Below are 144,179 nucleotides of genomic sequence, written 5' to 3' on the forward strand. Positions count from 1 at the left end.
GCCATTTACTTGAGTCCTGTCACTGGTCACCATAAAAAGGAGATCAGTGTCTGCCTCTCCTCTTCCCCTCACAAGGAAGTTGTAGACCACAATGGAGTCTCCCCTCAGTCTCCTCTTCTCCAGGCTGGACAGACTAAGTGACCTCAGCCACTCCTCATATGGCTTCCCCTCTAGACTCTTCATCATCCTCATGGCCCTCCTTTGGACACTCTCTAATAGCCAAATTATTTTCTTCTATTTTGGTGCCCAAAACTGCCCCCAACACTTGAGGTGAGGCTGTACCACTGCAGAGCAGGGTCGGACAATTCCCCTCCCTCACCTGGCTGGTGATGCTGTGTCTGATGCCCTCCAGGACATGGTTGGCCCTCTTGGCTGCTGACTCATATTCACCTTGCCATCGACCAGGACCCCTATGTCCCTTTCCACAGCTCTGCTGTCCAGCATCTCATTCCCCAGTCTGTCCATATATCCAGGGTTGCCCCATCCCTAGTGCAGAATCTGGCACTTGTTTTCATTAAACTTCATATGGTTTATGGTTGCCCAGCCCTCAAATTTGTTGACATAGATCTGCAGGGCCTCTCTGCCCTCAAGGTGTCATTGACAAACTTATTTAGTGTGCTTTCAAGTCCTGTATCGAAGTCATTTTATGAAGATGTTGAAGAGCACTGCCCTTGGAATGGAGCCCTGTGAAACCCTACTACTTACAGGTCACCAGTCTGATGCCACCCTATTCACTATCACCCTTTGTGCCTGACCCATGAGCCAGTAGCTCATCCATGAGACGATGTGTTTGTCATACTGGACTATTTGTCCAGGACACTGTGAGAGACAATATCAAAGGCTTTACTGAAATTCAGAAAGATGATTACATCAACTGCTTTCCCTTGATCAATAAGATGGGGAACTTTGTCATGAAAGAAAATGAAGTTTGTCCAACAGGACTTTTCCCTCATGAACCTGTGCTGGCTATGACTGATGACTATGTAATATCACTTCTTTCAAAGCTATTACTCAAGATTTATTCAACATCAGTGAGATCAAGAGTAAAATTTTAGTCAATTCCCAAAGGACTCCCTTGCCAAAATTACTTTCTGATAATCTCCATGTTATTATTTTATATTTTCTTGAAGCCTCTGGCAAAAGCTAAACCAATGTTGCTTCTTATATATCATAAGCACAGCCACAATGCATACCATATGTAGATCTAAAACTTGAAGATCATTAAAATAAAATAATGTAAGAGTCTGCCAGGTTCTTAGGCTTACTAGAAGGCATCCAATGTCTTTACTGCTTAGTATTATTGCTTAGCCATTTGTAGTGGTTTGGTCCAAAATACTCATTACTGTTTACCTTCTGTGAGATAAGAATTAGGAGAAATGCAAAGCAGGCACAAAACTTGAAAGAATATAAAGAAGTTTATTAACTGACATAACAGAAGAAAAAAAAATCATACCACACCTTCAGAACTCTTCTCCTCCCCCCACCTTCCTCCCTTCTCCCACTGACAATGTAAAAATACAACCCTTGAGATGTTCAGTCTGTTTACCACTTCCATAATAACCTTGTTCAGTCTATTTAGGAAGAGAAGTTCTCTCTTGTCCATGCTATGAAAGCATTATCACAACAAGACAGCTGCCCGGGCTGGTTCTCTGCTCGCATGTGAGTCTCTTCCCCCAGCTTGCAGCTTTTCCCACAACTGCTTTCGAGGGTCCACTCTTGAAGTTTTTTGGGGTACAATTTTAAGGTTGAGCCATTCAGAAACAAAAGTTCTCTTCACCCATCTCTGGGAGCATTTCATCTCTAAGAATAGAGGCCCTTCTCCTTCCCTGGGAGCAAAGGGTCCTCCTCATCTTCATCTCTAGGACTATCTCTGGGAGCATCTCTAGGAACTGAGGTTTTCTTCCTTTCCATTTGGAGCAAAAGTCCTCATCGCTTCTATCTCTCCCTGTTCAAACTTTTCACGAAATTACAGCTGCGTCAGCATCTGCCTATCTCAGTGCAGGTACTTTTGCTCACAAGTACAAGTTGAACGCTCCACCCCCCACACCTTCATGAAATTACAACGGGTACTCTGATACATCATAGCTTTACAACAGAATTTCAGCTTTAAGCATCTCCTATTTCTCTTCCCTCAGGGTTTCAGCTCTTCACAGCACTAAAAGGGTCAATCTCACCTAGGCCTTGCAGCTGGAATGAAGCTTATTGCTGTTGGTCACATGATCTTTTGCCAGACAGCAGTGGGCAGCTTCCGGCTGAATCTTGGCCGCACTGGAGAGGGGGAGCCGCCTGTCTGCACATAACAGGGCTGGGAGGGGGGGGGTGTTCTGTGAGTGGAACAGGGCCCATCGGCTCCAGGATGGCCGTGGCCCGGCCTGGCCTGGCCCGAGCAGGGCCTTGGCCTGGCCCACTCGCCCCCGCACAGGGCCCACAGCCACCTGTCCCAGCATGGAAATGAGAGAGAGCTGTGGGGGGGTGTTGTCTATTCTCAAGTGTGGATCACAGAGGCCGTCACAACTCTAAGTGGCTTAAAGAATTGTCCATATTCAAACTGGCCAGCTGATAGGTTCTATCAGGTCACAGAGGAAGCTGTAAGCACCCCTTTGCAAGAACATCACTTCTGGGACTATGCTTGCTAACCCATGACACCATTCAAATTTTGATGAGAGAAGTGAGTTAGATGCTAACAACTCTGCTTTGATCATTCCCAAAGGTAGTAAGCATCTAAGATCTTTCCCCCATGAAAAATTGTTGAAGCATCACAGGCCACATGTTCTTTCCATCCTGATATGCAATGAAATTTCCATTCCATGGGATATACTGCCTGATAATTAATATGTTTTGGTTTCACTGCATATCAAGGGAACATTGTTACTTCAATATAAAACTTCAATATAAAATACATATACATGAGAAGGGCTTGACTTGCTTCACCCTGTTAAAGCAGAGGAGACTTGACCAAAGAAATGAGACATCAATAATTGGCCTGATAGGAGTCAGATTTCTCTACTTCCATGTGATCCATGTGGAAGTTAGAACCCAGAAATCATGTTTGGAGTTGATTATAGATTACCATATGGGCCTATAAACAAACTTGCAAGGGCAAACATTACTATGAATCCTATGGTAAAGGCAGCCGTGTAACTTCTGTCCCTCCTTCCACAACTCTTTTGTTCTACACTAGGAAGCTTTTGCATAAAAACCAGAAATAATCAGAATTAAACCAGGAGGGAAAACAAATGCTAGGCTTTCTTTAGGATAGCTTCTCAATACTGGTAGAAATGCAAATGTCTGCATCAATTTTCTATGGCATTTTTTGCTTCCATCCTCATTTGTCTCCTATGTGAATTTTTGACAGGAAGTTTTCAGTAACACCCCCTCACATCATTACAGTAAGGGCCCAATAGCCATAAAAAGTAAAAGTGATAATGTGCTATTTTAGTTGCAAATACTACATTTCATCCCTGTATAATGAGTAGTTTTACGAATAACATTGCAAGCAAGACTGTCATTCTGAATAAGTTTTCAAGGGCTTAAAGTAGAATGGAACAGGAATAAAGCTGGGTGTATCTGTGTGTGCAAAAAGCACTGATCAGGGTCTCCACAAAGTCCCATGAACTCCATTACCTTCTTTTCTATTTCTACAGTGTGTGTGATTTTCATTTTTCTAATTCAAAGAATGTCCTAACAAAACTCCTGTTCCTGAACTTGATGTTCAGAACTTTCCTGGTCTGCTTCAAAAATGAAATCATGGTCAAAAAAAACGTCAGATACAAAATTCAACCAAATACACTGGCACCCAAGACAGTCCATTTTGTGTCTACAGATTTTAGGTTCTTGGCTACTGTGACAGCAGTGACAACTATAACATTTAAACAGTTTTTTCTCCAGTATGGTCAGAATAAGATATAAAACAATTTATCCAAGGAGTACTTTTAATCTTCATGGTTTTTCCTACATGCAAATAGTATAAATATGACCTAAGACTAGTTTAGTCTTCTTTGGTTACCACTAAACTGTATCACTGCAGTCAGAAACATGCAGCTTTAAAATCAGGACCAACAGCAAAATGAAGTTTATTTGAAAAGGCCCTTAAAAAGAACTGTGATTACTTGGGCTCATTAAATCTATTTTTTTACTACCTTTATCTTAGATGAAAGCTTGTAAGACCCATTTATCTGGAAAATGAATTTTAATGTAATTGAAATAACAACCAGAACTACCAGGAATGAATCCTTTATGTTATTATCTTCATTTTGATTTCTTTAGCTCAAAGGAAACAAATGGTCAAAGTTAAGGGACACATATGCTAACTTTTTCATTTAAATGGATTCTTTTTGTGATGAATAGAGGTGTCTGCAAGGCCCTTTTTTGTGCATTGAGAAATGCAAACAGCAACAATAATGATGGGTCTTCAGAAAAAACTGTAACTCAAATAACAAGATGAAGCATTTTGCTAATGTTCAAACTGTCATTGTTTCCAAAATGGTACTTTTCTGTTTTGAATCTTCTGCTCACTTCCACTTTTTTGCTATTATCATATAAAAATAATAATAATACATAGAATACAGAAATCAGAACTAATTAACAATCACAACATGATCTGGATCTGCTTCTGAGAAATGTCTTTTAGTTTCTTCCAGAGTTTCATTGTGTATGAAGCATTTTCTATTTTGATACCAGAAGCGCCATCTGTACTTTCAGTCCTTCACGGTTCTTGGTTTTTCTCTGAGCTGAAAAATCTATTTGCCATATATACATATATTACTGTAGATAGAGAGGTATAGATACATATCAATGTACATGGACTTCTCAACTCCTTTCTTTCCTGGTGTTTGATATTCCACTTGCTGTGTCATCCACAAGAAGAAGGAAAGAGGGAGACAGACTTAGTGAGAAGTGTAGAGACTGCAGACTTCATTCTAGAAGAATATGGCTTCCCAGCCTGGTGTTCTGTTATCTTTGTCTGACTTACAGTGCCATGAAATCTTCCCAATTTTATGATTTTGTTGTCAAGACACAGTTGGTCAGCAATGCCTACTCTGGAATGGTGAAGTGAGAATGGAGCCTGAGGGAGCCTACAGTAATGACAAGTGATACACTTTTCTCTAGCTGAGTACAGTTACTTTGAAACCTGCAGCATCTTTGATGCTCAGTTTCCTTCCTGGGAAGTGGGTCTGTAGGACTCAGCACACTGGACCCACACAGACCTACAAGAGCCTGTAGGTACCTGGCAGCAGCATTGTCTTCTTTGTGAGCAGATCTGTCCCAGGAGGTGAAACAGATGTCTTCATATGCCTTTCAAGGAGAGGACAGTGTGGTTCTGTCCAGCTGCACCTTTAATTGTAAGAATGTTAAGTTATGTGATAAAAACTCACCTGCACAAACAGAGCAGCACAGAGAAACAAAGCAGGTGTGGAAGGCCAAGAACACACTGCCTTGCCATTTCTAGGCCCATCACAGGACTCATTAACACATTGTCTTCCTGAGTTCAGAAGAGTCCTGGGGCACAAATACAAACGGGAACTCAAGACAAGGACACAGAAGGGCCCCCTGGTTTTGGTCCCTCCCAGAGCTGCCTCAGGAGAGACCCAGTTGCTTTGTCCAGGCATTAAATTCTTTATTGTCCAGGCATGAAACCCTTCAACATAAACCAATTCCAGAGCACCTTTCAGACTGCATGGTCACTGCCAAAGGGAAACAGGACATATTACAGCATGCAGAACAGCATTTTGAGACAAGTCTACCTATGGGATATACAGTGCAGGAACCACAGGAAAGGAAAGGGGATGGATTTGAATGATTTAAGAGAAACAAGAGTGGGAAAATAGAGGAATAAGGTAATGGAAAAGGGTCAGTTCAGTGTAAACACTTTGCTGGGAAAAATGTACTAGGAAACACACTGTATTACAAACATTTACATGCTGTTTATTCAAAGGTTCAAAGTAAGATAAAAGAATTTAGAATATAAGACAAGTCTAATAAATTATAGAGGATAAGCCAAATATACATTTTCCTCTAAAACGGGGGAGAGAGGACTCTATTGGTGGTCTGAGTTACTCTATGTCTTAGACAGCAAATGCTGTTTCTGTAATCCACCTCTTCCATTCACCACCTTGCGTAAGTAGGTGCCTTTTCTTTGCAGAGAAAAGATGGTTAACTAGTTGCCCCTTTCAACCACTTACCTTTTGATAAACAGCATTTTATGGATTGAACTCTGTATTTTGCAAGAATAATGCAAAACCAAAGCAACAATTTCTAGTGCCTTCACTAAATTCCCTCTGCGTTTCCAGAAGAGGCAAGTTGTTCTGTACAGTCTACGTGCAAGAGATCAGAACAGCTCACTCTGCAGCATAAGAAACCAAGAAATAGACCCTAAAATAGTACACATAGCAAGAGGAAATTACAATACTTGAGCTCATCTAACAGATTTCTGTTTCATAAAGGGTGTTATTGGTTTAATCCATGTAGTGTAATTTCATCCCCGATGTAATACATATGCAGTGGCAATAAAGCTCACTAAATGTCATCAGTCAAATCAAGGTACGCAAATTTAAAACAGAAATGCAAGTCAGAGTGAATGGCATTTCCTATAATCGATAGCTTGGCTTTGTTGAACTTTGTTCTAATACTTCAAAGAGACTGGCCCTTCCAGATTCAGCAGTTTTCAGGCATAAGAAAGACTGATACTTTTTTTCATTTTAAGATGCTACTGCCATTCCTTTCATGAAGAAAAATGTCTTACTGTCCCCTTATGGGTTGCAGACCAAACTCTGAAGTACATTTCAGGAGCTTTTATCATTTTGCTTAATTTGTTCATTATTAAAACCGTAAAGATAAATACAAAAGGAAGAACAAAATGCTCATAGCACTTATTATTACTGCCTACTGCTATTTAATTTTAGGCAGCATAAAGCTGTTCATATATAGGAATGCTTACTGTGGATTTTGCAAACTCTGTAGGCTACAAAAAAAAAAGACATTTAAAAACTGAGTTTTCTGGTAATATAAATATTAACCAAGAAGGTAAATGGTTTTTTATTGGGGATATTCTGCATCTGGTGCTTCTTTCCTCACTATTCCTATTACATTGACCTCAATATGATGCCACAAAGACATTACTTTTGCACTTCCAAGCACACATCTGGTAAAATTTTAAGTAGATGCAGTTATTATATCATACTGATTTGGAGAGTACCACAAATATCAGTAATACTCAGACCAATCACTTTCCTCAACAACTGTCCTTCTGTTGTTCCTAACACTCATGACAAGAATGGCCTAGTTGCAGATGATCTAAATTCTCTAGTTAAAGAATTTCAAGTTGGTAGAAGGTCCCCTGAAGGGGCCAGACTGCCAAATAGGAAACACTATACTGAGGGATTCAGAAGGAATTTCAGCTACACATAACCTCTTTTAAACACAGACTTAAACTTTGAGATCCTTCAAGTTTCAACTCAGAAACCTTCATTTGGATAATGAAGACATTAAAAATAAGCAACATCTTTTTATTTATCTAAATTTATCATCCTGGATCTTAAACTTGTTCTACTGACAACAGTATAAACTAAACCCACATTTACTGGAAGTTCAGGTTTTTTCTCAGGAAATTCACTTTATTTTAAAATCTATAAACTTCCATGTCTCAAATGGCTATGAATGAGTATGTTTAAGATAAAAATAAGAAAAAGTTTAGTTTCAGAACTAAAGACTGAGTTTAATTCCACAGTTATCTGAACTGTCAACAGTACATACAGGACATGATAGGAAACTTTCAAACCTTCAACTTTTCATAAGCTTTTAGCTGACAAACAAATTCATCTAGAAGCTACTTAAAATCTCATATAAAAACACAAAGCACACTTTATAAGTAGCTTGTTCCAAATTAAAAAGACAAAGGGAGCTAAAATATTGGAGTATTGCAGTAAATTGAGAATGACAACAATGTAACTTTGGAATCCAGATCAACAGTCTTAGAAATTAACAAATCACCCAATAGTTGTAAATCTTAATTATAGCCTTTGTTATATATAGTAAATAAAAACAGATATGTATTCTTGTTGTTGTTCTACTGAAAATCAAGTATCTATTTCCATGCATACAGCTTGAAATCCTGGTGAATCAACCAATATAACTAAAATTTAAAAATGCTGTCTTTTAATCTTGAAATCAAATAAATATATCAATATACGAATAACAAATTGGAAAGAGTCAACTCATTCAAATAATGGAATATCACAGGTATGATGTTATCTGAGTTAGTATGACCCCTCTGAAACAGAAGGACAGAGCTTGACATCAACATGAGTCTGCAAATGCATAATTTTAGGCTATTGTTTTCTAAGCAACAGGTACAGCTAACTCTTATCCTGCCTAAATATTCCTTTCCAAAATGGAATGTCTTACAATCACTGTAACTTTATGTGGTAAACTAATTTTACAAGCAAGCATAGATTATGGCTGCATTAGTCTTTGTCAGAGTTAGTGTGATCAAAGCAGAACAAAAAACATACCATGAGTCTGAAATACTCTACCCCAAAGCAACAAGGGGCGATCAAAAGCTCCCTGCCTCTACAATTAGTAGGGATCAAAAGCTGTTCTTTCGCATACCACATAGCATCACTTTTAGTTAGTATCTTCACCTGTGGTTATCCTTTGGCTTTGGGCTTGGTACAATGAGTCCTTTTTAGACTCTCAGTATAGTAAAGGCTTCCATTATGATGTGGATGCTGAAGGAAGACACATATTTTTGGTATTTATGAATACCTAATTTAACAGCTTGTCATTTTTCCCCCTTGGATACTTCCAGAGAATCCTTTAAAACAAAAGATACATTAAGTTGTTTGCTCTGGATCTTAAATCATATATACATAGCCCAATGATCACTTATTTCTACTGTTTATTCTGATTATCTCTTGTTTCTATCAGTAAAAATTACTTCAGTGATGTTATGAGCAACATCTGGAAGGGAGATGTCCTCACAGGCACAGCATTGAAGTCATTATCCCATTCCTCTTTGTGATGCTGAACCTGCTTAATTTCCCTTGTTTTTATTTTTTCACTGAACAAACAACTAATATTTTCTCCACACACACACACAATTAACTTTCTTTAGTTTCTTTACATTTCCGCTACCCAAACAAATTTAAAAGTAATCATAACATTTCTTGTTTATTTTGAGGAGGCAGAAGTAATTTTCTTTATTTGATCAAATAAAACTAATTCTTGGGAATATATCTCTCACTCATGAATTTATATTCCTTTTGTATCAGTTAAACAATAAATTAAGAAACAGTTTGCTGATTTAATTTTACACAGAGAAAGCCCAGCTTTCTATGTCAGTATTGTTATTGTAACACAGCTTGCAAAGTAATATCCAAATATCCATTTCTTTAGAATAGTTAGATTTGATTTTGCAAAACTGAGTATGTGAAAATAAAAATAGGGGATATTTTTAGAAGTTTTTTATTTAACTAACTTCTATAGTTGTTCTATACATTTTTTTTTACAAATAACAGTTTAATTTCATAGTTTTAATAAATATTTCTCAGTGTAAAATGTGTATTCTACATCTGCCAGGATTCAAGACTAGATCATAAACTGTAGGAATTTTTCTTTATTCTTATTAGTCAGCATAAAATATATCTTTTTATTTATGAAGAAAGACAGAGTTTTTTTTGCTGGACCTTCAGCTACTGATCTGATTAAGCTTTTATCTTGAAAGATACACTGTTTTAAAATAACATTTCATCTTCTTTTCAAAGTAAGGCCATCCATGCTTCATTTTTCCCTTCTGTATTTAGGAAGTAAAATCAAGCAACATCAAACACTATGGAATTACTCTTTTCAAATATGCTGAAGAATTCTCAATTAGCCCAATGTCTTAAAATCGGTTTTAAATTTAGACCTAAGATCAATCCTATGGAACAGGCAAATTTTAGGACATCTTTGCATGTGCTGATATGAACCCAAGCTAAATAAGACTAACTTCCATAAACTCAAGCCAAAAATAAGTAATCTCACTCTCAGATAAGATGTGTTTTCAATATCAGATGGAATTTCCAAATGCAAATTCTTGCATCATATGAAACCTCTCTTCTTTCACATCATTCAGATAAGCACTGGTGCAGGAAGTGAAAGAAGGAGCAAGACTTTCATTTCTCCTATAGATCATGTGGAAATTCATTTGCAGTCTGATCTGAATCTGTTGACTTCTCCCTTTCATTTTTTCTTCTCTTGGAGGAGAATCAAACAGCATAGAAGCGAAATGAGGTGAAGTCTGTTTGCAGGAAAGTACACATGGAGATTTTAACCTCAGCTGGGGTAAATCAGTCCTTTTTCCAGCAAATCTCACAGAGGTCTGGGAATATACCCAGGCTGAAGGACTGCTCTGTTTTGAATAAAAATGCAGAGAGAACTGGCCTTCTTAGCTAACAAGGGATATGCGCGCTGAAGTTAAAATAATTGACTTAGTAATGATTAATGGAGCTGTAGACAGCACACCCCTAATGAAGTATCTACTAACAGCCAGTATCATAAAAGACTTCCTTTTTCATCTCAGTCTACACATAAGGGGATTCTATACCCTTGATGATGAAAGGAAGGTAAAGCTTAGAGGGAAAAAATAATGTGATTAGTTATCTGAGAACATGTCAACATATAAGACAAAGTAAAAAATTGTCACTGATTTATAAGTAATTAAAAATCCTTTGGGGAATATTATATGCATGTCACTAGGATTTATGTATACATATTTAATATATACACATTTCTCTTCAAAAGATTAGTGTTACATATAGGTTTCTATTTATATGTGTATGTTCTAAACCTATGAAACACATGTGCAAGTGCACATTCACAGTCAGTAAAGCAATAAACTAATTTCATGTCAGTTGGGAATAAGCAAAATGTACAACCTCTGGGGTAAAAGTAGAAAAATATTGAAAAAATCTTCTGTGGTGTAGAGAACTTGATCTGCAAGAGACTAGCATCAGCAGGAAGTCAACAGTTTCCTAGTATGTCATCTTCCTGAGGTTAAAGAACATTAAATATCTTCTTTGCTGTCCTGTATGTGCTGTCAGGGAACCCTGTGAGTCCCTGGTAGATGGGCAGGAGAAAAAGCAGACCTCATAAACATAGTCAAGGGTCACGGATAAAAAGAATTAAGAAACAGTAGGCCATCAAGGCACACAGACCCTACTTCGTCCCATCATTATTTGCCATTGTAAGCATAGTGAAATAAAAGTCTGCACTTACAGAGAGTGGTCATCTTCCAGTTCCCCAGAACTTCCCCTTTTTCCTTGGGATATCAATGCTCCAGAGACTTGTCAAGTTAGATTTTATCCTATTCCAGCTTAACTCATTTGGGAGCTATCCATTCCATCCATAACCAAAGCTAAAACTCTGAGGCAACCATGCCAGGGGACTGTAGAATATCATCATTCCAGTCTAGAAAGTCATTTCTCCTTATCACATGCCATATTTTAAATTGTTTTATTTCTAGATTTTGAGGGTCTGTAAATTTGGAGAAATGGAACAGTCTTACTTTAAAAGTTAACATCTTTGGTTACAGGTCCCTGTACAAGTATTTGTTACAGTCCTAAATTCAGGCATGTACAACCGAAAGCTGAGCTGACAAAGTGTAACAATGATACCTGGTCACTGAAAACAGAAGGATTTTTGGAGTGAAAAGTAAATGCTACTGGTTTTATGTTGAGCTTTTGATGGGCTACCTTCCCTTGTTGGATGAGGGTGAAAGCGCAGAGGAGGCTGCTGTCCTGCTGAAGTTCTTTATTTCATGGTGTCAGTTTTCTAAAGGTAGAGTTCGAAGGGGTTACATGATAAGGCCAAGCAGTAACAGCAGCAGCAGCAGGCAAACACAAGTAGAAAACAGCTGCTTCTTCTTCTTTAAACTTGCAGAAGTGTGGATTGTTAATTGACCAATAAATTGACACACGATTCTAGTTTTCCTTTTCTTAACCTATCCTGGTGTAATTCTAACAGTTGTAAGTCTTACACAAGTGCTACATAGGTATTACACAGATTTGTGTACACAGTTTCTATCAACTCTTATTGTTTATGTGAACACTCTATCTAAAAAACGTGAGCAGTATAGTTCCATCTATATTTTGTCTAAAGTAAAGAAATTCTGTGAAAAGGTAACACCACTGCAGTAAGAACTGTGTTTAAGGACTCTTTGCTGCAGCTTTTCAATGCTTAAAGCACTTAGCATGTATTTCTACTAAAAGTTAAAAATCTGTATTTCTATTTCACTTTGGTGTGCCTTCATGTATCTCAGCTTATCCAAAGGTTTTAATTCAATCCCTGTGCTTTGGCTTCCCTCTGGGCCTGGGTCCAAAGGAGCTCTCACTCCAACGGTTTTAAGTTTTCGTTTGTACTGTCTGCTTTTGAACATATTTGCTGTCTATCCATGTGTGAATAAAATGCAACAGCTTGTGAAGAAGTAAGGGTTATTTGTAATTCGTTAAAGGTTTCTGCAGATTTTTAAATTTATCTTTTGATGCAAAGTGAGGCCAAGGTGATAATGAACTCTTTCTGTTCTGTTGCAGATGTGTTAAAAGGCTTTTGAGACTTAAAAGATAGTTTAGAAAGGTTTTTAGCCCTGTGAGAGTGAACATATTTCCTTTCTCACATGCACAGCTTGCAATGTTGTCACTCATTTGAGGAAAAGTCCTTTCCCCTTCCATCTGTTTTGGCTTATGCACACAAAAAATCCACACTAAGTCTGAAGGGAAGGGAAAAGCTTCTTCATTTTGTTGCTGTTGTGTGACATGACTGCTGCTGTGGTTTTTACCATCCTTGGCCTCTTAGAAACTCAGTTTCTTCTGACATTATAATGAAACGTTCAGTCTTAGACAGCAGCACACATTTGTCACTGATGCCAAATAGCCACTTTTCCTTTGGATTGCCTAGCAGTGAGATGTAGGATCTCTTTTCTTCTCAAATAGCTTGTTCCCTTTACTCATACTTCACCTTGTTCCTTGGATCCTAATATTCATTACAATTCCTCAGTGGAAGTTAAATGATCTCAAGACAAATGTGTGAAAATCAGCTAAAGTGAAGAGGTAGGAGCAAACATCAAGATTACATCTGGTGCTCCAACAGAGGAACTTCATGTGAATACTCAGGTGAGAAAGCAATGTACTTGGTTGCAAAGTTAAACTAGTTATAAACAAACAAAAGAGAATTATGATTTCTTGGTATTTCAGACACAAAAGGTGTTTTAAAATATCATCATCTGCTAGAAACTGCTGTTCAAGACTTACGTATGTTACTATTACTTCTTTATTGTTGTAGCTGTTGAGTAAAATTGGATTGAAGAACGATTCAAACTTTTTATATACTCTTTAGTAAAGAAAAAACCCCTGAACACTCATTTTCCCCTCTAAACCACAACTCCTTGCCAGGAAGTTTTATCTAAAGAAAAAACAGAGATACAAAAATTAAAATAGGTTAACACAGAAAGAATAGTAAAGTTAAGGAGATAGATTTTTAAGGGAAATAATAACAAGAATTTAACACAAATATGAAATAATAAAAATAGATACTTAATCACAGACTCTTCTTGCATCACATCACCTACATATCTAACTAAAGTCAGTTATATCTAACTAAGAGTCAGTTATAGCTTCTTTAACCAGATCATCAGTTGAACAAAAAGCTCATCCACATGAAAATAATTTTCTCTAAATATTGGCAGAATATTTTTTTTCAATTCATGCCATTATCTGGATAAGAATTGTAGCCAGACAAAGAGATGACATTTTTAGAATATGGAATTTTGTTTCTTACAGCTCACGCTATTATCTAAATACTGTCTTGTTTACAATTACTTACTGCAAAGATGTACTTGTTCTGACAAAACCGCAATCTAAATCCAAACTGTGTACTTTTTAAGTACCATTTTCCTTAGGGTAAAAAAATCAACTTAACTAGGTGAATTTTCCATTTCTTTACTTTTAGGTGAACTAGAGAGAGAAGGAAGTGGGTCTGGGGGTGGGGAGAGAGGCAAAGCATGAGGGAGAAATGGCTGGATACAGAGGCTATGAGAGAGTGAGAAATACAGTGAGAGAAGCAACACTATATGAGAAAAGAATGAAAGAAAGAGGAAGAGATGGAGACATCATGAGGGTGACTGGAGAGAAAATGTGCATGAGGAAGAGAAGAGCACAAGGAGCAAATAATTTTTGATTTATTAGTAAAACTGAGAAGGATTTATGACATCTAACGACATATAAAAAAACTTCTGAAGAAAATTAAATGTTTTCCTGCCATAAATTTTCTTATTTTTGACTTGGATTTCATCTTCACTTTTAAAACCTCCCTCAAACCCCAAACCTTTCCCCCTTTTGACATCACTTTCAACCAGCTACTTTCTCAAACATTATACCAGCTCCAAGGTGTTGTCAAGAGACCTAGTCTGCCCTGTCAGAGAATAGGAGATTCGTACTTAAGAGTACGGCAAAGCTGTGATATCAGATGGCTTCCAAAAAAGCATTTCTACCAGCAAGCAGGTCAGTGGGTCTCACTGTGACAGATGCAGAGCTTAATCTCCCCTCCACACTTGCTGCTGTGAAACTGTGTAGGTATTTGGGTACTGATGCTTTAAGCACTGTGATCTACTAAGCATGAAAGCAGTATCTCTATAAAATACATGTACCTGAGAATCACACAGTATTATGTTGCTATGAGAAGAATCAGAAATTTTATTGTAATTTGGAGTACAGAAGCAGGGCACAAGCAGGAAAAATCACCAAATCCCCACAGGCAAACTTCCAGACCAACCTCTATATGTCACCTTCCAAGATTCAGTCTGCAAGAGGTGGTTCATTATATGCACCATGTGCACTAAACAAAATAGTCTCTTCTGATTAAAATGAAAACCATGTTTTAACAAGGTGACCTCAGCAGCAGCACTTCAGCTGGGCTATGGCTGCTGTCTTTGAATGACTGATTTGGCTCATCACAGATGCTTTTCTGAGATGTTAACTACACACTCCAAGCAGAAAAAATTCATTTCTGATGGTGCCTTGCTCACACAGTGTGTAACAATACGAATGGAGGCCTGAAAATTGTGACTAACATGGAATTCAAAGCTTTTGTCAGAACAAGTAGACAACCTGCAAGTGAGCAACAGAGATGTGAAGGGTCGTTGAGCACTTCCTGGTGAGCTGTCACTAGCTCTGATCAAGTGGCCCTAAATTAAATGCTCATTCAATAATTTTCATTTATGTGTGATTTGCATACTCTTTTCTAGAGGATTTTTCTGGTCTCATCTTAAAACATTTGCTAGGTTGCAAGCAAAAAGACATGCAAAACATCCTGAAAATTATAAAGAGATCATATTCTGGTTTAATCCAGTCCTATGTCAAAACACAGTAAAAAATGAAAATGGGACAGTTTCTCTGCCAATGCTCATGTGCACCCTCTTTCATCTTGGCCACCACAGGCCAGGGTGATCCACATCCCTCATCAGCACTCCAGCAGCTGGCACCCACTCCTCTCACGACAGTTCCCCAGCATCTGGCACTGAGTCCTTCCAGCATGCACATGCATTGAATAGACAGTGAGATTACACAGAGAAGGAGGTAAGAGAAGATTTAAAGGAGTTAAGATAGACTGGGGCAATCAGCCTTAGCATACTGACCCACCATGGTTTACATGCAACCATCCCCTTTTCTGTCTATTCCACTTCTCTTCCTCCCCTGCACATTGCTCCATTTGCAAAGACCCACCGACTCCCCCCCAGCATCCTGGACCCTCAGGATTCCATCCTTATCAGTTGCAAAGTACCATTTGCCCACAGTTTCTTGATAGCTGTTCAGTGTGACTAATGAGGTTGGCTTCTTCTCCTTGTCTCCATTACGATTAACCTGTCTGGTTTGGGTGTCCACATACTTTGCTTCCCCCTTTTCCTTAGTATCCCATTTGACAAAGTCCTTGATCAGAAAATTACACTGGAATAAAAAATCCTACACTGTATATACCCTTACCATTTTCTGTGACTCATCAGTTTTGGTTCTCATTTCTGCCTTCCTTATTATTGGTCAGACAAGTTTGTGTCTCTCTGTTCCTGTTTATGGCTTCCTCCTTTTCTTAATATCCCCTTTTGTGTTGAGAAAGTCCCTGATTAGATACCTTAAAGGAGCAGACACTCTTCTTCCACAGATTCTTACAATTAGCACAAGACTGATAAAATTACCATAACGGTGTTACAAAGGAATATGGAACAGAATATAGCAGAAAATGTGAAAGAAAATCTTTTATTTTTCAGTTATACAAATAAAAAACAATCCCCATAGCTGTACTTGAAATAATACTAACAGTGTCAAACATGACAATTCTGAGAGAATATGTATCAATACTTTAAACCACAGAAATTGTATGATATACACTCAGTAGCAATAACACTGTGCAGGAATGAAGCTCTCTGTAAACGCTCTTCCTTTATCTACATTTATAACAATTGTGCTTTTCCCTACACAAAGTAACAGTGCTCTCAAAAATAAATAATGTGCAATTTCAGAGTTCTATCCTGAAATATGCTAATCTGGATCCCCATCTAGATCCTGGACATGTCTCTCCCAGGAAAGTCACCGCAAAGTGTGCTTAGCACTTTGCTAGATCAACCACTAAAATAGGTACCCAACCCGCACCTGTTTTTCTTCAAATTGCAGTCAATTAGAGAAAAAGTACTGATCTCAAGCACATGTTGCTTATATGGTTTAACAAAAGAAGGATACAGTATTATGCATCAGTCTCAGATTTGACAGGTTCAGTAGATCTTGTATCTGGAGAGTGGCTCAGAGCTGTGGGAGAGAACTATCCCAAAGCTGAAAAGTTAACAATCAAACATTTATCTATTATTTTTATGAAACATGAAAGACTGTCACAGAAACATTAACATGTATCTTAATAAGCGATTTACAATCAATTTATCTGAATGAAATCAAGTTGCTTAATGCAAAGCTGCCGTAAGCTTTGGAAAAATACACATGTTCTGCTGTCTTGATTTAATTTCCAGTTCTTATTTTTAATGTACATTTAGGAACCACAGCTGGCAATTGAAATAGCTGATGAGAGGATAAATTTGAGGAACACTCAGAACACAACTGATTGGCATTTCAGTTGTTTCTCACCAGGGCAGATAACATTACAACGTTAGGGATCTTTCTTTTTATCCTACTACTTTGTATTAGTTGTTGATAGTGTTGGATTATAAAAGTGGTAATTATAATAGAAAGCGATCATCTGCTTTGTGCTCTGTGGGCAGCAGATGTGTGAATGTAGATAAACAACAGGAATCACCTAAGGCAGCTACGGAGGCTTAAGTTGTTGGCTGCTGACCAGTGAAGGACCACAAAATGAAATCTGTTCCACCTCAAAGCCTCTGTACAGCAGTTAAGCCTTTGCTGCTATGCCCTGGGTCACCTTTAGGGAAAAAATCACACAGCGGAAGTAATCTGTCTTTTTCATTTAGGTCCTGGGGTGCCTTAACAGAAATGCTCCAAGAGCCCCGGGAGGTATAAGGGAAAGGGAAGAAGGGTGTCTGCAATGAGTCCACTGCTACAGCTTCCCAGCTGTAGAGTGCAAACAATAGGGAAAATCCTGGGCATGTCTCACCTCAGGTTGCCTCAGACCAAGCAGAAACTGGTGGTCACAAACCAACTCAAAACAAACAATTTGTAGCACAGCAAACCACACACCAGGGAGACCCTCAGAATCTTTGGGCTCCACATGGACACAGGTCTTATACAAGAACAATAGTGTAAATTGACCCCTAGTACTTGTGAAAACCTGCACAAAGACCACAACTGCTACTTGCCTCAGAGAATGGTTTGAGACCCACTCCTCACTACATCACACCTCAGCTCAGGACAAAGTGAGGCAGGTGAGGAAGAGATGTACTGGTGTAGAGACCCATGGTTTTGGAAGGGAGGCACACCTAGGTGCTGGTTTGAGGGGAGAGTGCTATGAGAAGGATGAATACAGGTAACAGCAGAGAGCTCTGAGCCCATGGCTCACAGTGCCCAGATGTGCAGTACTGAAGATGGAAAGCCTGCAGAAGATGAGGTTAAGGCCCAGTTTTGAGGAGGTATGGGAAAACTGTTGTCTTGGAAGTAGGTGCTACTGTCATGTCTTGTGCCAAACCAAGTCAGAGAAATTTAGTGATAGGGTAAAAACCTGGACTCCATGGCTTAGGTACTAAAGTTAACTTCACTTGTGGAAAATCAAATGTGAAGCATGCAGAACAGGCGTAGGCCAAGATTTAATTTGTCTGCTGACTTTTAAAGGCAAATTCTCTCACCTATCTTTCTATTTACATGATATTCTTTTCATTTATTCATTTACACAAATAATTTTTTTTACTGCCAAGGAATTAGAGAGTCCCCATGGACTTTGTTGTCAGATACATAATCGATTGGCATATTCAAACCTTCCATGAGGTGAACAAAATCACCTGTCAAGTTAATATTTTAGACTATTTGAGCTTCCTGTTTGTCAATGGCCTGACACTAGAGAGAAGAAAAGACATTCCCAGAAGAGAAAGCTAAGCAGATTTTTCTCTGAGCTTCTGATAGACTGGCAATCTGTGAATTCTTTATTTCAATAGCAACTTTGTCAATGTATGTGAAATATGCTTTTCATAGCAAAACCCTAACAGCAAGAACAGGAATATGTTCATTCTCCATCGAAGAAATAACCTTGCATTAAAATGAAGGCATACATAGTGAACAAATAGCACCCTCTGGTTTATCAACAACAAATTAAATACATTCCAGTCTCCATAGCTGTTTAGCGCCTCGTGATGCCTTGGTTTCAGTGAGTTTCATGTTAGGACCACTTATCACACATTAGCATGTGGCCAAAGTAAACTGTCCTGGGTACGAGAGCCTGGTGAATAAGGAAAGATGTTACTGTGTCTTACACATAGCAGAACTGACTTTCTACTTCCTGCAATATTTGGCTGCAAGGCAGTGATTTAGCTACCAAATTTGCATAATCACAGATCTCCAATCATGCATGACAAAATACATGAACTTAAGAGGAGAAAATGGGTAATAAAGAGCATTTTCAGCTAGTAAATGTTTGTGAGTGTGGTAATACATATGAAATTGCACAAACTAATTCAAAATTCAGTAGATACACTAAATATCATATTTGGAGACCAGGATCTAATGTAGATCTGAAAACGTAACAAGAAAATACCCATACATTATACCTGCATACCTACTCCCTAGCCAAGGAAAGATGTGAAACCATTATGTTACCCATTTATGTGCTCTTTTAGCACTAAAACATATAACAGGATAACAGGTTTTGCTTCTTAATGTACGCTGTACATTACTCCACCCTCTCCTATGCTCCTGTAATTTCTTGTTCTCTTTTTTTGGAAAGAAGGAAGTGAAAGAACTCTTGGTTTTGTGGATAAACAAGACTGTTGATCCAAAAACAACACTGTGAGATAATGCAGCTCTGTGATATTTCAGTCAGTTACACATCAGAACATCTAGATGATACAGAAGAGTTACATTAAATAAAGAGATCACCTAACAGCATTAGAAATTTCAAAGAATTGTATGATCTGCAGTTTTTTCCATATATTGGCTAGGTCTTTTTTTTCTTTAGTTCCAGTGTCACCTGAGTTTCTTTAGACTTTTCCTTTCTACCAGGAATAAAACTGTACATATACACACATATATATTTGAATGTATGAAGTAATTTCTTTACTCCTGCAGATTTTTCTGAAGAATTCTATATGCAAAGTCAGTAAAGAGGCTTTGCTTTGAGATGCTTAAAAAATATAAATAACAAAGAACATGTTCCCTTAAGCAGCAAAGAAATAGAAATCCACACAATTTCTCCAAGATAAGGAAAAAATGTTTATAAGAGTAATCTTTGGCACCGAAAAGAAGGGCACCCTCTTGTATGTCTTCAAATCTGTACAGGAGAGAAAAACTTCTCTTCAAGTCAGATCAAAATGATATCTGCGTGGTTTCATGTAATGGGTACTGACAACAGGAGCTAGAAAAACAATCGGGATGTTAAAGATTGTATGACAGCAGGATACAACATGGTAACACTTGATAAAATATTTGATGTTCCCCTCCACCCTCCCACGCTTACGGATCTTTTTTTTCTTAAGACAATTCCATAAGATAAAAACATTTACTTATAACATGCTTGAAATCTTGTAAGGACTCCAAAATTTAAAAGCAACAAAACCCAACCAATGGCAATAAGAAAAACAGCAACAAAAGCTGAGGTTATAATACAAGATCAGAAACAGTTCTCTGACTGAAGGCATTTACTGATTTGTTTGATCTTACAGACTTCACTTTCTCTACTCAAATCTATCATGAAATTTTCTGCCAAAACCTGATTTATTTGCTCAAGTAAATATTCCATCCACTGGATATTCTTTTGTAGGTTGTCTGATCACAGTGGCAAATTGGCAGGTTCTTTTTCTTCTTTAATACATGATGAATGTGTCACTGCATCCTGTAAACACTACTGGGTATACATTCAAGCTTTGTTCTTAGTGAAAGTGGCACTTACTTGAACCCTTGCAGTCAAGATAGCTTAGTTATATAGCACTTTACAGGTATAATAGCTGGTTATGTACTTCTAATATAACACCTTTTTCCAATGGCTTAGTGGGTATTGAAACAAATCCCCACTGTGGTCCCACTGCCATTGCACATCATCTTTATGATGAGATGGGTATTCTGTATTTATTGTACTTTACATGTGCTTTATTGCTGTATGCATTTCTCTGTTGTTAATTTAAGTGCTCCTCTATTATGTAACACATACAATGTTTTAAACTCTAATGGCATCCTATGAGGACTGGCACTAGAAAAGTACCGATACTTCAGATCATCATAATAATGATACTTGACTGGTTTTCCATGTAAATCCTTTGGGAATGGCCAAAATCCATACAGGTGAATTTCATCACAAAATCTGGTGGCAAGTGTATACATGAGGAGACCAGTGCTGGGTCGTTTAATGTGGACCTTGTTTGTCAGCCAATAGCTGCAAAGAAAGAAAAGGTGCATTAAGAAACTCATATAATTTCATGTGAATAAATCCTGTGAACTTATTTTATCTACTATTCATTCATTTTACACTATGAAAAGGTGAAAGTCTCCTTTTCTCTAAGCTGAGATCATAATGACACTTCTGACGCACTTTTATTCCTCCTAGAGGAGCTTAAGGGAGACCTTATTTAGCACAGTGCTGAAAAAAACCTGGCCAACTAAGGGACTTAGTTCAGGACTGAATCCTAACACAACACCATATCTGCAGAAGCTAGAAAACTGCAGTCAACCTCCTCAGCCAGATCAGAGAACAGCCTCTTGCTATAAAATCTGACCTGTTGCAGTATCCAATTCATGCGATCAAGTGAGCCCTACACTGAATATTTTATTGGCCTGGTGATTATTTCGCAGATTGCTTGTCTAAATAGCAAATGGAAATGATAAACGTAAGTTGACTGTAACTTCCAGAAGTCAGTAGAGGTGAAGCTTGATTTACTTGCTTGTGATTAAGCACATAAAACTACCTGTTGCTAACGGCAGTCTCCAGATAAGCAACATCTTACACTACTGATTTTTAAAAGGCTTTGTTTTGTACTCAAACATTCACTGGTCTGACTTAGGCTACGGGATAGTTTTCCTGGGCCAGTAACAAGAAGTCTGATTATGGCTTTAAAAGCAGCAGAGTTTTCAAAGAGACAAATGGAAACTTAACTGGATTCCAGCACATAGCTCACACTGGTATCCCCAAAGTCTGTCACCGACATTGTTCTAATGTAATCTCTAACCTTTAAAATCAGAACTTCATTAAAATAGTGCCAGCCTATTACTGGTAAAACACTTCTCCCAGGTCTGATTCAATAGAAAGACTGCTAGTACTTTAGGGAAATAAAAAAGGTCACTTAGATTCTTATACCTGGTCATTCTGCTGATTTGGACAAACAACAGCCATGCACACAGCTGTACTGATCAGACTGTGGGAATGTGTGACTGCAAGTAAGAGAAGTAAGTATTAGCATTACCACACAAATGTAAAACCACTGCAGTGTGCCACTGTATTCTTAGTTGTAGGCTGTGAATTGCTTCTACCACAGTCTAAGAAGAAGGTCAAGGAAGATAAGCCTCACCAGACTGGAGTTAGCCTTGTTTTAAATGGGATTACAATAAGGCTGGAACTTAAAACTATACATCCAGAGTGCTATAAAGGCATTAATGATGTAGTAGGAGGAACATCCCACCTCCCAGTGTGAAACAGGACAGCAAAACTATATCTTTAATCAAAGATTAAAGTATTTTTAAAGCACCAGATAATATGCAACAGTTAATTTAACCACCCTATTGAAACTGGCCTTCTCAGTTTCATTCTTTGCCAAAACCATAGCTTTGAATCACAGATACGTATGCATATGAAAGCTAATTTGGTATTTTTGGTTGGTTTTTTGTTTTTTGGTTTTTTTTTCTGTTTTGGGTTTTTGTTGCTGTTGTTGTTGGTTTGGTTTGTTTGGTTTTTTTTTTTTTTCATTATACTCAAGTTCATTCTTTAAAAGCTGAAGGACCCTGCAAGCAGGAAACAGTTCTGGGCTGAGTGACTGCTTCTCCAAAGCCAGCATAGGGAATGACTCAGAATTCTGCTTGGCTGCAAAAACAGGATGGTAAAAAGCATATTTAAGGAGTGAATGCAACTGGGAATGGGTACCTCTACAAATGACACATGCATATATCATTTTTCAGTATCTTCATAAACATGATTTTTAAGACATAAAATGCTAAGCAGTTTGTTTCTCACTCTGATAAACTGAAACTCTGTAAGACAGGATAAACCAAAGGAGGGACTCCATTCTAGAAAAGAAATGTTTGTTTATCGGAAAGCTGCTGAAGAAAGAAATCGGAATGCTTTTAACACTTCACAGATACAGCAAAACAGATTAAAAATGAAAGCTAATTATTTAATTTTTGTGGAAATTGGTATTTGTCTCTTGAGAAGTCAGTACTTTAATCCCATGCAGTCATCCATCTACATGAGTGTTTCTAGCCAAACAGCAGTTAAAACTGATGCATCAAGTACTACAGGGTACCACTGCTATCATTCCAGCTGAATTTCACCCTTCCAGGTTGCTCATGGCAGAAAATTAAATTAATAATGAACAGGTAAATGTTTGAAAAGGAAATTACATCTTACTTAAGCATTTCTGTCCAGAAGTAAGTACGTAATTAAGGAAAAAGATGCAATGAAGACCCTCTTAAAATTTTAGAGTATACAAGCATATTTTCTCTTCTGTTTGTTATATTCAGGTATTATACAAAACAGAAGTTTAACTATTTCTTATTTCTTAAAATTGAAAAGATATCCAAACTCTCTCTATATAATGAAAATATAGTACTTGCTGTAATTACTATAAAAATTTTGTAACTTGGGATCGATTATACTTAAGATGAAAAAAAAAAAAGTAATGCAACAAATGGAACAGTTGGAGGTGCTCAGTGCTCAAGGCTGATGCTTCCTAAAGATCATCTATCTCAGCACATTCCTGGCTCCCAAAGTCTGCTTGAATTAATAAAATTTTCAAGAAGTGACAGAAATCACAAGTAGTCTTTGTGATTTTTGTTCTGAAAAATACATGCAAACTTTTCAGTTGCTCAGGTAGCTATTCTAATGTGAGGTTGAGTTAAGGCTGATTAGGATTGATTGATGTTGTAGATACTTTAACCAATAAGCATCTTTGTACCTGTTTTCAGTTTCCAAAGTTTTATTACAGCTTTAGTTTAAAGCATAAAGATACTCTCCTGATCTACTTTTCTGGGATGCAGTCATTTTCTGTTTAAAATTACAACGTGAAGGAAGCAACTAACTATAGAACAGAATGAGAATCTCTCTTGTTTCTCATAACTAATCTCTAGGTCTTCACCCATGACCAATTCCTAATTTTCCAGCTGGATAAGGAATCAGCTTAACTGACAGGACTGGGTGGATCTCACCATGTTAGAAAATAGGCATCACTGTGAAGACTGTAACTGCCCCTGCAGAGCACCACTACACACACTCACTCGTTTCCTTCATGCCTCATGCTAAAACAACTCCTTTGTGGGGCCTAAAGGCTGAATTTATTGAAGGTTACTGAATGTGCCAATGCATAAACACCCTTTAAATCTATAATTTTTGTGACTTGAAGTTGAGTAGCTTGAATTCAAAGAGATCTCACATCAAATTACTTTAAAATAGATGGCTGATGGTAGTGTAGTAAAGACATTGGCAAGATACCATGAATTTCAGCTTATGCTCAAAAGTTAAAAGTAACCTCTAGCGGTAAGTGAAAAACAGCACAAATAGAGAGTATCCTGAACTATCTGAAATGAAAGGAAGGTCAGGTCAGTACTTAGGTCCATGTATTGCATTTTATAAAATTGTCATTAATAAATACCATGTTTGCAACAGGTAACTAAAAAATGCCACAGTACATTGTAAGAGTAAAGGTCACCCTGCTGACAGTAGGGGACTGCTAAAAATGCCTCTTCCATGTAAAAAGCTATATTTGAGCTGGTACTGGTTCCTGTAACAATGTCCTTGTGCTCCTACTATCATTCTGTCTATTTTCACCTGAGCTCCTCATCCCAAATCCAAGCATCTTTGCCTCCAAAACTTCTCATCCGCTTCAGACCTATTAGTTAGTGAGCCATGGCAACACATCTGAGACCTCTTTCACACAGTCCAATATAGATCTCTCTTCTAGAATCCTTTCTTTGTACATGCACACTTTAAATAGACTTCACATGCTTTTAAAATCTGAACGGTGATCTCTTGCATGTTTCACTGTATTTTACATTAAAAAATGCATATATGCATTCTAGAAGAATTTAAGTAGCAGAAATGTTAGTCATTTAAGGAGTAATATTAACATTAAGGAGTAATATTAACATTAAGGAATTACACCAGGATAGTAAGCAAAGTAAGGAGTAGCAGCAGGATCACAGAGCAGGGCCATCAGAAGGAAGGTTTACATGGCATCTCAGAGTGAGAAAGTCCTTGTACCTCTTTGTTGAAAAAATGTGTTTCACTGGATTTTTGGGCTGAAAATGACCTTGATGGGATGCAGATTTTTGGTATTTCTATTAGTACTGGAGAGAAATACTGTCAATAATGGATTTGTGTCAGCATTATCCTAGTACTTTCTGATGCTTTAGACATACATGTTTTTTCCTTCCTTTTTATTGTTATTACCTTAATGAAACCTAGTTCTTATATGCAGTTCCACACCATAAATAAAATAAACGTTTTAAAACTCTGTATGTAAAAATGTAATTTTTGTCAAATATCCTTCTTTGTCTCTACTGTGATAACATGAAAAGCCATAAAAATAGGAAAAAAAATTATTTTAAATTGAGGCACTAGTACAAAACCTAACATCTCAGTAATAATGACTTTTACAAGAATCATGAGATTATTCCTATTGGAAGGGATGTCAGCAGACCTCTGACCAACCTTTGACAGATCTCAGTCCAATCTCTGTCTCCAAGTAGGGTTCCTCAGCCATTGCTGGCTGGGCCTGTGCTCCAGCTCAACTAGCTTTGTTGCTTTGTAGCTCTCTGCTCAGCTTGCTTCAGTTGGCCAGTGTCTTTCCTGCTTTAAGGGGCCCACAGGTGCTTGAGTACTCCTTCTACACTTAAAAAAAGCAGTGAAGAAAGTAAAAGTGTGCCCTGATGAATATGAGATACATAAATTATTTACAACCATAAGCATTGTTAAAAGATTACTCTGACACTTATATTGGTCTTTGAGTTTACGGAACCTCAGTATTTTGGCCTTTAAAAATTCTGCCAGATCAACATAACCCCCTATGGTTAAATATACAGTCAAATCCACCAGACTTTCACCTATATCTAGCAAGATATCCTCACATTTATGAAAATTGAATGTTCTACTATCAGCATGATTGCCAGAGGAATGTCAATTGAATAGCATGTTGCTACCTGATAATGACTTCCTGCAGCCATTGACAAAAATTAAATGAAAATAAAACCATAAATATCTGTTTTAAAAATAGTTAATGTTAAAATGATCTTCTGGAGAGACTCTATTACAATGACTAATAAATACAATAATTGATGCCAATCATTATTACATTATATGAATACTGGGGAATTCACATTACAATTGTTTATCCTGCTACTGTGGAATAGATGACTTCTGACTAAATTAAAACATGAGATGTGCTTTCCCATGGCTGTACTCAGAATGAAGTGCTGTCTCAGACAAAGAAAATCAGATATGATGGGTTACATTCAAATACCAGGTAATTTAGTGTACTTAGCATATTTATTTGCCTTATCTACAAATTCCACAAGATATCATAGTATAAATAGATTCAGAATCTGGTTACATATATTTCAATGGATTTTGAATTCCTTGTTCTGGACAGGGCTGAATCTGAGGAAACATTCATGTTTCAACTCTGAATAGCTCAAAAGATTATATCCTGAGCTCTGTTTCTTGAGATGTCCAAGCTGATCTTCAAGTAAAACTACTCAACACACCTGGCTGTCACTGAAATTCTGTTCCTTTTACAGACAGAGGAAATATTTTTAAAAAGAGCTTTTTGAGAAATCATATATGGAATTTGAGAAGTTAAAATATTAATAAAAAGGTAGTGGAAAAAAGATTTTGAAAGATGACAAAACATCTCACTGTTACTCAAGAGTGTCTGTGTGAGAAGCTAGAGGATGTATATTGTCTTGATCACACTTCCTCAAAAAATACTTCACAACAAGACAAGACAGAGTAAAGCAACATACGCTATCAGAAGAATAAAGTAACTTCTGTATGAGAAGAGAATAAATAGAGTAGCTTGAAAAAGAGACAACTAGGTGGGGAGATGGCAAAACGCTCCAAAATTAGGAAGTGTGTAAAGGTGGCAAGTAGGAATTTAACTACTACTTTAACATAAGCACTGTAACATAAAGCGCTATGGACTCATCTGTCCTAGGGTGATGTTATGAAACTGCTTTATTCCTTAACCGTCCGCTCAATGCCCAAGGACGCTGTTTCTTTAAGATGGACCCGGGGCCGGGGCCACAGGACCGAGTGCGGGGCAGTTTAACGGGGCCCAGCGGCTCCAGGGGCTCGGCAGGGCTGGGGAGGGAGTGCGCCGGGAGCGCTGTGCTGCTCTTTGGGTTTCCTTTGTGTTCCGCCTAGCTGGAAAAAGGTTCTGTTGGATTTTTTTTCCTGTTCATTTTTCCCTTTTCTTCCCCTTGCCTCACTGCCTTCCTTCCCTCCTCGCCGGTCCGGGGAGCCTGCAGGGGTGGTCCCGGCGGGCCCGCGTGGTCGCCCCAGCTGGTCCGAGCCCACGTGTCTGTTCCCTCTTCGGGAACGTGTTGTATTTTGAGGGGTTTTAAGAATCCTGTTCTACCCTGTTTTGTTTGTGTGTTAATAAATAGTTTGGTTTCTTTTTCCCACTTTCACTTCTTGAGACTCATTTGTCTCATTGACGGAGGAAAAGGGGAGGCCCTTTTCCCTTCAGAGGGGACACTTATTCCAGAGTGTTTCCTCCTGAAGTTTTGTCTCAAAAACTGAGACATCAGTAAAGTCATTTATTAGCAGGTCTGAAATAAACAGATGGAAGTACTTTTTACACACTGTAACACTGAACTGGGAATTCATGGTGTGCAGGTTTGGGCAAACTTGGAAATATATCCTCTGAGAGAAGGCAGGTTACAACCACCCCACCAGGTTCGGGAAAAAATGAATTTTCCTCCAAAGAAAGTGAAAGAGATAAAAACTATTTAATAAATACACAGGAAAAGGATAATAATGCTAAATAATAATAAAACCTCTCACTCTGCTAAGAGAAACCTTGGAAAATTTCAGAGTCCTTCCGTAGCTCTCCCTCTCCTTGGAGCTGGGACAGGGTGGTGGGCCCACTGCCAGGGCCAAGGCTTCGGCGGAAAATCCTCCCAATGTATTCTGATGTTGAAGCCATCCAGCAGAGAAGAAGGGAAAAATCAGAGTCCCAGGAAAACAAAGTTCAACTCTCCGGAAGAAAAGGAGCTGAAAAACTGGCTGGAAAGCTGGCTGGAAAGAAAGCAAGCCAGGTGCTTCCCTCCGCTCTCTCTCTCCTGCAGCAGCTGAATGCAGAGAGCTGTCTCTATCTCTGTGTCCTTGAAAACATGAAAACAAACTGCAAAGCGGCTTTGAAGAAGTTTTGCTCAGTTTTGTCTCTCTCCCCTCTCAGGCTCAGTTAAAGGCATAGAAAGGCATAAAACTAATTTCAGGGCATAGAGAAGTGATATGGGATACAACATCATAAAGTAACCCCAAGACACATGGCAATAGAATGTTTTGGATGCTGTTGGCCAACTAAAAAACCCACAACTTGTCAATGTTCACAAACCCAGTGGTGCTGATGAAGCTCTTTCTCAAAGGTTTGCTAAGCTGCTGGCCATGGGAGCATATATCACAGGGTAATCTTTCCTCTGTTTCTAATTTTTCTTCTAAGTTTCTGTGTTGGCACCTGGCACTGGTAAGTCTACAGGCTAGAAAGGGATCTCTTAAATAACCACTTTTATGTTCTTGGACCCAACATCTGTTTTCTAAAGAAGGTGTTAGGGCACCTAACCTATCTTCCTCAAACTCAAAGGACAAATCCTTTTCTTGTGCTTTCTTGTCTTCAGTGGGATTAATCACACCAATGATATGAAAAACCCTACAACTGACCCTCTCAATTTATGTGAATGTTTCGATTAAAAATGGACTATTTGGCTTTTTCTTACTGAGATATGCTTTGCGCAGAATGCTGTACAAGGAATCTAAAGTGTAAAATAATTAAATTGTGAACAACAACACAGAAAATGTGACAGCCAGCACAAAAACACTGCTGAGTGTTTGCACAAGATCTACTTGACAGTTTTCAGTGTACAATATTTTCAAAGAGCATACATAAAAAACCTGTTTCATTAAAACAAATGAAGAACTGAAACTCCATCAGAGCTCTACCCAAAAAGTCAGGATTCTGTCCTGATCTGATCTGCCTCTTTAGTAGTTAGAAATATTCTCTGTGATATACTGCACTACAGGACAACAACGGTTGTAAGTAAAGGCTACTTACTTACGTCTCTAGTGGAACTTGCTAAGAATATCCATTGACATATTTTTAAAATTATTTAAGCCCTTAGGAATACATTTACACGAAAAAGAGACCTGAACCTTTGCCAGTAAATATGGTTAGTCTTCTGGTGCACAGAGACTGAAACATCTACCCTTGCTTCAGAATCATGAAAGTCATCAACTGACACTCTAGCACAGTACACGCCTCTGCTAAAAAGTGTTGCTCGCTCAACGCATGCACAAAACCATTTTCAAGAATGAAACATAGCCTAATTTTAGAAGAAATAATCTATAAATAATTTAAGATCAGAGATACACTAGACGTGCACACAGACACATAGCAAAGGTGCAGCAAAACAGACCTAGAGTACATTTTACAGGCTTAGAAAGTCAAGAGAGACACTTTTTCCCGTGTCTCAACACCCTCATGATAAAATATTTCTGCCTTCTATCTAATCCAAACGTACCTTCTTTCAGTTCAAAACCACTGTCCTTTGTTGTCCTATCACTACAGACCTTGGTAAAAAGTCTCTCCCTCTCCAGCTTTCTTGTAGGCTCCCATCAAGTACTGGAAGGCCACAATAAGGTCTCCCTAGTGTGTTCTCTTCTCCAGGTTCAGCAAGCCCAGCTCTCTCTACCCTTCTTCAGAGGAGGGATACTCCAGCCCTCTGATTGTTTCTGTGTCCCTGCTCTATATCCACTCCAGCAGGTCCCTGTCTTTTTTCCTGCTGAAGACTCCAGAGCCAGATGCAAGACTCTAGGTGGGGTGTAAGCAGAGCAAAATTGGGCAGAATGAAGTCCCTCAAATTGCTGGCCATGCTCCTTTTGATGCGGCCCAGGATGCAATTTGCTTTCTGGGCTGTGAGTGTATATTTCCAGCCCATATACATATAAAGACATGTTAATGTTTCCTTCAGGTTAAGAAATTCTAATCTGCTCAAAAAACCTTTTTAAATTTTTTTTTTAAATCAATTTGCAGCCAAAAACTAGAATCCACTAGTGATAAACAGGATTGTAACAATTTTTCTTTTACTCCTGTCATAGGTTAGCAAGCATAGTCCCGGAAGGGATGTCCTTGCTAAGGGGTGCTTACAGTTTCCTCTGGGACCTGATAGAACCTATCAGCTGGCCAGTTTGAATATGGACAATTCTCTAAGCCACTTAAAGTTGTGAACACCTCTGTGATCCACATTTAAGAATAGGCAAACTCCCCCCCCAAGCTCTCTCTCGTTTCCGGCGCTGGCACAGGTGGCTGCGGGCCCCGTGTGGGGGCCAGCGGGCCCGGCCAGGCCCTGCTTGGGCCAGGCCGGGCCGGGCCACGGCCATCCTGAAGCCAATGGACCTGTTCCAGCCATGGAACCCCCCCCACTGCCTTGCCGTGGGCAGCCGGAGCGGCTCGGCTCTCCCCCCTCTCCACTGAGATAAGAAAAATTCAACATTCCAGCTGCAAAGCTGCAAGGCCGAGGTGAGATTAACCCTTTTACTGCTGTGAAGAGGTGAAAACCTGAGGGAGAGAGAGAGGAGATGCTTAAAGCTGAAATTCTGTTGTGAAGCTATGATATATCAGAGTATCCTGTTGTAATTTCATGAAGATATGGGGGGTGGAGTGTTCAGCTCGTAAGCAAAAGCACCTGCCCTGAGACAGGCAGATGCTGACGCAGCTGTAATTTCATGAGAAGTTTGAACAAGGAGAGATGAACCAGATGAGGACTTTTGCTCCAAACGGGAAAGGAGAAAACCTCAGTACCTAGAGATGCTTCCAGTGATAGTCTTAACAATGAAGATGAGGAGGACCCTTTGCTCCCAGGGAAGGAGAAGGGCCTCTGTTTTTGTTTCTGAACGGCTCAACCTTAAAATTGTACCCCAAGAAACTTCAAGAGTGGACCCTCGAAAGCAGTTGCGGGAAAAGCTGCAAGTCGGGGGAAAGGACTCACACGCAGGCAGAGACACTCCTCTTCCTAAATGGACTGAACAATATTTGGAAGTGGGCGGCTGTCTCGTTGTGATAATGTTTTCATAGCATGAGCAAGAAGAGACTTCTCTTTCTAAATGGACTGAACAAGGTTATTATGGCAGTGGTAAACAGACTGAACATCTTAAGGGTTGTTTTTTCACATTGTCAGTGGGAGAAGGGAGGAAGGTGGGGGGAGGAGGAGAGTTCTGAAGGTGGTATAATTTTTTTTTCCTCCGTCTTTTAGGTCTGTTAATAAACTTTATATTCTTTCAAGTTTGGTGCCTGCTTTGCATTTCTCCTAATTCTTATCTCACAGCAGATAAACAGTAATGAGTATTTTGGACCAAACCACTACAACTCCCCATACATAATAAATTAATGAATTACCTTCATAATTATAAAATGGAAGTCAGTGTGTCAGTGTGTAAGTTTAAATCAACCTACTTTTGATTAATACAGATTGAACCTGCATCAAGTAAACTATTTTTTGTTATACATTTGTTAAAAACTGCTAGCACTACTGGCTTTTTTTTTCCCCCTTACAATTCCAACAGTTAAGATGACTCTTTATTATTTTGTATTTTATCTTGTTCCATGAAACCATTTAAAGATATGTAAATATTAAGGACTAAGATAAAACCTTAAAAATGTTGGAGAACACTTGAACAGTGTGACTGTTAGATGTACAAATGGTGATCAAGAAGCATACATATGACTCTGAGTATTTGAAATGTCAAATAGGAGATGTTTTTAGATGGTACATACACAGGCAAATCTAAGCTAAATACAGTGTCTGTAGCAACATACAGTAGCAATGATAAAACAAAAAAGAGAAAGCATCTGATTAATTAGGAAGAAATAGAACCATCAAGTTGAATACCAAATCTAAACAACTATTTGCCTTAATTTTATAGTTCTCCTTTCTTCTGTGATTCATTCTTTCTGCATGAAACCTCAAAAGATAAACTACTTACCTATATCTATAGTTATAAAGCACAGCTACAAAAGAAAAAACCCTGGAAAAGTTGTGTGGGATTGCCATTCTGGAAAGAACACGGGGCCCAATTCTAAGAAAACATGTATGAAATAGGTAAAAAAAGGCAACTATATTTCAAATAAATAGGGCTACAGATGGTTTCAGAGGGAGTCAGTGGCCTTTTCTCCTTTTGTATAGGGCGTAAGTATTACTTATTCTCTTCTCTAAAAAGGATACTGGTATTAGTTTGGATTAAACAGAAGCAATGAAGCAATGGGATGATTCGTAATCAGATAGAAGATAGCACAACAATATTTTATTGGTTTTGAAAACTAAATTTTCTACTCAGTAAAATAAGACTACCTACCACTCTTCTACACACAGAAATGTATGTAAAGGTAGGGGAAATAAGCACGAAAGAAGAAAAAAGTGTCAGGCAAAAAACCCCAAATGTGTAGTGTACAGAAAAACCCCAGCATTTCCTATCAGCAACATGAGAAGGCAGTCACAGGAAAGAGATATTGTCAGGTTTAGGACATTCATAGCCTAAGCTTGTATTTTGACTCATGTTCATGCTGGGTCTGTTTTAGAAGCAGACTCCTCCACTGAAGGAAAGGCTTGGCTGTGCGTGATAACAACCGCTACAAAGAATTCCTTTGTTCTTCACTCTTCTAGGGCTCCTTTTCCACTTAGGGGTGGCATAAGAGACAGTGCTACTGGTCCCTACTACTGGAACATTTTATGGACCTAGGGGTTGATCCAGACCGGCTGTGACGGCTGCTTGGCTTCCTTGGCAGGGATTTTGTCTGTGGCATCAGGAAGGTTGATATCAGCAGCCATCTTCAAGTTGAACAACAGCAACACAAGCTGACTCTGTGACCTCTTCTATTGCTGGAGCTAAACTGAGAAATCTGAACCCAAGAGCATACCCCACCTGGCCCACAGGGGCAACTTTAACAGGCAGAGATCAGGCATGATGATAAATGAACAGCCTACTTTCTATCAGCCATATTCCCTTCCCGAAAGAGCCCTTACTATACTTCTTAGAGTAGCTATTCAAGACTCATAAAGACTATTGAAGCAGTCCCTTGACAGGAAACCTTGATAATGTGTTGCAGTGGGGATACTGCAACATGCATATGCCAAACCAGGAGTCCCGTGGAAAGGAAATATATATGGGGGGACAGATTCTTGATAGCTGTTTCAGAGAGACCTTTATTTCTCCAGCCGCATGGCCGGGGCTCTGCCCAGGAACTGTTCCAGTCACGGGACCAAGGGTCCTTCTGCCCGCGCAGGGAACACAAACCAACCCATGGGAACGAGGCTGAGCAGGGGCAGGGAAACCCCGTGTCTGTGCCCTCAGGGCCCCTCTGCCAGGGCTGCACGGCAGGGGAGGAGACCCCAACAATAATGCCTTAGGTAAGGAAAAGTACTGCAGCCAAGAAATGAATTTGACTCATGTTCCACACAGTAACTTGGTTACACAAAACCAATGCCATTGAGTATGCATAACCAAATGTTCATGTTAATCTTGAACTTACGTCCTTTGTCAAACTGTGTCCTGGGGTTCTGACTTTTTCTAGGAATTGGTGAGGGCATAACAAAATGGCATAATATTTCATGAAAAATTACCACAAAAAAAGAGTCTATTTCCCATGCCAAAGATAGGCAAATGGAGTGAAAGGAATTTGGTTTGTAAAAAGAGTGTAATGATTGGATAAAACTCTTCAACTATATTAGTGAAAACTTGTCTGGGAAAGCCATGTCAAATTAAAAACACGGAAAAATCTTCTGTTAGAACAAAGATATAACAAATTCAGTTAAAGGATAGTAGACTAAAAAACAATTATGCAATCTTACTGCAAAGCTGTAACAATAATGTGTATCAGACTGACTAGAGACATTGCTAAGTGCTTGGAAACACACAGGTAACTTTAGATTAAATTAATAAAATACTGATTTCAAAACTAATTTCAAAATATTCTTAATATTGTATGAAATAAAATTCATAATATAAAATATTAATTCTTCTTATTTTATGAAGGCATTACTACAACTTATAATTGATTAGCATTTTTCCTATGAAAATTTCAACAGAATATTACTGGAGGAGTGTAATTAAAATTAGTAACTTGTCCTAATTCTAGCTTTCACCATTAGATCCAGTCTTTCCTACTGAATGAATATCTGTTCTTATGCTAATGGCCAGTCAATGTATTTCTGTAACAGAAAAAAAATCCTATCTAACTAATTTTCTCCCTTTTCAAAACAATGCAAATACAGTCATGCTCAGAAGAAAAATCTAATACATGAACAGAAGCTCCAGACCAGCTGTTTCACCTGACATGACTGCCATAAAGAGGAGGTTGATGCCAGAGAGCCAGGTCTGTATTCTTGAGAGACCATTTTCTAAAAACTTACATCACCTGTCAAGTCTACCTTAAAAAAGAAAAATCTTGGTGGGAACAGTGTCGAATTTCCATTCTGGAAAGCATATTGGGTCCAATCTCAGCAAAACAGTTATAAATGTAAGCAAAAGAAAACAATTCCATTTAAGTAGAGCTACAAATGGAAGTAGGTTTTAGAGTTAATTGCTTTTAGAGGGGGTCAGCTTGGGGTTTTTTGGTCCCTGGTATGGAATTATTATTATTATTATTATTTATTAGTAGTAGTAGTAGTATTTGTCCCTGAAACAGGGCAAAATTCATAAATATGATCCCAGGATGAAGACTGCCCTCATCTGAAAGCATTTCATTAATGGCACTGATACTGAAACTAATATTGAAAAGTGCAGCCTGTAAATTTGAGAATATGTTCAGAATGCTCTTTGCTCATTGGACTATAAACAGTTTTAAGCTGCTTTCAGCTTGTGCCCAACTGCCCTTTACAGCAGAAGGCAAAAATGGCCAGCATCAGGTCTGGATACAGTAAACCAACATGTTCAGTGCTATGCTATTTGTTAGACTAACTTCAGTTTTACAGAAGAAAATCTGGTCACTTTTGAGATTTTATAAATACTATCTGAAGTCTCCTATTTAGAGATTATTACAGAAAATACGCATTACAGGTCCTTAAATTTGATCAGTGCAATGAACCAGAGCAGATTAATCAGATACAAAAGCTAATGATTTTACTGTCTGTCTAGGAGTGATTTATGGTGGTAGCCTATTCCATGATCTTCTGCTTTATGCCAAACATGGTTGCTATAATGGTTGCATTAAGGCCCGGGACTGGGGGGGGGGGGGGGGGGGGCAGGGAGTGCAGAGCTTTGGGGTTTTTGCTGGGCATTTTTGAAGACTCACTGCCCAGGCATTCCATGGCGCTGGGAGGTTTGGTTTTGCTTGGCTAGCTTGGTTTTATTGGCCCAGGCAAAGAGCTTTTCCCTTTCCTAGCTTGGAGAAACTGCAGTAGAAATCTTTCAGCTGCCTCAAGGTGAACTCAACAGCTGCAGGTCTGAGACTGGAGGAGTGGGACTGGTGGGAGCAGGGCTGCCCCGTTCCAGCCCCAAGCCTCAGGGATCCAAGGGAGAGAATGCACACCAGGAGGCTCCAGACCAGCTGTTTCACTTGCCATGACTGCCATGAAGTGGAGGTTGATGCCCGAGAGCCACCAGGTTTTTGCCTACTGCTGGAACTCCTCCATGGAAGCTCCACTTCCCTTAAGCTGGCACCATCTCACACCACATGTCAGGAAGGCATATTTCTCCAACATTTCCCCTATTCTCCAGGCATTTTTGGGTTTTCATTCCTCTGTGTGTGTGTGGCAGGATGTGAGTTCTGACAGTTTGGTGTTGTTTTTCTTCCTTGTCTTGTGGATGTTTTGTTGTTAATAAATGGTTGGGTTTTTTTCCCCACTTTGTTCTATTAGTATTCATTTTCTACTGGTGCAGGGGGGTTATTGAAACCCTTTAGAGAAGACTACTCATTACAGAGTGTCCTCTCTGAAATTTGTCTCAAAACTGAGACATCATCATAAATCCCATGGTTCTCAGTGAATTAAGCAACCAGAAGAGACAGGCTTCTTACAAATAAAAGTATACTACATCAGTAAATGAAGGAGGCAGAAGTTACTCCTCAGGATCAAGATTACACAAAACCTTTGACTAGTCAAAAGCATTCACTGACGCATGTGCAAGCATGTGTTGAAGAATGTGTTTGAACAGAAACAATTTGCTGCATCACAACTTGACGTGGAACTCAGTGACAGATTGCCTTACAAAATCCGTTAAATATGAAAAACTCACTTAAACAATACACAGGAGTCCGCATGCTGTCATGTCAAAGGACCAGTGTCTTTAAAGAATGAATGCTGCTGAGTGTTCACATTATTAATTTCTAGCTCCACTGAAAACAATGCCAACCAAAATGTCCATTAAATAGCAATGAAATGTGACTGGAGTTCTGCCAAACCCATCTACTGGTCTCACTTACATGCAATATACCCAGGAAAAAACTGGTTTCAGTCACTACTTCTACAATCCATCAGAAAGAAATACATGACACCTATGTGGGAGGCTGCAGATCCCACTACTGATTTAACAAGCAGTAATTTCCCAAGAGAAATTCCTGTGATTTTCAAGTAAGAAGATTAATGGATGTTTTTACTCCACAAAGATTTTCTGTCTTGAGCTTGCTTTCTGATGTGACAGTCTTCTGCATCATCGTCTCTTTTTACTATATATGAGGAGCATAGAGAAAAATGACAAAAGACTTTGCCATTATTGGTTAGTATTAAAAAAAATTAGAAATGTGTCCTCTGCATTGTACAATTTACTTTATTTTCTTTTTGTGAGTTTCATGCACTTTAAATCTCTACTGCATCAATAGAGGCATACAGCAGGTAGGTATCTACTCTTTTTTACTTTATTACTTCTGTTATATATAAATGAAAGAAAAAAAGGAATCCTGAACCACATCATATACCCACTTCACTAGACTGAAAGATTAAAACAAAGTAAAATTTTAAAAAAGGGAAAAAAAGGTTCTGTAAACACATTTATTATTTTAAAAGGGAATAGTTCTCACTTTATGGATCAAAGCCTTTCACAAAATCTGAGCTTATTGCTACTTACAGTGCTATCTTTGTATATTGTCAGTGGCTTTACTAAGTTACCATCAACTATGTAATTAACGGTCATTTGAAGCGAGATCTTCAGTCTGAATTCAAGCTACTCAACTTCAAGTCATCAGTGCTATAGAAACAAAGTGTGTTTACACACTGGCACATTTCCCAGATATTCTGTGCCCAGAACTTGCTTTGCATATTACAGACAAGTTTATAGAATTTGAAAACAAAACCAGAAAGACAGATTTCCTCTTCTCTTTCACCACTCCTTCAGAGAATTATCATCATACCAAAATAGCAATGATGGCTTAGCAATCTCATGAGTTAACACAAGGAGATCTGAGGCATAGTTTTGTGCTCTTCACCTGACTTTATGTATTATCCTTGCTGGTGAGAAGCCTACTGTTCTCTTAACAGATTCATTTGGAAACGATGTTTGCTACTGACAACATCAGAGAGGTGACATTAACAAATGCATGAACCAAATCGTCCTCTACCCATATCCTCTCAAACATGTTCTCTCTCTCCTGAATTAATCCAGTTCATTTTCTAATAGATTCCAGAGCCAGCCAGCATCATCTGTCTGGATCTGTTCCCACTGTGAAACACCCCTGGGGGAAACCCATAAACTACAGCAAACCCACTCCTCTTTGGACACCCATGACAAATCCCTTGCAGGCAGCAGAAATCCCAATTGCCACCAGTGATGTAGGGGTCAAGCCTGCATTTTGTTTCCAGTGCCAGCATGCAGCAATCCCCTGCAGCAGGCTGAGCTGCCCCATCTGCTTGGCACTCCATAGCACAACTCACAGCTGTACTCCCAGGGTTTCACACACTCAACACAGCTTCCAGTGGATGCCTTTCAGAGAGGAGAACACACTGCAGCATGGAGAGAGGGCTTCTCTCCTTTACCATGTCTTTATCAGACCTCAGGATTTCTCTTTAGTGATTTTTAAATGACTGCTAGCTCTGCAAAGGAAGGTAAAAAGTAAAACTGAGATTATTTTCTGAAAGCTTCTTGTCATTGAGAGCTATGTTCTGTAAACCACCTTTGTCCTATTGTATTTGTATGCTCTGTCTGTCATAGACTAAAAGGTGAAAAAGGCAAGCCCTCACCTGTAAAGTTAATGCCACACATGACTCTTTCTACTGCCTTGTTAGCCCATCTGTATGTTACATTTCATCTGAGGCTAAATAATTTGATACAAGCATAAACTTGCCACCTGTTGGTTTCAGTATGACTGTGAAACATCCACTACTTCCCCTCTGCCAATTCTGCTAGTAAGTGTGCCCACACTTATACTGAAATGGAAAAAAAAAAAGGCAACAAAAACCTCCACCTTGTGAGCCTCCAAAATGTTCTGAAACCGGGGGCTGCACTTGTTTTCAGTAAGGCCCTATCTCAGATTCTTTTACAGGCCCTCTTTTCTTGCAAAAGAAAATGATTATTCATTTTCTTTGGAAAGTCCCTGGTATCCCAGAGGTAGACAATGAAGTACAACTAAATGTAAAATGAAAAAGCAAGTTCTAGAAACAATTTTTGCTAAGTCCATTTTCTTTGACTACTTCACTAAATATATGATACAAAAATGCAGATTATGGCACTTGCTTCCACTAAATACAGACTAGAAAACACCAATAAGCTGTTTCCACAGTGCTCATGAGGTATAGAAACTATAATATTTCTATACAGAAATATTAAAGAAAAGTTAGAAATGAAAGTCATTAATTTTTACACATTACAGAAGTAACTGTTATTTTCTTATTTTTTCCTATGGCTTATTAATTCACCTGTGGAAGACGGAAGAACAGATCACAGAAAAGGACTTCAATACAGCAGTGTTACAGTATTAAATTAGTAATGTAAATCCAAACAGCACTAACCTCCCACTCATGTATAAATATGTCCTTATGGCTACAAATGAGGATAAGGACAGCAGAACACCTGGTAACAGGATTCACAGGAACAATCTCTGCTGAAAGAGACACACAAGACAGAATGCAGAGGGACAGAGACTTCAGTCTGGAATGGGAAGGAAATGAGTACTGGTGAGAGACTTCAAATCTTACTCCATCTGAAACACAGGCACTTCTAGCATCTACCTCAACTATGGTGTGCCTTCCAACACCAAAGAAGCAGAATCCAGATTTAAAACCTGATGAATCAGTTATTTTGTTTGAAAACATGTCCTGTTCTTAAAACATCACACAAGGCATGCCAGCACTGACCTAACCCTCCCAAGGGTCTGTAATAGAGCAATGCTCACCCTTTTTCTCACTTTCTAATTCTTTGATGCAAACTGAAACAGGCTAACAGGCTTCTCTTAGCCTCTGAAAAGCCTATAGATGGCTGATGTACCCAATAAACAAATTCCTTCTCCCACATGGTGGCCTGACACTGCCCAGATGCTCTCACTCCCCTCCCCACTCCTTAGTGGGGTGGGGAAGAGAACAGGAAGAGCAAAGCCAAGTAAACTCAGGGATCAAGATAAAAGACAGCTTACTAGGTGAATGAGCCACCTCCCACTTTCTTCTTCTGCTGCCTCAGTTGTATTGCTTGCTGAGCATGATGCTGGATGGCGTGGCATTTCCTTTGGTAAGAGGGAAGTTTTGAGGCTGTGCAAGTGCCATTCAGACACAGTCAAAACACTGGTGTGTTATCAACAACTTTTTACCCACAAATAGAACACACAGCACCTACATTTTGGCACAAGTGTTCGGGAAGAAGGTAGTAGCCATTAGACTTGGCACTTGGTAACTCCAGAGAAAATATGTCCAGATGTGACTCAGTGCTTCTGATCTGAAACACTTAAATCTCTCCCTCTATACCAACAAGAACTCAGAGACTTCAAACAATTCTTGAAGAAATTTATATGCATTAAAAAGCAAGGCTACAGAAGACATTAAGCCAAATTGCTCCTTCCTATACTGACACCACTGTTTGCTATTGTGCCAGTGTATTATTTCACTGAAACACTATTCATGTTAACAACCCAATTACTTGAATTGACCAAAGCAAAAGGCCAAACCATACAGTGCATATAGCTATAGCTTTATATTTATAGCCATAGCTTTTTATATTTCCATATTACGTCAGTAGTTAACTAAGCATTTGAAGAAATCTGTTACCAGCTGGATGCTTAATGCAACCTCTCCTCATCACAGAAGCTTAGTAAGATCAAAACTAAATGCACGTCTTTAAAAACCCTTGGTAGGCATTACAATCAAAATAAAAACAGCAGAATTTTTATTATTGTCTTATCTTAGAAACATCACTTTAAAAAACAGGAAGGAAACCTAACAATTTTCTCATGCATACGCATTACAGCCAGAATCAACAGATAATTCATCTCATGTGCCAAAAAAATCCCAAGAGAAGCTGTTCTCAGTTCTATTAATACTGTATGGTAACATCACTCTCTGTGGATTCCAGCCCTCTCCGTAACTTGTTCATCAAAAACAGACTACAAAAACTGTTTCTAGTTTACTTTTCAATTGCACAGCTACAGTTTTTGTTCATTTTGTATAATATGATCAAATGAGAGTTATAACACATTTTTATGGTTTTCAGAAACACAGGTTTTATGTAAGGAAAATAAATTCTAAAAAGAACCCCAAACCTAGAATTGAAAAATAATCATAATCAGTACCAAAGTAGTTTTCAAATAAACATAAATTTGCAGATACACTGTTGGAATAAACTACATGTTACTTCCTGCTTAGCTCCTAGGACTCATTAGCATTAGGTACAGTGCTGTTGCTCACGGTAGATAAACTAAGCAGCCAAACTTGAAAATGGAAAATTTCATTCCTATTTTTTCTTATGACTAATTCTGTTGCTCTCTACTAGTTGAAACCTGAAATTCAATCTGAGAAGAGTAAGTTTTACAAGCGTTATATACACATTGCTGATAAGGAACAAAACAGTTGCTTCAGTAAGAGAGGAAACCGTTCTCCCAAAACAAAAATTCACAGAAGTTTATTGTCAAAAGGTAAATATGAATAAAAAAAGTAGATAAAAATATCCCTATTACCATGGTAAGTTTTTCTTGGCTTACCTGGCAAAATGGACCATGCAGTGAAAAATATAAAAAGGCAGTTTAGTGCACAGTTCCGCCTTCATGTGCTCTAGCTCAACTGTGCTTGCCTCTAAAGAAAACTCTCTCTCAAAAAGTGAGATATCCCTTAACAGACCTTGCTAAATCTTTCAGAAATGTGATAAAATAGGAGAACTTGTGCAAAGGAAATAAAAGCTTCTCCTGAGAAACTTTGAACTATATCCTTAAGAGATGTAGGGGTACTGCAGCTCTGGCAAGTAGCTGCTAGATGAAAAGTCAACCTGGAGTGTCTCCATTTCAAGAACAGGAACATCACTTCCTGCTCTCTGCGTATGACAGGATATTGGGATTAGAAGAACAACTTCACATAATAGATTAAGTTCTTAAAATCAAAACTAACATGCATCCCATTTGTTTGTATAAGTTAAACAAAGCCAGGTCCAAGGATACCTTATGCTAGGGCACAAGGGTACTACAATATAGAACTCCTGTTTTTAATGTCCACATACATAAAAAACAGAATTGTATTCTACTGAAAAGAAGCTAGTGTGAAATTTTTTTCCCAGAATTTTTAATATTTATATACAAGATGCATAAGACACAGTAATTTTATATTTAGAATTCTACTTTTAGCTTAACGGCCATTTTTGTAATATTTTGTTTTCTCAGGTGATTTATTCATCCATTTATTCCAAAACATCCTTTCTTAATAAATACATTTTAGCAGTAAACTGAAAAGGGAAATCTGTTAGCAGGGAGAAAAGAAATGGAAGTGTTGACAATATAGATTACTCACAGTACTTATTTCTCAGCACAGAGCTGCTGGAGAACAACTTGATTTCTGCATGTTTCAGTTTCTGAAAGTATTTTCTCTCTAATTCCCAGAGTAAAGAACTCTGAAGATGTGGTAAAGTTGTGCAAAAGGTCACAACATCCAAAGAACAGCTGTTTGCTTTCACTAGTAAAGAAAAAAAGACCCTGCACTGGGAAGTGACCATAAATAGGTACAGCATACTCCTTACAAAGGCAAAACTCAGAGATTTCAGTGGGAGTTGTGCCATGTTTAATGCAGGACGATACTGCTCTTTCACAGGCAGTATCAAAGAGGAAATAAGCAGAGCACAGGCAAATCCCACAGGATGTCCATGCAACTGTTTCATACCCAAAAGATGGGAAGGAGACTAATGTGAAGCAATTTTAGTGATACTGCTGCTGAGTGACTAATAGTTCAAAACATCCACTTTCCTACTAGATGGCTTTAGCTGGAAAAGCAGCCAAGAAAACATTCTTACACATCAAGATGAGCGTGAGAACTTTGTTTTGTGGATTTAGGAGAGGAAATATGAGAAAAAAACTTCTCAGAAAACCAGTATATTTTAAATCTGTATTGCTTGGCAGGGCAAGGGGGTGGTGGTGTTCACTCTCTTCAGCAGACGTCACCAGCAGAAGCACAAAAAAAAAGAGCTGTGCAAGGCTCTGGGGGTTAACTGACCTCCACGCAATGTACCAACTACATGTTTAGTCTCAGGAACCCTCTCTAATCCCTCCACGGATCTGCAAGGCGGGATTCATAGGTGAACATCCTGCTGATCCTACTTTTGAGCTTGGTTGTCTGCCGCCACTTGAAGTAAACAACATGATCTGGACTCTAATCCCAGCATGCTCAGTTCCTATTTGCCTGCTGTTTAATCCATATTCAATTACAGCTCTGCTACTGAGACAAGCCTCTGTACAGACACTTTCCACACCTCAGAGAGTATAACTTCATTTGGAAACTGTTACAACAAATAATCCTAATGAAATAGTTTGGCATTAAATCTCAGCCTTATTAATAAAGAAAAGTTTCTGAAATTAGTCATTGAAGTAAATTTTAAAAAAGTTTTGTAGTTTGTTCATTATAATTACTTTATAATTAATCTTCTTGGCAGTGATATTAGAGAGCAAGTAAATGTTTTTAATCAGTTAAGATGCTCATTTAAAGATCTTAGTTACAACTTGAACTCTGTCATGTATGAATTGTCTCATTTATTTTGTCAATATGTGCAGAGTGACATTAAAAGCTTCATAAATTAGCTTTTAGGCCTTTAGAGACACTTTATAAAAATCATGCAATGGCTCCCAAATCACTTTCAAAATCTAATATTCAAAACTTATTGATCAAGAAGTGAAAAAGCAAAATAGAGAAAAATTATCACAGGAAATCACAATTGATCTAAATCTACTGAGGAAAAAAATCTGAATCCAGTGGCCATTTATGATACTACTGATTTAAAAAGTAGTTATCATGTTGAACTTTGTATGTATATAATCCGGTTTTAAAACCTAAAATCCTTCTGAGATTTTAGAGGAGCAGCCGTCACTCACAGAAGTTTTATAAGGCATGAAAGCAGCAAAACAGTAGTTTCTTTTTCCAATACCACATTATCTTTTCTTTTTTAATCCAAAAAGTACACAAATGGACAGAAAGAAAAGTTTTTAAAATTATCTCAGAATGCAATAATCTGATCAACAGCAACTCTGGAACACTACATACTGCTCATAAAGTTTCTTTCATTAAAAGAGAAGGAAGAGCAGGAGTGAGAATTTCATTATAGTGCTGTGATTATAGCGAAACTGACCTGTTTTTAGATAAAACTCTAATTTAATTTTATTCTTCATTAGGAATGAAGAATTTGGCCTCACTAGATCAGGAGTCTAAGAAACTTTATATTCTGCCATTCGAAAGTGCCTACACCAAATGCTTTAAAGACTAATGAAGGAAAATTTTGACAGTTTGATACATATAAAAAGGAATACAGACAACACTTTCCAAACCTTGAGCCTGCACCCTTCAGCATAGGATGCTCTCTATTTGTATTTAACATGTCAGGCTGGAATGATGAACCTTATTGATGATTAGATATGAAATTATTTGGCCCTAAATATACCATAGTTCCACATTTTATTAAAATTTTAGGTTCATTACATCAAAGAACTCTTGATATCGATTTAAATTTACTATGGAGTTTAAAGCGCAGATTCAACAACTGGACGAATCTATGCAGTTGTATCAGATGACACTGCTAGGTATAATCTAAAATACAGTTGAATCCAAATTTTCAACAATTCAGATGGCAGAGCTTTTGTTGCCTCATTCAGAGAGGCAATGTAGGTACTAGCAATTTTTTTAAGATGGAGCCACCTGAAGGACCTTCAAGTTAGCCAGCTTAAAGACTGCACATTCTGAATTACCATTCACATTTGATAATTTTGCCCAGATTTAGCAGTTGGAAATTAAAACTGTTGTTTGTAAACTGGAAGCAATCTCAGACAGGTTTATATACACATATAAACCACCATACCTATGTATTACAGACATTTTGAGTATTTGAAAATTCAACACAATCATGGCCCATAAATAGCTAAAGTCTAAACGTGTAACAAAATGGACTGAGTAAAAAAGTAAAGGTTTTCTGAAGGATTTTCTAATTTCAAAGGCAACAGTATTTTTTTTTCCAGTGCCAGGAGTGCACCAGAAAGGGAATGCAGCAGGTAATCTATGAGACATGTCAAACTATCCTGAAGAACAACTGCTTTCTAAGCTTTATTCTCATACTGCATTGGGATAACAGTTCAAACATGCTTTCTAAACTTATTTCTGCTGCTGTAACAGTAAGAACAGCTACATAATCAGTAACTGGTGTACAAGTTAATAGCAGTACTTTAAGGCACCTTCCTAAACCCCACAAACAGACAGCAAATTTCAAGAAACTGAAGCTGAATACTACCATTCTGTCATGATTTGATGTACAAACACATTTCATTACCATCATCTTTTGAATGATTTTCAGGCATAGCCCTATATACTTGTAGTATATAGTAGTGACAAAGGCATTGGAGCCTTCATCTGAAAGTTTTGTTTAATTATGGGGTTAAAAAGAAAAATATCTGCTCACAGCACAGATATTTTTTCTAATAAGTGGTTTTGTTAACATTTTCAGTAATTCTGATCAATGTTTTTTAATTGACCAAGCATCTGGCCAAATTCAAAAGGAGAAAGGTTGCTCCAAATCCCAGATGTTTTATGAAGGGGCTCAGTATTTTCAGATCTGCCAGGCATCATTATTTACAGGATTGCTATCTTACTCCTGATGCTATTAGATTGTATTTTTTATCTTCACAGTTGTTTCCCAAAGAAAACATGTAGCACTTTCATTGTACACTGAATTCAGAGTATTTTTAAGATTAGCTTATCACTAAATGATGATACATTTTCGCACATAAAAGTGCAATTGGAAAAGTTATTTTGCTAATGCGTTTCAGCTCTTTGCAGCAGAGCTGGCTAAATGAGTGGCCAACACTTGTTACCAAACAAAATTATCAGAAATGCAATCCATGCTCCTTTTGACATTCATCTTTTTTCTGGCTGCTAGGAATTCTAATTATGAGCGTCATTGTCCTAAGGACAGACCAGTCTTTTCCATACACTTACCCTCTGACAGCATGAATAAGTCTCAGTGATGGATAGGCGGTTCGCACTTTCAATTTATTCTTAAGGATTAATGCATTAACCCACTCCACATGCTTCTCTCCACCTTTGACCATGAAAGCTGGGATCCAAAGGACACTGTCATTCAGCATGGATAGTCTATGCACAAATTTTTCTCTGTCACTCTCATTCCGAAAGCCTCCAAATGCTCTTTGTACAACTGATGGGTTCATGGTAATAAAATCAGATTTCGTTCCCACATCGGCAGCAAACTCCACCACAGGAGCTAGATTGCACCTGAAGAGGAAGAAATTAATGGAAAAATGAAATAAATATGAAACATTAACTCAGAAAAATGTGTGCTGGAAGGGGAAGCTGAAAATGAACATGCAAGCCCAATTCAATTTAATGTGAGAAAAAAATACCAGTGATAATAGGTGTGATAACACATAGTATTTTACTCAAGTTCGACAAGGATCAGACAAATTTTGAAAAACATTAAGTGTACAGAATGCTGTGAGAAAAAAACCTCCTCTTTGTACATTTGGAAACCATATCATCATGCTCCAGAATTCATCAACATCTAAAGCAGCACTTGTGAATAATATGCTTTCTAAACCTGTTAACTTTCATTATTTGTTTATCATGTCACCAACAGCTCTCACACAAAGAAAGCCATGCTAGCAAGATAAGGCATAATTTGTACAGTTTAGTCCATGCATTTTTATTTCAGTTTACTTACAACACAGTATTTAAATATTATTTGCAAACTAACTTTACCCCATATTTAAATGAGCTTTTGGTACTTTGGTTTTTGGTATTATCACTGTAGTTGATAAGACGTTCTGAAATTTGGTATTTTTATTTGACTTAGAACTGCAATTTTTGAAAAAAAAGTATTAAACTTGAAATTTCTCCTTCATATCTAATTTTCAAACCTTGTTTAATTTTGCAGTAGCTTTGTGCTTTTTTCTTAGGGTCGAGAAGTTCTCACTATGCCATTGTTCAGCAGATTTTTACCCCAATTATATAAATACATACATAGGTAATCACACATATGCATTGAATGCAGGTGACAAAATGCAATTCAGAAATTAGTTGTGATTTCAGCAACCAGTATGACCTGACTGAAACAAATCATCTCCACAACATCCTCAATGAATTAGCCTATAGCTAGTATGCCCCAAAAACGTATCCTGACACAAAAATATTTTCATAACTTAACAGACTGCTCTGAGGTAAAGGATGTTGAGGTAAAGGATGGTAAGAAGCAATGTTGGAACGGGCTCCTCCAGAACATTTACATGTTATCACATTCCTAATATAAATAGTATTCCATTAATTTTGCAATTTTTTATCCACTAGTTTCTTCTAATGGCCAGATGTCCAATGACATACAAAAATAAGTCACCACTACTTAACACCAATTGATGACCTAGTCCTGTCTGATAATACTAATTACCCAGAAAATAATTTTCACTGTGTAATTATCAGTTAAAGAAGTGGTCCTATCTTCTTCAGAAAGACATTCGTGAGACTATAAAGCATATATTCCTAGGAGATAAAGAAGTCCAAGTTTCTGAAAACACATGGGGAGATGTAGGCTAAGGAAATAGATTTACATTCTTCCTTATCTTTATACTTCTATTCCACAAACCATCTGGACGCATTTCAGGCTGCTAAGAGTAGTATATTCTAGAAAACGGTACTTAGGGCATGAGAACTCCAACTGAATTCAGTATTGGCTTTGTAAATTGTTTATGAAAACCTTAATGCACAAACTTATAACCTGCCATTATTAAAAGTTTGTTAAAATCTAAAAATAAACATGATCAAATAATCAAACCAAGTACTTAAAATCAACCAATCAAATGCACTGAATTACTGCTGCTTTTGAAAATACCTCTTTTAAGGGCAGACTGCACTAGGGATTTGCACAGTGGGTTTGTTTTAGTAGTCACATATATGGACATGATGAAATCTATTACTTACATATGTAAGATAGGTCTTGACATTGCAAATCCTGCTCTGAGTCCAACTTTGATAAACAAACCATGTATGTACCAGCACCACCATGTTTAAAAAGCTGTATTACATATGCAAAGTGTGCACATATAAGTCTTACAGTTCTAATATGATTCCGTACTTTTTGACAGCTCTTTTCTGATCTGCCAACAGCACCAGTGCCTAAACCTTTACACTTTAGTTTGAAAACAGCTTAAAAATGTAATTTCACCTAAACTCTGGGAAAAAAATCATCATAGGCGTACTAAGTACAAGGTGTCCTACCTTGCATGTCATTACTGCTACATCAGTAACTCAAATCTGTATTTGGGAAAGTGTAAGCAGTATACATTTGTAACTTACTGCATATTCAGATTTTTCAAGTATATCTTCAGAAAATAATCAACAATCCAAATACACTCAGTAACAATAGGACTGGAATGCTTTACCACCCTTATTGTAAAATTTCTTGCTTGTAACTAGTCAGAATCTACCCGCATTCAGTTTAACATTATTGCACCTTGTCTTGGTGCAATAGGCTGGCCTAACAAGTTTATCCCTGTATTTCTTATATGTTTCAGGGCTAATAAAACTGGCTACTGTGTATTTGTATATAGGCCTGAGTATATGTATATAGCTTTTACCTGTTTTGGAGCTTTAATCTTAACCTCTAATACATCTTTATGCTATGCCACAGTTTCATACTGTTGTTGGAATTTTTAAGTTTATTTTGTTAGAAGATGTCAGTGACCTCCCACCAATTCTCATGATTCTTTCAAGAAAACTTCACATTCAGAGGCAAACATACATATACTAATTTTCTTTTAAGTGAAATTAAGAAGCCTATTAATTGAACAACTTTTAAATAGTCAATTCAATACCCTTCTCTTGTTGTATTTTTTAACTCTAGCTAATTTGCCATAAGGCACAGAATGCCAAATATAATCACAACAGTGAAGAGATGGTGAGGGTGTTTCTGCACCAAAAGCTTTACCATTACATGCCTAGGGATTTATTCAGCGTAAATAAAACCATATTTTTATTTGGGCTTTTTTTTTAGGAAGAATATATAGAAGATTGTAATTTACTGAATTTCCTCTTTCTCACATGCCACATTATTAGTACCTTGCAACATATGAATGCTTAAAAATTGACTCCAAACCACAAGCTTCTTGCCATCACTTTCCATTCATTCTAAAAACAACTTCAGTGTTGTCTTCATGATAGCATGCAAGTAAGCAGGCTACAGGTGAAAGCTGAGCAAGACAAACTTGCTATGCTACTGTTACTGAGAAAATGGAAATAGTAATTAAGAGTCACACTGAGCACTGAATATTGACTTAACTAAGTAAATAGCTGAAAATATGAGTATTGAGAATATATCACATTATAAAAAAGTTTGTAAATCTCCTAAATCTCCTTCTCTGGAGCAAACTATTCACTGTTTCCAGACAAAAAGATGAAATGAGTTTTCTTCCAGCAAAAATAATTTTATAAAGTAATGGTTTTCATGATTCCTTTTTTATTTTTTCCCCTAACAATTCAGTTTCAGTATTTTGTTTGAAACAAACAATCTTATGGCTATTTTTGTTCTACATAAAAGTGTTTCATCAGAGGCTCTAACTACTACTTCTTTTCCTTGCACAAAACTAGCAAATAATTAGTTACTATCTGCTCCCTTACTTCTTCTAAGCACTATCTGTGTCAGCAGCGTTTAGTAAATGGTCTAATGAGACAAAGATTGATACATTTTGGAGAGGGGATTAGAAAAAAACCTAAGTGTATGGGAAACATTCATAATTCATGTGATTGGCAGTATCATAGGCAATAATACCCATGGCACCTCAAATTAATACTGCAGTCCCTGTTCTTCCCATTACATCAGACCAGACCATAGACAAAACCTCTGCACAGCCATTTCAACAGGGTGGTTACTCTAAACTTAGTATTAGGCATCAATCATATTATTTAGGAAATCTGTAAGCTTACAGAGGCACCTAACGTACACAAATACTATGTACAACCATGGTGCTAAAACGCAAATATATCTATAAAATATTCCCAGTAAGAATACAGGGGTTCCCACACATGAGCTTTCAGTGTGATAAAAGATTTTCAACTGAAAAATGCACTGCAATGCTATCACTAAAAGGAGCACTGGGATAAAAGGGGAAAATTAGGTAATTTCTGAAATATCATGCAGTATTTGAGCATGCATAAAACAACTGAGATAGTAAGACACACAGACCAAAAAGTCTCAGTGATTGAACACCTGCTTCTTCCACAACCACCTGTTGCATGTATTAGTTACAGTGGATACGTTAAGAGGAAGTGTGGGTAAAAAACTGGTAATGGCTGTTGTTGTATGTCATAAGAAAAAAAAGAAGAATGGAGTAGGTGCTCCTACACCACACTTTTACCAAACTGGGTGATCATCCCTGGGTTTGCTGTGCCATCTTTATGGCCCAAACATATCCATAACATACATGGTCTTTTAGATAACAGAGCTTAACAAAGAAAATAATGCAAAGTACAAAAATATGTTCAAATGAGAATCAGTTATTCCACAGAGATTCAGTTCAACTTGCTTTGTCATTTATAGCTCATGTATATGAATACAAATGTCCAGTACATAGTATTCATAGACCATATTTCAACTTAATTTCAAATAAAAACCATTAAAATTTCCTCGGGTAAAATGCCTATCATTTCAATTTTATCTGACACTGAGAACCAAAAGAATATTCTACCTACAGTAGAATAATGCAAGGAATGGCCATGAATCTGTACATTTCTTAATCCTCTAACAATTGGTGGACTTGAGGTTTACAAGTTGAAAGAAATACTTTAAAATACTATAAAGCCACTGGAAAGAAGTGTTTTATACCCATGCTTTGTTTTATTAGTATCTTCTCTTTGTAGAGCAAAGCCAAAAATATTACACAGTATTAACCACATACATTCTGAGAAGTCAAAAAATGAAAATCAGATTATTGCTGGCAGACATATTAAACCTTTCTGAAACATAAGGCATTACACCTACATTAGTGTCAATAACATACACTCCTTCCTGAGTAGCCTGCAAGGTTTTATATCCAGATTAATATCCAAATTCCTGTAAGAATCAAAATAGTAATCTTGAATCCAGTAATTCACGCCATTTCTAAGAAATAATTGGACATGAAAGAAAAATTAAAGGCTCGAGCAAGTAGGAGAGGGAAAAAAGAGTTTAAGACTGAAGACAACCTCACAGTTGGACTACGTTCTACTCAATCTACATGCAAGAAGCATATTGCCCTAAGACTTCTGTGTATGAAGCACATCTTCTCACCTGGTTCTCCAAATAAAGGTGTGCAGCAGTGCTGTGGTAACTTTCCCACACACCCAAAAAAGGGGAGATTTACAAAAAAAACCATGCACAAACTTCCAATTTCCCCCGACCAGTGTAACTATTAGTAAAGTGTATGGACTCTCACATGTTTTGCATACTTCTTTGGCTACTGAAAAAACTAAAGTTGCTTCAAATTAACCATAGGAATCTGGAGTAACAGTGAATCCCCTAACATACCCACTTCATCTCAGTCCTTATCCGTGGCACAATAGAGGATGTCTCATGAGAGCAGGAAGGTTAGAGGCTCAGGTACAGCATTGCAGATTCTATTCACATGCAACAATCACAAGGGGTTTTTAATATGTGCCGTGTAAAATATTGTCTTGATACACCCTTTCACAACACAAGTTCACAAAAATACTGAATATATTACTTCACTACGAAGATGGTTTTTGTAACATCATCTGCTAATAAACTTCATTAATTCCTGTTGCCCATATTAAAATTTATACTGTTAATCAATAAATTCTTTCTTCCCAGTGTCTCCCTTAACACCAGTGAACTGAAATGCAAGTTATCATCAATTGACATAGCATAGTGAAGTGTCAGAAAAATTCTAAGTGGCATTTTAGAAACAGCTGCAAAACACATTATTTACATATTTATTGTAAGTCTCGCTGCAAAATTACACCTGAATTAGTTTTGCTGTTCTTCCCAGTACTATTCCTTTGACAACAATATAAAGCAATGAATTTCTTTCACTGAAAGTTTTTTGCATATATAAAAAAATTATTTAAAAACCTCACAAAAATTACAGCAATGAAATATTGAAAATTATATTTTCATGCACGAAAAACTAAGAAATGGAACTTAGTAGTATCCTGAACACCTGTACCTTTGCCTTTTGATGTGAAAATACCATCACATATGACTATAAAGAGCATATTCTATAGGATAATTATGAAGATCCACAGAAATGTTGTAATTCTGATATAGAATTTTTTTTTTAAATCTGCAACATTATGAGGACAGAAAGGGTTAAAAAATTATTATCCTTGCAATAAATTCAGAAAAAATTATGATTTTCATTGTTTTGGAGAAGCACTTTGGAGTTGTTAGAATGGAATGCTAACAGAAGTTTGAACCTTCCAAAATGGAGATCAGCTAAAAAGGCAGTTATTTAGATTAAGACTGTTCTGAACATTTTCACCTCTTAGAACAGTCAATGGAAAAAAAAGCATAGCATTCTCGAGTTTCCAACTGTTCAGAAAACACTAAATTAAAGGCTCTCTATTATCAACAATAGGAGTAAGTGATTTTAAAATAATGGTATCCTTTTTTTCTCAGGATAGTTATAAGAAGATTCAAGGAAGATTCAGGCTAATCCTATCTGCTCTACATTTGGATGCTTATAGGACACGTATTTATTTAAGCAGCCTTTTTGGAACCCATGATCATTTGGATAGGGGTGTAGAGAAGTGACTTCTTACTGATATTTCCTGAGCGTTCTGGATTTCTGTCCTTAAATATCATCCTAAATCACCTACTTAAGGACTAACTTCTTTAAAATAAAAACAATAACCCTACAATGTGGCCACATGAGTCAAGCCCTCTCCAAGGCTCTCCTGAGGTGGAGACCACCTAGGCCTGGCTGACTGGAACAGCTCTACCAGCGCTCCCCTTCCTCAGACACTCAAATCCCTGAGCAAGAATACTGGAAGATGATGGCTTTTCTCTGCTTTCATTTAATGTTTCAGTGTAGTGTGACAAGTTTAAGGAAGAAACAGAAGGCAAAAATAGAGCTGCCACATTTTAGATCTGAAAAAGGTCTAATGAGCTAGTCATGGTGTATTCAGATGCCATTTTTAGAGGAAGGCTCATGCTTTAAAATATCTCTGTTAAATTGGTAACTTGGCTTTCAACAGATCTGCTGGCTCTAAGGATTTAGCTCTATTTGGTGTAACAGCCATGGTCCAAGCAAGGTATACTAAAAAATATTTGGACATAAAAGCTGATATGAATTACAAAAACAAGATCCAGAATATAGGTAAATTAATATTCCAAATATCTTTATTCTGAAAAATTGACAATGTTTTTTTTTTTTCTAGCAGGTGAAGGAACAACACGCATTAATGAAACTACTGCTAATTTCTTATTATTAATTTAAATTGCTGTCCTGAAATAAGACACCACACCTAATCACGGAATGATTAGGTCTGTCCTTTTCTTCTGCCTGACCATATCTGCTGTTTTCTGCTCATACCACATATGATGCTTGCTTCTGCATATCACAAGAATCAATACACTAGGGAGAGAATCAAAACAGAATTGTCCTCCCCTATGTACAAGACATACCAAGACATCTGTTAAAGGATATATTCTTTCCTCTCAAAAGGGAAAAAAAAAGGACTACAAGCTTTTTCATTTCCACTTCACTAACCACAGGCATGGTCAAGTTAAAAAATGGAAGTCAAACTATGCTGGAATATAGAGCTACATTTGCCCAGCAAAATTTTATCACCAGTGATGGCAGAAACATCCATTTGGTTCCTAAATGCTGACAGAGTTAGCAGGAAAAAACTCCAGTGGGAAAAGAAGAATTGTAATGATGCCGTGATGATTTTTTGCCTTTTCTTTTATACCCCTGTTATACCTTTTTACAACTTCTGTATTCTTAGTGCTTTTTGCCTACATTCTTGGACTTGTTTGTTCAGCTAGGAGACTAAACATTTTAGAAGCTTCATAGGTAGGGGTTAGTGTGCCCCAGACCCCAAGGTCCTCTCCAAAACACATTCTGTAAACTAAAATAGAACCATCCAGGGGAAGGTTCCCTGGGGAAGGAGGGGCTCATTCAAGCCTCTCATGGGGAAATTTTTGATAGATATGCTAATTAGTAAGAACTATAATGCTATACCAGATATTTTGGGGGTGGGCAGTATGGTGTGCATTTTGGTCCATTCAACTTGGATTTTACCAAGGTAAAATCCCTTTTTCGCTTCTAACCGTGTTTGACTCTTGATTTTACGACCAGGAAAAGGCACCAGTTGCTGGCGACCAGGAAGGGACCATAATGACCTTGAAACTCAAGAGTCTTGGGTTGGAACACATCTTGCTTTGCCCCTCTCTCTGCCGGCAAATTACAGAGGGGCCGGAGTGACAATCCAGGACTGTGACCAGGACTTTAGGACCCAGCATGGAAAGGCAGATACACGGAAAGGAAGGTGAGTTAAAAGAGGACTGATATTGTGCTAGCACTAGGGAAGGAGATCTCCAAGGGAAGTGGAAAGTTTGGGGGCAGAGAAGCCCATGAAAGGGGAAAGCTTAAACTTTTCCCCTGCAAACTGTGGAGAGGACGCCCTCCGTAGAATCCACAAGAGTCCAGAGGCTGTGTTCCACACAGCCATAGGAGTGGCTCAGACGCTTGAGAGGTTGGTTGCTTGCTTGCTTGGGACATTGAGAGGGTGTGAGCTCAAATCTCTATTGAGACCCGGTTTTTGCACACGGGCATTTACCGTTTGCTAGAACTAGTTGCTTTTTAGTATTTTAGTTTTAGCTTTAGTTTGTGTAGTAAGCTAGGTAAACTGCCTGGGAAGTCGGAATTCCGAGGCCAGATTGCAGACTGAATTCCAGAGTTAAAAGCTTCCCTCTGGCAGAGTTTTCCTGTCTGTGAGCAAACATGGGTGGTGTTTTTTCAGATGAAAACAAGAAAATCCCTCCTAACAGCCCGTTAGAGTTGATAATAAAACACTGGAAATGGCTGACAGGGCGGAGAACTACTCTAGACACGTGAGAGTTAATCAGACTGTCCACAAGAGTTTGGCCGTCTTTAAAGTTAAGTCAGCGAAAATGGCCTCACTTTGGTAGCTTGGAAAATGATATCATTACTGACCTGATGGTAGAACTGAGACCATTACATAGGTTTGATGAACTGAGATATGCAGAACTTTTTACTATGTATCTGAACAGGGAAGAAGCATATGTAGTAGAGAGAAATACCATGGAAATGACTTTAAGAAAGAGGAGGGGAGGGAAAAAGCTGCAGCAAGCTAGCTCGCATACGAATACAAACAGAGAGATCAATATGACAGATGTAGATATGGTGGCACCAACTTTGCGTGACGGGGGGGGGGTCTCCCCCCCACCGTTCAACCACTGGGACAGCCCGCACAGGTGGGGGTGGGGGACAGAGGACCGGGACAGCCAGTGGGGGTGGGGGCAGGAAGTGGAGGGGCGGCGGCTCCTGCGCTGCCGCCTCCGCCGCTGTATGAGCGGGAGTGAGGGAGGGGGCAAGCGGCCAGCTCCAAGCAAGAGGAGTGGCACAGGCCGCCCCACCCCCAGTCTCGTCAGGGGCGGAGAGTGGCCATGGAGGTGGGAGAGAGGCAGGCATGCCACCACCCCCTGACCACCCCAGAGGCGGAGAAGGGGCAGACTGGCCACCGCCCCCTGACTTTTCCAGAGGCGGGGATGGGGGAGGGGAAGGGGCGGGCTGGCCGCCTCTCCCCGAGTTCCCCGAACACGGAAGTGAACGCAGAAATGGGCGCAAGTGGTTCTGAGTGCCCTCCCCCAGTACGGTGAACTGCAAGTTTCCGAGCTAGAGACAGGAGGAGCCGATCGCTCTCCCCACCTGCAGCGCAGCCAGTCTTAAAGCTGGGGGCAGACGGGATGGCCCCGACCCAGGAGGCTCTTGCAGAGCTAGGGATGGAAGAAATCGCTTGCATCCCCTGCCTCCCTACCCCTCCACCACTGTAAAAAGCGAGACAGTCCCTGATCAACATTCGGCTGGAACAATCTTTAATACCAATGAAGTAGTTTCAATTAAAAGCAAACGGGATGATTCCGATACAGATGGTTCCCACGAGGAGGAGGGTGGTAGAAGAAGGGGCAGGATAGCCTAAGAAGCTATGAAAGCAGTCAGTCCCGTTGCTAAACACACAAGGTCCAAAGTAGATAAAGGGAGGGGGGGGGAGGAAGAACCTGCATTAGAAGCACCTCTGAGAGAAGCTGTGTGAAATCAGGGAATGATTTATATAAAGACACCGTTTTCCCTTGGAGAATTACAGCAGTGGAGAAACTCAAGTGAGAAGTACAGGGACAACCCGGAGAGAGCAGCTATGCATGTGGAAATGGCCATAAAATCCCAAAACCCAGATTGGGGTGATCTAAATGTTATGCTAGATGAATTATTGGATAAAACAGAGAGAGAAATGTTCAACAAAGCTGATATATCTGCTGTAGAAACTCAAATTGCAACTGGGAGTCTCCACGGGTCAGTTAATGACATCTATCCCCTAGCAAACCCTGGCTGGGATCCCAGTGTCCCAGAACAGATGGAAAAGCTGAAGTGATATCAGAAATGGGTGGTTGTTGGGTTAAAATGTGTCATTCCTAAAGCAGTAAATTGGGCTAGTTTATATGAGATCAAACAAAATCCAAATGAGACCCCCACAGAGTTTCTAAATAGGCTCAAGGAGGCTGCACAAAAATACACTACCCTAGACCCTGACTCACCTGAGCAGCAGATCCACCTGGCCTACCTGTTTATAGGTCAGTCTGCTAATGACATAAAGAAAAAGCTGCAAAAGATAGACGGGCCACCGGACATAAGTAAATTGTTGAATGTAGCCTGGAAGGTATTACCAGAACAGAGACTCAGCAGACAAAGATAAACATAGTAAACCCCACCACAAGAAGAAGTATGATAAGGGAAAGTCATCTGACACATCAAAAACGGGTCCCCCTTTTCCCCTAGCTGAGGACCAGTGCGCAATTTGCAAGAAGCGGGGGACTGAAAAAATGAGTGTCCATCATGAGCAGAAATGAAGCCCCCAGTTCCAGAACAAACTGTAAATACAGACTAATGGGGACCGAAGGTAACTACCCCAGCAAAGCCTAAGCTGGGGAATGATGATGTTGAATTTCTGGTTGATACAGGGGCAGCGTGTTGTAGTGGGGATTCCTACAACATGTATACACAGCAAGGCCCATGGAAAAGAAATATAAGAACCAATTCTTGGTAGATGTTTTCAGAGAGATGTTTGTTCTGAAGCCGCGTGGCCGGATGACTACCAAGGAACTGTAGCAATCATGGGACCAGAGGGTCCTTGCTGGGCAGGGGAACACAAAACAACCATGGAGAATAAGGTTGACCAGGGAGTAGGGAAACCCCATGCCTCCCTCCCAGGGCCCCTCTCCCAGGACCCCACCCCAGGGGGAAGGAACCCCAACACTTCACCCTTTTATTTTTAACAAAAAGAGATTTAAAACTTAACATTGAAAACAACTGGATAAATGAGATAACAAGAACAGTTTCAAAACAAAACAAGCCCCCCTCCTGAGTCGGCAGAAGGGAGACAGGACTCTCTGAGCATGCTGTGTGGGGAAACAGAGGCAGGAGAGGGTTTCTTCCATTTGTACCTGTTGGAACTCTAAACAAAAATAGTTTCTTCCCCCCCCCTTTTTCATCCCCTCCTCAGCATCGGAGAGGAGTTGTAGGGAAAGGGAATTGTATAGGGAAGCCATGGGGTAAAAAATGGATTAGGGATAAATTGGGGATGGGGTAAACTTAGGAAAGGGTTCACATTGGGTATAGGGTAAAAGGGGAAAGTAGGCTGTGGGTAGGGAAGTTGCTGGGATGGATATTGTTTATAATTTTGTGTGTAACAGCTGCCTTTGACTGGAATACCCCCAGGCCCTGTCACGTGGGCCACCTGTGGGCCTTTTCTTCCTTGAACTATGTCAAATTGTACAACTTCCCCATCTCCTACACTTTGGAGGTATTTTTCAGGGTTATTCTTTTTAATGGCAGTTCTATGGATGAATAAATCTTTCCCTGTATTATCCTGTGTTATAAATCCATAGTTGTTTTTGACATTGTACCATTTCACAATTCCTGTGATTTTTGTTGCTAGAACTTCTCCTATTACGTGCTTGCGTCTGTGTCGTGGCTGCTGGTCCTGTGATGCTGCTGCCTCGCTGACTCCAACGTTTCGGTCGAGCGCCCACATTGCTGCTACTCCGCGCCCTCTGAGAGGCGCCGCTTTGGCTCAGTGCTGCGCTGCACAGCTTCTCGTGTTGCTATGGAAACCGCTGCTTCTTGCTCTACAAAGCTCTCTGAGCCGTGTGCTCGAAACCGGTTTCCATGCTGACCCCCTGTTTCTGGCTGCTTGTGGGGGCCGCCTCTCTGCTGCACATGGCCCACGGCACGTGCAGTGCCTGCGGCGTCATTCCCTCACTCGCGGTCATGCAGCAGGGATGGGGTCTGTGATAAGGTGCAGGCTCCCAAGGGGGCCGGGCACATCCAGCGCAGGCACCTCCGCCAGCACAGGTAGGGGAGACCCTGTGGCTGCAGTCACGTGCTCCTGGGATGGCCGCTGCATGGTCTCAGCTATGTGATGATGGTCATCTTCTGCCGTAGAGGTAATGAGACCATGCACATGCTTCTCAAGGGCTTCATTAATTACAGGAAGTGCACAGAGAGTTTCTATCATTACAATATGTTTTGATTGAGCCATTTCCTTATCCATGACCTGGGTCCAAAAACCGCACATACTAGTTTTAGGAGGACTAACGTCAAAAAGTAAGTCTAGAGAAACATAAGGGAAATTTTTGAAAAGCCAGTCAAAAAAATGTTCTAGTTATCCCAGAACAAGTTTCTTGTTTTGCTGTGCCAGGATTTCTTTAACTTCTAGATACATTTTTTTCTGCAACTTAGACAGCAACACCTCTCACAATTCCTCCATAGTCCAGAGAGACTAGCCAAACCAAGGCAGGAAGAGAGAGACCCAGAGTGTCCTTTACTCATGAATTTTCGGGAATCTTCAGAAGTTCAGTTATTTCACAGGCACTGTCTCCAAGGGATCATTCTGCCCACATACCTCACCATTTGTTGTAGTGGGGATTCCTACAGCATGTATACACAGTGAGGCCCATGGAAAAGAAATATAAGAACCAATTCCTGGTAGATGTTTTCAGAGAGATGTTTATTCTCCAGCCGCATGGCCGGAAAACTACCGAGGAACTGTAGCAATCACAGGACCAGAGGGTCTTTGCCGGGCAGGGGAACACAAAACAACCAATGGGGAACAAGGTTGACCAGGGAGTAGGGAAACCCCATGCTGCCACCCTGGGGCCCCTCTCCCAGGACCCCACCCCAGGGGGGGAAGGAACCCCAACAGCAACATATTCTGTGTTCAGAATCACAGAACAACAAGGTTGGAAGAGACCTCTAAGATCTTCGAGTCCAACCCATGTCCTAACACCTCAACTAGACTATGGCACCAAGTGCCATGTCCAGTCTTTTTAAAACGCATCCAGAGATGCTGACTCCACCATCTCCCTGGGTAGACCATTCCAGTACTTTATTATTCTTTCAGAGAAAAACTTTTTTCTAATATCCAACCTGTACCTTTCTTGACATGGCTTGAGACAGTTGTCCTCTTGTTCTGTCAGTTGCTGCCTGGTGGAAGAGACCAACCCCTGCCTGTCTACAACCTCCTTTCAGGAAGTTGTAGAGAGTGATAAGGTCACCTCTAAGTCTCCTTTTCTCCAGGCTAAACAATCCCAGTTCCCTCAGCCGTTCCTCATAGGGCTTATGTTCCAAGCCCCTCACCAGGCTTGTTGCCCTCCTCTGGACACAAGCATCTCAACTTCCTTCCTAAACTGAGGGGCCCAGAACTGGACACAGTACTCAAGATGTGGCCTTACCAGTGCCGAGTACAGGGGAAGAATGACCTCCCTGCTCCTGCTGGCCACACAATTCCTAATGAAGGCCAGGATGCCATTGGCCTTCTTGGCCACCAAGGCACACTGCTGCCTCATATTCAGTTGGCTGTCGACCAGCACCCCCAGGACCCTTTCCGCCCGGACACTGTCCAGCCACACTGTCCCCAGCTTGTAACACTGCTGGGGATTTTTGTGGCCAAAATGCAGAACTCGGCACTTAGACTTACTAAAACTTCATCCTGTTGGACTCTGCCCATCCATCCAATCGATCCAAGTCTCTCTGCAGAGCCCTCTGTCCTTCCAATAGATCGACACAAGCTCCCAGCTTAGTGTTATCTGCAAATTTACTAATGAAAGACTCAATACCCTCATCCATGTCATCAATAAAAATACTGAACAGAACTGGTCCCAGTACAGATCCCTGAGGGACACCACTGGTGACTGGCCGCCAGATGGATGCAGCACCATTCACCATCACTCTCTGGGCCTGGCCAACCAGCCAGCTCCTGACCCAGCAAAGAGTACTCCTGTCCAAGCCATGGGCTACCAGCTTTTCCAGGAGTGTGCTATGGGAGACAATTTCAAAGGCCTTGCTGAAGTCCAAATAGACAACGTCCACAGCCTTTCCTGCATCTACCATGCAGGTCACCTGGTCATAAAAGGAGATCAGGTTGGTCAGGCATGTCCTATCCTTCATAAACCCATGCTGGCTGGGTCTGATGCCCTGGCCATCCTGTAAGTGCTGCATGATAGCACTCAGTATAAACTGTTCCATTACCTTACCTGGTACTGAGGTCAGGCTAACTGGTCTGTAATTACCAGGATCCTCCTTCCTACCCTTTTTGTAAACAGGCGTCACATTAGCCAGCTTCCAATCATCTGGAGCCTCGCCAGTGAGCCACGACTCTTGTAAGTGATATAGAGAGTGGTTTTGCAAGCTCATCTGCCAGCTTCCTCATCACCCTGGGATGGATCTCATCTGGTCCCATTGATTTATGAATATCCAAGTGTCTCAGCAGTTCTCTGACTGCCTCTTCTTGGATAACAAGAAGTCATGGGTTAGAGCTAGCATAGTCCCGGAAGTGATGTTCTTGCAAAGGGGTGCTTACAGCTTCCTCTAACCTGACAGAACCTATCAGCTGGCCAGTTTGAATATGGACAATTCTTTAAGCCACTTAAAATTGTGACCGCCTCTGTGATCCACACTTAAGAATAGAAACCCCCCCCACAGCTCTGTCTCATTTCCGTGCTGGGACAGGTGGTTGCGGGCCCCGTGCGGGGGCCAGTGGGCCAGGCCCAGGCCCTGTTTGGGCTGGGCTGGGCCAGGCCAAGCCATGGCCATCCTGGAGCCAATGGGGCCTGTTCCACCCACGGAACGTGCCCTCCCCCCCCCCACCCCCAGGAGGGCTGTGGGCAGCCAGAGCGGCTCAGCTTCCCCTCTCCAGTTCGGCCAAGATTCAGCTGAAGCTGCCCTGCAGAGATCATGTGACCAACCACAATAAGCTTCATTCCAGCTGCAAGGCCTAGATTAACACTTTTACTGCTATGAAGAGCTGAAAACCTGAGGGAAGAGAAAGAGGATATGCTTAAAGCTGAAAATCTGTTGTAAAGCTATGATGTATCAGAGTACCCGTTGTAATTTCATGAAGGCATGGGGGGTGGAATGTTCAACTTGTGAGCAAAAGCACCTGTGCTGAGATAGGCAGATGCTGATGCAGCTGTAATTTCGTGAGAAGTTTGAACAGGGAGAGATGGAAGTGATGAGGACTTTTGCTCCAAATGGAAAGGAAGAAAACCTCAGTTCCTAGAGATGCTCCCAGAGATAGTCCTAGAGATGAAGATGAGGAGGACCCTTTGCTCCCAGGGAAGGAGAAGGGCCTCTGTTCTTAGAGATTAAATGCTCCCAGAGATGGGTGAAGAGAACTTTTGTTTCTGAACGGCTCAACCTTAAAATTGTACCCCAAAAAACTTCAAGAGTGGACCCTCGAAAGCAGTTGTGGAAAAAGCTGCAAGTCATGGGAAAAGACTCACATGCGAGCAGAGAACCAACCCGGGCGGCTGTCTTGTTGTGATAATGTTTTCATAGCATGGGCAAGAGAGACTCCTCTTCCTAAATAGACTGAACAAGGTTATTACGGAAGTGGTAAACAGACTAAACATCCCAAGGGTTGTATTTTTACATTGTCAGTGGGAGAAGGGAGGAAGGTGGGGGGAGGAGAAGAGTTCTGAAGGTGTGGTATGATTTTTTCTTTTCTGCTTTTAGGTCAGTTAATAAACTTCTTTATATTCTTTCAAGTTTTGTGCCTGCTTTGCATTTCTCCTAATTCTTATCTCACAGAAGGTAAACAGTAATGAGTATTTTGGACCAAACCACTACACAAGAGGACCATTCTGCTCTCTGACACCATCTATCAACCCCTGAGGGCAGCTGTCTGGAGGACAAGCTGTCTTCTCACTAAAGGCTGAGGCAAAGAAGACATTAAGCACTTCCACCTTCTCCTCATCTTTAGTTACCTGCCTCATCCAATAAGGAACAAAGATTGGTCTTACCCTTCCTTTTACCATTAATACAGTTGTAAAAACTTTTAAAATTACTTTTAACAGAAGCTGCCAATTTAAGTTTGAACTGAGCTTTGGCTTCCCTAATTTTTTCTGCATGCCCTGGCAGCCCCCTTAAACACTTCCTGAGAAACTTGACCCACCTTCAAAAGATGATAAATCATCTTTTTATTTCTAAGTTCCTTCAAAACCTCGTTGCTCATCCAGGCTGGATGTTTGCCTCGTCAACTCATCTTTTGGCACACAGGGACAGTCTGTTCCTGTGCCCTCAAGATCTCTGTTTTGAACCACGCCCATCTCTCCTGAACTCCTTTGTTTTCAAGGGCTGCCCTCCGGAAGTCCAATGTAAAGGTCTTATTGATATTCCTCCTGATTTCACCAATTATCAAGAATTCTATAATTTCATGATCACTGTGCCCCAAGCGGCCTCCAACCTCCTCATCACCCACCAGTCCATCTCTATTTGTGAACAACAGGTCTATAACACAGTCCCTCCCCTGGTGGCTTCACCCACCTGTTGTGACAAAAAGTTATCCTCCACACACTCTAAAAACTTTCTAGATTGCCTTTTTTCTGCTGTATGAAGTTCCCAGCATATGTCTGGTAGGTTGAAGTCGCCTACAAGAACAAGGGCTGATGATCCTGAAACATTCTCCAGCTGCTTATAGAATAAGTTGTCCACCTCTTCATCCTGGTTGGGTGGACGATAACAGACCCCCAGTAGGATGTCAGCCTTGTTGGCCTTCCCCTTAATTCTTACCCATAAACATTCAACTTCATCATCATTAGTGTCAATATCTACGACATCCAAAACCTCCCTAATATGAAGGGCCACCCCTCCACCTCTTCTCACTTTTCTGTCTCTTCTGAAGAGGTTGTAGCCATCCAGTGCAGTGCTCCAGCTATTTGACTCATCCCACCATGTTTCCATGATGGCAATTACATCATCACTTTGTTGTAATACCATAGTTTCCAGCTCTTCTTGTTTGTTACCCATGCTGCATGCATTAGTATACATGCACATCAGCTGGGCTACTGATTTCACCCCTAACTCAGGCTTGCCACCCTTAGGCCTGCTTCCAGATAGCCCTGCTTCATCTCCTCCCCCCTTCAAACCTAATTTACAGCCCTCTTAACGAGTTCTGCCAGTTCGTGAGCTAAAATTCTTCTGCCCTTAACAGAGAGATGCAGCCCATCCAGTTCCAGCAGGCCAGGTGCCATAAGGGTTGCCTCACGGTCAAAGAACCTGAATTTCTGCCGGTGACACCAACCCTTGAGCCACTTGTTGATAATGTGGGCTCTCCTGTTCCTTTCACTGTATTTTTCTGCCACCAGAGGGACTGCGGAAAAAACTACTTGCGCTCCCACCCTATCAATCACCTGACCCAGTGCCCTAAAGTCCCTTTTAATTGCTCTGACACTCTTCTTTTCAATCTCATCACTGCCAGCCTGGAATATCAGCAATGGGTAATAGTCAGAGGGCTGAATCAGCCCAGAAAGTCTCTCAGTGATATCCCATACCCAGCCCCCAGGGAGGCAGCAGACCTCCCTGTGGGTTGGGTCTGGTCGGCATATGGGACCCTCTGTTCCCCTCAGAAGCGAGTCCCCTGTTGCTGCCTGTTCTGAGCTTCCCCTCCCCAAGACACTTGCCTCTGCCATGTGCTCTGAATTCCTTTGTTCCAAGCGTGGGCAAAACCAAATGTAACTCAAACTCTTTAGCAATGTCTGATTGGCCAGTCACCCTGGGTCCGCCCCCAGTCCTCCCCTTTCCCCTTCTCCGAATAAAAGAGAAGATCAAGGGAGGCCCCGCCTCTCTGGCTCTGCAACTCTTTCTGCAAACATCTCTTGTCGTCTGTTTTGTTTTGAAAGCTTCTAACTGCGGGAAATTAGGCGAGTTGAGAGCTGTATTGTTGGGGTCTCCTCTACCCGCTGTGTATCCCTGGCAGAGGGGCCCTGAGGGCACAGACACGGGGTTTCCCTGCCCCTGCTCAGCCTCGTTCCCATTGGTTGGTTTGTGTTCCCTGCGCGGGCAGAAGGACCCTTGGTCCGGTGACTGGAACAGTTCCTGAGCAGAGCCCCGGCCATGCGGCTGGAGAAATAAACATCTCTGAAACAGCGATCAAGAATCTGTCTGTCCATATATATTTCCTTTCCACGGGACTCCTGGTTTGGCATATGCATGTTGCAGTATCCCCACTGCAACACTATATTTCTCTCTCTTTGCTTCTGCTGGTGGTATTTGCTCTGCAGCTGATACAGTTACCGATTTTAGAGCTACTAAAATGCTAGATTGCCCATGCTACCTCTCTAGGTTGCTCGAGGCTTTCTAAGGCATTGAACTACAAGCGCTAGCCGGTAAAAAGTTTAAAAGATACCTCCCTCAGTCCCCTACTATGACTCCCCTTCTTTTCTTTTTAATGTTAGAGGTGGTGATTCATCCTGCAGATGAAACATAACTGGGAGGCTCACTGGGTAGCTAATTTTCTTCTAAATCATCTGGCTCACCCTCTAAATCCAGGGTCTTATACCTATTCTGAAGTGGTACTTGGGTTGGTGATGGGGGTCGGAAAGAATTTCTATTATTACCTCCCTTAACAGGGACACATTTCCCCTTCCCTTCATCTACCAGGTCCCTTCCTATTACCTGGTAATAGGAGGCACGGGAGTCTTCTGACTCCTGGTGGGCCTCCCTCAAGGAAGTAAGGGTGGAGCTCCACCAATCTATTTCCTTTTCACTATCCCTAATACTCCTTAGTCTTTCAACTTCTCCCTTAAGCTCAGCCACTAGCAAAAGGAGGTTATTTAGTTGTTCACATCTCAGGCAAGCTTCTTCTGCTACGGCCCCAGGAACTACTGATAGGCTCAAACACTCTGCACAGGAAGGGGTCTGTACAGACACATCCTTTTTGGAGGGCTTGACTTGGTTACGCACACTTGTACAAACTACAGTTTTTGATCTCATGGAAACCATTTTTAACAAAGACAACAATCTGACCTGACTCGCCAAAAACCTGCAACTCTGCCAGCTTGCCCTGCCTGCGTGAACTGCTGCGCAAACTGCTGTGCCACGTCCCTGTTTGTCATGCTCTGGGTCACCACGCTTCCTAGAGGCCTCTTATAAGCTGTCCTCTGACTCACTGGCAGAGTGTTAAATACTTTACAAGGTAAACTGAGTCAAGACACTGTGGAAGTGATTGGAGCTACAGGGGTAAGTGAAACTGTTGGGGTTCCTCCCCCCTGCCATGGGGTCCTGGGAGAGGGGACCCTGGGGTAGAGGCATGGCCTAGGCACAGGGTCTCCCTGCCTCCTGGTCACATGTAGTCTAATCCTGTTCCCCATTGGTTATTTTGTGTTGCCCTGCCCGGGGAGGACCCTGGTTGTCTGGTGATTCCGGAGCCTTCTGGGCAGTCCCCCGGCCATGTGGCTGGAAAATAAAGATCTCTGAAACTTCTATCAAGAATTGCTCCCTAATTCTTTCCACGGGCCTCACTGTCTATGGATGTTGCAGGAGACCCCACTGCAACATGAAACAAGGCCTTTTTTCCAACCTTGAAAATTTAAATTGGGAAAACACTGGGTCACTCACCAGTTCCTGTATATGCCAAATTCCCCAATGCCATTATTGGGCAGAGATTTATTGGAAAAACTGGAAGCAGAAACTAAGTTTTCCAAGGAGGGGGGAGTGAAAGTTATAATCCCAGAATCTAAAATTATCAAAGCAGCTGCTATACTTGTACAGGAATGCCATGGAAAAATTCATAAAGAAGTTGAAGAGGCTGTCATTCAAATAGTGTGGGCCAATGATTCTCCTGGGACATCCAAAAAAACTGAACCTGTGAGTATTACACTCAGCAGGGGCTACACCAGTAAGGCAAAGACCATATCCTCTGAAATTAGAAGCTCACAAGGAATTAGTACCTGTGATTGAAAAGTTTCTCAAATTTGGGTTGTTAGGGGAATGTGCATCGAGGTACAACACACCAATTTTGCCAGTCAAGAAAGCTGATGGTAAAAGCTACAGGTTGGTACAGAATTTGAGGGAAATTAACAAGATAACAGAGGACATACACCCAGTGGTAGAGAATCCCTACACACTCTTGACAACACTAACAAATGAATTAGGGTGGTTCACTCTTTTAGATCTCAAGGATGCCTTTTTCTGCATTCCTGTGCGTAAGAATAGCCAAGAACTCTGCTTTTGAGTGGGAGAATCCAGAAACAGGGAGAAAGACTCAGCTCACCTGGACAGTTTTACCACAAGGATTCAAGAACAGCCTGAATGTATTTGGAAACCAGCTGTCAAAGGAGCTGGAGGACTGGAGGAAACAAGAACCAGGAAGAGCAGTTCTCCAGTATGTTGATGACATCTTGATAGCAGTCAAGATGCGAGATGACTTACAGTGAGCTGGATGCAGTCTGTTGAACTTTTTAGGCCAGAGAGGGTATTGGGTCTTGAAAGAGAAGGCACAGGTTGCCAGGGAAACAGTAGTATACCTGGGCCTGGAAATTTTCTGTGGACATCGACAACTCAGCAGAGAACAGAAGGAAGCCATCTGCTGATTTCCAGAGCCCTGTACCGTAAGGGAGATGCAGGCCTTCCTGGGAATGGTAGGTTGGTGTTGCCAATGGATATCAAACTATGGGCTACTGGTAAGACCTTTATATGAGGTCCTTAAAGCAGCTGAAAAAGGGACAATCATGTGGACAGAGAATGCCAGGGCTGCATTTAAACAGCTGAAACATTCCCTATTGCCAGCCCCAGCTCTGGGGCTGCCAGACTTGACTAAACCTTTTGAACTCTTTACACATGAGCAACTGAATGTTGCTCTGGGGATACTGGCACAGCACCTTGGAGACCAGTGAAGAGCTGTGGCCTATTTTTCAAAACAACTAGACAAGGTAGCCCAGGGTTGGCCAGGATGCTTGAAAGTTGTGGCAGCAACAGTCCTTCTGATACAGGAGGCCCATAAATTCACCCTTGGGCAACACACTGTCATGTATGTACCCCATGCAGTGATAAATGTACTGGAGCAAAAGGGGGGACACTGCCTATCCCCTAGAATGCTCAAATACCAATCTGTATTGTTAGAACAGGATGATGTTACTCTAAAGACAACTTCTGTGACAAACCCTGTGATGTTTTTATCATCCACATTACTTGACAGTGTGCCTGAGCATGATTGTTTGCAGAGAATAGAGGAACTTATTCCAGCAGACCAGACCTGAAAGATGTTCCTTTGAAGGATCCAGACTGGGAATTGTACACTGATGGGAGCAGCTTCATGAGAAAAATATAAACTAGGCACGTCAATCCAAAGAAAGAAGCAACTAATATCTTTTCATGGCTGTTCCTTGTCAGAGCAGCCCTAACCTATTAAAAAAGCTTCACTCAACAGGCCTGTTCTCCATACTGTCCAACTGAAATGAAAGGGACTTTTCCAGAAGTGGTGTCACCACAAGAAAAAACACAATATATTTACTAGGGTTTGTTTGACTGGTTGGTTTTTAACCAAATAACTCCAAAACTGAACTTGGCCTCTGCTTTTGAAGAGGTCTCATCATGAATGTAAAATTAAATCATTAAAAAAAAAAAAAAAGAAAATACTTACTCTGATTTTTGATATTGTTCAGATTCTGAAACCAGAGTTGACCTGTTTGGTACATACTGGCTGCCAGAAGTAATTCCAAGTAATTACTTGGTAATGCTTAGTGTTGTTATTTTACACTTGCCCAAAATACAGCTGCATTTTTCAGAAACTCCTATGTAACCACTGCATTTCAAAATATACCACTTACTATAACAAGTTCATCTGCTCTGTAAGACGAAACGCTAACTCAGCCCTGGCTTGGTAATTTCAGCATGAGGAAGTGCAGACAATGTGGGAATAAGATGTACTTTTTCATCTAATCAGATATTTTGGAATGCTTCAGACTCTCTCTGGGTATAGTATCAATATGCAGCACACTTTAAGTCAGCACTAGAAGAGTAATAGGGGCACACAGATCAATAGTTCCTAATGGGGTATAAAAGCACGAGAAGTAAAAAGGAAAGGTAGATGGGAAACAGGAAACAGTTTCTAGTCATCACAGTTTGAGATTTTTTTTTTAATAGCAAAGAGTCTCCATACTTCCCATTTTAATTAGATGGACCACATTTTCTATGGCCAAAATAAGCATGACTACACAATCTTGTGAAACTTCTGTGTGTTTATCCATTATTATTAACACCTTCACACCACCTTTATAGGATATTGAATTCATAATACTGCAAGTACTGTTGGATATCTGTTGTGTCCTCTTCACTTTCACAGACCTTCACAGTCAGTTTTACCATTTTACCATTAAATTAATGGTACTGTTGGTGTTAACTCTAGCATAAGAACTGTTCCTCTATAAAAAAATCTCAGAGACACAATTTTCCTTCAGATCTCACACCCTGCCCCGCCCCCACCATAAAATACAATCAAAATCAACTGAATATATTTAACCAAAATAGTATGACATACTTGTCACAGCACATAGCCATAATGCACTTGGCATCAGAAGATTCTACAAAACTGTCTTTCACCAGCCTATACACCTGGATACATTCAGTAACTCCTTTCCAGGATACCATCAGGTGGCACCTAAGTGAGGACATTTTACTTCTAGAGACATCACACAAAAGCAAAAAGATCAACAGAGTGTCATGGTACATTTTAATGCCAGAATCCTAACAGCAATATAGGTAAGTGCTTACGAAGCACTCCAGAACTTCCTAATTACACTATGTGATTACATATTAAGTGATGTACAACTGAAACATGTAGGACACTAACTCTGACAAATTATTTACTTTTTTCTTTAACTTCAGTTACAAACAAATTCCTTGCTATTTACTTTAAACAGATGCTATGTAACTACACATGCACCGAGACTTAATTAAATAAATATCATATAGTTTAAATTATAATAGGTAAATTTCTAAAACATTTTAACTTTCATTTGTAAATAAATTTTTTTAAAAATTTAAAGATCACTGTATTGAAACACCCTATAGGCAGTAGGGCCAAGCATGTTATTCGCAGAACATTAGAGATTATTAATCACAATACTGTCAGACTCACTAGTTGTTACACAGATCACTTTAATTGTCATATATGAGAGATGTTTCATGGAATCATAGAATGGTTTGGATTGAAAGGGGGCCTTAAAGATTATTTAGTTCTAAATCCCCCACCGTGGTCAGGGACACCTTTCACTAGACCAGGTTGCCTTCTCTAAGAAAATTTTAATCTAGAAAATCTAGTATCTAATTTTTTCTGTAGTCCTGTTAAATGAATCAAATTTAATCTCAGAGGCAGTACAAAAGTGTATAATGTTCCATAGGCTAAATGCAGTTTAAAACTGTGGTAATTTTGGATTTCCTCTGCAATAAGTAAGAATGCTAATTTGAGTAACTAGTGGTACAAGTAAGACAAATAAGGAAAATGAAAGAGAAGTATGTAATTGCTTCAGTTACAATTTGCTAAAATACCTTTCAAATGAAATACAAAACTCATGGATATTCTACTTTTATTTATGTACTGCAAGACTGTAATTTCTTTTCCATGTCCTTTTACTATTTATTGCCACCATCATTCTTTAACGTGAAAAATGAAAAAGCAAGTAACTCGCAATGACTACTATTTCTATATTGCTTTCTGTCACAACCCTCCTGTTTTCTCCCCTTTCACCCTTCTCAAACCAAATAAATTGAAACTTCCGCTTCAAAAGCAAAAGTACCCATCTCTTGCTCAGCATTTTCTACGTATTGCTAAGCTGTCAAATGAGGCCAGCTTTGACATGATACATGAAATCCAAAGGCACTCTATTGTCTCTGTTCTGAAGAATGAATAAAAAGTGAAACATATCAATTTTTTCCCCCAAACTGCAAGAATAGATTTTTAAACCAATGTGAAGGGATGTATTTCGGTGACTTTCAACTACCCCAGTGGCAGCCTGATTCAACATCAATACACCACACTACATTTTACTACATGCTACACAAAAATAATGCAGTAATTTACAAAAGGCCACCTCTGTTGACCAAAAGCTAAGAATGAGTATTTTTAAAAGAGAAACTATTTTGCATTTATTCTACCAAGACCTCTATAAGAACAATTTTGTCTGGACTAAAAACAGCAAAAAGCAAAAATAAGTAGTGCAAACCTCTCTCCCTTGTGCAGAGGCACATGGCAGCACAAAAGAGCACATGGTAGCACAGAGAGGTTTGTCTCCACCAGACCCTGGGGGGAGGAGGTGTCACACAGCAGAGCCCTACAGAGAGGAACATGCCGGGAGCTGACGGATGGGTGAACAGCGAGTGATCACCCCATAGAAGGACATTTAGGAAGTGTGTTGCTGATGTGGCAATATGGGATAGGTCATGCCATATAAGAAAATACTGTGCCTTGGAAAAATGTATAAAACCAGCTCATTCCTTTGAATAAATGATTCAGATTCCCTGCTGGTCTGGGTCTGTGATTCAACCGCCGGCAAATGGTGCCCTGGGTAATTTATTATACACCTATCTTTACGTCCATCAGTGAGCCCCGTGGGACCTGAAGTGCTGCTGAAAGAAGCAGGAAAGTTGGCCAGCGATGAATCCCTGCAAGTTGTAGGTGAGCCACAGGGGACGTAGGGGATGGAGTATCCCAGGAACAGAACATCACAGAGATGTTGGAATGGATTTTAAAGGAAAGTTGAGTCTACAGGTTTGAACAGACTCTTGTTCTGGGCAAAAGACTGTAACTCAACTTTAGATAGTACCAATATTTTTGATCCTTGGACATGGGAGGCTTTAGACACATTGTGGGACCGAGTTACACACAGTGACGTGGCGCTGACAAAGCTTTTGTGTCCATAGAGGACTGTGTGCAAGGCATTCACAGCACATGTGGGACCCAGAGACCAGACAAAGAAAGACACTTGTGCCACCGCGGCAGCTGTGCCAACACCTTCTGAGCCGCCAGCAAGCGACCGTAAGTCTGTCGGGGCTGTGAGAAGAGAACCAGAAGATGGCCCCTCGTCCCCCAACCCATTTGAACCTGGAGGGGAACTGGATGGTATCGTAGAAGAATTCACGCCACCTCATGCCATGCACCATCAGCTAGAGCCATTTCGCAGCAAGTGGTGGGAGCCGGGGGGAGCGTGTTTTGCTTTGTTTGCCTTCTACGAGAGTGCAGTGGCAGCAGCAGATGCAGTGAGGGGGAAGTGTGCGGGGCCACAGCGATGCGGCACTGGCGAGCACACTGCGCTGGCAAGCACGTGGCAGAGCTGGAAACTGGCAGAAAGCACGTGGCAGAGCTGTGCCATGGCAGCAAGCACATGGCAAAGCCACGTGGTACCGACAAGCACACAGCGGCAAACACATGGCAGTGAGCACATGGCAAAGCCACACCGCGGCCACACCTGGCAGCCGCCCCCACGCCACAGAGGGGCAGGATCTGCGGCGCTGGGAGCTGGCGGGGCCGCAGCTCCGCTCAGCGCATGGCGGGGGCCACAAGCAGCTCTCTGCATGTGAGAAGTGAAGAGATAGGCTGGCAGGACCCACGCAGCCGGTGGGACCCGCGCAGCTACAGCCAGGGCTCCTGTTCCCTGCGGACTCTCGGGAGCTGATACTGTGCTGGAAAAAAGGACTGAGTGGACCAAGGGTCCCTTCCTTGGGGGTCGTGGGGGGGCTGCAGCATTTTGAACCGGCTTGTGTGAGAATGGCTGCAGGCCAGGCATGTCGTTCCTGCAGCTGGTCCATAGAACTCTTCTGGTTTTGTTATTTAAAATGTTGCCACAATCCTGGACCCTATCTCAAAGACTGCTTTTTTTACCACACCGCCTTGTGACCCCTGCATTGCTCTGATTGCTTTTTGTGATAGATAATAATTCTAATTTGTAAACTATCTTTTCAAGCAGAAATTAACTGATATGTTTTTTCAGGGTACTCTTCTCTGTGAAATAGTGAAGTATTTAAGCAGTTGAAGATAATTACCTTGCTTATTTTTGCTCAGAGAGTGCTTGTTGTTCTGTTAGATGTATTATTTTACTGTTCATAGTAAGAAAACTGCATGTTACGTTACACATTTTCTTGAATTTACTAAGTTAAAAGATATTTTTGTTACATATTGTTAAAACAGAAAAGGGGGGGGTGCAGGGATGGGGTGTGCTCCCTGCAAAAGACTGCAAAGAAGTTTATGTGTTCTTGATTTTTCAATCACATTCAGAATGAACACAAGATATTAATAAAGTTTTTAGGCAATTTTGTAAGTGTTGTAGAGAAACCCTCTCAGTCACAGTTTGAAGCTCTGCCCAAGCCCTAGCCCTGGCCGACTGGTAATTATACCATCAGACCCAGGTGTTTCTGCACTAAAAGTGTAATCAAGTCATTTTGACTTGCTAATTTGATCTTAGAAAAGCTGGACCCTCTTTCAAAGTAAACTTGAAAGTCTTGCCTAGGAAAGACTTTCTAAGTCCTCCCTGTGAAACAGAACCGCCCAGCAGTTGCAGACTCTGAGTGACGGTAAAAGTTTTAGACAACTTTACATTGTTCCTCAAAGTTCTAGCTGTTTAATCACTGTCATAGTTCTTATTTGTATAGAACCAAAAAGGGGGAGTTGTGGGAAGAGATGGAATAAATTTGAGTTGCAAGCTGTAAAACCTGCCTGCAGAGGCACATGGCAGCACAAAGGAGCACATGGTGGCACACAGAGGCTTGTCTCCACCGGACCCTGGGGGGAGGAGGTGTCACACGGCAGAGCCCTACAGAGAGGAGCCTGCCAGGAGCTGACGGATGGGTGAACAGCGAGTGATCACCCCATAGAAGGACACTGAGGAAGTGTCACATTGCCGATGTGGCAATATGGGATAGGTCATGCCATATAAGAAAATACTGTGCCTTGGAAAAATGTATAAAACCAGCTCATTCCTTTGAATAAACGATTCATATTCCCTGTTGGTCTGGGTCCATGATTCAGTCACCAACACCCTTGTTTTATTTTCACTATAAAAATAATCTTCTTGTCAATAATATAGGCATGATTTTAAATTTAGGGAATCACATGCTGATGGTTAGTGTTTCAGATTAATTTCAGATAAGGCCTGTAATATATACGTCAAATTAAAACATTTCTCCTAGCTTTTCTCCAAGAAACTTAGTAGCCTGCATCTTCAACAGCAGATAAAAACTTACCTTATTACAAAGTCATGGCTATCAATCTCTTTACCACAACCGCTCTTCAGAAGGATGCCAGAATTCCCAACAACTGCACAGGTTTTAAATCGGCGATTTTTCATCGGGGAAACTTCAGGGAGAAGGCTGTGCAAATCCTGAGAAATGTTTAGAGTGCGACGTCTGTCCAGTACATAATGAATTACATCTCCTGGCTTGAAGCTGCTTTTGACCACTGAGACATCTCTTTCAGCATCCAAAAACTGAAGAATATTCTTCCTGTGTTGACAGAAAAATGCACAGATAAAACCCAACACTCCCTGCTTGAATGGAGTTTATCTAACAACAGTACAAACTGTTCAAGGCATTCAACCTAAAGCAGAGGGTAGACAGTGTCAGTCCTACTAGGGTCATTTCCCTTGCTCTAGGATGGAGTTAGAACAAAGCTGTTAGGATGGTTCACACTGTGGTTACAATGTAACACACAAATACTGCAGAACTAGAGCTTAATGACTTGTATACACAACGGCACCAAGAGATGAAGGGAAGATAACTGCAAATTTGAAGGCATACTGTGTTTCATTATCTTCACAAAATTCTGGAATTAAGACATTTTTAAAAAGGACTGTGGCAGTTTGTTTTCATAAAAACACAGTTACATATATGATCAGGAAATGTCATCTTTTACAAATCAGCTTGGCCTAGGAAAGGCCATGTTTTCTTACAGATTCTCATTTCACCATAAGAGTAATATATTCAGTTTAGCATAAACTTCCTCCTCATTAACTGAAGTTTAGCTAAAGCTATCCTAATTAACTTGATATGAGAACACACTCAGTCTTTTCCACCAATTGGAACAAACAGCTTAAAACATATTGCAAATTAAACTACTGCAGCTCAGGATCCAGTCAAGTTGTTAGCTGAACTCAAAATCACTTACAAACTTATCAAGACTTGAAACATTTATCATCTTTTCTGCAATTAATTGTTTAAACTATTAGACAGGTTCAGACATGCATGACCAAAACATGAGGGTTTAATAAACTACCATGGATCAAGTGAACTCTGACAGTTAAACAGTTGCATACTCCCAGCCCCCAGCAAGTAACTGATGAAGAATGTTTGCTTTTATGTCAACTGAAAAGTGAAATCATGGTATCTGTTTATGGGTCTATCTGGATGCTCTGCCTAAGTGGTGGTAAAGCAGCTCAGACTTGCTTCTATTTGCAAAAGTTATCAGTGCCGATGGAAAAGAGGGCGTTGAAGAATGCTGAAACCAGCCTGACTCATCAATCCCAAAGTTAAACATTCTATTCTGAAGAACAGTCTTTCCTGACAGAAACTGGTGCTGGTGAGGATGCAGCAGACAGAGCTCCTGATAATGGAACCAGCAAGTGACAGTGCTGGTAACTTAAGTAAAGCTGCTGGACTGATACACCTGACTGTCTATCACTTTATAGTACAAAAGCCAAGGCCCTCTTTTTAATGGCAGAGAATGCTTACATACCCCTTCTTGGATGTGGTGTGCGTGTAGCTTCCTCCCTTGAATGGGAATCCCCTTCCAGGTTACTCCTTAAGGCTGAGTAAAAGAGACTTGCCCATGGTCACTGGTATGAGTAAGTACCATCAATTTCTACTCGATTATTTTGCTAGCTTTAATATTGTTGCTTCAATATGGCTTCAGTAAATAGTGAACGATACTAGAAGTTATAACTATACTATGCATTAAATAAAAATGATCTTTTAGTCTAATCATTATCATTATGATAATCAATAAATACTTTAATAACTTAAGTATATTTGGTTTGCCACCCTTGAGTCTGTGGGACAAAGTTGTATAAAGGTTCAATTACATTTGCACAATCCTTTAAACATAAACTGTTGACCAAGTCTGGGGCTAAGATTGGATCCAACCATACCTTGATTCCTCTCTGAGAAGGAGGTTAGCATGCAAGGGGTTTAGAAAACAAGTTCTATACCTCATAACTCAGTGAGAGGGATTCTCTAATAAACTCTGTTTAAAGCTTCCATTCTGCCTGTGACAAGTGGGGGACTGGGGTCCAAAAACTGGCACACATTCAATACATAGGTTCAAAAGAGATACTTAATGACTGCAATGCAATGACTAACATATGCAATGACTAATACCTGCACTGGCAGTGTAGAGCAGTTTCAGTACACCCTTGACATAAAAAGCTGAAAAACTCCCCAGGAAGAGCTGCAGGAGCCACTGATAGTTCAGGATTGCAAGCAAGCAAAGCTTTACAAGCTTGTGTCCATCTCTGAAGCAGGTATGTTTGTGAAGAAAGATCACATCTGAGCCCAGTACAACACTCTTATAGAACAGACAGGGAGTGTGCTGAGTTGGGCAGGGTATTTAGTACATAATACATCTACTTGAAACTTTTGCCTCTGCAAGTCTAACAAGAAAAGAAGAAATTCACTGTTGTCAGTAGGTGAAGTGGAATTTAAAACAAAACAGATATTTTGTTGATGAAGAGAATGTTATTTCTGCATATTAAGCTTCTAGAGTGGAACTTCCTTAGAGCATATCAAAACAGGAAAAGACAACTAGAAATGTTTTTCTAGCAGTTGCAACACTCAGTCACAGCCATAAAGGGGAAATAATCCCCCACAAGTTAAAAGGGATGAACTACAGAAACACCCATACTCACTAGCCAGCTCGTGTTGCTGCCTCAAGAAAGAAGAGTGTGTCTGAATCTTGCAACCAACAACACCATGGAACTGATCTTAAAGGCCACAGAAGAAGAGAAACATAAAAAAAGGGGTTTTTAAGTAATTCCTCTCATTTCCTAAACTTGCCAAAAAAAAAAAAAAAAAAAAGGAAAGAATATCTGGACTGGGTAGGACTATCTGTTACAGCTGTCACATATGAAGGAAGCAGCATCAGAGCAAAGGCACCTTTTGCTGAGGCACATGAGGGACTCAGAATAACAAGGCAGGATAGACAATGTTAAAATCCTGAGTATAGCTTTTGGTAAGGCCAAGCAAGATATTGCTGTAAAAGGAAGACTCAAATTTGGCCTTTAAATTGAATGGACTTTGGTTTAATAGCTTAACTTCATGGGCACTCTGCGACAGATACATCAACTACTATAAAACAAAAAAGAGCAAGAAAGAAAGAATTGCCCAATCTAGAAGTATTAAAAATTACTTCAATTATTCATTACATAGGAAGAGAGCTACTACAGCTGGGGCTGTAAAGGATAACATGAATGCATCAAAAGCTATGAACATCATCAGCCAAGCTATCAAGAGACTAATTTCACGTGAACTCTGACTTGAGAAGAGTCTCAAAACCTCAAAAAATTATGTGAAACATACAGAAACTAGATTTCCAGCTACAAGAAGTCACATGATCACCAGAAGATTTGCTTTAGTTCCTGACACCTAGAAAAAATTGGCCTGAAACTGTCCATGTAAGCAAAAAAGTAGCAACATTTGTGCATGAACACAGTCTCTTCTGTATTATTTTAAAAAATAAGAGGAAGACAGTGAAGTTATGCAAACAGTACCAAAAAAAGTAAAAGCACCTTGGCTTCCATTATTAATTTGGTTACTTACATTCAAAACTCATTTATCTATATGCTGGTAAAAGTCCTCCAAAGAATTTCATGTGGACCTGAATTAGAATCAGATAATGAACCACCCAACACAGCTGAAATTTCTAAAATGTCTAAGGAATTTATTTTTCAATAAATATTGAGATGGGCAGAAGTTCCTAATCTTAGTATCTTTTCACTTACTTAAAAATATTTTCTTGTCTGAAGCTGTCATTAGCATACTTAAATGTGCACACAGGTATTGCAGTACACAATAGAGTCCTTGTATAAGAGACATGCAATAATGCTAATATTAAGATATTTTTTATGGATTCATCTGGTGGCATCCAGGTATCTTCTAATACTGAAAGTAATATGATAAATAATTCAGAGTCCATGCTACTGTTTTAAGTTCCTCTGTGCTACTGACTCAGCCATACCATGGGGATAACAGTACTTCTGATTTTCACATAAGCGCTGAGAAAAAAAAAATACAAAAAATAACAAATACTGAGCATACATACATGAGTGTCCCGGTCAGTCCTGATGCTGATTAATAACAATAACTTGTTTAAACCTCTGTTCTATCCCACAAAGAGCACTAAAAATAGCACAACAAGGTTATTCTGATTAAACAGACATGACAAAATAATGACAAGTAAGTGCTAATCCACTTCAAGCTGCATATTAAATTCAAAAGGAAGCTTGATTCCACCGAGGGAAAAGAAGAGCACGATTTTTAGTAAACCTTGAAGAAAAGGTGTTCTGCAACCATAAGCTAAAATGAATAAACAAACAGTTTCATTTGAGGCGGTCTTCAAGTTTTTTATGACAAATGAAACTGTATCGGGGTGTGCCCTGAGCCGTTTTGTGGGCAGGTGAGACTGATGTGACTCACCCTTAATTGTAGCCAAGCAGCTGCTTGTAACATGTTTATGTGACTCAAAAAAACCCCACAGTGTCATAATATGTGGCTGACCTAGGGTTTTTCTTTGATAAGCAGAAACAGATCTCCATAACATTTAAGTAGCAACTGAAACTCCCGGTTATCTGATAAGAGTTCATGCAACAGATAGTTAACGACTCTGAACAGCTTTCCAATTGTTAAAACTATGTACTGCTCTGGGGCAACATGATGAGATTTTTCTCATGATTTGCATTTTTCTAGTTTTATTTTGTACTGTGGTCTTTGAACTACAAAACTTATATAATCTCAAACTATTCTTCATCTGCCTCAGAACTGTGTGAATGAAGGTAAGAAAACAGACCACTTGAAGATTTGTAAGATTACAAAAACATGTATATTTTTAGACATTCTCAAGAAAGACCTCCAATGCTTTTTCTGGGAAAAATCATTTATTTAGAGGCTGTCACTGCCATAAATCCTTGCTGCTGGACTTCAGTGGACCCCACGTGTGAGGGAAAGCCTCTGGAGCACATCCTCAGTGCCCAGGAGGGTTCACCAGCAAACACATCATGGAACAGAGATGGACTAAGTCTTTACTTAATCCTCTCTGTGCCCACTGAAGATGTGCCTTTATCTACATGTCCCCCAGCCCATGTTTATCTAATATGTTCCTAATAATCCCTTGTGGTGGGGACTAGACAACCTCCCCATGCACCTGTCAGTGTTTCCCTAGCCTTACTGGAAGGACAGTATTCCTCAGACGTTTTCCACAGCAGCTGAGGCTGCTCTTGGTCCTCATGCCTTGCTTGTGAAGGACAGACTACACCTAATTCTTAGCAATAGCCTTCATTTACCTGAGGATAAGAAACTACTCAACTATTTTTTTAAACTTTTATGTTGTAGATTTCTAATCCCTCCTCTTGATCTCCTGCAGACTCTCTCTGACAGGCCTTCATAGACAACTCGATTTTCTAACCCTAGCAAGTCCTGACTCTGCTTTGCACTCCACAGCTGGAAGATAGAAAGTGGCTCTCAGCCTTTGGAACCACCACGGAGTACAGCCTAGATAAAACATGATTTTTGCCAGCTAGATTAGTTTAATTAAAAAACAACACGTAGGAACAAACTCTGTGGTAACAAAAGGTCACAGCTTGCTCTTGTACATGAATAGGGTTCTAGCTCCTGTTGGTTTCTTGAGGAGGCAGTGAGGACCACAGGTATTTGCACCTGTGCTGGGTTTTACTTTAGTCTGAAAGGAAGTTTTAAGACATGCTCTTCCAGGAAAGCAGCATTTAGAATATAGGATAGTTTGGGTTGGAAGGGTACATGAAAGATCATCTAGTTCAACCACTAAATTGGATTTGTTAAAAACATGCCTAACTACAAATAACCCTGGAGCTCCCAGCTGATGGAGGCCACACAAACAGAAGTGCCATAATAGAAGAGAGTGGGCATGCAAAAGGAAAAGTGGGCTTTTAAATAGACTGTGACTCAACTACTGCTTATCACAGGAAGGTTGTTCATATACCAGCTTTTCATGAAGACAAGCAAGGTACAGTAAGATAGATTGGCAAGCAAAAATCACCTGAGGTTTATCATGACTAAACCAGACCAGAGAACCTCAGATTCCACGTCTTTGGCACAAAAATGATCAGAAGCAAACAGTGCAAATGGCTTCAGAACATTGTTCCAAAAGCTTCAGAGCAATTGTAGTGCTCCATTGCTCGTTCCGTATTTACTGCTTGTACTTTAGGGACTTATCACAGCTGTTTCAGAATAACTTGTAAGACAAAAAATTATAATAATTGGAACCTTTTGAAGGAGGAAGATGCTTTTTTTTTTTTCTTTCTTTAGATGCTGCTAACATCTTACAAGTTCTCACACTTTCTGACAGGAAATATCCTGTTAAAATGCAGAGATAAATACATTCCCAATGTACTTTTAAAACATTTTGCCTTCCTGCAATTCATAACCCTCTTCTGCTCCTTTCAACATAAATTCCCATATCTAATCAGAAGTAAATAGAAGAAAGTCACAGATATTGACCTGTGTCACAGATGTGTTGTCATCAGCCCTGTGTGGAAGGCTTCCCCAGATAGGTTTGTACCATCTCAGCCACATCCCTACTTTCTGAAACTATAGCCTTCAGTACAAATGAAGTCTCTTTATTTCCATAACCATAAGGAAAACCTTCACATTGCCACAGAGAGTCAAAAGGACTTAAAACATAAAACCTTAGCAGATGGTGGACTCTTCTTCATGACTAAAATAATTCAGATAGAAAGGGGAGCCAAGAGAGCAGTTTTCCTCCCTTTCTTCCCTTTGTCACAGGAATTATCAATTCTTCTTCAAAGAAGTCGCCAGCAATGAGAAGGTAACATCAGTTGCAAAAATCACTTTCCCACTAAAACAGTCATTGTCAAGGCAGCACATTTCACACAGTCTCAAGTAACTAGTAATATCCATAATTTCCATCTCAGTCACAGAAAGTCTGTCTCCTTCTTAAGCCTGCTTAGCATCTCCAAAGGGCTGCTGCCCTCCCAAGAGGGTTGCTACACTCCACACACTGCCTTCTCTGGCTGCAAAATCCTAGAGCACCAGAAACCCAGTGGAAGCTTTCCAGCCTTCCATGGGGTCCTGATAAAGGAGCTTTACCACTCATTGACTCCTATCTGAGCCTGGCCTTTCCAAGAATTCCTAAGGCCTTTGAGGCTGATAGACACATCACTAACCTGAGCAAAAATGAAATGGCCAGAGATGATGCCCACAAAATCAACAAAGCAATAGCAAAGTATAATAGTCTAGATGCCAGTCAACAAGGTTTGACACATCACTGACCAACAGTCCTTGCACAAAGCAAAACTCACTATAAAATACTTTTTACATTTGAAAATTGCTAATGTGGGTGGCAAGCTGATGCAAGACACAAAAACATCTGTCATTTATGTTTTGACTGTATATATGACTGTAAGTTTTATGAAATATCTTTATGCTGTATACTAATGGCTTCACAAATTATTTCTCCACTGCTTAGAACTGATGACATTTTATATATTATTCAACAGGCACTAGCTTGTTTTTTGTTTCTCTCTTACTTCCTATGGTCAACCTCACACCACAAGACCACCACAAGCTGTTGATGTTAACAGCTGCAATTATAGACTATGCATCATCTTCATGGTCTATACAGTGCATGTAACATTCTGGAGGGCTGAGCAGTTAGTTAAACCACAAGAACACCGTAGGACTTTGCTAGACACTTTGAAAGTTACTCCTGATAGGTGCGTAAGTGTAAAACTACAGCTAAAATGCTTCTTACTGCTGTAACATGGAAGAAACATGTATAGCAAACCACCTGTAAAAGTGAGAGAATGTACATAACTTAGTGAGCATCAGATTGAAAGACATCATAAGGGGTTGCATGTGGCTTCCTCAGTGAAAAGCATGCCTGACATCCCTCCCTCACCACTGAGAACCATAACTGAATGTGCTGTGCATGTCAGCAAAGAAGATTTCTGGAAAGACTATGCCTAGCTGGTAGCACTGACTCCTTTCATACAGTTCATGTCAACTTTTGGCCTTAAGTCACATTAATCTAAAATAATTTACTGGTTCACACCTGCTCTCTGCCCCAGTGTTCATAAAGGTAGCCATTTCCTCTGAAACAAGACTGGCAATGTGGACTTCTAAATAACCTCAGCTTTATGCCCTCTGTGGTACAGAAAATCTTACATTACAGTGGAATATCTACCGCCTGTGCTTAAGTTGGTGTACAAGATGCACTGTTTTCTTCACTCTGCTAATGAGACAAAAAAATCCTTCCCTGCACAATATTTAAAAAAATCCCACATATCACAGTGCTTCTTAAGTACACGATAGTAATTTATTAAATAAGAGAAACTTCCCCCTCTGGAAAACAACAAAGAAAAAAGTTATTTTGTAACTCACGAATTTAGTAGATTGAGATGACACACATGTATTAACAGGATGAAAAAAACTAAAGCATTCTCTCTTTGTCTGAATGATATAGTTTGCATTTGAACAGGTGGAAAATTAGCATAACCCAAGCTCAATTTTCTCTCTTAATTTTAACCAAAAGGTTATTGTAATATTTTTTCTTGTGTGTTGTTTGGCTTGAGCAGCAAAGTGTATTGGTTTTAAATGGTTCTCAAATATGATACTCAATTTTTCAGTAAAATGACTGGGAATAATTCTTGTCTCTACTTATAGTCACTCACTCATTTCCAAATCAGTTTACTTCACAAGTAGAAAAAGCTATTTTCTCCCAACTGCCAGACACATAACTTATGATACAGAAATTTATAAGCTACCTTTATCTTCTGCATGCTTTAGAATTAGGGACATAAAATAGCAGTCATTAAAAAAAAATCTCTAAATTCCTCCTTCAGAGAAGTCATGCTTTTATACATGGAAACAATGCCTGTTTAAGGGGTTTGTAAACTGCCTTTTAATTAAAAAAAAATTTTAAATGTAAAATTTCAGAAGTAGAAACCATATTTTAATTAGATCAAATTTCTATTCAACATCTTAATATTCAGAAAAGCAAGTCTAATCTTCTATGTGATTATTGTTAAAAATAGTTAATTTCCCTCATTTTTCATAGAACGTGACACTCTTAGTTCTCCAAACTGCCAGTCCATGCTCCACATGCTTCTTTCATGGGCCACCTTCCTGATGAAAATAAGGAAGATATGACATGACACACTCAGAGACATCTGCTTGCTACTCTCTGTGGTTCCAAGGTGCAGAGATCCACTGTAAATATTAAGCCACATCAGAACTATCAGCACTTTAACTCTGCTACTGGGTTGCTCCCTCAGCATGAACCTAAGGCTCTTTTTGGCCTTTCTGATCTCAAGAAAGGAAACTGCATAAAACACAGATATTGTCAGTGTCTCTGACCCTGTGACGTGGACCAGCCACAGTCACAACTGGATTCACAGCACTTGATGGCCGAGCTATTGACTCCTGGATCTGAGCTGTCTGCCTAAGCTCTCTCTGTAGTCAAGGGAGGAAAATTGGTATGCCCAGGGTACTTACACCTGTTCTGTTTCAAACTTTTAGGATGAGAGAAAATCATGTCCTAAAAGCACCAGTTTCTCTCCACTGACTGTGGAAGAGTTCTAGACAACCAGCTTAAATATGGACATGCATAATGTGGACACTGATTGCTCAGGTTTGACAGTCACAGCCAGATGAAAACATTTTATTAAATCTTATGAAGGATGACTTGACTTTGAGGCCTAATGTAATGCAGTTGCATTTTACACTGAAATCTAAATAGATACAGTTAAAAAACATCCACCTGCAAATGTAAACCAAATTACTGGTTTATAGACCAAAGGCATTATAAAGCAACATGAATGAAAAGCATTATAGGCAGGGTGAAATGAACTGCTTTTAATTTAAGACACTCACCTTATTTCCATTACCAATGAAGAATTGATTTTCCAACCTTCTACAGCGTGTTGGAAGATTGAGGAGCCACCCTTTCGAATTATCTTATCAGAACTATTGATCATTGATCTACTCAAACTCAGTTCACCATATCTGCAATGCAATATAGAAAAAACACAATTACGTCAAGGCTAACTCCAGTTTAAATAATTTACATCCTAAGCACCATCAATATATCCTTTTATTCACAACAAAAATAAGCAATTATCTCTCAGCTTTCTAAAGAAAATAAGCTGTAACTGAAAAAAAATCTGTGGGATAGCTATCTGTAATAGTTGAATATGCAAACTAAGAGCTTAAATATGTTTATATTTGTAATGGAATAGACATAACAAGAACTACAATAAAATCCAAATTGTGAATCTAGACAAAACTTCATTATGTTTGTGAAGCAGATTCTGCACTTCTAGGTTCCAAATTTTTTGTATTAAACTATGAATTAAGTGTTAAATTTCAAGCCTTTGCCCAGCAATTGCTCATAATCTGTAGTACTGGCTTAATAGATATCTTTGGCCTCCTGCTGATGCTAAAGATTTTTAAGCATGGAATTCTGGAGTTTAATGGTATACAAAATATAAAATTTCCCCAACACTTCACAAGACTTTTGCATACATCCAAACCACCCCAACTGTCTTATCCTGTCCATTAGCCTTAGGATTATAACTTTTTGGCCATGTAATCTTAAAAAATAAATACAGTAAGCTTTGGGTGATGACCATTGAACACTTGGTGAGCTAGCACAAGTTGCAGTGATATTAGCCAACAGGATCACATAAATGGGACAGAGAAACCCAAACGCTACAAGCACAACTTAAGTTGTTAGGACTAAAATTCTTTTTTATCTCCACATCTTTCCATTGTCACCCATACTGTTCCCTTTTAGATGCCAGAGCAATGTTCAGCTGAGTTCAAACACAGCTGTTAATCACAAACATATCGAAGTTGCTGGATATAAAAATCTACCACACAGAATGTCTTGTAACTCAGCAGTCTTGTCACTCAGGTGTGCACAAGACAATAATACAAAAAAAAAATGTTTATCTGTTAAATAAGCATGCTCTGAAATACTGCCAATAACAATAACTTAACTTGGAAACAGAATATGTGACCATAGCCCTTCAAAGAACAAAATGGAAAGGATGTGAGAGTGTAAGCTTTCCAGGAATTGCTGAGTTGTGTTTTTCTGTGGCTATAAGTTCTGATAACAATTGGATCACTGCCGTTAGTAAGAAATACAGCAGCATTACTGCTGTATATATAAAGCAAAAATATTTGGTAAATTATACAACAGACTAAACACAAGCAAGCTAACCTGTAGTGGGACATAATTAAGCTAAATTAACAAAAGTGGTAATATGTAGTAATTTCTAGAAAGTGCCGTCATTGCAAAAGCCCCTATGACTATCAAACCAGTATCATGCACTTCACCAAAACCACCCTGCATTACTCGCAGCTCCCCTTCTCCCTCACGCCCATGCCAACACCCTGCAGCCCTGGCATCACACCGATGCAGAGGTAAGGCTGCCACCTACCGAAAACCTACAACTTCAGATACAAGACCTGTATGCAAATTACCCAAATCCTGCTGACTTGAAAGCATGGGAGGATGCTGCAGAAGTCCCTAAATTCAATAGCCAGAATCCAACTGATACTTTTTGCTACATTGAATTTTTTTATTACCTAAAACTTTTCCAAAATGGTTGTAATAATATTGATTACATATATATTACTGCATGTATTTTCTAGATGAATTGAGTGCATACATCTAAAGGAAAATTACCAAACTACATCCAGGTAAAGTTCTCAGTTTAAAGATACTTCAAAGACGTCTCTAGTTTATTCTGGGTTAAATATTATTTAGTAAACACTTGACAGTGAAACAAGTGACAAAACTTAGCAACAAAATGCATTGCCAACACTTAAACCATAGCATTTGAAATGTGGTTGACTTCCATATTCACAATTTACAACTGCAGTGAGTTACACAGATTGTACATTGAAACAATGTTAAATACGTTTCTATGAAAGAAGGTCCTAGGCACTTTTTGTTAAAGTTACTACTATGAACACAAATGTGCTCACTTACATCCTCCTCTCCCTTTTACTGGATTGTTTTAATTTTCAGTTAAAGCAATATTAAATAAACTAATACATAAAAATCAAAAACTTTTTCCAGGTAATTCTTCATTGTGTAAATAACTGAAAGAAATTTGGATTACTTTGTATCTTCTAGAATCACTGCAAATCCTCTCTGATGTAAATGAAAGAGCTGCCATACTGTGACAGCAACTTATAGCTGACAATGTCAGCCTTCACTTTGGATTACCTTGCCTTGGTGACCAATCAGACCAACATATTAAGACTCTCTTCTGATGAAAATAGTTCATTAAATAAAGTAACTGCTTTCAGGCATATTCCATGTCAGTAGAAGATGACACTGGTTAAGAAATACTACGCTGCCCATAAAATGCATGTTTCATTACTTGTTTGACCTTTAAAGGGACATTACTGTCTATTTGAAGCAGGGCATGCTTCACAGTAATTGTCCTAGCACACTTTTCTATGAGAGCACACAGCTGGTTTAAAGTTTATAATGTAATTTGGAATATAGTCAGTGCATTTTGTATTGTCTAGGATTTACCTCTAGTGCACTAATAACCATAAAATGGACCACCTTGCACACCCATAACTTCTGAAAGTAAATCATCCCATGGAAAACTAACTTTGCTTGCCCACATGGCCAGTCAAAAATAACCCGTCTTGAACTCCTAATTCAAGAGAAAGGCATGTGTAACATCAATAGGGGCAGCAGTAGTGAGCAATACATTTTTAGGGTATTTTTTTCTGCTTCACACAGTAATAAATGGGATGACAGGCTGTGACAAGAAAAAATATTTCAACAGCAAAAGTAGTACCATACTGTACAAGAAGTCTCACTGATAAAGAAACAGATATCACAAAATGACTTGTGAGAAGTATATCAGAGCTATATTTTAAAACATTTAAATATGTTTGTTAGGAACATACATATTTATAACTAAGTACACTTATTTTCTCTCATTGAATATTAAAATAACACTTCATTTTAGTAAGCGTTAACTTGTGTCAAACAACGTGCAGTAAGTTGAAGGCAGTTTTTTCTTTGCAAACTTATATAAAGTAATTTCTGAATAATTTAATCAGTTCCCACTAGTCTGAGGAAGGAGCACATACTAAGAAACATGGGTATTAAAGGCAATTCTCCCTCACACATTAATTTGCACCTGTGTTTTCACACATCTGTAACCCAAAAATTCTAAACTTCTGTACATCTCCTGAGAATACAGATAGCTTTGTGGTAGAAACTGGGTTACACCCAGGCTGAACAAGAGGAAGAGATACCAGCAAGTTGTGAAAATCTTGAATAACAAGGGAAGCAAACATCGCACACACACAGGTGAGGCCAGCTCCTGCTTCGGCACGTGCCGGGGCCACAGCTGCCCTGCCGTGCCCAGTTGCCTGCGTCCCCCTACCGCACCACGACTGGGAAAGAGGGATGCACTTTCTGTCTTTAACTCCGGGGCCAAGTAGGCTGTAATTGCCTCAGCTTCCTCTAGGCCTGTACGGATACTTACAACCCCCTTATGCCTCCTCCTTAAATTAAGGCAAGGGGACAAAAATCTCCCCACAGTCGATATGCACAAGCAAACAGAAAGTGTGAGCCCCTGCTTAGCTTTTGCTGATTTCATTAAACGACCAACAAATTTATGCATTGCTCCAGTGAAAACAAAATCTTATACACCTCCTTGGAAAAACCAGCTTGGCTGAAAACCCAGTACCTCCAGAGAATACCTGCAAGTTGGGAGAAAAATGAGGAATGCAGGCATTCTCGTACATAACGAGAAAGCTGAGGTGCAAACAGAAAAATGGCAAGGGACTCTTTGCCTTTCTTTTTGAGTTAATGACAAGCAGCAAAGGGAAAGTATGTAACAGACGGTCTCAGCGAGGGACCAGAGTTTCTAGTGGAGGAAGCTCGAAAGCTAAAGGGGATGACCACACTCTCTCAGAGCAAGAATCCTTGAGGAACAGCCAAGTTAAGCACAGCTCCCAGGCAAACTTCAAAGACGGAAGCAGGCGTTCACCTGCATCCCGGCACGCTTGCCTGCGAAAGGCACAACGCGCTCCCGTGGCTGCTGCCGCCGCCACCTCCGGCCGCCCCTGCCTTCGGGGCAGCCGCGGACAGGTGAAACTTCCCAGGAGCCCCCTGTTTCTGGGGGTGAGAGGCAACCTCAGCAGCTGCACAGCTCCCGCCCTTTCCCGTGCACTCGGCACCCTGCCTGCGGCCGCCGAGCCAGGACAGCGAGCCCCAACAGCAAGCCCCGCTTTCCACCCGTCCCGCAGCGGCATCCGCGCCCTCCGCAGCGCCCGCCAGCGAGAGCGCCGAGCTGCGCTGGCACCGCAGGCTGAGGGTCACAGCCCGACCGGCACCGGGGCACCTGACGACGCAGGCGGGGACGCGGAGGTGGGCCTCGGGCAGGGACACGGCCCCGCTGCCCCCTCGGACCGCCCTCCCGGCGCGGCGCCCCGCAATTACCCGATGAGAGGTGCCTCCTGGCGCTCCTCGTTTCGCGCTATTTCCTTCGTCTTATAGAAGATGAGGAGGAGACTTATGGTGCACACAGTCCACCTCTTCCTGACGGAACGCATGTCTTCTGTGAAACGCGGGCCCCCTCCCCCTCTCCCTTTGTTTGTCAGGGGTGTGCAGGAAGCAAGTGCACACGCGGCAAGAATTGCTAAAAACACGGCGATGTATTTTTTTGTTGGTTTTTTTTCCCCGAAATAATTACAGAAGATAAAATAAAATTAAAAAAAAAAACAAAAAACAAACAAACAAAAAAAAAACCAAACAAAAAAAAAAACACCGAAAAAAACCGGGCACGAGCAGAGGCTGGGGGTTCTTTGGCGTTTAGTTTCTCTCTTTTGCCCTGCCAGACAGCTGGACTCGCAGGCAGTAACTCGCTCGCTTCGACTGGAGAGACGTGTCTGTGGCGCTGCTGCCCGTTAGCCGAGGAGCGCTCCGTGGCTCCGCTCCACGTCGTGATCCGCTGCGGCGCCGCTCGGCCGGAGGCGCGGCCACTGCCGCCCTCGCCGGGGCGGGGCGGGGCGGGGACGGGCGGAGCGCGGCCAATGTGGGCGGATCGGGCGGGGCCTCGGCGTGGGGAGGAGGACGGCGGGCGCGGGCGGTGCCGGCGGGGCGAGAGGAGCTGGGGGAGGCTTGCTGGTAGCTCCGCTGTGTTTGGAGAAGGCGTGCCTTCGTCGCCTGGGTCACATTTTGCCCGTGTCGTCAGCTGGGCGTCTGAAAGTTAAAGGGAGGGATCGTCAACGCTGTGCCGCTGCAAAGAACACGCTTGCTTTTCAGAGAAGGGTGAGGGGTTTTGTTCATCGGATTTTTTTTTTCCTTTCTCCCGCTATGGATGATTGTGGCTTGAACAAGGCACTGCAGGTTTTTCCTGGTCTCCCTGCCCCAAAACGCGCAGGAGAGGGCGGAAATGCAGAAGGGAAGCGGCGTGGCCCCCGCACACACCCGCCGGGAGCTGAGGAGTCCGGCCAAATCCACCGCCCATGCCCTGCTCCCCAGGGTCTTGTTTCATCCACACGGTCTCAACACGGTCGTTATTTTCCTAACTTCTGCTGGGACGGTTTCTCTGAAATGCGGGGGGAAAAAAAAAAAAAAAAAAAAAAAAAGAAGACAAACCACGAAACCCAAAACGAAACTAAACGAAACAAACCTTTTGAGACTGATAATGCAACACTAAAAATAAATGATTAGCTATATCCGCATTTCTCAGTATTGTTTTGCCTTTTTCAAAGTGAGTGAGCTGCCCTGGAAATACACTTACTCTGTGTGACAGGGATCTGCCCACAGCCCTGAAGTTTGCTCTTACGGAACAGGCAAGACCAGTACCACTCTTCTCCCACGGGGACCCAGGAAGAGTTTGTGACAAATCTAGTGTGACTTTTCTTTCCTAGCTTAAGTTAAAAGCAAGAGCTCACATGATGACAGAACCTTCCCTGGGTCTATTTGGTCTGGTATCTTGTGTACAGAACTGATCCATAACAGACAGGAGGATGCAAGGAAATTTGGAAGTAAGTACAGATTTTTCCTTCCCAGGAGAGTACTCCCTTGCAGGCATTAGGAGTGAAGAAAGGCTAGAAAAGTTGTTGAAAATCTTTGGGCTGCTAATAGGTGTTATGTTAGAAAAATCAGTTGTGTGTAGTAAGAAAGTTTTAATTCAGTCTCAGTGGAATGGAATGGAAACTGAAATTTCCTTCCACACAAGCCAGATCAAGCTGCATTTTCTGTACTCTTCTCTGCTGTGGCTCTGATAACTTAGTCTCAGAAAGTGATCTTTGAAAGGCATCAGCAGCAAAAGGAGAAAAACTCATTCTATTTGTGAGAGTGAAGTTCAAATTTCACGTTGTATAATTCCTGACATTCTTTTCTAGAAAAAAAAAATTGATTCAATGCAAAACCTTACTTAATACATTTGTGAAAACTACATCACATGTTCAGACTAAGAGTCAGGATTCTGTCAGTGTTGTTAAGCCTGTTGAACATCTGTGATGATTTTTTAAAATATACTTATATAATTTTTGTATATTAGATTATTTCTGTAGTTAGATGAAATCACTGAAAATAGGTGTTGAAAATGTATATAGAGGATCCTGAATTCACCCATCTTCAGAGGTGGTATTACTTGGTTCCACACACAAATACCAAAGGCAGCTTACTATACAGTTAGCCACAGCAGCTCCTTGGTTTCATGCCGGGCCACTTGTATGTTCAGAAGACAGTGTGCCTCCACTTTCTTTTTCTCCTCCACCTTCTGCTGCACCCCTTCCTCCCTAAAGAAGGAACCCAGCTCCCCTGCTGCTTCATAAGAACCAATCCTCACCCCACAAAAGAAATCCCTGCCTGCATCTAAGACACTTGAGAACTGACAGTGATGTTTATGCTGTGCCTAGCAATGCACTTTTCTCTCCCTGCTCAGTCTGGTTGCAACCAGTCTGACTGAAACTCACCAAAAAAGTTGAAGCTCCTAACCATCAAGACTCTAAAGGTTTTTTCTCATTGCTAGAATGTAAAACTGTCCATTTATACTTGAGTAAAATATGGAGAAAACCACTTCTCAACAAAAGCACAATGTGCATAACAAGCTGTGGCATTTTCCTGACAATTTTGGCTGTTCCCATGCCTGTCATTCTACTACCGTGAAAACACACTTCTGGGTCAGAAAGTGGCTTCTTGAGATATGGACCAGCTCATCTCCTGCAGTGATTCACCGTCTTCACCTTCTGCTCATGCCATTCAAAGTTCTGATGTTATCTATATAACAGGGTCAGTCCCACAGAAGTTGCTGTAAAGTGGATTCAGAGCAAGTTCCATTCCTCTTCCAAATCACTCCTGAGCTGTCATTCAGAAATAGGCTTACAGCTCTGACTACAATGAGGAGGACCCCTCTCTTAGCTCCTCTGCTGTTCCTTGGGTTTCCTTCCTGGTATCGTTTTATTCTCTAGCTCTATACTTCTATAACAGGCAGACACAAATAGTATATAGATGTATAGCACATATATAATATAATTCAGCCAGGTGTTACATTTCATTTTCAATGATATAATTTATTATTACAGAAAATGAGTTTACTGTATAGAGAGTTTAAATATTCATATCTAGTATTTCACTAATTCCTTTAATTATCTTTCTTTAATGTGTCATCAACAGCACTTCATAACTCGAACAAACTGTCTAAATTATGCCTTGAAATTATTTCCTCTTTCTCATACATCCTAATGATATTTAAATAATGAATTGCATTTATATCAAATAGTGTGGTTTATTTTACATGAATTAGAGGAATGGTTTATCTCTATGAACCCAGAAACATATTCAGTAAATCCTATTTCATGGCATCTGGTGATGACAGTAAAATTTCTTTTATGAAGACTACTGGAGGAGCAAAAATGTGAATAATACAAATAATCACGCATTTAAGCATTTCAGATTTCAGAGTGCTAATTAGTTTCTATGGCAAAGAGTTCTTGAAGGACTGCATTTCATGCTGAAGAAAGTGGCTAGAAACTTGAAACATTTATGTTTGTTAATGCATATTATCATATAAAGTCCTTTTTTCATTAAGAGTATTTCATGTTTTATGTAGGTGCCCAGAAATACCTTCTGAATTAATTCAGCCTGTTTTATCACTAAGGATAGAGAAACACTGGAAGAGATTTCCTGAGGAAGATGCAGCATTTCAATCGCTAGTTGTCTTTAGGACCAAGTTACAGAAATCTCTGGATTTTTAACTCAAGGTGGAAGGATGAATGAGGTAAATTTGTCAGCTACCCTCTAAATATTTTTTTAATGTATCATTTTAATGTCAATCTGATCAGGTTACGGTGACTATGGCTTTCTGATTTCTGTATAGTAACTTTCAACAAAAAATAGTCAACATTGTGGAAAGGTCATGTGTTTGTACATGCTTTTGTTTCAAGAGCAGGCAAGGCTGATGTGGCATTCTTGCATTTGCTTAACAACATTAACTCTGATTTAATCCTATGGAATGTGTTTAATAGTATTAACTGTTCAACTTTTTGTAAAAAAACCCAACTAAAACAATGATGCTTTGTGAAATTTTTAAGTACTACTGCTACTTCAATCTGTTATCATTTCAGACTTCAATATCCTTCAGTATTTTCATTGATGGTTCAAACAAAGACGCCAGATACCCCCATAATTTCTTAGGATTAATGTGCACAGAACACTAAAACTTTGCAGAATTGCTTTTACAGACTAAATTTGAATATTATCTATGCTTCTTATTATCATGATCTATACATACTTTCATCAAAATGTGCACATCTTGAAATACTATCTCTTCCTGTTGTAGTAGAAGTCCAGTATTACATTTTTAGCATTACTGGCATTGCAAATAACAGCACTTCAAATACTTCAGATTTATAATGCAACAGCTTTTCCATAGGCAGCAGAATAAAAGTTAATGCACCAAGCTGCATTTTTGCATAGTTATTCCACCATATAGGACTCAGGGTTAGGGTTGGTGGACATTAAATTTCTCTTGATGTTCAGAGGCACAAAAATCAGGTCAGAATCCATATTCCCATTCACCTCCCCTTTCACTTTTGTGACTAGAATACAGTGATGACTTAGTGTTTATAATTGCCTTGCAAAACAACCACAGGATCAATAGTGAGGAGACAGTTAAAATAAACTTAACCCAATTTCTCAGACATTTCTTTTATGTGTGTTATAGGAAGAGCATGTATTTTTCTCTGGAAGAAATTCTGCAGCAGTTCCTTAGGAAGTATGAGAACTAAATCCCAATGAAGCCGTACTCTCTGTTTTACATTCTTTTGTGCAGTAGTGTATTTAGCCAGTTCAGAGGTCCTCAGATAAAGTTGCAGTGCAACAGCAAGAAAGGCATACACTGTTGTGTTTTTTTGCATTGCATACTTCCCTGATCAATGCACACTTTTATATAGTAGGAAAATATTAACCATGTTTATATTTCAAGCAGAGTGATCATGCAGATAGGGACCACTCTGAAAGAAGATATTGTCAGTTGTCATGATGTTCTCCAGACTTTTGTGGCATAGATATTGCAAAAATTCCACAAACACTGGTTATAAAAATGCTAGTTCTATGCTAATTCAAGATGGCTCTTGGCTAGTATGCTTTTCAGGAAGGCTAAAACCTCACTACTTTTAATCAAAATGTCTATCACATGCATAGGGACTGTACATGTGAAATTTGATAAGGATGAGCTACAGGACTTCCCATATTGTATTTGAGTGAGGCTTGAGACAAGCTGTATTTTTTGTAACTGGGATTAAGAGATAAATTAGGGAGCAGAGATAAGGGTTGAAGAACACTGGGAAACTAACAGAAGAGAAGGATAGAAGAAGAAGTAGATATAGAAGAAGGGTGAGGATGAAAGGATTAAGGGGTTGGCAACCAGGAGAGAGAGCAACAGCTGTATCTGGTCCAATAAAAGAAATGAGAGGGAAAGTTCAGAGTCCAGAAAGGGTACAAGAACCTACTTACTTAGGTTACAATGTAAGATGTAACCAAAAGTATGTATTCTATTACCATCTTCATAAGATTTTAAAACAAGTGGGGTAGTGTTCTTTATCTTCTCCATGAGTCAGCCCTGGTAACTCCCTCAGGGAGCTATCTCTTCTAATGGGCCATCAAGTCTCACTGCATGACTCAGAGAATTACATCATCCCAATGTGAGATGCTCTGCTCAGGAGGAGGAACCAAACATTCCTACCTGTATATAATCTGAGGCTTGGAACACCACAGGCAGCACCTACCACTGGATTCCTAGAGGGCAAGAGCTCCATAACCACAACTGGACCTCCAGAGAAGGACCAGACTTTAATACATGATCACTGCTTCAACAGAACCACATCCGTCACTCCAACAGGACAGCAGCCACTATTTAATTGGACTGCTACCACCGTCCTGACCAACGGGATATCAAGTTGTATTCTGACTGCCAGTTTAAGCCAGTGTTTCTGTACTATTGCCTTTATTTAAATTTTCCTATTAAATTGCAGTTCTGACTTGGAATATCCCACTGGTTTGCTTTCAAACTAGTACAAATGGAGAAGTATAACTAATTCATGCCTACTGAGTAAACAAGGTAAGAAATGCTGTGTCTGCTTTTTGTTTTGATCTGTCCTTCCTGCAAGAACATGCCCCTTGTCTCCCTTACTTGAGCCTGTGTGTGTGCCTGAGCCTGCCTTCAAGCTCTAAATTCACTTCATTGATCAGATACAATTCTGTTTTGGAGTTTGCATGAAGAATTTCTCTTTCTAGAACATAAAACATGCCTTAGCCTGGAAACTGCTTTTTACTTAGATACTTCTTTTAGGTCAAATGAAGGAAAGTTAAGTAAATTTCTGGCCATATTTCCATGCTTGCAGTTTAACTTGTAAATTGCAAATACATCTAAAACCTAACTGGATAAACATTTACAACTCCAGAAAGCAATCGGCTTTCTGGTTACATCAAACCCCCAACTCCTCTCTTCATTAGGCAACAGGGGAGCTTTTCCTTGAGACTGTGAAACTAGCAAAAATGGTTTAAAATATTTCCAGGTAAGACTTAGGGAATGAATCAAGAAAACCTGCACTACTGTCCAGCCCCACTGAGACATTCCTTATGAGTTATGGGGTATTTCTGAGAGTTTCAATGGACTCTGTACACCTCCTTATGATATTAGTTGATCTGGACATATTGCTGAAGGAGAGGAGAAGAAAGATCATAGTTATATGTAATCGTTACGTTAATCCTAACTTGTCTGTGCTTGGTCATGCCTGCGGTGAAATCTTTTCCAGAATGTTTCTTCTTAGGTGTTAAGGTTAGGGTTTAGGTTTGGGGTGAGAGATCAGGGTTGTGTTTGGAGTTAGAGTTAGGGTGCCTAGAGTTAGGGTTATGGTCATTGCAGTTTAGGGTTATGGTTAGGGTGGTAGGGTTAGGTGTTAGGGCCTAGGGGTTACAGGTTAAGGTTAGGGTTAAGGGTTGTGTTTTGGATTATGTTTAACTCAAATGCACTGAGTCTATTCTGGTTTTAGGTGACCTCAGATCAGTGAATCCTGTAGAACTCCTCACTCTGTTCAACATCAGGAAGATCTGAAACTGTTTTTCCTATGTGCTGGATTTGACTATTAGTATTTTCATCATGGTGTCTAATAAGCAGATAGGTTTTGCTTTTGTGCTGAATACAGGATTGATAATATAGGCATGTTTTTGTTATTGCATAATAAAGGCCTTTTCTGTTTTTGATACTGACAAGGAAGTTGTAGGTGTGCGGGAAGATGGCAGGAGACACAGCCAGGACAGGTGACCCCAACTGACCAAAGGGATATTCCATACTATGTGACTTCATGCTCAATATACAAAGTGGGATGAAGAAGGGGGAAAGGGGGATGTGAGGGGATATTTGTAGGGATGGTCTTTGATGTTTGTCTTCCCAAGTCACCCTTATGCATTATGGGGCCCTGTTCTCCTGGAGATGGCTGAACATCTACCTGTTTTGTTTGCTTGTGTGTGTGGTTTTCACTTTCCTTATTAAACTGTCTTCATCTCAGCTGCTGAGTTCTCAGGGTTTTACCCTTCCAATTCTCTCCCCAGTTCTACTGGTAGGGTAGTGAGTGAGGGGCTGGGCCGCTTGCTGGAGTTTAACCACGACACCCTGTATTGGTCCTGTGGTGTTCCCAATGGCCCTCCTGAGCTAAGAAGTGAGATCAGACTTAGGTAGGTCATCTCTGTTCTTGCAAACTCTTTTACCATGGCATAAAATGTCCGGATTGATTTTGTCCTTTTATGATTTAGGCAAGCTTCTGGGGCTGAAAGGCCTGGAATCACAGCAAGGTGAACTTAGGTTTCCACACAATCCCAAACCCCTGCATAACAGTGTGGTTAGTTGTAGTTAAGATATGTTTGTGACAGGGCATATCCCTCCTCTCCCCACCACAGGTGGCTGTTGCAAATAGGAGACATAACCCAGGTGGGCAAGGCCCAGTGGGTATCATCTCCTGGCACCAAAAGTCTGCCAGCTTAACAGACGTGGGAAGAGATAAAAAAACCCATAGGTGACCAAAAGGCCTGTTTTTACACTATAGAAGTACTACAGTTTATCACAGAGGCAGAAGTCTCTTACACGCTCCTTGGGAACATGCGAGACGATTTCTCTCTGAAGCTTGGACACAACTTCATGGTTACTTTTCTGGAAATTGAAGGAAAGGATTTCGATGTGTGCCCCTTCAACAGTTTGGTGGTGAGAAACATTGGATCCTAAGTTATACTATTTCTTAGATAGCTGTAAAATTAATAGGTACCTTTAACCCTGCATGTATAATACTAGTATTCCCTTTTGTCTTATTCCTGTGTAGTAATAGTCTGTTTTAAGTCTTATGTCTGTTAGTTTTGTGTCTATTAAATAAACAATTCATTCTATAACAGATTGAATCAGCCATTTTTAAAGAACTTATGAATGAAAGTGGGTCTCGGGGTGCTGGCCACCTCAATAACATGACTGCCTGCTGCCAGAGGCCTTGGCAAAAGGCAGGGACTTATTTAAATCCACATCATCCATTCACAGCAATGTTGTCACAACACACCTGCTCCCAGTCTGCTCTTCAGTTGTTACTGCAAAAATGAAGTTTAAGGAATTATATCAGAGTCATAATAATACTTGCTTTATGTCTATTGATGTAGAGTTTGCATGTTGATTTCTTTTTCAGAGTGAGTAACCATGGTTTTAAAAGCAAAGGTATAGCATTAGATGACTTTTTTCTTCATTTGAAAGGCTACGCTTTAGTTTCATTTATTTATTACACTTTGTAACATATTACCTCATGAAGAGAAAATTATTTCCTAAAACATTTTGGTGGAATTATGAGAGATTACTTCATGAATTTTCCATGACTGAGAACAGGAAAGAGATTTTCTGAGCAGCTAAATGGTGGATTTGTGAGGTTCTATTATATTTTAATAACAGTGAATGGCCTCCCAGTGAGAACCATCATTTTAATAAAAGTTTCCAGCCAGATATCAACCTAGGCTATATAGATTTGAAGATGGGGAAAGAACGGTTTTTTTCTGAATTCAAACCACAGCAACAGCTATTCAGTCTTTGGGAACTAATTCCCATTTTTTAATACTGCTATTTTAAATTTTGCTTAATTTAATGCTGTTTAAATTGAATAGACAGTACAAAATTGCCTGGCTTTTATTGCTTTGTGCTATATAAAATCATACAAAAGAGTTTCCCATATGCCTTCAACTACATTTTCTTACATATTTCTTTGACAGTAACACCTTAAGGCATTTTCTGAGTTTGACCACATCTTGTTGAGATTTTTTTTTCCTTTCTTTTTCCTAAATGGAAAAGTGTAGTTCAACAACACTTTTATGGCATCCTTATAAATTTCAACAAAAAGAAACCTTCTCCATATCCAAAACTAAAATTCTGGTCATTGGGACAGGTCAGACCTAACAGTAATTTATCCTGTTCTGCACTCACCAGGCATACAAAGGTTTTAGACTCAAATTCCTGTAAAAAAAGGGATTTTTGTTTGTCTTCATCAGTAGCTTACAGACCTGTGTAGTGCTATATTTCCCCACTCCTTTTCTTACTAAATGTCTGCCTTTCCCACATTTTCCTCCCTTCCCTGCCCCTAGTCATGGCCACACCCTCGGATTCTCCCTACTGGTTCCAGTACCCCAATTCCGTCCATGTACTGCCCCTGCGCCATGAGACCATTAGTCCATGTGCTCTCTCCACTCCCCACGTCCCCATATAAAACCCCATGCTCCCTGACCATGTGGTCTCTCTGCCTCTGGGAACTGGCTTGTCATCATGTGAATAAAGTTCCTCTGAGGTCCCCATGCAGAGACCTTTCTCGCCTCCTTTATCGCCACCGTGTTGTGGAGTCGACAGCTAGCTGGAGCAGGAGCGCAGGGCCGTCCAGAAGGATTGTGGGAAGTGGAACAGCTGCTCTCCCTGAAGCAGCTCCGCGGTGCTCTCCAGGAAGGTTTGTGGCTTGCTAAACCAACACAGGAAACCACGCACCACAACAGACCTTATGCACCTTTATGGGCAGATGAACAAGCAAGCCCTTTTTGTTGACAGCTAAGATACCTTAACATAATCTCTTATTTGCTGCAGACAAAAGCATGTGTGCAAATTTTTACTGCATAACCAACAGATGCTGTAAGTTCACAGTACACCCTCTGCTGTGGTAAATTGTGAAGCTAATTCTCAGCCTGCATTGCTATGATGAAGTTAATTTTTAATGTCTGCTTTCAATGACAGCTTTACAGTATAGGTGAGACAAAGTAATTTACAACATGACCTGCCACTTAAAACAAGAACCCCTTCCTCGTCTACTCCATTCCAAGAAGGCCTGTAAGTAATAGCCTCTTCAGTTCAAGCCATTCTCTTAAATGCAAAATTTTCCCCGTATGTTTTATTTCTTTGCAAACTACGATTTGGTGTTCCATTCAGAGATGACTAGGGTCCTAGGTATTTAAATTCCCGTGGGAAAGCCTGCATCAGAAATTTTCAGTCTGCAGAGAAGACACTGCGACCAATCTGGGTAAGAAAAAGCCACAAGAAAGTTATATTTCCCATATGTCAGCCAGGTCAGTGGGAAGACATGCGAAGCAGATCTAAGGTTGCATTTCCGATCTGCTGATGTTGATGTTAAATTTTGATTGACTTCAGCAGTGTTAGATTATCACGTCGGCTCACCTAACTTCTAGTCATATACTCAAGATAGGCAGTCACTAAATTTAAAAGAGCCATATCGAAAAAGATATTTCTTAATGTTCCCTAGTGTATTTCATTAAATCTCTTAAGCTAAAAAGTTTTAAAAAGTATTTTATCACATAAAAATTGCAGTAATAATCTAATCCTTTTACTTGTAGTCTTCTCAAGGACAGTATTGAGGGCAATAATTTCTTCTGTATTTTGATGACTTGGGAAAAGCATACAAATTCTTAACTAGTCACAGTTACAGAAGTCCTTTAGAAGCTTTTCAATCTTGAGACTTTTTCTTCTGAGGAAGTATAAGCATTGTATCCATTTTAGAGACTTACTCTTTTGACTTTTATAAATACGATTTGCATTAAATAGAAGGCAGAAGACTTTTCAGTTTTGCTTAGACAACTTTATTTTTTAATGCTCTTTAAATAAAATGTCACAAAATCAAAAATAGCTATTTTTGATAGAAAATAGCAGCATCACTGTTTTTATAGTTCAGAGAAATACTATGGAAAGTAAATTTGATTTACCAAGCTTATAATGAACGGTGAACTTTAACATTACAGCAAAAGGAATATTTGAAATCATTGGTTTAGCCTTAAATGAAATAAAGTAATGTGTGAAGGGGAAAAAGTATATATATAGACAAACACTTGTAAAGTGCTATAAGTCACAAGATGTGAATATTCTCTAATTACAGAATTACAGAGGAGGAGACAAATCTGAGTCTGAAGTTCCTGAACAGGAAATCACTACTTAGCTGGGCAGAATTTTGAGAACTTATTTTCCTCTTTTTTCTGACTAGAAAGTGGGAAAATGTGTGTTGGCCTTAGGCTAAAGAAAGGTGTATGATGAATCTAGATCTGTGTCCAGAAACAGGTACTTCAAAATTATTTTTTCAGCTGCTGCAAAGTCCTGTAGTCTTGTTGTTTGCTCTCAGTGGAGAGTTTCCACAATGCAAAACACAGATGAGCCACATCTAGGTCTGGTCTCATCTCCATGACCTTTCCTCAAAATAGAAAAATGCCAAGCAGAGAGAAGAGGAGACAGAAGAGAGGTGTGGTATACAATGACGATCCTCCCTGGCAGTAACTGGAAATTGCTTTGTAGTGAGGTAAGTCCTAGCAGCCCGAGCTCTGGCACAGAGCACAAAAACATTCAGTACTTTCAGAGGAAGAGCTTAGGAAGCTCTTTTTTTCATAGCGGTATAATATTAATGTTGAGTTCCAAGTGACATTTGCTTCCCCCTAATCAATGGCTTTCAGATTTTATAGTATATTATAGTAGTATCTTTTAGTACAGGTGCATTGGCATTCAGCTTTCATAAGCACTGTGATACCTTAGCCTGCTTGAGCTACATCACTGCAAATGGGACTGAGCAGCACATTTCCCTGAATCTTGGGCTGGACAACTTAATGCTGGACATATCTCACATCCAAGACTGCTAGCATTTCTGCCAGCATCTCAGATTATCACGATTTGAGCTGTGCATCCTGCAAAGCAGAATTGTTAGGGCAATGGTTTCAGAATTCAGGCTGATATTTTTGCAGGAAACAACTTGCTTATTTGGAGGGAATTAGTAGATTCTCAATCCAGGGAAGCAAGCAAGTTGCTGATTAGTGAGCCCAGGCTTGCTACAAAAAAACCCCAGACATGACCTTGTTCTTTGCTAGGTTAACTTTCATCACAGCTGTGCCATTCCTGTGCTCTTCCCCTGTGAAATTCTTTCTACAGGACAGCACAGAAAGCAATTTGATGACATTGACTCTCACCAGATGAAACATTGTTATGTATTCACAGACCACTTTCTCCACTAACTGATCCTACACCACACAAATGTTCCTTTTTTCTTATCCTCAATAGATACATCTTTTCTGGCAGGCTAGCAATTCTTTGGGTTTGTGAACATAATGGTTTTCTCCTTTGTCTTGACTCCCCATATCTAATCAATTACCCACAGTATTGCTTATTGGTTTTGCTCTCTCTCCTGTATAGCAGAGGAAGTTTTTTAACTAACTAGACTGTGTGTCATTTGCTCAGTTTCATGTATAGATTTGGCTTAGTGATTGCTTCCTAAAGGTTGAAAAAGAAACTCTGGCAAAATTATTTTGATCCTTTACCAATCAAGTGAAAGTAGCATTTTCATAAGGTGAAACTTTATAACCATGCTGAATAGTATTTCTTAACAGTAGAGTCCTGTATTTAAGCATTCTTATATTCCACCAGAGAGATGAAAGTAGAGCTAAAAATACTACATTTCAGCATGTTCTGCAGACCCTTTTCTTTATCCACCCTGTGCATGCTCAGTAGTACTGCTCAACCCATGCAAACTCTGACACATAGCTTGCACCTCTGTTTCTATGTGTCATGTAATACACTGGCTTCCTGCCTGTCACAGCCTGTATCTCTTCATCTCCTTGACACTGATATTTACATGTCAAGATCAGAATATTATTTTTTGAGCAAATTTGAACTCCCAGTTGTTGTATGAAAGTACTCTTAATTCTTATCCCAAGTTTCTTCTTGGTTAAGTGAGTTTTAGCAAGTTTTAGCTCTCTCTCTGTTTTAGAGGGCAGCTCTGTATTCCAACTACTATCATTGCTCTCAAGAAGGATTTGTTTTAATCAATTAAGACTGCAAGATTTCCTCCTTTTTTATTTTAGTAATTTCTACTTTTCAGTTGAAAACTGATATGCCCCCTTTCCATATTAAGTAAAGCAGACTTTCTATTTCTGTCTCAGGTCTCAAGTGAATATTAGCTGAAGCTACCACTTCAGTCAGCCCCTCATAATTAAACCCCTCCACATTTTAGTTCAGCTGGAGCACTTGCCTGTCCTCTTCTTCCAACCACCATGTTTTTATAACCTGTGGGAATGCTCTTCTTTGGGTAGTCAGTCCATGGCTGCTCTGCCCTTTCTCAGGCCAAGAGTGAAAGAACTTTGCCAGTCTCCTTGTAACTTGTCTGGTGTGTTAATTATATCCTTTTTTTAGAGTTTCTGTATCTGAGAAGTGAAACACTTTAAAACCAGAGCTCCTGATTGAAGCAGTACCTACTTTTGCAGTTGGTCTTCTCAGCTGTTTAAATAAGGTTGAAACAGGAGGGAAGGTCTGTCAGCAGAAGCCAAAGTGAGTATCTGGGCTTTTTCTTCCTTCCTCTAGAAAAAAATGGAAGGTGGAAAAGAAAATGTAGGTTTTTTAGATCTTTTGAACTTGCTTTAATGCTTAGTGATTTCCTTCAGTGCCAAAACAATGCAATCTTGTGGATGCTTTTCTCACCAAGTTTCTGGACCATGTGACTAAGATCTGTAGGAGTAGATGTTTAATTCAGCATTTTCCAGCAACAGAGACTCCTTAGGCTGTGAGACATTTGACCAGGCCCAGAAAATTAAAATTCTTCCTCTCAAAATCACTTCTCTATGCCATATTTCCTTATATGGTTTGAGAATGTCTTGGGGTGACTTTATGATGCTGTATCCCCTATCACTTGCTCTATGCCAGATATGATTCCTGTGCCTTTCTGTGCCTTTCTATGCCTTTCTATGCCTTTAAGCTGGGTCCGAGAGAAAGGGAGGGGAAGCCGAGTGGATTCTTCAGTGTGGTTTGTGTTCAAGGACTCACAGACTCGCCTGCGTTCTCATCGCTGCGGAGCCGAGGAAGCACCTTCCTGCTTTTCCCCAGCTCTCGGCTCCTTTTCTCAGGAGAGAGAGATGGAGAGTTAAAATTCTTTGCTTTTTAGCTAGCTTCTTGTTTGTTAGCTGAAGCAAGAAGTTTTTCCTGGGACTGTGGTTTCTTCTTCTTCTCCTGGAACTGTTGAGCTCTGGTCCAGAACACCATCACCGGGAGGCCCCACACTGTGGCCCAGAGGGGCCCACGCTGCACCCCAGCTCCGGAGAGAGCAGAGCCACACCTACAGAAAGGACTCTGAATCTAACCAGGTTTTTCTCCACAATGAGAAGGTTTATTATCTATTCATTATGCATTTTGTGCCTGCATGCACTTTGCTTGTTAAATAAACAGCTTTTTTTTCACTTTCCTCCAAGAAATTTCTTTCCAAACCTCTAAGTGGGGGAGGGGCTGCTGAGACCTGCCTTCCGTTAGAGGAGATGTTAATTTCAGATGTTTTCCTCCCAATTTGTCTCAAACAGAGACAGAGAAATAAAACAAACACTTAGCAAAAATGAAATAAAACCTCCATATTCCCTCCCTCTCTGTCAGTCTGACCCTCCGTAAAGCTCCTTTTTTGCTTAACATTGCAAATTACAATGTTAAGAAATTGCATGTGTGAAATCCTTCATGTCTAAAAATTCAGGAACCTATAAAATATTCACCATGAATGGGAAAAAAATTATAGATTAAGTTATTCAAAATTTAAAGAATTTTTTGCTCTGTGCATAAGCGGTTGAGGGGTATATGCAAGATGGTCTGTGAAACTGCAGACCCATCTTTCTACAAACTTGCAGTATAGCTGTCATCCATATTTGAATATCCCAGCCAGAAGTTACTCAGTGACCATAATTAGCATGACATGAAAGGCAACACACAGACTTTGTGTGAGGAAACAGGCTTGCTCTGAAAATCTTGGGAAATACCTCCAAGGCTAGTGAAAACTGTGCTTCCCAAATGCTCTTGTTAGCAAGCAAAGGAAGGAAAAAAGAGACTCTACATAATTAAACATAGGTATTATAGTAAGAGTCACAGAAGGGTAAATCACTGACTGAAACAAGGTGTCTCTGCTATGAATGGATCAGTTCTCAAAGAAAAATGCTGAGGAATGCAAGACAAAAAGGAATAAATCACACAATCCATAACAGCAGCAATGAGAACATGTGTAAAAGAAATACTGCTGATGAAAAAAGAAAAGAATTTGAAATTGGTAGTGATGCAGAAGCATTTGTTGGTTAGGATTCATTGTAGATATACAAGGAGACATCCTCCAGTTAAATCATTTATTACAGGAGCACAATGAAAGTAGGATCTAAAGTTATTACAAGCATCCATGGTTGGAGATGATGAAGGGCCTTGAGAGGAAGACATATGAGGAGTGGCTGATCTCACTTGGTCTGTTCAGCCTGGAGAAGAGAAGACTGAGGGGAGACCCCATCGCAATCTGCACCTTCCTCACGAGGGGAAAAGGATGGGCAGACATTGATCTTTTCTCTGTGTTGCCCAGTGACAGGATTCGAATAAATGGCACGAAGTAGTGTCAAGGGGGTTTAGTCTGGATATCAGGAAAAAGTTTTTGAACCACAGCATGGTTGGGCACTTGAACAGACTCTTCAGGGAAGTGCTCACATCAGTAAGTGTGACAAAGTTCAAGAAGTGTTTGGACAATGCTCTCAGGCCCATGGTGTGATTCTTGGGGATAGTCCTTTGCAGGCCCAGGAGTTGGACTTGATGATTATGATGGGTCCTTTCCTACTTAGAATATTTTGTGACTCTGTGAAGACTTAAAATTCTCTTTGTCCTGGATGCATTTTGCTTTTTTGTAGCAAGATGAGCTATTTTATCACTCAGGGCTTCAAAATGTTTTCAGATTTTAGGCAAAAGAATAGTTTGCTAGAACAGAGTCCATTCCAACAATTTTTACTCTTGGTAGACCTAGATCAGTCTGCCACAAGAAAGATTGAGGACAGTGCACCATTTGAAGAGAACTTCTATTTATAGGAAATGCTCTATACTAAGTTATCTTTATTGTGTCGAGGTTAACTTTGGCTCATTTAAGAAAAATAAATTGGTTCTACTGTTGAGTAAGATTTTTATATATATTCAAGCACAGATTTACTTTTGTTGTAACATTTTTATTTGAGTAGTAATTGAATCTCTAAAAGCTGATTTGATTGAAATATTACCCTGATCACCTCCATTTTTTTCACGCACATTTTTGGATTTTCAGTTCGGCCTAAAATCAATTACATTAACTTAAATAAACAATATGAGGAAAAAAATTAACACTGCTCCCCTGCATACATGCAATGGCTATTAAAGAGGTTTTTTAGAAGTAATTTCCTGATGACGGGCTTTGTGGACACTCTTATGTATCTCTAAGCATTGCATTAACAGCTTATTTATGGACATGTGCATATGTATCAGACCCTACAGTTGGATTTTATATACTGGCCAGTGCTTGTAAGGATGTTAAATGAGGTGGTTCATAAGTCAATATCAAGAATGTTCTTTACTGCTCCTTATAGCTGGCTTATGAACAACAGCTGCTGTGTTCTCTTGGAACTCAGTGGTGTGAGAGGTACTTCAGAAAAGATTCTACCACACTTTACAAGCAGCAGAGAAAATCAGAGATGTTTAATCTTCAGTGTTCTTAGGTCCTTTAGCTATGCTTACAAAATAGCAAGCACATGAAGGAAGACAGACCCAAGCATTGCACTGCAATCTGCATACATTATGACTGTATAAAATTACATTCATATTAATGTTGTATTTTTTTTATTTTGGATAGAGGGGTTTTTGTCATTGTTAAAATATTTAAAAGGATTTCAGACTAAAGCAGGCTATTTAGAATAATGTTTAGTCCTAATAGATAATATTTCTTTATATTCATTCTCAGGGTTTTGGGGGGTATGTTTTTTAGTGATTTTTTTTTTTTTTTTGGTGCATTTAAGAACAGATGGAGATACTTTTAAAATGACATAGTTCTAGTCACAATCTAAAATTACTAACAGGGTGCACATCACCCAATATTTATAGCAATAAATACAGATTAAGGAGATATGCCAAATGTAGGAGGAGTTTTGTGTATTAAAATACATATTCAATGTTTCAAGAAAACTTCATTTAATGCATACACTGGAATGAGCAGGAGACTACAGCTATCACATTATTTTTAACAGCTGCCCTTTGGAAGGACTCTCATAGTGCAGATACTTAATCAACATTTAACATTACTTATATGGAAAATTTTAACAAGCTGTTGAATTAATCAATCAAGAGCTCAAACCTCCAAAGCAGAGCAGCACCCAGCCAACATTACAAAAGCTATCTCAGTCTCTACCCACATGAGCTGAAAACAGCAGAATCAAGCCATATCTCACTTGGATTTTACATTAGTGCCATCCTAAGCACCTACACATCAGTCATGGTCAATTGACTATGGACATGCTTTCCACTCTGGGGCCTGGATTAAAGACTGAAGGATGAGTAAGAGTCTAAAGCTAAAGTACTTGCTTCTTAATTTCTTAATTAATTTCTGCTAATGAGGAAATATTTGTGTTGATCCCACTATCTAAGTATAGATTAAAAATGCAAAAATAAAAAAGTAGACTGGGATGTTGATAGTACTGCAGTAGGATTCTTTTCAAATGTAATACTGTATTTTATTTGAACGGTTTCCAAGAAAGCATACTCTGAGAATATCTGTTATGTCAGGTCCTAAAAATCGAGATGGGAATGAACTACAATCTCGGCAGTTAAATATATATAAGCTGTTTTGGTTTGAAAGACATGTGTCTGCCAACAAAGGCAGGAGTCTTCCTTGAAATGAAAAAAAAAATAATTGCAACCCCCTTTCCCTCCGAATTATTATAATTTTGAAATCAAGGGGCTTTCAGGCAAAGATATGAGGAATAGGAATAACAGTTCTTTAGTATTATATATCTATGTGTGTATAACAAGGCAAACCAACAATAACTATGGCAGTAACAGCAAACAATCACAAACCCAGTCCCAGCCTTCTCAGCTGACAGGCCCTTTCCCCTCGGGTGCAGTTCCGCTCGCAGCCGGCAGGGGCGCTGGCGGCTCCCGGTGAGCAGGGCAGGTGCGATGGTTCTCCCCATGCCTGAAGGGGGTGCTCCGGAGCGAGCTCGGGGAGCACGCAGCACTGGCAGCTTGGGATCCTGGGGAGGGATGGAACAAAGGCTTCACAAACCCCTGGCAGCCGATCCCAGTGTCCAGCCAGACCCTTGGGAGCAGGAGGCTGGAACAGCAGCAATGAGCACAAATGCCGGGTGGCAGACGACATGTATCGAACTCTGGAGCTGCGGTGGGAACCCCCGGAGGTCTCAGCAGGCAGGGCGCAGGGGGGCTACAGAGTAGCGAAGGCTTGAAGCAACGGTGGGGGCAGGGCAGCTGCAGCCCGGCTCCCAGTGGGGCAGGGAAAGGCAGGCTTGGGAATCCCGGGGTTTCTCTGGTAGAAGGAAGGCATCCAAAAAAGCAGAAGTCTGCCGTGCTGACGAATTCCTTCCAGCCTCTCTCCCCATCCAAAACTCGAGGACTAACTGCCCACAAGCCCAGGTGAAAGAGTAGTACAGTTGGACTCCTCCCTCTGTGGCCAGGTCTTTTGTTTTACTTAAGCACCCAGTAATTTGTCCCCCTGGCAACATGTATGGAGAAAATTCTTTAAGAGAAGAAGAAAACAGAAGGAGAACTCTTAAAACCCCAACAGAGCTCTGAAAAATAACTCAAAAAACATAAAGCTGGGTGAATTTTAAAGTGTACAGCTAACTCCATGTTTAAGTAGAGTCTAAACATAATGTTTAAACATTAAAGTGTTTGAACTCTTCTGCCCAACCCCCCAGCTAAGTCCTCTTATATATCCTGTTTTTCAATCACAGACTCAGTCAACTGATTGAACTTTTGGTGGGTCATATCATCCATACAGTATTTAATTTTTGATGTTCAAGTAGAAAACAGACAAAAAAGAAAAAACCAAGAAGTGTATATCCTCAAGTTGACTAATGAACTTCTATGTAAATTCGAAATTATGGGCGATGTCTAATTTTTTTTTTAAAAGTTTTCTGTAATGCCATATGTCCTGTACAGCTCTCCTTTTCTCTGCTAAAAATGATTAAAATTGCTTTTACTCTTCAGTTAAATTTGAAACCACATGTGTATGTACAACATTGACAAATGAAATGGGATGTTGTTTTAAACCTTAGCTGAGAATCAGAAATTAAGTCAGCACTTCACAAAGTCTATTTTCAATGAAAGAAAAGTAAGTGTTTTTCTTTCAGTGAAGTTAAAAATACTATCATTTTGTCAGGAACATGAGTAAAACAGGCAGGTGATTTTCAAATTTGTCAAGGCTTTGATTAGTCCTGACTGCTACAGTAATAAACTCCCAAGGGGCTGACCTACTAAATATGAAATAAGATTTCTGGGCGTTATTTTGCCTTTCACTTATGTGAATATAATTCCAACTTTTCTGTATTTATTTATAGAAATTTGACAATTTTAAACATGCAGTCTCAGGACCAGAAAAAAACATGATATAAATTGGACAAACTTACGTTTAGATAGACTCAGCCTCTAGAGGCTTTTTTTTCTTGTACATTACCATTTTTACTACTATAAAATTTTTCTCTAAATGGCCTACACTGAATATAAGGTGAAACAAGATCTTTAAATACCATGCCCAAGCAATCAGAATAAATCTAATTTATGCAAAATAACCTCTAGTATTTCCTTTTTACAATTGCAGGCAAGGGATCTCGCTCCTTTGCCTCCAGTGCTACTTACCCTAGCCAAAAGCTACCATAAAATGGAAACACAGCTACCACACGAAAACCTTTAGCATTGGAATGTATGAAAAACAAAACCAAATCCAACCCCCTTCAGTAATTTACTGCATGTAACTAGCTCCTTTTGAAATAAAGCAGATAGTTACCAGACTCTGAGGGTTTTTCCCAGCTACTGGGAAATCTGTGTTTGGGTGAGAATGATGTGATCAATGAACACACTAGAAAAATTCATCATTATTCCTTACCAAGATGACTGTCTATAAAGTGGTATTTTAAACTTCATAATCCTTTTTATTTATGTTATACAACTCCTATTTTAAAAGCTGCATTTACTTCCACGTCAAGGAAGTATAAGGGGAATAAGTGCATGTCTTGGTTTGAAAGACAGGTGTCTGCTATGGAAGGCAGGAGCCTCCCTTGGAATGGCAGATGCAACCCCCCTTCCCTCGGAGTTATTATAATTTCGAAATCAAGGGGCTTTTAGGCAAAGATGTGGAAAATAGGAATAACAGTTCTTTACCATGATATATCTATACGTGTATAACCAGTCAAACAAACAACAATAACCATGGCAGTAACAGCAAACAACCACAAACCCAATCCCAGCCTTCTTCGGCTGTCGGGCCCTTTCCCCTCGGGTGCAGTTCCGCTCGCAGCCGGCAGGGGCGCTGGCGGCTCCCGGTGAGCAGGGCAGGTGCGATGGTTCCCCCGCGGCTGCAGGGGGCGCTCCGGAGCGAGCTCAGAGAGCACGCAGCCCTGGTGGCCTGGGATCCCGGGAAGGGATGGAACAAAGGCTTCACAAACCCCTGGGCAGCCGATCCCGGTGTCCGGCCGGACCCTCGGGAACAGCAGGCTGGAATGGCAGGCTGGAACAGCAGGGACGAGCACAAATCCCGGGTGGCAGACGCGATGTATCCAAACGGGGAACCCCCCAGAGGTCTGGGCAGGCAAGATGAGCAGGGCTACAACGTAGCGAAGGCTCGAAGCAATGGCGGGGCAGGGTGGCCACAGCCCGGCTCCCAGCGTGGCAGGGAAGGTGGGCTTGGGATCCTGGGGCTCCTCCAGCAGAAGGAAAAGCGGCCAAAGAAAACAGCCTCCCTCTCTGTCTGAACGCTGAGACCGACTGTTCCCACACCCAGGTGAAACAAAAAGTAGCCAGCTTTTTGTTTTTCTTACGTATCCAGCCATTTGTTCCCCTAGCAACATGTATGGGGGAAAATTCCTTTAACAGAAAAAAAACCAAAAAACCAGGAGAGCTCCTAAAACCCCAACAGTGCAGTAGAGCATCTGTTTGAGAGTTGCAGTTTGAGAGAATACATTCATGACACAATTTAATTGCTTTACTTTCAAATAAAAACATGTTATAAAGTTAATGTGTTCCAGTTAATGTTCTCCTTACATTTTTTATTAAAAGTTACTACTATAGGAGCATGGCATGAATATTGAACATTAAAGATGTTAATGTCTGGAGCAGAGAGCCACATAAGTGCTAAGTGCTGGAGCTAATGAATTTACATTTTAGGGCAAAGTTGTGTTCTATGCAATTTCCACAATTTCTTCTTTTCTTTTGTGCAGAAAAACAAGTATTTTTTGTCATTTTTAGAAAATGTTTGTAAATGTTACTGTATTTTCTAATGGGAAACTTTGTCACTGATCACTGCATTGTCCCACTTAGTCCAAATTCACTGACTTAGACAGTGCCTTCTATGTAATACCATGTTCTATCTTCCTTAATCAATGTGTATTAGGGTTTATCCCCAGCCAGCATCTAAGTACCAAGAAGTCACTCACTCACTCACTCTCTCACCCTACTCCTTTGGTGGGATGGGGACGAGAACTAAAAAAAAATTTAAAAAAACCCTCATGGGTTGACATCAGAACAGTTTGATAACTGGGTGGATATATTTGGGATTTATTAAGAATAATGCATGAGTATTTGGAGTAAAGCTATGTGAATGGAGAGCACTGAAAAACTTATGCTGAGTAATATTTACAGAGATAAAACCTATGAAATCAACAAAGAAGTCCAAAGTCAGTAGGTTGAGCTGAGCTCTATTTTTGTCATAAATGATAAAATAAATGTGCAGAAAATACTGTAATTTCTTTTAGTTATCTTGTTTATTCATCAGACTGTATACTGAGAAATAAGCTGAAACTTGCTGTTGCAGTCAATACTGTATCTACAAAACCAGCCAAACTGGAACTAAAATGTTCCATGACAGATCCTTTGCAGAGAAGCAAACAGAAGATTTGAAATATTTTTCAGGTATGGTTGGGGGCTCCTCAGCATAGTTTTAATAACTGTGTTATTTCAAAAGAAAATGTGCTGATTTATAGTGGCACCACAGTCCAATACTCTCTGACTGTGTCCTTCTAGATTTTCCACAGGGGGAAGGCTACATTTAATGTAGAATTTACTTATTTGAAGATGATGTTACATGGGATTTCTGTTTTACTAGATAAATTAAATGAAAAAAAAGTGATAAAACAATGAAACAAAATATGCTGAAAACATAATACAAATGTGGGTTAGTCAGTCACTCCATGCATCATTCCATGACGCGTCGTGGTACATTCATGAGTACCTTTGCCCATCTCCTGTGAGCCTTTTTCCGTATTAGGGTTCTATTGGTCAGGTAACTGTACAGCTGGTGCTGCAATTTTATTTTCCTACTGCCCTCTCTCACATTTTCTGGGGGGAAAAAGGTGATGAAAATAGAATGCACGACTCAGGCCTGCAACTTATCAACAGGAGAAAAAGAAAGAAAAGCAGGTAAAATCAAAAGACTATTTTCTTTAGTACATATATTTTTCAATGGAATTAGGCTAAGTTGTCGGGGTTCCTTCCCCTGCCATGTAGGGAGAGGGGCCCTGGGGTGGAAGACATGGGGTTTCCCTGCCCCTGGTCGGCCTCATTCCCCATTGGTTGTTTTGTGTTGTCCCATGACTGAGAACAGTTCCTCAGCAGATCTTCAGCCATGCAGCTGGAGAAATAAACATCTCTGAAACATCTATCAAGAATCTGTCCATATGTATTTCTTTTCCATGGCCTCCTTGTTTAATACATCGTGTTACAGAATCCCCACTGTAGGAGAATTGTGAGCAGAACGATCCCTGATCCCTAAGCGACTGATGTGTGAGTAAACCCTAGAAACTTTGGATTCCTCTTCTCGTTTTTGTTTTACTATTCCATATCTAAACTATGGAGGAACCGTGGGAAGACTCTTGGCTCTCAGAGCCACATATGGACATTTATCTTAAGCTTGAAAAGATTCTTGAACAACGATTTGTAAATTTTAGCTTAATTTAAGCTCAAAAGGAACTGAAACACTTCCTGGCATGGTTGTTTAAGAACTTTTTCTATGTTTCTTGGGATTTAATTCTTACCAAAGACTTTTGGAACACCGTTTCGACACAGTTAATTTTTGAGTCAAAATATATGCCGATGGAAGAATATTTTTGTGAATATTATTTAATTACCAAGACTGTTGAGCAATGTCAGCTGTGTCTTGGTGAAGGGAAGCCTGGCTCAGGGACCGTGTGACCCAGGCCACGTGGACCGAGCTCTCTGCAAGCAGCAGCGAGGCACTTCCCGCACGCGGGCAGAATGATGTGAGCTGCAGTGTCAGCGGCAGAGAGAGGCGCAGCGGGAGCGGCACGACCCAGTGGTGCCCACCCAGCCCCACGCAGTGTGTGGTGGAGTGAGCCCCATGAATGCCCGGCCAAGAGAGGCAGCGCGCGGTCAGCGGCTGGTGGCTGTGGAGCAGAGCTGCACCTAGCCAAAATACATGCTGGAGCAGGGTACGGGGGGATCATCTCTCGGGAGCCTGGCCGAGACGTGGGTGCAGCGCCTGGCATTGGCAGCAAAGCTGCGACCAGAGGAGGCGATGCATGGAAAACTGAGTGGCGCGGCCTGGCCTGGCCCGTGTGGCCCCGAATGCGACTCCGGGAAGAGCGCGCAGGCACGAGCAGCTCTGGTAGCCCCGGCAGCACTAGCAGCCCTGGCAATTCCGACACGGGAGCAAGTGAAAGAGAAAGCAAGAATGCAGCGAGACAGAAAACAGCAGCCACTTGGAAAAAGGAAAAGATCACTATAGCTAAGGTTTTAGGAATAGTAAAGTGGTATAATGTTAAACAAAATATGGTTTTATAACGAGATGTGACAACCAGCAAGACATATTCGTTCATAGAACTGCTATTAAAAAGAATAACCCTGAAAAATGCATCCCAAGCTTGGGAGATGGAGAGGTGGTAGAATTCAAAATTGTACGAAGTAGAAAAGGGTTACAAGCATCGCAGGTCACTGGGCCTGATGGTGTTCCTGTAAAAGGCAGTATATATGCTAAAAATTGTAGTCATGTTAGATAATATCTCCATTATAAGCCCCCCTTCCAATCTCCCTTTCCTAATCCCACCTTTCCCTTTTACCCTATGTCCTTTTACCCCCAGTGTATTCCCAATCCAGTTTTTCATCCATGGTTTCCCTCACAAAACCATGCCTTTGCCAATTGTTTCCCCAAAAATCCCTTACCAATGCCGAGTGGCAGATGAAAAGGGGGAGGGAAGAAATTAAACCCTCTCCTGCCTCAGTTTCCCCACAAAGCATGCTCAGAGAGTCCTGTCTCCCTTCTGTCAGCCTTGAGATGTTCCAGAGAATCTGTTTGGACATTTAAAGACTCAGGAGGGTGGCTTGTTTAATTTAAAACTGCTCTTGTTATGTTTATCCAGTTATTTTCAATGTTAAGTTTTAAATCTCTTTTTGTTAAAAATAAACGGGTGAAATGTTGGGGTCCCTTCCCCCACCATGTAGCCCTGGCAGAGGGGCCCTGGGGGGGAGACACGGGGTTTCCCTAGCCCCTGGTCAGCCTCCTTCCCCATTGGTTGCCTTGTGTTCCCCTGCATGGGCAAGGACCCTCGGGTCCCATGACTATAACAGTTCCTCAGCAGAGCCCCGGCCATGCGGCTGGAGAAATAGACATCTCTGAAACATCTATCAAGAATCTGTCCATATCTATTTCTTTTCCATGGCCTCCTTGTTTGATACATCGTATTACAGAATCCCCGCTGTAACACTAAGTAAGGCTGCTCCCCACCTTTTGAGTTTGTTGTGCTGATTCAGACCATTGACCAGTAACTTGCCTTCAGTAGTATCCTGCAAAGCCTGCTCTCCAAGGCTTGTTGCAAAGTAATGTATCTGCTGGTGTTCCTTCCCAGGAATCAGTAGGTTCATGACATCCTGAGCCAGGTGATCACATTTCATCATTCCCCATGGACTTTCATTCCACTGATTCACCTAATAATTTTTTTTCAGATTAATTTGCACTTTCGGTGTTAATAACTTCCTGTGGAAATTAATTTCACATCTTAATGTGAAGCACACTGTGAACAACAATTTTCCCTTCGAAAAAAGCCCAGAAAAAATGCTGCCTGCTCATTTCAGTGGATGCCTGCCAGGCTTTTTTTTGTGCTAAAAAGAGTAATGAATAGTCTATACTTACTTTCTCTGTACCACACATGATTTTGCAGGGATGTACTATCTATTGCTCATAGCCTTCATTTTTCTGGTTTTACAGTTCCTTTTCTTCTAAAAATCATGCTATAACTTCAGCCAGAATTGTTACTCTTCTCTGCATTTTTGTGCTTCAGTATTTGGAAAAAGGGTTACAATGCTTATAGTGTTCAAGATGTGACAGTACAATAGTGATATTTTCTGGTCTATTCTTCTCTAACATTTCCTAGATTTTTGGACTTAGCTGCCCACCATTCTTGGCAAATGTGCTATAATGAGTAGTTCTGAATCGACAAACCAGAATCCAGGGTGGTTTTCCTTTTGTTCATCATTGTCCGTTTTTCAATTCTGCATGTCCTCTGTCCTGCTATCTCCTAGCCAGCTGGTTTCTACAACCATTTGCAGAGATTTTTGTTTTGTCTTTGGAAAATTTTGAAGCAGCAGCCACCTTAGTTCCTGTGCTGGGTGCAGGTGCCCAAATGCTGGCAGCAAGTTGCTTCAGAGGTACCTCTGAAAGGAGAGAGCGAGGCTGCTCTGTGCAGTTCCAGCTGGCACCAGTGGACCCCTTTTTAGGGCATGTCTGAGTCCTTCAGCCAGAGTGGTCGTGTCTTTGTGGAAAGATATTTAAAGAAGGGAACAAAATGGTGGGGAAAGAGAGGAGGAGGAAACAAAGCAGGAGTGAGAAACAATGGTGGGAGCACTATGGTCAGAGAAGGAGGAGGCCTTTCACCAGAGGGACTGCAGCTCCCAGAGTACCCACAACAGCACGGAGCAAAACTACAAAAATAAGGAGCAGCAGCGAAGAAAATCCTGACCCCAAACACACTGTGCCACTCAACCGCATCATTGAAGGGAAAATGTGTAACCTGTGATGCTATCGGGGTCAAGTGAGCTGTCTGGAGTGAAAGTGAGCCTGGGATTGTTGGGGAGCTGTTTTTCTCCATATGTGTTTTTGGTTTTGTTTTTGTTTCCCTAAAAGATCTTTATTCACTTTAGAGAGAGGATTGAAATACCAGACACAGGTGGGACAGCAGCCAGGAAACACCCTGTGGTGAAAAACTACATTTGCAGCTTTATAATTACTCCTAATCTGTTGTTAATACATAAGGAGATTGTCTTTTTATCCTAAGAAAGGTAAGTTTTTCTTAACTGTCTTTAGTGATGGATATGTTAAAATTTGCTTTAATATGGGAATAGCACATTATCTTGCTCTTCCTTTATTGCAATGGTTTCTCTTTTTTTGTTATTGTTATATATTGCTATTTTGTTATTTTTTTGTTTGACCAGAGTCAACAATTCCCTACAATATTCTTAAAGCCCCTTTTAAGGTTGGTGAATATAGTTTTGTTTCTGTTCTGATGCTGAGGCTTCATGAAACTACACAGTAACAAACTATGGCTACTAATTTTGCAGTTTCACGTTCGAATTTCTTTCTTATTTTTGATTCTTCCAGTTTGGATGGTGAGGATTTGTTACTGTGTATTTCACTGATTTGATTGATTTAATTAATTTCATTCATTTGATGATGGTGCTGATTAGATGTTCTTTTTAGGATAATGTGTTAGATTCTTTCCTCAGAAAAAATGGTTCCAAGGTGAGAAGTTTTGAGGCAGCTCTCTAGATTATTCAAATACAGAAGAGATTTTAAATATGTCACCCCTTCATTCTGATGCCAGCACATATTCTCCGTTATCAATCCCTTCTCTACTGCAGCATAATGTCAATGTGGAGAAACATTAAGTTAGACAATGTAGCCTGGAATATCCAAGAATGAAAAAATGTCTCTCAGCACACTTTGCAGGTAACCCATCCTGGGTTATGTGGTTGGTCAGTTATTTTGTTCACTGTAAAGCTGAGGGAACATGTTCTGCAGTCCTGATTTCCACATTTTTTAGCTTTCAAGAGAAGAAATGCAGTTCCACATTCTTTGAAGGACAGAAATGAAAATTCCTACCCTTTCTCCATGGAAGAACAATGAAATACTAGTGATATGTTGTCTTCAAAAATTGATAAGCACAGAGCTTACTAGAGTCAACAGATGACACACTACACAAAGATAACAGGTAAGCCTAAAATAAAAGGATCCTGCAGCCTGACCTCAAATTATTCAGTCAGAATGTTGGATTACACCTGTTATTTTAAAGTGGACTTAAACTTGCTCCCTCATTTATCAAATTTGGCTAAATCAACTCAGACAGGCCTAAAGAGAGTGGTAAGGACCATTCCCAGACAGATTATATATATGTCAAAAAGAAGTGGAGCATTCTTACAGCTAGCCCAGGCTTCTCTAAGCATGCAGAGTTGGTAAAACAGCTAAACTCAAGAAATTTAAATGAGAAAAGGGCAACTAAAATAATCTGGCTTGAATAAACCTGCTTTAGAACTTTATATTCAATTCACAAGGCAGGCTTACAGAGTAGTGACAATACTAAATTGTCATTTACTACATTCAGATCAGGATTCCTCTTCCATCTAAACAGGAGATGAAGAGCATCTGCTCTTAGTGTGCACAATATACGCACAATGTATGTACTTCTCTTAGTATCTAGTAATTACTTCATTTTATCTGAACAGCAGATTATTTATGTACAAGAGCTACATTAAAAACTAGCAGATGATCCTAAGTGTATTCCAGCTAGAACCGATAATAAAAAATCATCAGTTCTGCCGTGGTCTCTCTTAAAAACTGTAAGAACGGAAAATGTAAGAAAATTAGAACACCTGTGACATTAAATTAAGGATTATCCTTATTTGGGAGGAATCTACCTCAGAGAAACATATTTATAGTGTTAACATTTAAGATAGTCATAAAATAATATTTGTAACACTAGTGCTTCAAAAAAACTTCTTTAAACATAGCCAAATCTCTTGTCCATGTTTAAGGTCACATATGATCTGGTTCTAAGTATATATGCAAGATAGAGGAGTGTCATGACTTTCCATGCCCTATTTTCTGCACTTTCAACTCAGCACCACACAGGATTTATTTCTATTTCCAGACCAACTCTGAAGTTTGAAAGCTATATGGCTATGTGGATATGTGAATACATATATACAAAATTACATATACATTTATATGTGTATAGATACACATTGCTTCTTAATTTTTTCCCCCCCCCAAAAATTACTTGATCCAAAATGAGACTAGATACCTCGTGACTCCTTGTAGTCAGTTAAAGGAGGGAGAGGTGGCTATCTTTTTGTGGATCAGAAAGCTCTCTGCAAGTTTGGGCAAATGTTTTCTTCCTTCTGTTTGAATTTAGGCATGCTAATTTAACACAAAAATTGGGGGGGAGGGAAAAAATGCTTCCCTCAGCAAAAGCTTTGGGTGATTATCTTAAACCCACCTAGCTTTGAAGGAGTAAGGAAAGGTAAGGAAACTTACTTTTGAAGTTGTCACCAAGCTTTCAGATTCCAAAAACAAGGCAGGTAAGACTATCATTACTTGCAGAATTATGATATATGTAGGAGATGTTTAAAGTAAGTTTATACATTCCCCCCTGCTTAAAAAGCTGGCATCATTCTCACACCACTACTACACATTTTTAGAGTTAAAGAATGTTTTAATTTTTGTAAAGCTGATTACAATCTCTCAGGCTGTGCTCAAACTTGGTTGCATTCCTTTCCTAAAAGGAGTACAATTTAACAATTTTCTATTTTACTACTTCCTTGCCGGTTTTCACATCTTCACAAGTTAAAATTTAAAGCAGTGATTCCAATACTTACAGAATGCAAGAGGCTTCCTTTGAGGTAAAGACAGAAAATAACATATACAGCTACTATGAGAGTGAGCCCCTGCAGTGATGATGTACTATATATGTGAAAAGAGATTAAAATACATACATTTAAGAGACATTTAATTTATTTTCCATTCAGTCCAAATCTCTCTGAAATGGTTTTTCAATATAGAAATCCAAGTCCACAGTGTTCTGTTACCAGGCAAATATTCTTTAATAAAAGTTCCGTCCAGAATTTCAGTTTACTAGTGAGAAATTGAAAAGAGTGATGATTTATTATATTTTATGACATTTAACATGATATTAAAAAAATAAAATTTCATTGCCTTCACACTTCATTTTATGTATGTACATATAAGTTGCACTTCTGCAAAATAATGTAAAATATCTTCTGGAATGCTTTTTATGTAGTTGCCTGGGTTGGTTATTTTGTAAAGGTGGTTTTCCTTTTTGTTTGGTCAGGTGTGCTTGTTTGTTTGCTTGTTCATTTGGTGTGGGGTTTTGTTTGTTTTAATTGGTTGGGGGTTTTTTTTAGGGAGGGGTGGGCCGGTGGGATTTTGCATTGCTTTCTCTTATCCTATTACAATATATAAATCATGCTGGTTTTTGCATAAATCCATCAGAATATAGTTACATTGCAGCAAATGAAAGAAAATAGATTGAATGATCAAGCTGCTAATGCCCATGATAGTCTGAAATACTGTTAACCAGCAGCTAAATTAGGGTCAAAACATCATCAGGCAGAGAAACAGCTTTCAGCAGCTGTTTCACTGTCTTTTTCACCTCACAGTTATCACAGAATGCAATTTGTATTATCACAGCAAAAATATTGAAATAATGTTATCATTAGTGAAACAATGTAACTGTTTTTGCCAAGGCAAGCGCTCTAGGGCTAGGAAATACTACTATCAAGCTGGTCTCACCTTAATTTAGTTCTCACAGTTCCTGGGAAAAACATGTTAGTTATTCTCTTACTCCTCCTCCTACTTTGTTAAATGTGTTCTGGTCTCATAGAGGACTGGAATGAATGAAGTAGACTATTTTGTGTGAGAATAGGGCACGAGAAAGGCCCTCAACACTGCCCTGGAAAGTTAGATCCCTCTTCACTTGGCCCTAGGGCTCCTTCCAGTAAGCACCACCTTATTTACTGGGAAATACAGTAGAGATCCTGTGTCTGTGCTGGTGCAAAACATATCCCAGTTCTCAGGGCTATAGCATGAGGCTACAATGTTGTCATGTGTTAAAAGATTTCTCCTAAACCTTGTAGAGTTTGGCACGGGATGACTAAGATTTGTCTATCAGAGATCATTCACTGACAGTGCTGGGGATAGGTACCTGGGTGACCCTGGGTATCTTTGAAAGAGGAGAAGAAGAGGAAGGGGGTTGAAGGACTCTTGAACTAGGATTGCAAACCAAATAAATAGAAGCTCTGATTTGCAGTAGCAAACACTTCCGGAAATCTACTGAAGTCACCAGAGGCGTACTCTGTGCACAGTGAAAAGGGAAGTCTCTGATCCTAGCACTTCAATGTAGGTAGCCAAATGTTTTGGCCAATTCTGGTATCTCTGCAGCTGGGATTAGTGTGTCTCCCTCACCTCAAAGCTATGCTGTGAAAATAATTAATTAATATTGTAATCCTAAGGATAAATTTCACAGCAATTCCAAAAGTATGTTATTAACATTATCCACAGAGCATAGTTTGAATGGGGGAACATTTAAGTGAACAGTATCTGCCACTAACACTGAACAAAATGGGAGATGCATGGAAAATGCAGTATGTGCACTCCGTCAGATGAACTAAGTTTTCATGGTAAATACTCATTCTGCTATCTTCTAACTTTCAAGTAATTACTTCTCAAATCCCATTAATTTTCTTTTAACAATTTTGTGTCTCTTTAATAAGCAAGCACAATACAGCTAATACATTAATTTCAGCAGAGACATGCCAGTTTAGAAAAGGCATTTGATCAACATCTGCAGTCCACAATTGTGAATCAGATTACCCAATTTCCTGAGTATTTAGTTCCAGTAAATAGGCTTGATTCTTTTATTTGTTTTTAGACATGAGAATGTGTAAATAACAGAACTCATATATAAGTCTATACCTATTTAGCCAAAGAAATCTGAAGAAGTTAAGCCTTACTCTCAGCTGAAAAAAAAATCAATTTATTTAAATGCCCAGATTTACTGACCAATTTATTTAAAGACAGTTAAAGATGTTTAGTTAAAGTTAACAGTGAAAAGAAGAAAAAGAAAGTAAGAATTCATCTTAAAATAGATCCTTTTTGGAAAAAATCTTACAAAGTAACAAGACAATGCAAAAAGGCTTTTAATAAATAATTTTTCATAAAGTAATTTAGAGGTAAAACCTTGTAAACGCTCTCTTACTATATCAGGCACTCCTTCAATATCTGACGCCTAAGCAAATTAAAATATTGGACTGTACTTTTCCACTAAATGTCAAGCAACTCTTTACAGTGATGAATTTGTTAAAGTGTGATGGCATATCTCTCTGTCTATTTCAAAAGTGGATTTAGGCCAGTTGCAATAATATTCAGCTGCTGAATCATAGGCTACTTCAAGAGGGTAATGATGTTTTGATATACATAAAATACATGCACTGTTATAATGGCTATATGATAATACATTAATTTAAGTAGGCTATTACGTCCATCTTAGTTTAAATGTGTGACCCACTAAAGTTCTTTCTCAGAACTATGCCACCTATTTTGATGTAAGCAGTCAATGTAATGTTAATAGAAAAATACCTTTTAAAAAGTTGAAATCAAAACCCAAATACAATGACAATGCATTTCAAGTCAACTGTAAAGCTTACAGTACGAGTTTTGAAATCTGTCTCCTTGGAATTTAAATAGAGATAAATTCAGAGAATTATCATGGAGCAGATTCCTTGAGGGAAAACATTGTTTTGGTCAGCATTTTCTAGATAGCATTGCATAGCATAAAGTAAACTATGGCAGTAGTCTATTGAAAAGTGTCTTTCATGCATAGTTTGACATTTGAGAAGTAGGCAGGTTTACTTTTGATATTTGTCCTCTGCTGACCAATTGTTAACTGAGATCTATAGGTCTACCAGGCAGAAACATTTTTCCACTGAGCATCCTTTCCTGGTGTAATCCTTCCTGAGAAGCATCTAAAAGAACTGTAATTAAGGCCATGTGTACATGTAAAAACGTAAAAAAATTATGATTTTGAGCCTGGTCTCTTGATCATTATTGGACAGGCTTTGCCTTCTTCAAGGGAGGCTCTGAGAGCCTCTGTGCTGGGAAAACTGAGCTTTGCTTGGAGACAACCTCATCCAAAAACTGCTGAATTTATTTGTAGTAGATCAGTTTCAATGAAAGAAATCAAGCAAGAACCACCCCAGAGAGGCCACCAATATGCTAATCAGAAGTTATTTGTGATTCATACACTATAAATGTATCTCCGGACATTCTTTCATAGAACAGAGAGAATTGTAATTTTATGTAGTGCTGTTGTTTTGGTAGTGAAGTACCAGCTTTCACACAACATTTCCTGTTTAAAGCCCTCACCCTGACACAGTGAGATCTGGATTGAATTTCCTCCTCCCTTGGAGGAGATGAAAAGGACAGTCTTGGCTTTTGCAACAATGCTCTGACAGTGTTACTCTGTCTGACAAAACCTTTTTCTGAAACTGTTATCAAACAAATTTTTATACCAAAGTCAATAGGATGTGCCCAAAAGCTCTGCATAAGCTAACCATTGTCTAGGGCACACATAAGTGGGCCTAAAAGTTCCACTTCGAATTTTCTTGGATCTGGATGTATTGCTGGTGACTTCAACTGAACATTTCACATAGTAGGTTTCTTATATATGAAACACTCTGGGTACATTTTAGCTCCACTTCTGATCCCGAACAAGTTTTGTCTCACTAAAGTCTATGTAATGTGCGAGACTTAAAAATGGTAAGTATTAGGGAGATTTCGATGTTTTGTTGCCAGTAAGTTGTAAATAAGAGCTTTCCTGCCGCTCAGTCTGGAAATAAAGACCACAGAAGTGAATGACCTTTGGTTGTAGAATGGTCCTTCCAAAGTTCTTATACATTCTTCTTAATACATTTAAATTGAACCCGAAGTTCTACATTAAAATATTTGGTTATCAAGCTTGAGAATACTGCAGTTCCACAAGGCTGTCAAAGTGCTCTTGGAATGTTTTTTCAAGGTCCAAAGTTAATTTAAAAAAAGACTAACGGGCAGACTTTATGTTATTTTATATTGAAGAATCAAACTGTATTCCATCCAGTTCACGGTTTGCACCAAGTAGAAATCTCTAGTGAGCTAAACATACACTGAATGACAAATGAGTAACAAAGATAAGGATCACATTCCTTGATCAATAATATTAACTTCTGTTTGGCTTTTTTTTTCCTTTTATAAAAAGGTTCAACTCAAGTTTATATTCTCAGGCTGCTTTTAAAATAGTGTTGTGGTTTAACCACAGTCAACAATCAAGTACCACACAGCCACTCATCTGCTTGCCCTCAGTGAGTGGGGGAGTCGGAAGGGAAATAAAACTTGTGGGTTGAGATGAAAGCACGTTAATAAAAGAGATAAAATTAATAACAACAGCAACAATAGCAGCAACAACAATAACAATTGTAATGGCAAGAAAAGAGAGAGCAGGAGGAATAAAACCCAAGAAAAAGAAGTGATGCACAATACAGTTGCTCCGCATGCACTGACCAATGCCCAGCCCAACCCTGGGCAGTGCTTGGCCTCTCTCAGCCAGCTGCCCCTAGTTTGTGTGCTGGGCATGATGTCCTATGGTGTTGGAATATCCCTTTCCAATGACCCATTCAAGTCACCTGATATGGCCATGCTCCCTTCCATCTTCTTGTGTAGCTCCTCATTGTCAGAGCATGAGACACTGACAAGTCCTTAACTCAGGGTAAGCACTGCTTAGCAAGAGCCAAAACATCTGTGTGTTTTCAACACTGAATCCAAAGCACAGCAACCCACCAGCTACTGGGAAGAAAATTAACTCTATCCCAGCTGAAACCAGGAAAAACCACATCCATTAATTTCTTCCTTGTTAAAACTTTTCCAGTATTTTTTAAATGGTAGTAAGTTATATTGTTTTCCTTGTAGGGCTACACAAACATACCTAATTTTTTTACTCCAATACAGTTTTCATGCTCAGGTGTTCTTAATTTTTTTTCAGACAAAGTAGAAAGTCCGAGTTACCTTTTAATTTCTGTGATGGTTTATTTTTCCAAAAATTACTATTTGTATAGAATCTATCAGATAATGATAAATTTAAAATGTTGATTTACGAGTTCTCCAAGGCTTTAATTCTCAGGCTTTTCCGAGTAACTCTGCTACTCTATAGATGCAAAGACATAAATCTGGTATTCGAAGAGTATCAGCAGTGGCATGTGGCTGTAAGATCCTTTACTTATCTGTCAGTTGAAGAGATAGCGACAAACTTTTACTAGAAATTTGCCTTAGTCTAGTGCTTGCTCAGTTTATAGAGTAGTAAATATATTTAAGTTGTCTAATAAAATTCCTGCTGATTAATGGGGAACTTACCAAGATAATTTTTAATGAAAAATTATCCCAGGATGAGGACATAATTTTTTCCTTCTTTTTTTTTTAATGATATTTTACCCTAAGTTTTAATACCTTAAAATCTTTTCAAATCTTAAACATCAAATTGCTGATTGTACTACTTGAGAGCAGTGGAGGATGTCAATATTTTGTGTTTAAAATCCAGTTCATTCAGCAACAACTCTTTAATATCTGAATAATTCTTTGGAAGTGAAAAGCTATTTGTCATACATGAAATCCCTATTTGTGCTTGGTTTTGCATATTAAGTGCTTTAATTAATTAATTTAGAGTTAAATATTTTTAAATTGAATGTTAAAATTTACCCATCAGCCCAGGTACAAAAATCAAGTTCCATTATCAGTGTTTTCAATTGTTCAAAGCAGTTTATTAAGAGAGTTGCACCCTTCCCAGTTAAAAATTCCCCAGTTAAAAATCACCAACTTGCTCCCTTTTCAAACTTCAAACCACCTGTACACTGTAAGAGTTACCTTTCCTGTGTTTACTGTATACTTTTACAAGTGTTTTAAGATGTGTTGGATGTATTTTAATACTTTTTTTTAGGTGTTTTCACTTGCATTTTGGTTCCAAGGCCAAAAACCCCAGTTCTAACAGCCAGCAGCTATTTTTAGCCACAGCGCCATTACTCTGCAGGCAAGCTCCATGGCAACCTGAATTTTAATGAAGGCATTTCAGCTCCCTTATCTCAACTAATACCACCATATTGGTGGACGGAGATGATCTATCAAAGGGAAAGCGCCAATGACTTTAAAACGAAGGGTAGGGCTGTGGGCGGGCTGGGGTGGAGCAAAGAACTCTCTCTCTCTCTCTCTCCCCCTCTCTGGAATGCTTATTTCCTTGCTGTGTCAGAGACTTCTGCAAACGTCAATTATGCCCAGATTCTCCAAACGCCTGTCACCGATCACAATATCCAACATACTTGAGAACACCAGCTTCACAGAAGCAGCAACAAATGGAAAAACACTGTAATGATGCATAGTGGTGTTAAATATGCCACAGATTGGCTGGTCTGTGAGTGGGGGGTAATGTAATATTTGTGAAGCATGTATTAGTTAAAAAAGAAGATTTTTTGGTTTTACACCTCAGATTGACCAGTACACATGAAGAATCATATACGTCCACATTCCTGAATTCAACTTTAAGATCAGAGAAGAAGATAAAGTAATTGTATTCAACATCACAACACAGCATGGTGTTCCATTTTTAGGAACATGCAACTGGGGAACGTATTCAGAAAAAAAACCCCAAAATGAAGCCTGTGTAAAATTGCATCTACGAAACCAGTGCATTAACCTCATGTCTAAAAAGGCCATACACAAGGTTAGCATGCATTTTCAAGCAGGGACTGTCAGGAGTACTAAATACAGCACTGGTTATTTATGTTCAGTTAAATGAGTAGTAACAAAAGTCACCTGCAGGTGAAGCAATTGTGCTGTAGCTGCTGCAGTGTCTCTGGGAACTGTGACAATTCATCCACCCTGCCTCAGTTTCCGTGTTTCTAGCCCAAACCTGCTAGGAATATTGTAAGGTTCTCAAAACAAAATGCTACAAGGAACGAATTGATTCTCCTGTGAGGAAAAGTGAACAATAATTTCCTATTTCCTTACCTCTTCTATCAAATTATAATATTTATAATTAAAAAGAAATATGTATCCTATCTTGGCTCTACTTTCAACAGCCTCCTTATTAGACTGTCCTTAGCTGAAACAGACTAACTCAAAATGTCCATCTTCCTCTTATCAACAAATAAATCTTTAACCAAATCTGGCTAGGCCTGTTGTCTCATACCAATTCTCAAGAACTGAATATTTGGTTCAGTGAATAGGAAAAAATGGTGTAGTTTACTTTCTGTGATTATAGATGTTTCTGTAATTACAGGGACAGTTCTCCATGGGGGAGGAAATTTTGCACCATTGTACTCTGTTAAAAAAGGGTGACAAGTAACAGTAAGATCCCCATTAGTGTTCTGCTCCTAGATATTTAAGGATATACTGGAAGCTCACTTGCTACAGTAGTTAACTAGTTACCAGATGACCATTATTGAGGCCAGTAATCCCAGAGCAGCCTGTGTCTGTACTGTTAAACTGTCTTTAAGAAGCTGTCACAGCTGCCCACTAGACTTGTTGCCCAACCCACACTAACTTCTAACATATACACTGAAAGATGAGAGAAAGCCCTGATCGACACAATAAATAAATAAATAAATAAATAAATGCTCTTCTTACTAATCATTTAATAGTAGACAGGATTGAATTCAAGTGTCTGGGAGTTTCCCTTATCAGTATTGTACCAATATGATATAACTGTATTGTCTTCTGTATTTTCAATCCTGCTACATCTCCCCAGGAAGATCTGCCTGCTTTGGAGAGAATACAGTGGCAAATTTTATGCCTTTAAATTGTAATGCATTAGCATTTCTTCATGTCTGTCATAAATGTGCACCTGGTAGCATCTAAATTAGATTTGCTCTTTGAAAGGTAGTGCAGTAAATTTGTTCTCTGAGAGGTAATGCCTTAAATTCCTTTATGATATACTTCACATTCTGGAAGACTGATTAATTCCTTTATGTTTTGCAGCGATAGAGGAGATTACAGACCCTCTAAGAAATGCTTTAACAGCAATCTTCTAAAAAAGGGTAGCTGTCACTAATGCTTTTTGTCTCAGTAAGTAGTTCAAAACAATTTTGTAAACAAATCATGAAATAAGGGTCATTTTTGTCCTTTAGAACTTCTCTCTCCAGAGCTGGAACTTCAACAGAAGCAGCTAGAGCTACAGTACAAGAGGAAGTGCAAAAACTGCCAGTATCAGCACAACACCTGCTGGCATTCTACAAGTTTTCTAGGAGTACCAGTCAGAAGAAAATACTCCAGGGGCAGCAAAAAGATGGCCAAAGGGAAGAACAGAGTTTATTGCTACTCTTGTTAGCCTTAGGACTGAAGGCAGAACTTGGGTATACTTTAAACTAGGATTTCTACATTGACTTGACTGGTGGTACAGGACCTCTGACCCGGCTACAAATGCACTCCTTAGGTACCAGAAGCAATGATAAACTATAACAGATGGGGATAAACTGGACCAACCAGCCAGTATGGGCAACCGTGAAGCTGCTGGAAAATGTGCTGATCTTTTTATAACTCACATTAGACTGAAACACAAGTTTGCAGTACATACATGCAGAATACAGGTTTTTATCTCAAGTAATTGCCTACTCATAAAATGACAGAGGTCTTAGCTATGACAGTTTTGTAGCATCCAGAATATTTTGCCTCTGGAACATGGGCGTGACCTTGGTCCCCACATACTCTGAAAGACAGTGCTGTAACTGGATGCTTTCTGCTTGTCATGGTAACCAGATGTATTAACATTTCTTGGGAAATAACAGTGAGCAGCTTTAAGTAAAGAGTTTGATTTTTGTGTTAGTGCCAGGTTAAAGTGAATATATTGTACACATAACCATCTCCTCTCTAGTATTAAATACAACTCATATCTCATGCAATGGTGGAAAAGGAGTTGAAAGAAAAGGTTAATGCTTTCTTTAACAAATATTTTATGAGGGTTTGTTTGTTTGTTTTTGTTGAGTTTGGGTTTTGGTGTTCTTTTGTTAGTTTTACATTGCCTTGTTGCAAAATTGAGTGAATATTTAACATATTACACAAAAATATATTAAAAGTACTTTTTGCAGCTATGTCCTAAGATAAAGATTATTTTGAATCTGAGAAGGGAAACAAATTGTTCTGTGGGAACAGACAGAGTAATTCATGAACTATGTCAGGGTTCATGTCAAATAAAAGAAATTGCTAACAGATGAACAGAGAAATCTTACCTTAAAATGAAAATGTGTAATCCTAACTCCCATCTAATAAGAGTTTATTCATAACCAGAAGTCTAGATCTTCCAACAATCAGAAGAGCAGCTGAATAATCCTAAACCTTTTTCATGGGCTTCCAGGCAGTTGTCACACTGTAATCTATCAGAGAAAAACACTAACAAGCTCTGAATAAGCCAGTCAATAAATACAGAACCATAATGGCAAGAGTATACTTATTCTCACTTTACCACCCTTCATATGTAGTTCATTCAACAATACTTATGTAAATGCTGGCTTTAAAAAGAATTCTTAAAATCATACTGAAAGAATTGAAATGGGCTGTTTTTTGTGTTCCCTTCTTATTTATGAGCCATATCCACCATCTGTCACAAATACAATACTGAGCAAGCCAATACCATACCAGATCACAAGAACTGATTTTCAATATCTATCTAAGAAAAGACATAGAACAGCAAAAAACAAACATAACTTGCCACTGAATATGAAACATTCCATCCAGGTTAAAATCCAGCTCTGAGCTGGATATAGGAACTGATGTGATGATTATAGTATCAAGAACAATGGCAACTTAAACTGCGTATCACTTGACAATGAATCTAAAAATGCTAAAGAAATTGCAAGGCAGAAAGAAAGCTAAAAAATCGACACTAGTCTATGGGATAAATTTACTTAAATAATTTGCAGCTCTAAGGCTAAATGGAGTACATTTCTTTAATATAAAAATAAAATTAGTCTTTTGTGCATTTTCTTTATCTTTCAGAGCAAATATCAGATAAATAAATACATATATATATATACATATATATATATATACACCTCTTTTTTGTCTCATAACACCAGACATGGGGTACACAAGACACATGCTTAATTTCATGATTTTTTAAGAACTTAAAATGGAAGGAAAACATTCCTAAATGCTTGCATCTCAGAGAGTTCTTGATTTCAGAATACCTTTCTTTTGTATATATATATGTGTGTGTATATATTTATATATATATATATATATATATGTATTTTATATGTAATTTTTTAGATTTTCACTTTATCTTTCATATTGTTCTGCTATAAAGTGACACATCTATGTCTTCTGCCATATTGGAATTTATGTGCTGTAAGCTCAGCCTTAATTAGTTTTATTTTGGTTGTTGTTATACTGTGAACCAAGTTCTTCTTCCTTCTTGCTAGCACCACTATGTAGATATCCCAAAGCTGAATTTAATATGACCAAAGCCTGCTTGAGTTTAGTTGCATCATTGGTACTCTAGATGGAAACTCTAGTCCTTGTGATAGTCAGAAATACACAAAGCAAATGGCCAGTCCGTCACAGCATTTCTCCACAACTGCCAAGCATTTACAAGCTTCCAGGAATCTGGTTTAAAGTTTGCACCTTAAAGGATAAAAAACAATGACAGGAAACAGACAAAGTCTTAGCAAAATGGTATCTAACCCAAACATACTTACTTGATAGAGCACAAAATAATTTACATTGTTTTGAGATCAAATATATTAATGTATTGATATATTTACAGCTCTGTCTGGTCTGCATAGCAGAGCAGTTTCCAATGACCTGTATCTGTGCAGTCCCCGATCTGGCAACTGAAGCCAATGGGCCAGGGAGCCTTATTGGGGGTAACATTTCTTGTAATAGACCCTTTTTGTTGGATATATAGCTTCCTTAATCAAGGATGACTGTTGTATCAGCAGAGGGCAGAAAGGTACAGCAAAATAATAGCATGAGATGGTGAAGTTGATGTCAGTTTAATTTAGATATTATTTGTGATTGAACACTAATGTTGTGTAGTAAATAACATAAATCAATGACTAACAAGATGGGGATTTTTGCTGCATTGTGGTGGGTGGACATACTCAGTCTACTCTTTGACTTAAAACATTAGGTACCACACACTGCACTCAGGTAGCTCATCTGTTTCTGAGATGGGGATGCTCCATTTCCAGTTCTACAGTGTAACATTATAATCACCACAGATAAAATGAGAATTTGTTTGCTTTATGACTGCCATAGCTTCAACTGTTGAAAGTCCTAAATTACACTAAAATATCATAACTCAATTGAAATTTTTCTTTTGGATAAGATTCCAGGATAGCCTTTTCCAGAAAAAACACAAGTTGTTGCTGAAAATTGAGCTTGGGAACTCTGCCAGTGTTGGATATTAATGCAGCTCTGCTGCCAAAGCAAATCTTCAAGGATCACCTAGAGCTGAGCTTTCCACCACCTCTGGAAAAAGTGGTTGTCTGAAAAGTTCTTTTATCTCATGTACTTTGATTTAGAACACTTACACATTATTGAAATCAGGGACCACATTAATTTCAAGGGGTGTTTAACAAAATCCATCAATGTTCCTATTTCATTATAGAGCAATTAATTTGACATATCATTCCAGGTAACTTGAAAATGAAGGAAAATTTTTGGTTTTGCACTCTTCTTTTTCTTTTTGGATCTAGGTGGGGGAAAGAAATTATGTTGAAAACCTATGTTAGCTACTGGAAGCTAAGGTGATTACATGTGCTTACATGCATATGAATGTCATAGTTAGTGATACATTCCTGAAATATTGACATTTCTACCTCTCTACAGAAAGTATATCTTTTTACAGAAAAAAAAAAAAAGAGAAGTCTTCATTGGACCTACATCTATGTGTTTTCAATTTCTGTAAATCCTGGATCTGAACAAAATTGAAGTGTCATATTTCATCAAGAGAAAAATGTCAGACAATCTGAAAATTACTCAACCTTTTTTTTTGCCTTCCTATTCTTTCATTATAAAAGAAAAAAAACTAAATACTTGGCAAATATGTCAGTTAACCTCCAACAAGTAAGTCAGCTTTCCCACAGAGAAAGCAAAATTGCTATGCAGGGCTTCTGCGAGTAAACTGCATGTTCTCCAGTATTTACTTCAGTACCAAAAAATGTTTCTACAAATATTTTGATCTGGTGAGTGGTCAGTACAAGCGGATATAGCAAACCTAATCACAAAAAAAAAAAAATTGAACTCTTCGGTTATGAGTTGAATCTGCTAAGCAAGCAAACAAACCCACCACACCAACAGAGGACTCACAGAACATGCAGACCCTACAGAGCCACTGTTCCTTTGCAGGGACAGTAATGAGGGTGGTGTGCCCTCCCTCACCAATAGTGAGCTGTTTCTCATCAACCACAATGCCAGTTTTTATACCATGAGAACCTAACTTGCTCTAGTCCCCATGCTGTTTATATCACCCCCAATTAAATCACATAATCAGCTCATTAAACAGCCAAAGGCTTTTGAAAATTTGTGTGAGAGGCGTTGAAGCCTCAGTCTTGTTTTCAAAATTGATTTAGTTATTTGAAATCTAAGTTCCTTTGGCATGAAATGAGATAAGGCAGAAAGACTGATATGAAGTAGTGAGAGGAAAATAAGAACAATCATCTGAAAGTTTGGTGTCATATTTCATCATGCTTTTTAAAAAGTAAGTGAAATATTTTGTCCTAATGATAGGATTTGTGAGTTTAGAGAGGGAATGAATCCTAAAAATTCATTATACTCCTTGTTTCTACTAGCATAGGTTCCCTGCATTCCTGTCAAAAACATTATGTGTTTTTCTTTCCCAAATAGAATGTGCACGTATTACATATTTCAGAAACTACAATTAGATTCACCTCTGGTTCTCCCAGTTTGATATTTTAGTATGTGTATTTCTCAGGTATGACACCTCTTTACCCTATTTGTTTTCGAATACTTTTGTTTGTGCACACACACAAAAGACTGAAACAATTAAAACTAGAAAAAATATGTCTACCTGCAATCTTTGTCCATAAATATGTCTACCTACTATTGTTACCCAATCACACTTCTCTGCATAGTGCTTTCTACTCATTCAACTTGCTTACTGCTGTATAGTGTGAATAAATACAAAGATAATGGTCTATCACAGCAGAAGTTATGAGTACAGAAGAATTACTTTGAGGCAGACACTGGTGGGATAAACCATCCATGAGGTTTGGTTGCGTAAGTGATTTTTGTTGTGCCAAGGAACAATCATTCTCTCAGTTAACATGGGAAGTCCAACACAATACTGGCAGCTGCCATATAAAAGCAGAAAATCTGAATGGTTTTCTCTGCCTGATTATGTAGCCTATACATTTTCCAGTGTATTTCTATGCTCTACAGACATTTATCAAGATATCTACTTTTTTTTTCCAAATTCCTTTACCTTCAGAAGGTGTTTTATTCAACTCTAGCATAAGAACCTGTGATGAACAGTAGCACTACTTTCTGTATGTACCCATCTGCTGGCTACAGAAGAAATCCAGATAAATAGGTCAAGCTAGACACGTAAATTCTACACAGCTGCTACACAAAAGAGATTGGAATGCTAAAGGATTTGTACATGTTTTTCCTCCTTTTACACTTGGTATCTATCATAAACAATACAAGACACTTAGAAAAGAGTGAACTAAATATTATCCCTTTCCTGACAAAAACAGATTCAGTTCCACAACTGAAGTGCCAGTCAGTAGCATCTCTGTAGAATCAATGAAATAATTTACAGAGATTTTTTTCTACGAGTTAAGTGAAGGTATAAATCACAACTCTTTATTCTTGATCATATTGTCCTGAAAAATAGTGAACATGGATTTATTTTCAAAACCTAAGATGTGACTTATGACAGCTGGTGAGGGGTCAGTAGCTCTGACCGAGGAAGCTGCGACCGGTCAGGAGGGATGGTTCCAAAAGGAATCGCCTTCCCGAGGCCCGGTGTCTTCCCTCAGCTGCTAGCTAGGAGGGCCCGTGCAGAAGCTGTCAGCTCTTCAGTGATTATCAGCTCGTGATTTCAGCTTAGCTCTGCAGGGCAGCCTCCAGGCCAGACCAGGGAGAGAGACCAGAGGCCTGTGTAGCTGGTTCTGCACGAGGTAGCTTTATTGGTCCGTACTCTGGTGAAGGGGAGCTAGGGATGATCAACTCTCTGCCCTCGCAGGGGCAGAGAGGTATCTTTATAGGGATACAGGGGGTGGGTGTCAGAGGGTAAAGGCCAATGGGCTACAAAGGATCTGCATAGGGTCTCCCAGAGGATTCTGGGTCTGTCTTCTTCTCACCGTAACTGAAAGTGGTTGCCTTTCCAGGGGACTTCTGCTGGGAGATTGAGCAATCTCCTTATCTCAGCAGACATCCCTCCAGGGCAGTGGCTGGGCATACCCTACAACTCCCCCTTCTGTATTTACAAAGGCATTTCTGGCAGCCTTTCTGCAGCAACGTAGGAGGCAAGAGAACATAAGTAACACAATAATAATTACAATGAATACCCACAAAGTTCCCTTAATCAAAGATGCAATCCATCCCGTTATTCCCCATTGTCCGAAAAGGTCATTGACCCAGTCTAGGCTCTTATCTACTTTTAGGTCATCGAGGCAGCGGTGAGGACAGCATCAACATAGATACATTTCATCTTTGGACAGGGATGGGGCTTCTGAGAGGGAATATAAGTGAGATTTGTTAGCTTTGTAGTGAGAGAAGAGGTTTTGGGGTTTAAGGAGGTTTGACAAGGGTTGAGGGAAGGGGATATTTTGGGGTAGAAAAGGGGTGGTAACATATAAACTAAGGATCAGTTTTTCCAGGCTGTGTCTGGCCTACGGCTTGACTTTTGCCGTAGCTTCTTGTTCAGCTTTCTGTTTCGTCTGCGGCTGTGTGGTGGGACAATCTTTTCTCTGGTTGGTGGGCATTCAGCGATGTCTTTGTCTCCATGCAGAACTGGTCTGGTTTTGGGGAGGTCCTGTATTTGACTCAGGAGAGTTCTTGTTGGTGTTTGTAGGAGCAGTGTTTGTAGGGCCTAGGTATGGTTTTATATTTTTTCCTGGGAGCCACTTCGGGCCAGATGGTAGCTGGACACAGGCGTAGCCTCTCCCCCAGATAATCAATTGGAAAGGCCCAGAGACCTGGTGTGATTCTGGGTCCTTCACCAGCACTGGTGGTTTCTCTGTGAGCTTAGCTTGGGTTGAATTTGAGAAGTGGTGGAGTACTGGGGGGGCTCAGGCTCTGATGAGGTACCATTTAGGAAGTTAATGACATAGAGAGCCTTACAGAGTCTTTCAACAGGAGACAAAATTTCTGTTTCTCTCCGTTGCTGACTGAGGACTCTTTTGAGGGTTTGGTGGGTCCTTTCCATGATGGAATGTCCTGTGGGATTGCCAGGTATGCCTGTCTTGTGTTTTACCCCCCACTGGTTGAAGAAATCTTCTAACTTACGAGAGGTGTAGGCAGGCCCATTATCTGTTTTGATTTCTTCAGGGACTCCCAGGGTGGCAAAGGCAGGGAGAAAATGCTTGATGACGTGGATGGCATTTTCCCCTGCATGGGCTGATGCAAACACTGCCCCAGGAAACGGGTCGACTGACATGTGCACGTATTTGGATCTCCCAAAGGATGGGAAGTGGGTTACATCAGTTTGCCACAATTGGCAGCTGTTCAGACGGCGGGGGTTGACTCCAGTACCCATAGATGGTATTTGGTAGTTCTGGCAGTTCAGGCACGTTGCGATGATAGCTTTTGCTTGATCTTTTGAGAGCTCTGATGAGGACAGGAATGTTTTGGTGAAAAAATGCATGTGACAGCTTTGCCTGGGCAAAGATGTCGGGGACGTTTGCAGTCTCTGCTGGCATGGCCAGTGCATCTGCTCTCCTGTTCCCTTCGGCAGTGGGACCAGGGAGGTCAGTGTGTGACCGCACATGCATAATGTAGTAAGGTTGTTTTCTGTGGGAGATTAAATGAACAAACGTAGAAACCAATTGGTATAATTTTTGGTTGGAGACCTCCTTTAGAAAAGCATGTTCAGCCCTCATAACTATGCCAGCAACATAAGCCGAATCTGTGACGAAATTAAAAGGTTCATCTTTAAATTTCTCAAAGGCTCTGACAACGGCTGCTAACTCAGCAATCTGTGGAGATCCCTCCACTATTTGGATATCAGACTCCCATTTTTGAGTACTGGGTTGCCTCCAAGTCATGACAGACCAATGGGATGAACCAGAGCCATCTGTAAAGATGGTCAGAGCTTTGAGAGGTTTTCTACTTTGGATTAATTTTGGAATCAGTTTAAAGGCTGCATCACGGTAGAAAAGTCTATGTTTTGGCATGTGAATGGAAATTTGGCCTGTGTAGCTATCTAGGGCGTTCTCATTGGTCTGGAGCAAATGCTGCAGATCTCCAGTGGTCAATGGCAAGTATATGCATGTGAACTCACACCCTGCAAGAGACCGGAGATGAGTTCTGGCCTTTTGTATTAAATGTGCCATTACTTCTTGGAAGGTGGTTAATGTCTTTGTAGGTTGATTGCTTGTGAAGACCCATTCAAGTATCAGTGAATGGTCTCTGACTTGAGGGTCCCATTGGAAGATCAGTCCGTGGAAACAGGGAGCCTTACCCAGGACTACAAACTGGAGAGGCAGGCTGGGTTCGATGCGATGGGCTTGACATGAAGACAGGGCTTCCTGTGTTGGGTGGAGTCGTGGGAGACAAGCACTCAAGGCATGAGCGTCGGGGGTTGAGGATAGGTTCCAAGGTGATGGACTCTGCCTGATGCAGCAGGAGACAACGCTTCCGTGGGTGGGAGGTGAGATCAATAGTGAGTAAGGTCAGAGATCCAGTAGAGCCAGGACTTGGCTGACACCTAGGTGCATCACAAACAGGCGGAATGCTTGAAGCTAGATGTGGTAATGGTACTATTTGTGCTAACTTTTGTCCTGCCGGGATCTTAATGGGAGGATAATCGGTATGTGCTAAAATAAAAATTTCTCCAGCGGAGTCAGCATCAACAAGACCAGTCTCTACTAGGAGTCCCATTGTAATTGCAGATGAACGACTTACAATAAGTCCTCCCATAGCTTGGCGATTAATGTACACAGGTCCGATGACACCAGTGGGAATGCGATGGATTTCTGATGTTAGCAACTCGGTATCTACTGAGGCTGCCAGGTCCAGGCCGAGACTTCCGCTTGTCGCTGGGCGGGGACAGGTAGAGGTGCTGGAGCGGTTACTTGTGTCGTCGCGCGGCCGCTGTTCGCGCTGGGTCACTAAATTCTTGCGGCTGTACATTCGTGATGAATATGACTGGGTGTCCCACAGCGATAACACTTCATGCGGCCACCTGGAGCTGGGCGGGGACGTGCTGCTGCCGCTTGGAGAGGAGCAAGGGCTGCCATAACCTGATTTTGAGAGCTAATAGCCTGTTCTTTAAGCCCTTCACCTAATTTTGCTAAGGCTTGTGCTAAGAATAGTTGCGAGCCAGTGGGCATGGTAGCAGCTTTCTCTAAAAGTTGCTGGACAGTCCAATCCCCTGGGGTGGAAGTAATAAGGGCACGGGTGGCCTGATTGCCATTTTGTAAAAGGCATTGCTTAAGTAACGGGTCATGCATATGCTCTTGAACCCCAGCTTTTGAGATGGCTTCCATAACTTTGTCAACAAAAGAGCCTAAAGATTCCTCTCTGCCTTGCTTAATGTTCATATACATAGGGATCCCACCCGGGGCTCGGACTTTATCCATAGCTTTCTTAGCAACTGCCATAGCTTCCCGTAGCTTGGCAGGTCCTAGTGCCGCTTGAGCTTCTACTCTCATATGTTGACCTTGTCCTAGAAGTTCATCTACAGTGATATCTGCTAACGGATCTCCCTGGGGTCTAGCGAGATCTGCACTAACAGCTGCCTCCTCCCTCCAGCGAGCCTCAAAAAGCAGTCGCTGATGCGGGGTATACATGAGCTTAGTAATGCCTTTAATGTCAGCAGGAAGAAGGGTAAAAGCATTAAAAATATAATCAAGCATCTGTTTAACTGGTTCACTGGTGACACCGTAATTCCCCACCGTTGCTCGTAGCTGAGCTAACAGCTTCCAATCCAGATTAGTCACCTGCGCGATATTGCCGCCCCCTTGCGGATTAGGGACAAATAAGACAGGGAACGCTATGCTGTCCTGAGCAGCCGCTAGCATGTCAGAATCACCCTTTTGTAAGCCCTCACGAGCAACCGCAGCCCAAAGTTCTCGATGGCCCCTAGCCATGGCCTCCGCGAGGTCAGACTCTGCCCCAGGGACAGGCTCAGGGCTAACAAAGGGGTTTCGCGAGCGAGAACAGTCCGGCGGAGACGGGTGAGGCAAGGGCGGAGGAGCAGGCTGCGGCAAGGAAGGCGTGGGAGGAGCAGGAGGTGGGGGGGGGGGGGGGGAGGTGCGGAAGGCAACTCAGAGACAAGAGCCTCAGGGGGTACGTGAACCGTAGCAAAGGTGGGGGGATTAGGCGGACCAGAGAAGGGAGAGGGACCATGTTCCCCGTAAAGACGATTACGGTCCTGTGCAACTTTAATCTTTTCTGCGGCTTTCTTTTCTGCCTGTACCATTAAAAGTTCATTGTAAACAACTCTCCATAGTTTAGCTATCTTTTTAGCTGGCTTATCGTCATCTAAGACAAGATCCCAGAGTTTGTCACTATACGCGCGCCACTGACTTAATTCATGAATGGAGTGGGGGTCAGCGAAAAAACCGTAAGAGCGCGCATGCGTTAAAAGGGCGGGGAGGTCTTTATCAAGATCAATCCCTTTAAAATTACGCTTAAGCAAAAAAGCCTTAAAAAGTTCCTGTGCTGCTTGCCTTTCCATACTTACGACGGTACCGTTGCTAGCCCCTCCAGGCTTCGGCAGCACGTATCGGCGAGCCCGCCTGTGCGGTCGCTCGGGCGCGGAGGAAATCGCTGCAGTATACGAGACCTCTTTCGCCGTCCGTCTAGCTGCGGGACCCGACCCCAACGCAACTCCCCCGTCGCATAAGGCAAGGGCAACTTCTCCTGTTCGGGCGCCAGATGTTGGGTGGAGTCGCGGGAGACAAGCACTCAAGGCATGATGTTCAGCAAGTCTCGATTTATTTTTCAAAACTACACTTACTTATAGTACCTTTAATTAGCTCATACATATTGCAAAAGTTGAGCTCCTTATTGGTGGGAGCTATTCCGTGGGATCTGCAAACACGGTGGTCTTATCTTCCTCTTCCATATGGTTTCTGTCTGCTTACTTATCTGAATGCACATTCTGTTATCTATGCAACCTCTTGCTCAAGGACTCAGTGTCTGCATCTTTACTAAACCTGCTGTGTTATCATGACCTTTGCTTTTTAGCCATTCTTCAGAAAGACTCTCAACATTCCTGGACTTTGGTGATGGTATCTTGGGCTTCAGGCGTGAGGGCACATGGAGAGTCCAGGTCTCTGCTGCTGTGGAGGAGGTTGAACAGGGGAGTGAGGTCGTCTGTTGTGACTCCCAGTAAGGGGCGTCTCCAATTTATGGATCCACAAAAGCTGTGTAAGTCCCTTAGGGTTTTGGGATCCTCTTTGATGGCGAGTTGCTGGGGTACGATGGTTCTCTCACAGATCTGGAGGCTGAGATAAGTCCGTGGGCTGGAGTCCTGCACTTTGCCCTCACGAATCTCAAACCCTGCTTCTTCTATGGCTTCAATTGTCTTTTTAAGAGTTCTGTCCAAATAAGTTTTTTCTGATGCACAGATTAGGATGTCACCCATATAGTGGTGGATGATTGCTTCTGGGAAGAGGCTTCTGATGGGGGACAGAATGTGGGCGATGTACCACTGGCAGATGGTTGGGCTGTTCTTCATGCCTTGTGGGAGGACGAGCCAGTGGTATCTTCTGAGTGGGGCTTGTTCGTTAAGAGAGGGGACAGAGAAGGCGAACCGTGGTGTGTCCTGGGGATGGAGTGGGATGTTAAAGAAAGAGTCTTTTATGTCTATGATGGCCAGCATCCAGTCTCAGGGCAGCATCAATGGTGATGGCAGGCCGGGTTGGAGGGGGCCCATGTCTTCAATGACCTCATTGATCTTTCGTAAGTCATGGAGTAGTCTCCATTTGTCTTTCCAGGCTTTTTCAGCACAAAGACAGGGGAATTCCAGGGGCTCGTGGTCTCGGTGATGTGACCTTTGGCGAGTTGCTCTTCCACCAGGGCTTCCAGCGCACTGAGTTTTTCTTCTTCAAGGGGCCACTGTGTTACCCATTTTGGGTTGTCAGTCTTCCAGGTGAGCAGGGGGAGTAGATGGTAGCGTGCATTTCTCAGTGGCCCCAGTCAGAAATCCTGGCTGGGAATGGTGAGGGTGGCACCCCACTGGGATAGAAGGTCTCTGCCCCATAGGGTGATGGGGGCCCTTACCACGAATGGTGGGGTGGTCGCTATCTTGCCCTCAGGTCCTTCAATGACCACATTTCATTTGCTTCTCACAGATACTGCAACTCCACCAATCCCAGAGATCATACCTGCCACTGGCTCCAGTTCCCAATTCCCTGGCCACTCGGAGCGGGCGATGATGGTCACGTCTGCTCTGGACGGTAGATCCTCTCTCCTTTACAGAACAAGCTGCACCCCATGGTCGGTTTGTTTGAGCCCACAATCTCTATCCACAATGCTGTAGGATTGAGAGGAAGCTGTTCTGGATGGTTCTGTGGAAGTAAAAAACTTGTGCAATGGGTGTTCCCTGTGACAGAAAAAAGGTCTGTCCGTGCAGCAAAGCTGGACAAGAATCTCTTGTCCAGGGTGCACTGTTTGTATCTCTGGTAATATAAAGATTTGTTCTGGACCATGGAGGGTATCGCTTAGGATAAGAATGTCCCACGGGCTGTTCTGCAGTCCATACTTTCCTGTGGGGTTATGATAAAAACGCTTGTCAATAAAGTTAAGTGGCAGTGACGTTACCAGTTGACGTCTGGTTCCCACTGATAGTGCTCTGTGTGTTGGATCCTTCTCATGTGTTCTGGGATCACCTGGGATAATGGTGCTGGGTGAGGTCCAGCTGTCTGCTCTTGGTGATCCAATGTGGAGCTCGCAGGTGGGGCAGGGTAGTATGGCCTTCAATTTGTTGTCCGAGCGCAGGGCCTTGACACCGCGCTCCGATGGAAGTTTTTTGAATGCTGCTGGTGCTGTTGCTGTCTCTGGTGCCTTTGGTAGGCAGCACGACAGTCCTGGGTGGGTGACCTTTGTGGGCAGTCCTTTATAAAGTGTCCAAGTTCGCCACAATAGAAACAGCGGGCATTCTCCTTAGAGACTGCTGCAGCAAATGCACTGGAAACTCCCTCTGTGATGCCCTTTACAACTGCTTGGGTCACTGTGTTTTCTGTGGATGGGTGTCTGGAACAGGTCTCAATCATTTGTTCTATTGTTGGTTCTGTGTCCATGGGTAGGGCCCTCAAGATATTCTTACATTGTTTGTTAGTATTTGCCATGGCAAGTTTACCCAGAAGTTCTTTTTGTCCATCTGGACTCTCTATCTGTTTCTCTAGGCTAGCTTTCAAACTATCAACGAACTTAATGAAACTTTCATTTACTGACTGTTTGATGTTAGAGAAATATTGTGTAGGAACAGAATCACCTGGAATAACGAGCAGCGATGTCTTTGCTGCAATAGCTGTGTCTTGTAATGCTACTTTAGATAAGGTTGTAGCTTGATCTGAAGGTTTTTGGAGGTCACCTTCTCCAGCCAGTTGTTCTATTGTCCAATCTGTCTGATTTGCATCTTTAGCATAAGTATCAGACCATGTTTTAAAATGTCTCTTCCAATGCCTTTCCCATAACATATATTCAGCAGGGGAAAGGATGCAATTAATAGTGTTTTTAATATCATGTGGTAGTCATGTATAGGTGGAGAAGGTGGCTTCCAATAAGTTTCTAAAGAAATGTGACCCTCTCCCATGTTCTTTTGCTGCCTTGCAAAGCTCTTTGACTTCTTTGTATGGGATAGGTTCCCATGGTTTTGTCGTTGATAGACCACCCCTCCTCCCTTTCCCTATAATGACTGGGAAGGCTGAGATTTTCTGGGCTAGCTCCCAATCTCCCTCCCAGTTAGCCTCCCTGAGTGTGTATGCCCAGCAGTCTTCAGATTCAGAACCAGAGCTGTTGCTACTGTCATCTGAAAATGAGGAGTCGGCTGTTGCAGGGTGGGGCTGGGCTACAGGGGGCGTAGTGTGGCATTTTTGAAATGCCGGCTTTGCTTTAGCCAGGGCAGGAGTAGTGGGGGGGGTTGGGGGTGTTTTGAGGGATGGGAAGGGGGTCTGTTGTGGCAGCATGGGGGTGGAGAGGCTGTGCAGCAGCAGGTCGTTTTGGGGGGGGTCGGGTTGCAGGTGGTGCCGGTTTCGCGATTCCGTGCAGCGTCGGCATGGGCTGTAGGAGGGTGTGGGGGGGCGGTGGGATTTAGGGCAGAAGCGGAGGAGATGGGGATTGCATAAGAATTGGTGGCGGGGGAGGGGGAAGGGAGATTCTGCTCCATGGGCGGCAGCCTGGGGCAGCGGCGCGGATAGCTGTGTCTCACCAGTGGGGCAGATGCTGGTGGGAGGCATGACGTTTGCTCCATGCCCCTTAGTGCATGCACGGGGCTGTGTGGGACTGGCCCCATGCTGTACCATGCCTTCTCCGTGAGTGCGGGGAGGGGCAGTGGCGACGGAGCACATTGCTGGGACCGGGCCGCCGCAGTAGTGCTGGGGTGGGGGGGGGCGAGGCTGCAGGGAGCAGGAACGTGGCGGGGAGCAGGGATGTGGTGGGGTGGGGGGGAGGTCAGAGGCACCACGAGCCGGTGTGAGAGGGGGAGGGGTAGTGTCGCGCACGAAGGATTGCGAAATACCTGGGGCACAGGGAGATTGAGCTGGGGGGACTCAGAGCTGCCGATCCTGGGGAGGGGGGATGGGTCTGGGATGGGTCCTGTGTGTGCTGCCTGGGAGGTGGCAGCGGGACCAAGGGGGCGAGTGGGGGGGTTTGGGTATGGGAGAACTGCTGGAAATAGGGGATCAGGGTAGGGAAGTGGGGTGGCCGGTGCCCCAGCCTGGCCAGGGCTGGGGAGGCAGGCAGGCTCTGCACTCTGACTGGCCATTGCTGGAGGTGGAGAGGGGGGTTGGGAGAGGGCAAGGGCAGAGGACGGGTTTGGCTGAGGGGCTTTTGCTGCGCGACATGTATTAACCATTAAATGAAATAAAGGAATGAATTTGGAAACAGAGAGGTTTCCCGTTGCTTGATAGGAATAGAGTTTCTTCCCCACTTTGTCCCAGAATGGATCAGAAAGGACAGAGTCTGTGGTGGCATCAGGAAAATTTTGAGATATCCAATTAGTGAAAGATTTAAGATTTTTCTTAGAAAGAACACTTTTAGAAAATTTAAAGTCGGATTTTAAGAGAAGGGTTAGAAGAAAGGGGTATAGGTCTCTCTCAGATTGGAAAAGGCTGGGTTTAGCTTGCCTACTTCCCATTTAAGTTCCTCCCTCAGCAGAAAAAAGAGAAAAAAAAAACAAAAAGGACTTAAAAGTATTGCACCCAAGAAAAGAGAGGAGAGCCCAATTTTAAACTTACAAATCCCATCTTCTGGTGAGGCTGACTCCTACTGAAGTCCAAAAAAGGTCTGCTGGGGGGGTGGTCCGGCCAGTTCGATCCTCAGGGATTTCTGTCCTAGATGAGAGGAGAGGGTCTCGAACTGTCCACCTCCAAAAGGCCCTGCTACAATGTAGGTCCTATTTTCAGAGGAGTAGCACACGAACAGCTGGTTCTGTCTTGGCGTGGTCAAGACGCAGCTCAAGCCAGGAGTCTGAGGTCTGGGGTCCAATGGCTGTTTGGGTGCCAGTTATGGCAGCTGGTGACGGGTCAGTAGCTCTGACCGAGGAAGCTGCGACCGGTCAGGAGGGATGGTTCCAAAAGGAATCGCCTTCCCGAGGCCCGGTGTCTTCCCTCAGCTGCTGGCTAGGAGGGCCCGTGCAGAAGCTGTCAGCTCTTCAGTGATTATCAGCTGGTGATTTCAGCTTAGCTCTGCAGGGCAGCCTCCAGGCCAGACCAGGGAGAGAGACCAGAGGCCTGTGTAGCTGGTTCTGCACGAGGTAGCTTTATTGGTCCGTACTCCGGCAAAGGGGAGCTAGGGATGATCAACTCTCTGCCCTCGCAGGGGCAGAGAGGTATCTTTATAGGGATACAGGGGGTGGGTGTCAGAGGGTAAAGGCCAATGGGCTACAAAGGATCTGCATAGGGTCTCCCAGAGGATTCTGGGTCTGTCTTCTTCTCATCGTAACTGAAAAGTGGTTGCCTTTCCAGGGGAGTTCTGCTGGGAGATTGAGCAATCTCCTTATCTCAGCAGACGTCCCTCCAGGCAGTGGCTGGGCATACCCTACAGTGACTGCATAGCACTGAGCATTAAAATAATACTGTTGAAAAATGAGAGATTAATTAAGCTCAGCTATATCAATAGGACTGCTCATTTGAGCAGTTATTTGCAGATTGTGGTGGCCCGTGAACAGACACTACAAGGGACAAAGTTTTCAGTAAGACAAGTCCAGTAAGACAGGAACCACTTTATGCTGGGGTGACCAGAAAGGATTCTCCCAGGATCCATTGTTCAGTTATGTTAATCTATCCCAATTTGAATTCCCCGGTTGGCTGCTAGCCTTTACCCCTCGTCACTCCCCCAGAGCTTCCCCATTGGTCCCCATTCCCTAGTCCCGCCATTTCCCGCCCCTGGACAAAACTGTGAGTTTCGGGATCATGTTCGTATTTGCTTCTGCAACCTTCGATGGTGTAGAAGCAATAAATGCTCCTGCCGGAACGCATGCAAATGCCCTTCTCGACTGTTTGCTACCGATTATATTATTGAACCCACCCATGCTTCTGTGGGGGCACGTGGGACCCCATGGAGCCAGGCAGGGACAGTATTAGCAGATCAGTAAGTGTTATAATTCTAATCAATTTCTGAGCTATATCATACCTTATATCTTGCCCAGACTGTCTAAATATATATACACAGATAAAGACCTCACAAAATGAAGTAAAAGCCTGAATATATAATGACTGGCACACAGTAATTTTTAAATCTGCAATTTTTCAATCCTCAGTTATGCTAATGGGATTTTTTAGGCTGAAAAACCAAGTAAAAATGAGAAATAAACTGGTCCAAATCTGATGTTCCTTGCTCTGGTGCCATTGCCTTGGCCTCCTACCCAGTTGCTCTTTTATTCTCCCTTCTTAACAGGATGGGGGTTGAAATAAGATGGAAAAAATCTCATGGGTTAAGATAAAGAAATGGAGATCCCTTACCAGTTACCATCTTGGGCAAAACAGACTCAATTTAGGGAGTATTAATTTATGAATAATGATAATTTAAATGGATTTGAATGGTAAGAAACAAAGACAAAAGCCAAAACCCCTTTCACTCACACTCTCACTTTTCCCCAAACCTAACTCCTTCTTTTTGGTTTCTTCTATTGAAGAACACAGAGGGGTGGGGAGTCAGAGTTGAGGTTAGTCCATAACAATTCTTCCCTGCTACTCCTTCCCCCTCGTACGTTTCCCCTGTTCCTGAGTGGGTCCCCTCCCTGAGCAGCAGCTTCTTTCTTGAAATATTCACCTTCTACGCCAGTGTGGTCCTCCATGGGCTACAAGGGACAAACTGCTTTAATACGATCCTCTTAGGCTGCAGGAGAATCTGTGCCCTAGGGTCTGGAGCATCACCTCCCTCTCTTTCACCAGCCTTGGTGAATGCAGGGCTGTTTCTCCTAGTTGTTTTCCTCACTCGTTTCTCTCTTGTGCAGTATTTTGCTATCTCCTTAATGTGTTTTCTCAAAGGCACCAGCATCTTGGCAGAGGGGCTCAGCTGTGCCTTGTAGTCTTGTTGGAGAAGGCTGCAACCAGATATGTCCGGTGTTGGACAGCCCCAGTTCCTGCCAATACATGGGCACCTACACCAGGTACAGGAACGTAATTCCACTATTCCTATTCTTTGCAATACGAATGTAAAATGATGAAAATCTGTAGCTCGAGAAAGAATTTTGAAAGAACATCTTAGTGTTGCTGCCAACAACTCATACGAGACAGACTAAATGCACAAACTTTCTTCCTCTAGGAAAGACTTTAGTTACAGTAACTCTTTTACTCTTTAAATCAAAAATTATGACTTCTAACAAGCACAAATAGGAAGACCTACTGTGTCTCTCCCCATGTATAATCATACATAATCTTTTCCCCTGAATTTCTTAACACTGTGGTAATATTGCATTGGAAATATGTGAATATCAATCACTTCTCTTTTGGCTATGCTGCAGGTTCCCAAACTTCATCTGTCTTCCAAAAACTATTATTGGATGAGCTATAAACAAATGTAAAGGAGTTCCAAGATCAATTTTCAAAAATTAGGGTATACTCCCATTATGTCATGTTGCACTTCTAAAGACCTAAGTGGTCTCTCCTAAAAATTCTTCACAGAAAGGAAGAAAAATACAGAAATT

At 40.4% G+C, this 144,179-nt stretch overlaps 1 protein-coding gene across 1 annotated transcript; it reads right to left on the reverse strand.

Moving 5' to 3' along the window:
• Positions 1-20,774: 20,774 nt before the first annotated feature.
• ST8SIA4 (ST8 alpha-N-acetyl-neuraminide alpha-2,8-sialyltransferase 4) lies at positions 20,775-88,105 on the reverse strand (the record flags this gene model as incomplete). Its single annotated transcript, XM_082301295.1, has 5 exons — positions 20,775-21,057; positions 45,678-45,971; positions 73,493-73,750; positions 83,381-83,512; positions 87,993-88,105. 5 exons carry the CDS (start codon positions 88,103-88,105, stop codon positions 20,775-20,777), a joined length of 1,080 nt encoding a protein of 359 aa, XP_082157421.1.
• Positions 88,106-144,179: the final 56,074 nt, after the last annotated feature.

The sequence above is a fragment of the Coloeus monedula genome (assembly GCF_965178545.1).
Source record: "Coloeus monedula genome assembly, chromosome: Z".
NCBI lineage: Eukaryota > Metazoa > Chordata > Aves > Passeriformes > Corvidae > Coloeus > Coloeus monedula.